The 144,179-nt window shown below is 43.5% G+C and overlaps 1 protein-coding gene across 2 annotated transcripts; it reads right to left on the bottom strand.

The window, feature by feature from the left end:
• Nucleotides 1-32,583: 32,583 nt before the first annotated feature.
• Nucleotides 32,584-120,844, bottom strand: CDYL (chromodomain Y like). 2 transcript variants are annotated; one of them, XM_040353654.1, is made up of 8 exons: nt 120,477-120,844; nt 90,490-90,681; nt 68,005-68,668; nt 50,365-50,618; nt 48,293-48,465; nt 44,588-44,798; nt 34,458-34,601; nt 32,584-34,370 (listed from the first exon to the last, which is right to left on the bottom strand). In XM_040353654.1, exons 2-8 carry the CDS (start codon nt 90,601-90,603, stop codon nt 34,212-34,214), a joined length of 1,719 nt encoding a protein of 572 aa, XP_040209588.1. In that variant the 5' UTR covers nt 90,604-90,681; nt 120,477-120,844; the 3' UTR covers nt 32,584-34,211. The 2 variants fall into 2 exon arrangements, with proteins under 2 accessions (XP_040209588.1, XP_040209589.1); XM_040353655.1 differs by lacking the exon at nt 90,490-90,681 and having other exon boundaries at nt 120,477-120,834.
• Between the last annotated feature and the right edge of the window lie 23,335 nt (nt 120,845-144,179).

The raw sequence follows: 144,179 nt of genomic DNA, 5'->3' as shown, positions 1-144,179 counted from the left end.
GCTAGTTTTTTGTCAACTTTTTTTTTTTTTTGGTGGGCTGTAATACAGAAACTTCCAGTTTGTCTGTGAGTCCTCAATTTACCTCCAACCTTCGTTCATATTGAGGTGTCTTTTACTTATTTCCAACTTCATAGGCTCGGCAATTTGTACCTGTGTCTGCACTAGTTTTATAACTGGAGACACGACTAAGAACCATGACAAAAAAAGAAAGGAAAAAAAGATACATCAGTTTTACAGGACTCCTCCAGCTCACAATGGACAGTAAAAGATAAGGGTAAAGAAACGACAGCCAAATTGGAGCATTTGCGCATAATCTTCCCAAAATATTGGGAAAATACAACCATCTAAAATGTCTTCACCAACTTCTGCAGCCCTTAAGAGGCCTAGCTTACAGGGCAAACCCTCCAAAATTACCTCAACACCTTGTACTCCGGTTGTGGGGAGGTCACAAGATTCTTCTATTTTAGAGGACTCTGAGAGAGGTATTGTTGGTTGTTAATGGATGGAAGTCTGCTCTGTCGAAAATGACAGACCAGCTGAAATCTATTGAAGAAGAAATTTAATTTGTCAGACGCGACTTACAAAAAGTGAGGGAGCACACTATGGAACTGGAGGGTAGGGTCAGTTGAGTCAAGGACGTAATGACACCTATGAAGCAGGAGATTGCACTTCTTCTAAAGGGGACAGTATAGAAACAAAATGATAAATTGGAAGATTTGGAAAACCGCATGAGGAACAACGTTCGCATAATTGGTCTACAAGAGAGGAGTGAAGGGAATAATATGAGTGGCTTTTTAGAGAAATGGTTTAGGGGGGTTTTTGTGTGGGAGGAACTTTCCCCTCTATTTGCAGTTGAAAGGGCCGATACAATCCCACTGAGAGCCCCCCGTTAGGAAGGGTTACCAAGACCTGTATTAGTGAAACTCCTCTTTTTCAATGACAGAGAAAAAATATTACAAAAGGCAAGAAAAATTAAAGATGTAATGTTTAAAGGGGGGAAAGTCTTATCTTTTCCCGACTTCTCTGCAGAGGAGAGTAAAATTTATAGATATCAAGAGGCGGTTGCAGCATCTAAATGTGCAATATGCAATGTTATATCTGGCAAGACGGCGGCCTCATGGTTGGAGAGAAATGAGCAGTCTATATAGTAGAAGTTGAGTCTGGGAAGTATGAGGCAAGAGATTTATTTTCTAAAATATAAAAATATAGGAGCACCTGAATAGAGTTATGGATCTGGGTGTAGTAGTTATAGAGTTCAAGTGTTTTCACTGACACAGGTATTCTTTCCCTTTCCCCTTTTTTTCTGGATTTTTTTTCTTATTTTTCTTTTTTACACACAAATAGATCATGGGATCACAACTAAGGCCCCCGATGGGGGGTGGGAACGAGGAAAGGGGGTGGTAGAGAGGGGGGTAGTAGGGGCATAGGGGGGAAACAACAGACAGTTATTCTGGTATGAAAAAGGTATAGTGGAGGCTGGTGGGCGGAGCCTAGCGGGTAGGCAATGCTGAGCTAGAGCTCCGCTCCGTGACAGAGATTGACCCGCAAATAACGGAGGAACACCGTGGGCATAACCACCCAGAATACTGGGCAAAGCTTCAGGAAGGGTGAGAGAACATTTTTATACGCTATGGTGCTGAAAGGAACGAGAGGAAAGGGGAAATTTCTTCACAGCAGCGGCGCGCAGCATCCCCAGTCTCCTCAGCATCTCAAAATCACCTCAGAGAGAAAGGCACCAGCCCCCTCTGAGGGATTCACCTCAGTGAAGCAGAAAAAGGCCAGCATTAAAAGCGCAAAACAAATGGCTTCTCTCAATACTACTGTCTCAGATAGTGAGGAGGATGACAATGTGACAAACCCCACAGCAATATGTCACAGCACAGCGGTACCCACAAGTCTCCTGAGGCAATTTGAAAAGATGCTGCACAAGGCGCTCCAGACCACTTCAGATCAGATAACAAATAGCCTGACTAAAGAAATTAGGGAGCTTGGGGGCCGCACAGAAGTACTTGAGACTAAAATGGATGATTTAGAAGCTTACACTCAGGACTGTGTATCTGAAATTGAGACCTTAAAAGAGGAAAACTTGATATTGCAAAATAGATTGGAGGAATTCGAAAACAGAGCCAGGAGATCAAATTTGAGGTTCAGGGGACTACCGGAATCTATCATTGACCTAAATGGTACAATGTTGGCACTGTGTCAGGAAATATTACCTGGGATACCAGCTGACAGGCTGGAAATGGACAGAGTTCACCGAGCACTAACGTCCAGGAAGGCTGATGGTCCCCCTAGGGACATCATAGCTAAATTTCATTTCTATCGAACAAAGAAGCTGATTCTGCAGACCACCAGAGAGAAGAGCAAGCTAACTTTTCAGGGGAATGAATATCAAATCTTTGCGGACATTTCGCAAATGACAATCAACAAAAGGAGAGAAATGAGACCCCTCCTATACGAATTGCAGCAACGCCAAATCAAATATCAATGGGGCTTCCCTTTCTCCCTGCGATTCACCTGTCAAGGCACAAAAATTGTGGGTAGAACACCAGCTCAGCTTCAACAGGCCCTGCTGGACTTCAAAATAATTGACAGACCTCCGTCGGCAACTGCAGCCCGCAGAAGATCAGCTTCCACTTCGCCACGGGACAACTCGCCGCTTCAGAACCACAACAATGGCATCCAGCAATTACATAAGAGAGGCAGATTTGTGGAACAAGCACAGGAGCAAGAAGACACGATGGACTGAGATCTGCAAGCAAGTCAGTCTTACCTACCTTTAGACTTCTAGTCTTTCACCCAAACCTTGGTTGTATGACTCAATGAGTTTACAAGTTTAAGTAGAAGTTCATGAGTTTCTAAGTTAGCAAATTTATTAGAGCATAAGCTCCTTATTATCATTTTTAATTGAGTTAGTGCATTCCCTTTTCTCTTTATTATCAATCTCCCCAGACTTTCCAGGCTCAGGGGCTATATATCTTGCCTCATATTCACTCAGCAAATCCTAATCCCTTCGCCGCGTGATTGGCACACTACCCCACCTACTGGGTGGCCAAACCACCCTGGTACCCTAGATGTACCTAAAACAATTCTCCATCATCCTTTTTCCACAACACTTTGCATACCAACAGTAAATGGGAATGCCGGCACTTAGGCCATTCTTCACAATAGGCCGTCTGTTCGATAGCATCAGTCCATCGCCCCAACCATAATGTTTCGGATGTAGGATTCCTCCAGTACCCTTTATTCAAACACAGACACTTCTTGATGCTCCCCTTTATCACCTTATCACCTTGACTTGCAAATTACCCTCCATAGATAGACTAGTAGCCCCTACTTTTCCACGGAATCTCCTATAACGTTGCACTCACGGTTTCCATTAGGGATGCTTACCGGAAATTTTTAGGACGCGGGTCTCCCTCGATCGGAACCCACATGCGCCACACACGGCTCCCCTCTGACCCCCGCAGTTATTTGCGAGGGTCTGACGTGGGCCCAATTCTCCCTGACCGGGCACCTCCCCCCCGTTCACGGACCAGACTTACAAGTTTGTTCTACGTATTGATGCACATATGTTTATTTTATTTTAATGTGCTGTCTTTCTTTGGAAATTTTCGTTTTTAGGTCTCCCCCCCTCCCCCCCCTTATCCTCAGTCTGCATGGATTAGATCGGGAGATCGATGTACAGGACACCAAGGTAAGAACATTGAGATGGTTTGGCTATCATGGCTCCTTTGAATGTATTAACCTTAAATGTACAGGGCCTCAACATACCACAGAAACGGGTTAAGGCGTTTAGACACTTCCAAGCTAAGAAAGCACATATCATATGTTTACAGGAGACGCACTTCACTCCCAGTACGACCCCTAAATTCTTTCATGCCTCCTATCCACAGGTCTTTACCGCATCAGCTAGTTCCAAAAAAAGGGGCACCCTCATAGCCTTTCATAGATCAACGCCATTCACAATTAAGTCTGAAATCATAGACCCTGAAGGTCGTTACAACATCCTGACTGGCCACATCTTGGATAAGGCGGTAACAATTGTATCGTATTATGCCCCAAATTTAAATCCCTTGCCATTCATGTCGCATCTGCTGCAAGTGATAAACTCGCATAAATTCGGATCCCTTATTATTTGTGGGGACACTAATCATGTCCTTCTCCCTTTTTTGGACAAAACACCCTTCTCCCCCGCGAAACAAGTCAAAAGAACCCTATCCACCTTGCTGGCTAAATATAATTTAGTGGACTCCTGGAGGGAAACGAACCCCACTAAACGCAAATACACGTACTATTCGAGCCCCCATAAGTCGTCCAGCCGCATAGACCACATACTCCTGACGATAGGCATGCTGCCGGAGGTGTTGGATTCCGACATCGTGCCTATTCCATGGTCGGATCATAACGCGGTTCTCACTACATTAGCCTCCATAATCCCCAAAAAACAGGACCCAACATGGTATCTACCAGACAAAATTCTCAAACACCCCATGTACAGGACTATAGTTGAGCAAGAGTTAAGTGAATATATAACATTAAATAAGACCCCTGACGTCTCCCCGTTAACTCTTTGGGAAGCCCACAAGCCAGTGCTAAGAGGGAAAATACAGAAGCACGCTGGGACTTTTAAAAGAGAACGAAAGCAACTTTCCTATAAATTAGAAAAAGAACACGATTTGGCCTTTGAGGCCTTCCAATTCGATCACTCACCTAAAGCAAAAGCCCGACTAGATAAAGCTCGTACGGAATATGACCTATTCCTCTCGGACTTGGCGGACAGGGCGATACTCCGGACCAAGCACTTTTTTTACAAAAACGCAAATAAATCAGGAACTCTTCTTGCGAAGTCGCTCAACTCCATTAACAAAGCATATAAGCCTATCCAACTTAAAACGGCAAACGGTATAATCTCTAGTAACCCAGTCAAAATAGTACAAAAATTCAGCTCTCACCTTAAAAAACTGTACGCAGAAACTAACACATTTAGCAAACAGGACACGGAAGACTTATTTTCTGATTTACATTTGCCACAACTAAACACGTCTCAAAGTGCTCTAATGGATGAACCGATCACGCAAGAAGACGTCCTACAGGCTGTCGCTGAACTAAAATTAAATAAAAGACCGGGTCCGGACGGGTTCACTGCCCGTTATTATAGATCATACAAAGACCTACTTTCTCCCATGATGGTGGAAGCCTTTAATGATCTACTAAATCGGAGGTCCTTTAGACAAGAGTCTCTCACGGCCACTATCTGCATGATTCCCAAACCGCACTCCGATTCCACCTGCTGCGACAATTACCGCCCTATATCCATGTTAAACACAGACGTAAAATTACTAGGTAAGATCTTAGCCAATAGATTGAACAAAATCATAGGAACCCTGATACACCGTGACCAAGTGGGCTTCATGCCCAATAGGCAGGCAGGGGACAATATCAGAAGGGCATGCTTACTGGCAAATATAGCTAAAAAGAGGAAAATTCCAGCTTGCTTTCTTTCCCTAGACGTCAGGCAGGCCTTCGACTCAGTCTCATGGTCATATATGGAATTTACGCTGAAGAAATGGGGCTTTGGCCCCAACTTTACAAATTGGGTCCTGCAATTATACCAGAACCCTAGAGCGTACGTGAAATATGCGGGCTACAAATCTGAAACCTTTAATATACAGAGGGGAACCAGACAAGGCTGCCCACTTTCCCCATTATTATTCGCCCTCCTGATAGAACCCTTAGCCCAAAAGATTAAAGTGGATCCTAAAGTACTCGGTATCGAGTTGGGCGGCGTTACTCACAAACTTTGCCTCTATGCTGACGATATACTGTTGTTCCTCTCCTCTCCACAAGTAACGGGTCCAAACTTACTCCCAATCTTACACCAATTTGCGTCCATATCAGGCTGGCAATAAACCCCAGGAAATGCTCGGCATTGAACATTTCTCTTTCTAGTACGGAACTGTTGGCAGCAAAAGTGGGCCTCCCTTTTGAGTGGCCAACTAGAAGCATTTCATACCTGGGAATACATTTGACTGCAGACATTTCAGATCTCTATGCGCATAACTATCCAGTCCTCCTGAAACATTTGACGACTTTATTAAAATCCTGGGCCCTACTCCCTCTTTCCTGGTTTGGAAGAATTGCGGCTGTGAAAATGACCTTACTACCCAAGCTCCTATACCTTTATAGAGTGCTCCCTATATCCATACCGGCCCACTACTTCAGGATAATACAAAGGAGAGTTTCATCCTTCGTATGGGGTACCTCCAGGCCAAGGATCAAACCACAAATATTACATCGGCCAAAGTCAGCAGGAGGGCTAGAATATCCTAGCTTCGTAAATTATTACCGAGCAGCACAAATGGCCACAATAGTCAAGTACCATGCTAAGCAAGAGGCACCATTATGGGTGTCTATCGAGGCGATGGAATGCGACCCAATTTCAATTTCGAACCTATTGTGGATCACCCCTAAACAAAGAAAGCACATAACTAATCCCATCATGAAACATTCACTCTCCCTGTGGGACAAAATTAAAAATAAACACCGCTTGATGTCTCCTTCAGCCCCCCTGCTGTCTTTTATTAAAAACCCTGCTTTTTACCCAGCCTGGGTCTATCCTAACTCCTTTAAGGAATGGACGGATCGAGGCTGCATACGAAAATATCAATTCTTCGACTCAACAGTAGTGACCCCTTTCCCAACCTTAAACAAAACTCATGGCATACCCCCGAAGGAAATTTTTCGATACCTCCAGATAAAAAACTTCTTTCAACCCTCAGCCGACACGACAATAGTGTCAAACCAATTATCCGCCTTTGAAACTATTTGTAACGGTAATCCTCATGCCAGAAAAGTAATTTCTATCTTATACTCCCAGCTACTCACGCACCCGAGGTCAGGGAAGTTGTCTTACATGAGTAAATGGGAAGATGATTTAGGCATTGAACTGGCACAAACGGAATGGGATCAAATATGGAACAATACCAAAACGGTATCCACTAATATAATAGCAGCAGAAACAAACTACAATGTACTCTCCAGATGGTACTTAGTCCCGACCAGGGTGGCAAAATTCTCGCAGACATATTCTGATTTATGCTTTAGAGAATGCTCAGACAAAGGAACTTACTTCCATACCTGGTGGTCGTGTCCAAAAGTGCACGAGTTTTGGCTGGAAATTTTCAAATTAATCAAAGTCCTCACGAATAAAACAATCCCCATGGACCCCAAAATTGCCCTGCTCAATTTTAAGCCAGACGGTATTTCACATGCTCGATTCACTTTGACAAGGCAGCTTTTAACAGCAGCAAAACAAACCATTGCGAAAGCTTGGAAGTCCCCAAATGTGAATCTAAACGAAACTATCAACAGAATGAACACAGCTATGATATACGCCAAGATAACTGCGATAGAGATGGACACGATCGCCAGGTTTGAGGATACATGGAAGCCCTGGTTGGAATATGTCACAAAAAAAACGTTTAATGGTGATGTTTTAATGCCACGGTAGCCCAGCCATTACACAGGTATCCTGTCAGAAACTTCTGCTCTACTGAAATGTCCCCGATCTAGTCCTGCAGACTCCCTGACCCCACCCTTCCCTCTCCTTCCTCCCCCTTTCAGTTCTCCTTCTCCCTTTTATTTTATTTACTTATTTGTTTTCTGTTACTTACATTACTTTCGAATGTGTTTCACCTTATTGTGTAGTCTTTCTCATAGCACTAAGTACCTAAATAATAAGCCATACCTCTTTGATCGACCTGAGGCTTTGGTCAAGATGGAAGTTCCATGAGACGCATAGAACCGAACCACAAAGACTAGCAACAATTGCTAACAATAACCAGAACGTTTTTGGACTATAAACTGTACTGTTTGTTCCCTCTTGATCCCTGTTTAGTTAATAGTTAAGCCATTGATGCTAGAGAAATGTAATGAGCTAAGTAAAGACACCACTCTTTATTAGTTAATTCACTTGTAAAAGCAGGACTTTCTTTTCGCCTAAGGTCGATTTTGTTTGATAACATGCTTGTACAAATGTCAACTACACAATAAAGATCTTTTGACAAGGAAAAAGGTATAGTGAAATTTAACTATGAGGGTATGTTGAGAAAATGGTTTGATAAAATAAAAACATTAGACATAACGCACAGAAGTTGTGAGTTAACAGAATATGACCCCCATTTATATAGGGCAATTCACAAACTTATGGATACACTCATTTATATATTTTTTCGTCTTTTTAAACAAAAATGAATGGTGGTGTGACGATTTGTTCATGGAATATGAGGGGATTAGGTGATCCACTAAAAAAAATAGCTCCACTTAAGTTTGCGTCGCCTGTTGGAGCATCCGTCATTTGCCTACAGGAGACACACTTAATAAAAGAAACAGTTCCAAGATTAAGATTAGCTTTGCATACCTTTGAATTTCCCGACCCCTTTAAACTAGAAGTCATTAAACATTTGTTGGAATTTATGGCTGATAAGACAAGAGTACCAGTCCTGATAGTAGGAGATTTCAATATGGAGATAAATACCCAGATGCATAAGTTCCCTTTGGGAAAGAAACTTGACCAGAACCCATATATGCCATTGTATAAGAGATTTTGGGGAGACAGGGCTCAGGGACATTTGGCTTGAATGCCACCCAATAACCCAAATGTTCTTATGTCATTCTGGTAAAAAATTCTTCACTTTCTAGAATAAATATGGTAATATGAAATGATACCCTGGCTACAAGGGTAATGAATGTTGAATACAAGGCTAGAGGATTGTTGATCACTCTCCCCTAATTCTGTCAGCAAGATTGGGAAAACGGCGGGGAAGGGGGGAATGGAAAATAAATCCATTTTGGTTACAGTTAATTACCCCTAAAGAACCTATCATAGATATACTTCAGGAATTTTTAGAGCATAACAGAACAGCAGCAACACAAGGTATAGTTTGGGATACCCTTAAAAGGGTTGTGTTTTTTCACCGCAATGCATCCTATGCATTGAGGTGAAAAAACAGCTTGCAGTGTTCGGCCCCCCGAATTTCGGTATCGTTCTCCCCACTGATTCTCAGCTATTCGTTGGATAGATTGATAGCTACGCAATCAATTGCTCCCACTGCTGTCAATCAAATCCAATGATGTGGCGGGGCGGGGCCGGGTCATACACTTGGCGGCTATGACCGCCGAGTGGATGACACAGGAGCGAGGCCCGCAAGGTAACCCCCTCGGGAGAGCTTCCGAGAGGGGGTTATTTATTGCAGGGAGGAGCCGCTGTGGGAACCCAGAACAGGATTGGGACCACTCTGTGCAAAACTAACTGGACAGTGGAGGCAAGTATAACATGTTTGTTATTTAAAAAACAAACAAAAAAACCCGAACCTTTACAACCACTTACGACCCGGACCAATATGCAGGTTAAAGGGGTTTTCCACCAATTTTTTAAGTTTATTAAAAGTCAGCAGCTACAAAAAGTGTAGCTGCTGGCTTTTAATAAACTGACACTTACCTGCTCCAGCGTTCCAGCGACGCGCCGGCCCGGGGGTCCGCTCCTCTCCCCCCTCCCCGGCGTCTTCATTGTCACTGTGGGCACCCGGCCGTTACAGCTTTCGGCTTCACGGCCGGGCACCCACTGCGCATGCACAAGCAGCCACTGCGCATGCGCGAGCGGCCCGGCGCTGTTTGATTGAACAGGCGATCGCCTAGGACCTGACGTGTCCTAGGCGATCGCCTACAGGGAGGGGCTGCCAAAAGGCAATTAAGCTTAATCGCCTTTGCAGCCCCTCGGCCGAAGGAGGAAGTGGGACAGGAAGTCCCCTTCTCCTGAAGCCCCCACCCCCCCGCAAAAAAAGTACATGCCAAATGTGGCATGTAAGGGGGAGAGGAGTGGGTTAAGAGGAAGTTCCATTTTTGGGTGGAACTCCTCTTTAAGGATCTGACCCATTTTTGGGACCATTGTCATTTTCACAGCAAAAAGTGCTATAAAAATGCACCAATTACTGTGAAAATAGCAGTGAAGGGGTTAACCACTAGGGGGCGCTAAGGAGTTAAGTGTGCCATAAGCTATGTATTCCAAAAAATCTGGAGCCCTTAATAAAAGCATTTTCGAGCAAATGTAAAACATGGGGTCGCCTCCCTTTGTGTGTCGGTGTAGCCTGATTAAAATGGTGTGGTTGCCTCAACATATATATATCTATATCTTATAGAACTCGATATATGAAAAAACTGCTTGATAAGAAAATAATAAATGTACCTTCGTCCCATTACTAGATAGAGAATTTAGACATTGTGGAGGTAATATGGACTTTCATGGTACGGTGTAGACGTGCACAGTAAGGTTACAAAAACATACATAATAAAAAACATAAATAAGTAGATACTAGACACCAGATGCTACTATATGTGGAGCATGATCAATGATAATTTTCTGACATAATATATTCCTGAAGAAGCGGGCAACCGCAAAACATGTAGAGTTTGCAACTGGAAGAATAGTCTCAGTGTGTAATACTGCGGAACTACTTCGACATCTAATTTTTCCAAATTGCGTGAGAAAAGTGGATACGCCACATATATACCTCTGAGGAAATCTAGGATGAAAAAGGGGTCCTAGTAGATGATAGGCTCAGCAATGACATGCAATGCCAAGCTTCTGCTAATAAAGCAAACAGAATATTGGCATGCATTTAAAAAGGGGATCAACTCCAGGAGATAAAACAATAATTCTCCAGCTCTACAAGATTCTGATCTTGCCACACCTAGAGTATGCTGTCCAGTTCTGGGTACCAGTCCTCAGGAAGTATGTACTGGAAATGGAGAGCAACAAAGCTAAAAAAAAAAAAAAGGGGGTTTGGGAGGATATTAGTTATGATGAAAGGTTGCAAGCACTGAACTTATTCTCTCGCTGGAGAAGAGACTCCACTCATTAAAATTAGAAGAAAAGAGGTTTAACCTTAAACTGCTTAGAGGGTTCTTTACTGTAAAGCCTTGTACACGCGATCGGCTTTCAATCGGACAAATCCTTTTTATCTGAAGGGCGTTAGCCGTGAACCTGTTCTGCATACAGACGGCGGAACTTTTTCTGCCAACATACACAAAACGTTTTTCAGCTGTTTAGCACCACCCTTTGGGAAACTTCTGCTAATGTTGTCTTGTGTTAGCATTGATTCGGATCATGCGTGTTTGTACTTTGGCTTTTAGTCCGACGAACTTGTGTACACACGATCAGATAATTTGACAAAATACATTTGTTGTAGGACAATTTGAGAGCATGGCTATCCAACAATTGTTGTCGGAAATACTAACAATTGTCCGATGGAGCATACAGACGGTCGGATTATCCGACAAAACCCTTCCATAGCACAATTGTTGATGGAACATCCGATTGTGTGTATGAGCCTTAAGAGTGGCAAGGATGTGAAATTCCCTTCCACAGGCGGTAGTTCTGAGTGGGGAGCATCGATAGTTTTAAAAAAAAAATTGGATTTTATACTCACCGTAAAAAAACTTTTCTCTGAGTTCATGGATGGACACAGCCTTAATCTTGACAAAGTGGGAAATAGCCTTCCTTTAGGAGTGACTATGCAGAAAGTGTTAACAACTTCAAAGCTGAACAGCCCCCGCCCAGGGGGCAGTCCTACTGGCTATATCCCCTCAGTCTGCACCAAGCAGTTCAGTTCGTAGCAAGCAATACAAACTTAAAAAAGAGGGGTGGGTGCTGTGTCCGTCCATGAACTCAGAGAAAGGGATTTTACGGTGAGTATAAAACCCTATTTTCTCTTTCTTTCATGGACGGAAACAGCCTTAATCTTGACAAAGTGGAACGTCCCAAAGCAGTGTCAAAATGAGGGGTGGGAACAGCATAAAATTAAACTTCACACCAAAACAAAACAGGGCTCCTCAACTGAGGAGTTGTAACTCTAAACAGCCGCCTGCAAAACTTTGCGGCCGAAGAAGCACTCACATCAACTTGTAAAGTTTAGTGAAAGTGTGACCGGGCGACCAGGTCGCCACCTTACACACCTAGGAAACAGACGCTTGATGTCAGAAAGCCCAAAAGGCACCATTGCCCTGGTCGAATGCATCGTGACACGGAGGCGCCCAACCCTTTATGGCGTAAGCCTGATCGGGATCTGTCGGATCCACCTCGAAATGGTGGCCATTGAGACAAGCCACCGAAATAAACAGTGAGTCTGAACTCCGGAACGGAGCAGAAACAGACAAGTATCTTCTCGGAGGTCGGACAACGTCCAAGGAATGCCACGTCGTCTCCTTAAGATTCGACGAATGAGGACACTAGGATGGCAGTACAATGTCTTCCTTGAGATGGAAGGTCAAAATGATCTTAGGAAGAAAAGAAGGCTGCAGCCGCAGCACCACCTTATCCTTGTGGAAGATCAGATAAGGAGCCTTTCATGACAAGGCTGCCAGCTCAGAACCCGTCTTAACTGACATAACAGCCACCAAAGGGAACTTCCCTAATGTTCTCAAATGGTGGTTTCTGAGGCACCTATAGGTCATGCCGGTAAGGCCATTGACTGTAAAGCAGGATGCCATATGAATTGTACCGATATTGGGATAGTGGCGCTGCAATTTGAATTCCACCGAGTTATTTCCAGATATTGTGGGAAAGCAGATGTTGGGTAATCCGATTGGGGGATAGATCCAATACAGTGAACCTCCCTTATTAAAGAACACAAGTTCTTTAAATTACCCTGTTTGCTGGTGCCAGAATATATGGCTACCACATAGGTGGTGGGTGGAAAAAGAAGACCCTGAACAAGTCCTTATATTGGTCTGGTGCCCCAATATGTGGACATCCGATGTGATTGGTGTTGCAAGTGAATAACTTGTGCCAAAATTGTGTAATCAAAAACAGGAAAAAAGGAAAAAAAAAAATTGGGTGTCTGAATATAGACAGGACCCTGTGCAGGTGTCCTGGAGATCACTCTTCTGTAAGTTACACCCTGTTAATACGTTTAGTAAAAAAATGCCTTAAACGTATTACATGTGCATGCACTGCATGTATAAAAATATAAATCGTGTGCAATAAGTGACCCCTATGTGGTTGCGGGGTGTCCAAGGGGTACGGCACACCCTACTATGAATCCCTATTATCCTAATAGGGTAAATTGGTATCCTAATCAGTGATGCTTATATTAGTGAAGCTAAAACATATAATATATATTGGTACGTATAAAAAAAAAAATATATATAAAAATGAAAGTGTGAACCCTTCTGTCCCAACAGGGACTAGGGAGTTGTGCAAAAAATATCAAAGGTCAAAAAAAGAGAGAAACAAGTCCCATGTAATCTATGCTGTTGACAATTGTGGTCATAGAAAATTAATTAACATCCACTAACGAGTCCAATCACTTAAGAGCAGTGAAAAACAGGGGGCATAACAGCCCAGCAAAGTCTATCAAGACAATTATCGTTCTTTAAGATGTTATTCCTGCATGCATGTTAACCAAATCAAACTTGTGACTTTTGGGTGTCGATACACATGGTTAAGGCAGTGACATCTGTGCTCCCCCACATAGGTCCCCACTTACCAGATGTCGTCACCCCCCAGGGGGCAAAAAGCGGATGGTGGTGGTACCTTGATGCTTGTGGTGTCACGGCCTCCTGACACAGATCCTCAGCTTTCTCCTTAAATCCAGGGGCTGAAGGTTGTATGGAATCCTTTCCACGGTGTCCTCAAAAGTCACTCAGTGGTTAAAAAGGAGAAAAAAGGACCACATAGTGTGATATGTTTTTAAAGTTGATTGGGTGATTACCCAAGAAACTATTTTTATTTAGTAAAACAAAGGGTAACAGAGGGAGTACTAAGCCTCCACTAGGAGCCCTGCGCAGAGGGAGGCTCCAATGAGCCAATATAAAATAGCCGTACAAAATAGAAAAATAAAAAAATATATAAAAATAAATAAAACACAAAGTTGAGAGACACGCTGCACTGGCCTGGAAGTCTCACACTAAATAGTGTTGCTGCTGCTAGCGCCGTTTAAAATCCTCCTTCGGCGCTGTTTGCAGTAAGGCAGAGAAAACAGCTGAGACAAGTAGGCGTGCTGGCGAGTGGCGTGCGTCTCAGCGTGTGAGCTGTGTGTAGGTCACCTGACGCGTTTCGTCATGTGACTTTCTCAAAGGCGATAGCACACTACACACGCTCATATTGTTATATACGCTGCTCCATATGTGTCCCGCCCCCGGGCCGTGCGGAGGAAGCGAATTTGACTGGATGGTCCTGATTATGTGGGGAAGCCCTGTTTAACCCATGGAGATATCCAATGCGGGGGACGGGAAAACATATGCTGCCGCTGACAGATACTAAAAAACTTTAATTGACTCAGTTAATTGGTATTATCCAGTGATAGTAGGAGTGCAAAGGACAAAAAAAAAAAAGAATGTTAAAACACTATATATAAATAAGGAATTTTCATAATAGAGGTGCCTGGAATAGAGGCTATATGTTAGCATGTCAATAGCTCTGTCTATATCATCTGATACTATAACCCCAATTGTTGCGATTTCGTGCAAATAGTGAGGGTGAATAAAAAGTTATCCTATAGTAATTAGTGCATTAATATATATGTACATGTGAGCAGCTTTCCTACCGCCATAAGTGATGCATTAATCCTATTAACATGGGTGATCACTATGTATCATGAGGCGAAAAAGCAGGGGGGGGGGGGGGGAGTTTTACCATTGACTTTAATAGTGAAAACCGGTGTTAGATGGTTGGTATTTAATGTCTTATATCCTGCAGTGGGTGAATAATGTTGTGTCTTATATCCTGCAGCTAGTAAAAAATATATGTATAAAGGACATATAAACCAAAGTCCTAAGATTTGTAAACATCAAGTGGACCAGAGGACATATGCCTATTAATTATTGAGGTACTCATAATTTTTCATATTACATCCATAAGTAAAGTGACATGGGTACCATATGGGACTGTTAAAAACATTCTTATGTTGTACTAACTGGGGAGGGATATCTCCAATCAAAATGAGAAGACCTATGAAGTGAATAAAACCGCATAAGTGTCTTCGATATCATTACACAAAATTATAAAATAAAAATACAGAGCATAGTCAAATTCAAAATAAAAAATGCTGTGATTATCTGCTGTGCTGTCTGGGAGAGGGTATCTCTCTATGTTATGTAGAGGACTAGAAAGGGGTTCTGTCTTCTGTGTATTCCATCAGTCAGAGTATCATTTTTAACATGGTAATCGTAGAAATTATTCCTTCCTATTCTGATACTGGAAGTGCAAGAGGTAAAAGATGCTGTATATTGTAACTGTGCTGTTTTTGCCTGTATTGGTGTCCATAAGTTGGGGTGTCAGACATCCCATGGCGACAGTATTTAATGTTAAAGGGTACATTAGAAAAAACCATTTCCCAAAGAAAACATAATTGGGAGAGAGACATGCCTTAGAGTGTTCATGTTCTATCCCAAGAGTCTTACCAGCAATGTTAATATTAATAATAAACCTAGATTGGTCCTGGAGGTATACCAGGTCCAATTATTACAAGATATAGTCACTGTGGTAGTGCTACATATTCTGAAGTTTGAAGAGAGTGTAATATGTTCCTTATTCAATGTAGAAGAATGAAAAAGTGTGATAGAATATGTATATATATCATAAGATATTAGAGAGGTGGAGATTTGGAGAATCTTTAAGAACTTTCTCAATTGGAAGGTAAAATCTTAATCTGCTAGTTTTCAAGTGCTAGCATGGATGTTGTAGATGGAGATTATCCAATCTATTTTAACTTGCTTGTCAGAAAAAACATATACTTATTGATTCCCTTAAAAATTTGAAATGAAACAGTTTAAATCGATATCCAGGTTGAGGCCCCCAGGTGCTAGCGCCCCCAACCTGTGTATCCAGCGAGTCTCATTCTGGGAAACCTGAATCTTTTTGTTTCCCCCTCGCCAGTGGTCTTTTATAATGTCAATCCCGTAAAAAGTGAGACATGAAGGATCATTATTGTGTTTTTCATCAAAGTGTCTGGAGAGGCTGTGTTGAGTGAACCCATTTTTTATATTAGCGATATGTTCCCTTATTCTAACTTTTAAGGGTCTGGTGGTTCTGCCGACGTATTGTAACCGGCAAGGGCACTCAATGACATAAGTCACATGAGTGCTATTGCAGGTTATCAGCTCCTTAATTTGGAACTCCTTGTTGTTCACATAAGATTTAAAAGTCGTTTTTCTCCGTGGTTGCGGTCTGTTGGTTTTGCAGGGTAAGCACCTTTGGCACCGGTAGAAGCCTTTGAGCTCTGGACAGATGTTCACCTGTCTAGGGGGGTCCAAAACGTTGTGGACAAGGTGTGTCCTGAGGGTGGGTGCCTTACGATAGATGAATCTTGGGCGTTGGGGCAACAATGTAGCCAAAGTCCTGTCCTCTCGTAGGATTGGCCAATACTTTTTGATTTTTTTTTCCAAATCCTGATATTGTTGACTATATCCTGTAATAAAGGCCATATCCATGGCTGATGATGTTTTTTTCTGAAACATTGTTCCCCTATCCATGTCGCGGATTGTCATCTTCAACTTTGTTAGCACTTCTAGTTTGTAACCCTTTTCCAGGAACCTTCTAATCAGTAAATCAGCCTGTAGATCGTAATCTTCTATTCGATGGCAATTTCTTCTAATACGAAGTAGCTGACCTTTTGGAATGTTCCCTGTCCACTTTGGGTGGTGACAGCTGGATACTGGTATATAGCCATTCCTATCCGTTTTTTTAAAAAAGGTCTTAGTGGCTAGAGTGCCATTATGTTTGAAGATTTGCAGGTCAAGATAGTCAATGGTCTGTGCGTCCCATTTGCCTGTGAAGGTGATTCCAAATCTGTTTTCATTTAGTTGTGATATGAAATTGTCCAGAGACTCTGGTGTTCCCTCCCATAGGATAAACAGATCGTCTATATAGCGTCTATAGAGCCTAAGTTGTGGTATATCCAAACTGTATATATATTCGGCTTCCCACATATCCATGAAGAGGTTCGCTACGCTTGGAGCGTAGCGAGCCCCCATCGCGACCCCTTTCTTTTGTACATAGAAGTCGCCTTTGTACCAAAAATGGTTATTCGTCATAGCCATCTCCAGACCTTCCAGAATAAATAGGATTTGTTCTTGTTTCATTGTGGTGTGATGGTGCAGTGCCAATTCCACTCCCTTTAGTCCATCCGACTGTCTGATGCTGGTGTAAAGGGAATCAACGTCTATGGTTGCCAACAAAAGGTTTTCTGTATTGTTGATGTTCTGAAGTTCCATTATTAGTTGTGTCCCATCTTTAAGGTGTGACCGTCCCTTAGTGACCAGAGGTTTAAGGAACTGGTCCAGGTATTCTCCCAGTCTTGAGAAAATTGAATTTATGCCGCTTACTATGGGCCTTCCAGGTGGTTTATCCACTCTTTTGTGGATTTTTGGCACCTGGTAGATGACCAGGGTTTTTGTGGATTCCGAAATAAGATAGGTTGCCTCTTTCTTGTTCAAGATCCCTTTGATTTTACCTTTATTGACATATTTTGAGAGTTGTTTTTATAGTCAGATGCGTTTTTTTTTTTAAGTTTAACATAGGTATCTGGTGCACTTAACAGATTGATCATTTCTGACTCATAATCGGTTTTTGTAAGTATAACCAGCCCCCCCCCCCCCTTATCCGCCGGTCTAATAACCACTCCTTTCTTCTCCATGATTTGTTTGATAGTTTTCCAAATCCTTTTTATTTCCCCTCTGTTGTTTTTTCTCCATTTTCTCAATGTCTTTTTCTACCATTTTTCTGAAGGCGTTTAAGCATTGGTTCCCTGGTGTTGCCGGGTTATACAATGACTTATTTTTCAAGGTAGTGTGATTGTATTGCGAAATTTCCTGTGTGGGTTCCCCTTCATTCAAAGCAAAATGTTTTTTTAAATTTAATTTCCTCATAAATTTTTGCAGGTCAATGTAGGTGTCAAATTTGTCTAAAGACTTTTCTGGTGCAAATTTTAGGCCTGCTCGGGGAAGAGAATCAGAAGAAGGGACAATAATATGAGCAGAATGACAAGCAGATCCACGAAGGGGGGACCCCCGACAACGTCAAGTAATACAGCTACAACAAGCTCAATTAGACCATTTATGACTAAAGGGGAAAGCCCACGAACCCAGGGCACCCTGGGAACAACAAAGCAACAACAAGTAAACAAGGACAAGAAACTAGAAACTAGAAAACCTCAGGGGGGAAATATCAGTGAAACATCAATGGAGTCAAGAGAAGAAGGAACCATAGAGCGGGGGCCTGAAAGTGGCAGGACTGAGGAACAACATACAGACTCGCAGTCTCTATCAAAAGGAGAAATGGCAGAGATGCTGCAAAAATTGGAAATAGCGATTAAGAGTGGAATAAAGGGTGAAATACAGAACCTGCGGACAGACCTGGGTCACCTGCTCGGCAGAATCGAAACAATCGAAGAACGAACAGAGAAGCAGGAACAAGAAGTAAAAGCTTTAAAGGACCAAATAGGTCAAACACAACTACAACAGAGACTTATCCTCTATAAAATAGAAGATCAGGAAAATAGAAGTCGGAGACAAAATCTGAGGATAAGGTCAATCCCAGAAGAGAGGGGAGAAGACCTCAGGCAAATAATGCAGAAGATATTTAACCCCCTGCTGGAAAAACCAATAGAGGACTCGATAAGGATCGAAAGGGTCCATAGAGTGGGGAACCCGCAGAGAGCGAGGGCGGAGCGAACAAGAGATGTCATAATTAGATTCCGACTCTACGAGGACAAAGAAATAGTGTGGAAGAAACTAAGGGGACAATCCCCGATAGTTTATGAAGGGACAGAGCTGCAGATATTCTCCGACCTATCACCTGAGACCCTGGCAAGGAGACGAGTGTTAAAACCACTTTTAAAGCGGATGATAGACCTAAACGTCAAATATACTTGGGGCTTTCCAGCATGTCTGGTCGGTACAAAAGACGGGAGATCAGCAATGCTGAGATTCCCGGAGGAATTGGAAGAGTTCTGTAAAAAATTAGATATTCAGATTCCCGACCTACCAGGATGGGAATAGAGGAGTAAAGGGCAAGGGAGGAAAATAATGAGTTAACCCATTATAGCCTATTCTTAGGTTTTTGTTGTTTTTTTCTGTGGTGGTAGGTGCTATACTCATCCCCCCCACTCCCGCTTTACGATCAGATCGGGGGGGAGGCAACCCCAGGACCCCACCTAGAGGGATCTGGATCAGACATGGAGGATGGTTCAGAGGTCAATAAGTGGCCTAAAGGGGATGTAGGGGGGAAGGAGGGGGGGGTGGAATGGGGGGAGGGGGGAGAGGAGGGAGGGGGGGACGGGGGTAGGGAGGGGGGAGGGCGGGAGGGGGGGGGGGAAAGGATATATCTCACCAAAATAATCAGAAAAAAAAAAGGGGAAGATTAAAGATGCCACAAATCAAATGTATATCTTATAATGTGAAAGGTCTCAATAGCCCAACCAAGAGACATAAGGTGCTCAAGGAATTGAAGGGATATAAAGCAGACATCTCCTTTTTACAGGAAACGCATATCACCCAAGGATCGAATATTAGATTATATGCCCCAGACCTCCCCACGTGGTACTACGGAGATACTATCTCCAAGAGAGCTAGAGGAATAGCAATTGGAATTTCAAAAAGGGTACGTTTTGAGTTGGCCGACAGACTGACAGACCCAGAGGGGAGATTCCTCTTTTTGAGAGGAAAATTGGAAGGATTAGAATGCACTCTGGTAAATGTCTATGCTCCAAATGCATTACCGATAAAATTTCTCTTGGGAATATTAGGGAAACTGACAGACTTCAGGAGGGGAAGAGTAATCATAGGAGGAGATCTTAACCTATGTATAAACCCAAAAGTAGATAAAACATCTCAGACATCGAGCGTCCGGGACGGACAGCTGAGAAAGCTCAGGGACGCCTTATTTAGGAGTCAACTGATTGATGCCTGGAGAGTTTTTAACCCGGACCAACGAGACTATACATTTTACTCCCCGGTCCATGGGACTTACTCAAGGATTGACCATATACTGGTCGATCACAGGACCCTGGATATGGTGGTTGAGACAAAAATAGAAACGATGACGATTTCTGACCATGCACCAGTCAGTATTATAATAGAAATCTCAGGTAATACAAGGCCTAAACAAAATTGGAGGTTAGACGAACATCTATTGATAGAGGAGACCAGTCTAACAAGGGTAAAAAAAGAGCTGGAAGAGTATTTTAGGTTAAATGAGATGGAGGGAGTGTCGGTGGCAACACTGTGGGATGCCCACAAGGCAGTGATAAGAGGAACCTTGATTTCGGAAGGAGCAAGGAAAAAGAAAGAAAAAAATAGGAAAAAGGAAGAATTAATAGAAGAAATCTTCCTCTTAGAACAGGAACACAAAAAAATAGGGAAGCAACAAGATCTTTACTTGAAACTGGTCAACAAACGAAATGAATTAAAAGATATTATGGATCAAGAAACCCGAAAGGAATTCAAATTAATCGCTAGGGAAAGATACACGTGGGGAAATAAAACTAATAAACACCTAGCAAGAATGGTGCAGAAAAAGAAATCAACAAATTATATAGATAAAATCAAAAACGAAAAAGGAGAGATGATGCAAACAACAAAGGAAATAGCGGAGACTTTCAGGTTATACTATGAGAAACTTTACTCAGTAGAACAAAAAAACGGGCAGGAGGGAGAAAAAATAAATAAAACTGTAGAATTCCTAAGGGAAGCTGGTCTGCCAAAAATAAACAGGAGCGAGGCATTAGCCATGGACAGACCTATAACAGAAAAAGAGATCAATTTTGCACTAGCTAATACAGCAGTGGGCAAAGTCCGGGACCCGACGGTTTCACCACCCTGTACTACAAAAAGTGTAGGGAGATCCTCTTACCAAAATGATGCCAATATTTTAATGGATTGGGCAAAGACTTCGGGTTGAGTCGGGAGGCCTCAGAGGCCATTATAACAGTTATCCCCAAGGAAGGTAAGGATAAAGGGGATTGTTCAGGATATCGACCAATATCTCTGCTAAATACAGATGTAAAACTATTCGCAAAGGTATTGGCCGAGAGAGTAAAACGGGAAATGGCAAAGATGGTACATCCTGACCAGACAGGGTTCATCCAGGGAAGGGAGGGGAGGGACAATGGAGTTAGAGCATTATTGATAATGCAAAAAATGAAAACAAACGGAACCCCCAGTCTACTCCTGTCGATAGATGCGGAGAAGGCATTCGACAGGGTAGACTGGGGATTCATGTTACGCACCCTGGATGAAATGGGGTTTGGACAAAGGATGAGGGAGTGGATAACAACTCTCTACCAGGAACCGAGGGCAAAAATTAAAATAAATGGTAGCCTATCCCAAGACCTGATAATGAAAAATGGAACCAGACAGGGATGCCCCCTTTCCCCACTTCTATTTGTGCTCTCCCTGGAGCCGTTATTAGCCAGGATACGCAAGAGCCCCGACATAAGAGGAGTTAAAATAGGAGAGGACGAACACAAACTCTCAGCATTTGCAGATGACGTACTCTTCTATTTGTCAGACCCTAAAATCTCAATTCCAAAATTACTGGACTTATGCATGTCATACGGAGAAATATCAAATTTTAAAATCAACGTAGCTAAAACTGAGATTCTAAGTATTAATATCAAGGGACGAGAGGAAAGGGATTTAAAACAGAAATATTGCTTCTCCTGGATAAAAGCACTCAAGTACCTCGGTATTTTTCTAGTTAAATCAATGGAAAAAATGTACGTGAAAAATTTTATCCCCCTGTTAAACGAAATTAGGGAAGAATTTGGGAGGATAAAAAGCAGACCGATATCCTGGATAGGACGAATAAATTTCTGTAAAATGGTAATTTTACCAAAGATTACTTACAAGTTCCAGATGATACCTATAAGTTTGCCCGGAACACTCTTCTCAGCCCTTAAAAAACAGATTATGAACTTCATTTGGAGAAATAAGAAACACAGAGTATCCTTCCAAACCTTAAGACAACCTAAAAATAAGGGGGGATTAGCAGTACCAGACGTTAAAACATACTACGAGGCTGTGGTTTTGTCAAGGGTGGTGGAATGGGTTAGGGCCAGTAAGGAAAAGAGATGGGTTAACATTGAAAACGAAATGTCAAAGGCAAGTTTAGATAAGATTATATGGAACCCACCTAAATATAGGACACTTGATAAGAATACACACGAGATAACTAAAAATGCACTAAAAATTTGGGATTCTAGGTACAAAAAAATAGAAAAGGAATTTAACTCACCATTATTGGCACTGAAAAACAATGATTATTTTGCACCGGGTAAAGCACAGATTGGAGGAAATTGGATAAAAAAAGACACTACCCAATTAAGGGATGTAATAAAAGATGGGCACATTGTAACACTACAAGAATTAAAAGAAAAAAAAGATTGTTTTTTGGAAATAGATGAGTGGAGATACCATCAGCTGGCCCATTTTATACAAAGATTACCGCACCCACTGAGATCAGGGGAGCAGCTATCCGAACTGGAAAAAATATGTACATCGGAAAAGGTCAAGGGAACTATCTCAAAATTATATAAGATTTTGCTAAAGGTGGACGAGCGGATGGTTCCTCCTTTCATCAAAAAATGGGAGAGGGAACTTGGATCAAAGCGAGATAGGGCCACAATCGAAAAAATACTGACACTGACCCATTCCTCGGCAATAGATAGCCGTACAGCTGAGATGAGCTACAAATGCTTGACCGGATGGTACATGACCCCGGACAAATTATCTAAATTTAACGAAGGACAAACGGGAGAGTGCTGGAGGGGATGTGGATCTCCGGGTACAATGGCTCATCTCTGGTGGAAATGCCCTAAGGTTGAGGAGTTTTGGAAAAAAATACTGGGATGTATAGAAGAGATCACAAAAGAAAAAATTAAGTTGGATCCTTGGGTGATATTGTTCCATGGAGGTGAGGAAAAAATCAAAAAATATAAGAAAACCTTAGTCCCACACCTATTAAATGCCGCCAAAAGGATAATACCGAGAAGATGGCAGGAGATAGACTGCCCCCATACCTGGGAGTGGATAGACTCTGTGGAAGAGACTTACAGAATGGAAGAACTGAGAGAAGAAGTGGCAGGAAATAGTATAGTCCAAGATAAGAAGTGGGACAATTGGAGGGGTTTCAAGAGATCCTGGAGTTATGCAGAAAAACTTAGGGCTGAGACCTAAAGAAAAATTAAAAACAGATTTGAAGGCATCAGGAGATACTCCGGATTGTATATGGTGAGAAAGGGGGAGGGTGGGGAGGGAGAGGGGGGGAGGGAGAAATCGGGATAAGGTAAAGGGATTGAAAAATTGTTTTTTGTTTTTTCTATGTGAGACTTTAATTAAGTAAATGTAGGAGTAAATACCATAATATATACATAACAAAGAAAAGGAAAAAAAAAAAAAGAGGGTATATATACATTTACACATCTCGGAAAGAAAAAAGAAAATGTAAGAAAAATAAACTACACTAATGATGCGAAACCTGATCAGAGACGCAAAGGGCTGGTAAACGGAACATGAGCGTACAAACGCACACTCTATGAGGTTGATGTCTGAAGTGAAAAAAAAAAAAAAAAAAAAGAAAAAAAAAAAAAAAGAATAAGGGAACATATCGCTAATATAAAAAATGGGTTCACTAAACACAGCCTCTCCAGACACTTTGATGAAAAACACAATAATGATCCTTCATGTCTCACTTCTTACGGGATTGACATTATAAAAGACCACTGGCGAGGGGGAAACAAAAAGATTCAGGTTTCCCAGAATGAGACTCGCTGGATACACAGGTTGGGGGCGCTAGCACCTGGGGGCCTCAACCTGGATATCGATTTAAACCGTTTCATTTCAAATTTTTAAGGGAATCAATAAGTATATTTTTTTCTGACAAGCAAGTTAAAATAGATTGGATAATCTCCATCTACAACATCCATGCTAGCACTTGAAAACTAGCAGATTAAGATTTTACCTTCCAATTGAGAAAGTTCTTAAAGATTCTCCAAATCTCCACCTCTCTAATATCTTATGATATATATACATATTCTATCACACTTTTTCATTCTTCTACATTGAATAAGGAACATATTACACTCTCTTCAAACTTCAGAATATGTAGCACTACCACAGTGACTATATCTTGTAATAATTGGACCTGGTATACCTCCAGGACCAATCTAGGTTTATTATTAATATTAACATTGCTGGTAAGACTCTTGGGATAGAACATGAACACTCTAAGGCATGTCTCTCTCCCAATTATGTTTTCTTTGGGAAATGTTTTTTTCTAATGTACCCTTTAACATTAAATACTGTCGCCATGGGATGTCTGACACCCCAACTTATGGACACCAATACAGGCAAAAACAGCACAGTTACAATATACAGCATCTTTTACCTCTTGCACTTCCAGTATCAGAATAGGAAGGAATAATTTCTACGATTACCATGTTAAAAATGATACTCTGACTGATGGAATACACAGAAGACAGAACCCCTTTCTAGTCCTCTACATAACATAGAGAGATACCCTCTCCCAGACAGCACAGCAGATAATCACAGCATTTTTTATTTTGAATTTGACTATGCTCTGTATTTTTATTTTATAATTTTGTGTAATGATATCGAAGACACTTATGCGGTTTTATTCACTTCATAGGTCTTCTCATTTTGATTGGAGATATCCCTCCCCAGTTAGTACAACATAAGAATGTTTTTAACAGTCCCATATGGTACCCATGTCACTTTACTTATGGATGTAATATGAAAAATTATGAGTACCTCAATAATTAATAGGCATATGTCCTCTGGTCCACTTGATGTTTACAAATCTTAGGACTTTGGTTTATATGTCCTTTATACATATATTTTTTACTAGCTGCAGGATATAAGACACAACATTATTCACCCACTGCAGGATATAAGACATTAAATACCAACCATCTAACACCGGTTTTCACTATTAAAGTCAATGGTAAAACCCCCCCCCCCTGCTTTTTCGCCTCATGATACATAGTGATCACCCATGTTAATAGGATTAATGCATCACTTATGGCGGTAGGAAAGCTGCTCACATGTACATATATATTAATGCACTAATTACTATAGGATAACTTTTTATTCACCCTCACTATTTGCACGAAATCGCAACAATTGGGGTTATAGTATCAGATGATATAGACAGAGCTATTGACATGCTAACATATAGCCTCTATTCCAGGCACCTCTATTATGAAAATTCCTTATTTATATATAGTGTTTTAACATTCTTTTTTTTTTTTGTCCTTTGCACTCCTACTATCACTGGATAATACCAATTAACTGAGTCAATTAAAGTTTTTTAGTATCTGTCAGCGGCAGCATATGTTTTCCCGTCCCCCGCATTGGATATCTCCATGGGTTAAACAGGGCTTCCCCACATAATCAGGACCATCCAGTCAAATTCGCTTCCTCCGCACGGCCCGGGGGCGGGACACATATGGAGCAGCGTATATAACAATATGAGTGTGTGTAGTGTGCCATCGCCTTTGAGAAAGTCACATGACGAAACGCGTTTTATATTGGCTCATTGGAGCCCCCCTCTGCGCAGGGCTCCTAGTGGAGGCTTAGTACTCCCTCTGTTACCCTTTGTTTTACTAAATAAAAATAGTTTCTTGGGTAATCACCCAATCAACTTTAAAAACATATCACACTATGTGGTCCTTTTTTCTCCTTTTTAACCACTGAGTGACTTTTGAGGACACCGTGGAAAGGATTCCATACAACCCTCAGCCCCTGGATTTAAGGAGAAAGCTGAGGATCTGTGTCAGGAGGCCGTGACACCACAAGCATCAAGGTACCACCACCATCCGCTTTTTGCCCCCTGGGGGGTGACGACATCTGGTGAGTGGGGACCTATGTGGGGGAGCACAGATGTCACCGCCTTAACCATGTGTATCGACACCCAAAAGTCACAAGTTTGATTTGGTTAACATGCATGCAGGAATAACATCTTAAAGAACGATAATTGTCTTGATAGACTTTGCTGGGCTGTTATGCCCCCTGTTTTTCACTGCTCTTAAGTGATTGGACTCGTTAGTGGATGTTAATTAATTTTCTATGACCACACTTGTCAACAGCATAGATTACATGGGACTTGTTTCTCTCTTTTTTTGACCTTTGATATTTTTTGCACAACTCCCTGTTGGGACAGAAGGGTTCACACTTTCATTTTTATATATATTTTTATTTTTATACGTACCAATATATATTATATGTTTTAGCTTCACTAATATAAGCATCACTGATTAGGATACCAATTTACCCTATTAGGATAATAGGGATTCATAGTAGGGTGTGCCGTACCCCTTGGACACCCCGCAACCACATAGGGGTCACTTATTGCACACGATTTATATTTTTATACATGCAGTGCATGCACATGTAATACGTTTAAGGCATTTTTTTACTAAACGTATTAACAGGGTGTAACTTACAGAAGAGTGATCTCCAGGACACCTGCACAGGGTCCTGTCTATATTCAGACACCCAATTTTTTCTTTTTCCTTTTTTCCTGTTTTTGATTACACAATTTTGGCACAAGTTATTCACTTGCAACACCAATCACATCGGATGTCCACATATTGGGGCACCAGACCAATATAAGGACTTGTTCAGGGTCTTCTTTTTCCACCCACCACCTATGTGGTAGCCATATATTCTGGCACCAGCAAACAGGGTAATTTAAAGAACTTGTGTTCTTTAATAAGGGAGGTTCACTGTATTGGATCTATCCCCCAATCGGATTACCCAACATCTGCTTTCCCACAATATCTGGAAATAACTCAGTGGAATTCAAATTGCAGCGCCACTATCCCAATATCAGTACAATTTATTACTAATCTCATTACTGAGATCACTTAGGGAGGCAGCAGCACAAAACCAAATCCTAAGCGCGGATTCACCCCCCCTTTTTTAGGATGCCATATGGTGTCACGTACCTGATGGGAGACTGAGATGACGAGGTCGGCCTCTTGTATCTCCCGCCCTGGCACCACTGGAGATGGAACAGAGGACACCAAGGGCCAGGAGGAACACGAGTGCCTGCAGGTGAAGAACTCCGACAGCAGTAGCAACACTGGACATCAGATGAGATGTAGTTTCTGGAAGGCTTGCAGCAGGAAGTCGCAGACACTCTGGGGTTGCCAGGGCGCAACACAGGAAACAGATGCGGGGTCAGACGGGTAGCCGGGTCAACAGGTAGGCGGGCAGCGAGGTACCAAAACAGCAGGCAGGAGCAGCGTCAGGTGGGTAGCCAGGATCATAACCAGTAATCAGAATACAACAGAGTTCAGGAACAGGGTCAGGGTAAGCCGGGATCAGCAACAGAAGATCAACAAGATAATAGCAGGATTCAAAGTAACAGGGTACTAGCTGAAGACCAGTCAGCAAGGGTCTGGGATCAAGCACTTCCTTAAATAGGCCGTATGGCGCCAATTGGCACTAGGGGCGTGTTCCTGCGTGCGTACTGCGTCCGTCGCGTGCGCACGCATGCGCATTGGTGCGCCTAAGTATCCCAGGACGTCCATGTGCGCGCGCATGCGCCAGAGAGCGCCCAGGGCGGAAGATGATAGTTCTCTTACATATGGGACCTTGCGACAGCAAGTACTCTCATAGCGGTAGACGCCAAGGGACGTCTGCTATTCAAATCCCCACGGCGGTAGTGGAGGACGGACCGGAGGGGGCCGTATGCAGAACCCCCTGTACAAAACGTTCTCACTAGAGAGTGAGAATGCCAGGGGTCATTGAAAAAACAGACAGCCAGGGCAGATATCTGCCCCCCAATTGTACTTAAAGCTAATTTTTGGTCCGCCCCACACTGTAAGAACAGCAGGACTCTGGGAACCAAATAAACATGCGGATGTCACCTCATTTCCTCACAAATGGATATATAGGTCTTCCAAGCGTGATGGTAAATCTTCCTGGAGGACGATTTCCGAGCACTCCTCATGGTAGAGATCACTGAGTCTGACAACAGTCTCTCAATAGCCCCGCCGTTAAGCCAGTGACTGTAAAACAGGATGGCGTATGGGACCTTAAGACAGCAGGTCCTTTCCTAGCGGTAGACGCCAAGGGACGTCTTCTACTAGACGCATTGGGTCGGCGTACCACAAACGCAGAGGCCAATCCGGAGCACTTAGGATCATTGGAATCCCCTCTGTCTCCACTCTGCGAAGCAGATGGGGAGGGAGCTTTAGAGGAGGGAAGGCATAGGTTAGCCGGTACTGACTCCACAGTGCTACCAATGCATCTGTCGGGTCTGCTCATGGGTCTCCTGACCTCGCCCCAAACCTCAAAACCTTCCGATTGAGTCGAGACGCCAGATCTACGTTTGGTGTGCCCAATCTTGGGCAAAGGAGCTGAAACACATCGGTTTGCAGAGACCATTCTCCTTGGTCCAGCATCTGGCAACTCGGGTAATCCACCTGCCAGTTTTCCACGCCCGGAATGTATATGGCAGACAGGGCCGGTACGCTCCTTTCTGCCCACCTTAGGGTGTGAGCGACCTCTGATGCTGCAGCCAAGCCAACCAAAGCGTCGGAGGGTTTGACAGGTTATAGAGACGCTCACCTCTAATTCTGAGGCTGAAGCGGCCCTCAGAAGCAGGTCGTCCAAGTAGCCCACGATAGTGATGCCACGTTGTCTTAGTAGGGCGAGAATTGGGGCAAGCACCTTGGTGCCGATGCCAAGCCAAAGGGGAGAGCCACAAATTGATAGTGGTCTTCCTCGACCACAAAGCACAGATGTCTGATGCTTTGTGTATATAGGGACATGTAAATAGGCATCCCTGATGTCCAAGGATGCCAGAAAGTCCCCCGGCTGGAGGGCAGTGACGACAGAGCGAACCACTTCCATCCAGAAACCTTGTACCTTCACAAAGCAATTGAGGGCCCTGAGGTCCAGAATTGGGCGAACGCCCACCTTGTTTGGTACTATGAACAGATTTGAGTAAAACCCCTGAAACCGTTCCTGTACTGGGACAGGAATAACCACCCCGTGTTTCAGCAGGTCTTGAACTGCCCCAAATAGGGCTTCCCGACAAGTCGGTTCTAGCTGGAGGGAAAAAATCTGCTTGGTGGGCAAGATAGAAATTCTATCTTGTACCCTAAAGACACTATTTCGCAAACCCAACAGTCGGGGACCTGAGATGTCCACCAGGTTTGTGAAGACGTGCCCCCCCCCCCGAGAGATGGGTGGGGGCAAACCTTCATGCAGACGTAGCTTTGTCTGCAGGTTTGCGAAACCAGGGACGTCTGTCCCTGAGCAGGCGCTTTATCAGCCTGTGGTCTTTTACCCTCCGTACTGGGCGGACGAAAAAAAAACAGCGTGGCTCCTTCCCCTTTTTAGACTTTGGGAGCAGTGTGCTCTTATCTTCTGTAGCATCTTTAATTATGTCACCCAGGGAAGCTCCAAAAAGTCTGTCGCCCTTAAAGGGCAAGTCCATCAGGGCTTTCTTGGAAGATAGGTCGGCGGACCAAATCTTTAACCAAAGTAGACAGCGTAACACCACCGCCTGGCTTGAAGCCCTGGCCAGCAGAGGAATAGTGTCTAAGGCTGATTCGCAAATGAATTTTAGGCTTTGTACTAGTTGGTCAGCTAGGGCTACCTCGTTCGGGGAAGCCTGGCGTGCTTGTAACCCATTGAGCAGCATCTTTGCCCATTCAGTGAGTGTCTGAGACACCAGGGCCCCAAGTATGGTTGGGCGTACCGCCAAACCCACTACCGTGTACGGTTTGCGGGTGATCGCCTCAGCCTCCTTGTCCGCAGGGTCTTTGAAGGCGGGGAGGGTCCACTATCGGGGGCGAGGTCCATTTTTAAAAAAAAAACTCTTCAAGAAGGTAACGCACCGCTATATTTTTAGGGACTGAAAAAACCTTCTGTGGTTTATCCCACTCCTTGTATAAAAGTTTGTCTAAATAAGACACACAAAGAAACACCTTAGCAGTGCGGGTCACCTTACAGAACCCAAAGGGGACCGGCGCATCTGCTGCTTCTGCAGACCCCTCTATTTTTTCAGTATCTCGCACTGCGGTGATAAGGTCACTTACTAGAGCCCTATCCGCATCCTCAGCGCCAGGGTCATTAACACTAGCTGGACCCGGCTCCGCATCTGAGTTGTCCCCAGAAGATGGCGGGGGGGGGGGGGGGCTGTCTAGCCCCCATTCTCCCACGCACTGCTTCCACCTTGGCTACGAAGGCATCTAGGATTGCCGACATAGCGTCCACCGATACATCGGGTGCAGGAACATCAATTGCTAGCTCGGGTGTCTCGGATGAAAAAGCATCTGCTTCTGACGCCATGCTGTCCACACAGCTGACACAGGGACTCCCAAACAAGTAACCCACCACTCCTGGCTGCAGCAGAGATGAGGGGTTCCCCCCCAGAGGACTCACCACCCAGGAACCGTAGTAGATGGTTTAGCTAGCAGAGCTGCTTCCTGCAGTGTGTCTGTCGATCTGTGCTCTCCAAAGCTGGGATCGAAGGCTGTTTGTGGGGCTGCTATTTTTGTCAATCTTTCAGATTGCTCAGTCAGCAGCGTGTATCTGTTCATCTGCCGTTTTTAAATGGTCTGATCCATGGTAAAATGGCCGCCGATCTGACACTAGAGGTCAACAGGGCAGAAAACCACAGTGCAGCAGAGTAATGCAGCAGTCAGTACACATCAGCAGAAATCACCAGGAAATGGCCGCCGAGCGTCGCTAGAGGCCAATACAAGAACATGGCCGCTAGTGCAAGTAAAGAAATACAGCATGGACACACCAAACATGGCCGCCGACAGCATGGAGCAGGACACACAGGTAAGCAGAATCTCTTATGCAGCTTTATACACTGATTTAGTGACTTATGGTTCCCCAAGTGAAGCTCCCCAGGAGGAACCCCTGCCCAGCAGCTAGCTCAGAGAGTCTAAGGATGAGGGAAGGGAGGGAGAGGAGAAGGGGGATAAGGCCCTTTACTCACCTCTCCAGGGATGCCCAGCTCTGTCTTCCTGCCAAAGCAAGGGATTACTACATACCCTTCCTGAGGGTTTTGCTGGAAGCATCCTGGACAGACCATCTGCCGCATGGTAACGGAGGTGACTGTTGGCCTGGCTGCTGCAACTTGGCCCTATAGACCGGTCATGTGCGTGCCCTGGAGCGTCTAGCTCACCGGCCACCCGTAGAGCGACGGGCATGTCGTGGACGACCCAGTGTGTAACTATGGTCGGCACACGCTCGATGGCCGAAACTGGGGGGACTACAAGGATCTCGGATCCATCCTGTCGCCCAGTCGGCAGTTGATTGAAGATCACAGGAAAAAAATACCAAAAATCTTAAGTAGATTTGAAATAAAGCCTCCAGTCAGCAGTTGATCATAGATCATAGGAACAATCAAAAAAGGTAAAAAATTCAATTTGGAATAGATCTCCAGGCCTATGGGCCTGAAGAGAGCCATGTCTTCTCCTTAACTAGGCAGAAAAAAACTGAACTGCTTGGTGCAAGCTGAGGGGATATAGCCAGTAGGACCGCCCCCTGGGCGGGGCTGTTCAGCTTTGAAGTTAACACTTTCTGCCTAGTCACTCCTAAAGAAAGGGTATTTCCCACTTTGTCAAGATTAAGGCTGTGTCCGTCCATGAACGAAAAGAGAAAAAAACTATTCGATAAGCACTTGAACAACCACAACATACAGGGATATACAATGTAATACTGACATATAATCACACACATAGGTTGGACTTGTGTATTTTTTCGACCTCACCTACTATGTAATTAACGTAACAATGTTCTGGGCGAAGTGGTGCATTATCTGATGGAAATGCAGGGGTGGCAATATTTTTGGTCATGACTATGAAGAGCTGAGTATCCTGTGATGCAAAATTAAGAAATATATGCTTTCTTCTAGTTGATGAATGTTTTAATGCAATTTGGAAGTAGAAGTGTAAGGCCTAGAGTCCTTTGCACCTCTATTTAGTTAAACACCACAGTAAAGATAAGCTGCATGCAATTTTACAGTCTCGAAAATTGTTAATTCAGGACTAAGATTCTCTCATATATCTGCATGCAGAGTTGACTATTCTAGCCAGAATCACCCAATTTGGGACTCCAGGCAAGAGTGATTTATAAATGGTAATTCTCTCTGCAGACTGCACAAATCTTTATGCAGGAGAATGGCATAAATAAAAGCTGAAATTTGCCCGTCATTCAGAATCTTGGAAGATAACAGACACCAGACTTTTAATTTTTCGGTTCAATGTTTACCCATTCTTTATGGTGGCTTTAGCCCGAATCTTTATTATACCAATTTATGAGCCTACAATTTCTGTGTTGCAACTCCTGACGCATCCTTGAAATCTGGGCACCAACCAATGCAAGGTTCTTCATCTACCATGTACGAGATGGTTTGTAATGTTGTTCAAACATCCAGGCAAAAGTAGAGCTACATGGTTACTCCTACTTTCTGCAGGTTTCTATGTTAAGCGCTCCCTTATTGTGAACCAAAATTTACATTTATAATTGCTATGCATCAGAAAATGGCAATTTATTGTTTAGATGGTTTACAAAAAAAAAAGAAAAAAAAATGACGTTACAGCTTTGTAGTGTATTTTCAATCTCATCTATAATCACTTAAAACTCACAGAACATCCCTTATGTTTTAAAAAAGGCACACATTTTAAATAACATATTTGCTTTTAAAAGGCACATTTTATAAACAACAAAGTCTGCTGTGCTAAATATGTTAAAAAAAAATCGTTTTATTTTAGCCAATTTCACAGCTGTGTTTTTAGAAAACTTTACAGACTGTACAGTTTATGTATTTATGCTGTAGAACAAATGTGTAGGTCCAATGAATGCAAAAATACTGTACCAACCCAAGCTACAGGGAGATTTACAGGGGGTGCAACTCTCCAACAATGGGAGATTTACAGGGTGAGCAATTCTCCAACAATAATGGGAGATGGTCAACTGGAAGTAAAAATGTAAAAACTGTACAAAAATAAGATTGATTACTTTTCTTCATACATTCAGCAAATTGCAAGCACAGATATCCTAGTATTAATAGTAATATATCTGCAGTCACAAATCATTAAAAACACTCCCAAAGGAATGGCACGTTATATATTTACAAAACACTTGTCTACACTATACATAAAAAGTAAAATATATTTATATATGTTTTATATAGTGTATCGATTAAAAAGGCAATAAAATAGTACACTCCTAATACAAAGGTAGTTTTTGGGTGGGGTAATTTGTAATTTAATATAGTGTACCAAAATTAACTTATTAAATAAAATATATTCTAGTGAAACCTAAAATTTATACAAGTGTGAACATAAAATTATTTTTGGTGTATACATAACCTGCAAACAACTATGAAGACTCACCCAAGAACTAAAATATATAAAACAAATATATAAAATAGCCTTCAGCAAATGAATGGACCTCAAAACTTTACACGCTAACTCAATGACCTGTTAATACTGCATCACACTAAGAAAAACATCTTGACAGTGGTTTCTTCATGCTATCTTGATATTAACTAGACATCTTTCTGACAGTATGTCAAGATTTTTGTTCTTGATTTATTAGCATATGTCCTGAGAACACACACACACACACACACACACACACACACACACATACTTTTTTGGGTATATTTAAATGCATCAGTATACGGTTATCGTCCTGTGGGTTTTGTTTAAGTCCATTTAAAATTAGAAGAAAAAAAATTCTGAGGTATGTAACCTTCTTTTGAAATAAAGCATTGCCTCGGTCCTACCTCCTCAGAGGGCAATGAAAGTTAGGGCTTGCTGCTACCCGTTTTATATTTAAATATATAATTATATATATATATATATATAGATTTTTTTATGAACAAAAAATATGCATTTCCAGACTTCCCTGTAGCTCAGTTTTCATAGTCTTCCTCTCTTAGTACTGACAATGGTTCAAGACATGGAATGTCAAGATTCTTAACAGCAACCTCATGTCTCCAGCTTCAGCCTGTGAAGTCGATGGCAGGCTTTAGATATTTGTTCAAAAATAAGAGAAATTTTTAAATAAATTCAGGGCATCATAAAAAAAATGTTCCTGAAAGTGTTTCAAGGATTCTTTGTAAAACAAGCAATAGTTATTATTTTTTATTTTTAGAATTCATCAATTTTCCTTTGCAAATATTTTAACATGGAGTCCATTCCTTGAGCAGATCCCCATATCTTCTTTAGCACTTCACATTCTCTTTCATTAGTCTGTTCTAATTCTCCACGCATGACATTACGTACTAAAGCTTTGGATTCTTCAAGTACCTACATTGGGTGAAAACAAAATTACACTTGATCAAAATGTACTAAATAAGTAGACCATAATATAAAATAAATTTAAATTCTGCATACCACTGGATTGCAGGCGGCAAGTTCTCGAATGCGAACCATGACTTCTTGTGTGAACGTCCCAGGCCAGAATACCTGTGAAACTAGTCCTTTTGCACATGCTTCTTGTGCAGTTAATTTTCTTCCACTAAGTAACATTTCATTTGCCTAGGATAAAAAAAAAAAAACAATTTGATGGATTTAGGTTTGCATCATTCATAAAGAAATGTACACTCTGATAAAAAAAATAACATATCAAAATAATACTGTGTACTGTATGTATGCCAAATTCAAGAAGCACTTTTGGTTCTGACAGTGACTCATGCACCAAATTCAGGTAGTTCTAAAATGTATCTAAAATGTACTACTTTTAAATTGTGGCACATTGAGTGCTGCAAATTTAAAATAAAACAGTGGAGCTAATTAAAGCCAACTCTTTTTCACATACAGAGAAGAACTGGCGCTGACAGATTCTGCAAAAGTGTCTCGCATGCATTTTAAAAGTCACGCAGCATCCGCCAAATTCAAGTACAAGTTCTAGACAGGTACATGAATTTGGCACATGCTGTACCACTTTTAACCACTTGTTTACTGGGCACATTTACCCCCCTCCTGCCCAGGCGAAATTTCAGCTTCCGGCACTGCGTCGCTTTAACTGACAATTGTGCAGTCGTGTGACGTGGCTCCCAAACAAAATTGATGTCCTTTTTTTCCCCACAAATAGAACTTTCTTTTGGTGGTATTTGATCACCACTGCGGTTTTTATTTTTTGCGCTATAAACAAAAAAAGAGCGACAATTTTGAAAAGAAATTCAATGTTTTTTACTTGTTGCTATAATACATATCCCAATTTTTTTTTTAAAAAACATTTTTTCCCCCTCAGTTTAGGCCGATACGTATTCTTCTACATATTTTTGGTAAAAATATATATATATATATATATATATATATATATATATATATATATATATATATATATATATATATATATATATATATATATATATATATATATATATATATATATATATATATTATAATATAATAATAATAATAATAATAACAGAATTATTTATTTATTTTTACTAGTAATGGCGGCGATTTGCGATTTTTATTGGGACTGCGACATTATGGCGGACACATTGGACACATTTTTGGCACCATTCACATTTATACAGCGATCAGTGCTATAAATATGCACTAATTACTGTATAAATGTGGCTGGCAGGGAAGGGGTTAACACTAGGGGGCGAGGAAGGGGTTAAATGTGTAGCCTAGTGAGTGTTCTAACTGTAGGGGGAGGGGACTGACTGGGGGAGGTGACCGATCTGTGTCCCTATGTACAAGGGACACCGCATCGGTCTCCTCTCTCCCTGACAGGACGTGAATCTGTGTGTTTACACACACAGATCCACGTCCTTGTCTGTGTAACTGTCGATCGCGTATGCCCGGTAGACATCGCGGCCGCCAAGCACGTGCATTGGCATCTCAGTGATGCGGCGGGCGCTCGCGCGCCCCCCTGTGGCTGGAGGCCGTATATAGACTGCCTCCCGGCAATTGGGATCCACACTGTGGCCGTAGAAAGTCGTCAGACCGGCAGGAAGTGGTTAAAACACACCAGAGACACAATCGCAAAATCTCTTTGCGCCAGTCTTTATGAATTCCTGAGAATGAGTTTCAAAATTTAGCAAGTTTTGAGTATAATTACACCTGAAACTGATGCTGTATTTGAAACACATCATGACTTTTTTCAATAAAATCTAAAGTGCAGCAATCCTGAATTTTCTGTTGATATTACATACACGCACACAAAAATATAACCCTTCATCTTATATATTGTAGCACATAGAAATATCTAACAAACATTTAAAACACTCCCTGCAGGGAATGCAAAAGTAGTTAATGCAGATCAAGTTCAAACACAAGAAATTGCTTAAATGAATGCAAGCAAACAGGTGTGCAATGCTGTGCTCGAAGATCCAAAGGCTGTCCAGATAGCAAAACTTGTATAGTACTGCTATACAATATAATAAATTGCAATACAAAATAACATGGACACCATAGTCCAATCTAGGAATGTTAAATTCTTCATATGAACCAGGCACAAGTTATTAGAGGAACTTGCACCTCCCATGCTGAGGTAGTAAAATCTTCATTATAGGTGGCCCGCATAAGGAAGGTGTAAAACAGGATCACAAGGGGCGGGTTCACCAGGTGTCATAACCGGCTGGCCCCGCCCCTTAGTTATTAAAGAGCAGGATCTGGGGGCCGCCTTGTTAAAAGGGGGCTTCCAGATTCCGATAAGCCCCCTGCCCACAGACCCCCACAACCACTGGCCAGGGTTGTGGGGAAGAGGCTCTGTAATGTGACCACACAAAATATTGACACTCTGGGCCCAATCTGGACATTTTCACTTGCCAATGGTTTAGACATTAATGGCTGTGAGTTATTTTGAGGGGACAGCAAATTTACACTCACTACTTTATATTGTAGCAAAGTGTCATTTCTTCAGTGTTATCGCATGAAAAGATGGAATAAAATATTTACAAAAATGTGAGGGTGTACACACTTTTGTGAGGTACTGTATATTATGACAGCTGTAAAAATCCTTAGGATTTTCTCTATTATTTAGTCGCACCCCAAGTTCTTGCCATATATTAAAGTCCCAAAGTCATCCACATGTCCCAGTGCAACTGCCTTTTAAACCCTTTGTTAAAGGATATGTACTCTCCTCCTCCTATCTGAATATTTGCAGCCATATACAAACAGTCTTACCTCCAATACAATATCAATAAATTCTGGGCAGAAGGCCATCTGTCCATGCACCACCTTGTGGACACGTGCTCTGACCCATTTCCGCCTAAACAGAACTTCGTCAGAGAAGTGGCCTGTCCGTCCAGGAAGAAATGCATCAAGGAACATGTGGCCTTTTGTGTTCACGAGCAGCATGCTGGTGGTGGTGCATAACAGTTTGTGCAACAAGGTGGTGCAACAAGGTGGTGCATCGGAGATATTCTTCAATCTTAATCACAAGAGTGTTGAGGATTTATTATGCGGCACCTATTTATTCTGGCCTTCTGATTAAAGTTCTGTTTCAAGCATATTCCAAAAGTTTACCAGCACAGTGATGGTAGCAAAACAGAAATTTAAACATTTACCACACCTAGCTGTTGCCCCTAGGTTCACATCTGTGAAGGAACAGCAGCCCATTCATTTGAATGGGTGCTGTACCTGCATGGAATGGCAACACTATGTGGTTATCCCACTCCCAAAAACTATTTTTTTTATGCATGAGGGTGCAATTAAGAATCAATGGCACCCTACCAGTTTGCAAAAGAGCAGCACGCTTTGCCTGTGGGTTGGGGACCACATGTGATTAAAGTGGAGTTCCACCCATAAATATAACATTACATCAGTAGTTTTAAAAAAAATTCATTAGTCCTTTAAGAATTTTTTTTTTTTTTTTTTTTAGATGCCTTCAAAGTGTTGTTGCTAGGCAGAATAGTTAATCTTCCCACTTCCTGCACCTAGGTGCTTAAGCTTCCTAACCTACACCGCACAGACTCCTGGAATTGTAGTGGGTGTAACTTTCCAGGAGTCTGTGCACTCCCCAGTCTCGAAGTATCATGTGACTTGGACAGCACAGGTGCTGAAACCTGATCTGAAACCTATTACACTGCTTGTGCAGCACTGAGCATGTGCAAGATCTGCAAGGCTGAAATCCAGGAAGTCATACAGTCTGGCTTCATGATGCCCACACTTAAGATGGCCCCAGTCAATTTCTATTTTATAAAGTGTCTAAATGCTGTAACAACCTAACAAAACGGACCTTAGTTTACAGACTAACTTTACTAGAATACATTAAGCTTGTGTATTACAGGGGTATTTATATATAAAAAGTGAAATTGTGGCCGGAACTCCGCTTTAACTTGCATTCCTCAACCCGCATGTGTGTGAACCTAAGCTAATGCATGCACTCATTATGGGATGGTCAAAAGTTTTTTATTCCGGTTTTTCAGTTATCAGGTGTGCATATCAATGGAGTGCTTATATCAAAGTGAAAAGTAACAAATATCCATTAAACTTCAGTTTCCATAAATTTTGTCAATTCATCAGCCCACATAAGATTTGTATACAAAAATGTCTGTGTACCAAAAAAGAAAGGTGTTCTGCAAACCAAGGAGACTGCTGAACATACATTAGTTCTGGACTGAGCACTCGCCTATTGTGAGTTTTATAATTGTATTTATTTTTATAAATGGAGTTAAAGGATCACTAAAGGAAAACATTTTTTTTGCTGAAATGACTGTTTACAGGGTATAGAGACATAATAGTTAACTGATTCCTTTTAAAAACGATTAAAAATATATAAAAATCAATAATATAATGTGCCTCTTAGATGCAAATATGAAACTGAAAGTAGTTTAGTCTTTGCATGTTATTTTATGCCTCTGTGCTGGACAGTGCCATACATAGAGAGTCATGGCTAGGAAAACTAAACTAAACTCTCCCATGACTTTTTTCATTCGGAGCCAGACAACCAGGAAGTGTCCAGAACAGAGGAGTATTACAGCAACATCAGAGCAAAAAACATGAAACCAGGACTGCAGTAAGGTAAAGGAATCCATTTAGCTAAAAAAAAAAAAAAAAATCCTTTAGTGACCCTTTAAGCCAGGGGTCTCCAAACAATCTAAACAAAGGGCCAGTTTATTGTCCTGCAGACTCTTGGAGGGCCGGACTTTGACCAGCGGGAGTGAAAATTTTCCTGGCATCAGTGGGAGTAAACATCTGGTATTAGGGGGAGGAATAGTGCCCCATTGCTGGTATCATAGGGAGGAATAATGCCCCATTAGTGGTGTCAGTGGGAGAAATGGTGCTCCATTGTTGGAGTTAGATGGCAGAATAGTGTCTCGTATCATTGGGAGGGATAGTGCGCCAAGGGCCGGATAAAGGCAAGCAAAGGGCCACATCCGGCCCTCGGGCCGCAGTTTGGAGACCCCTGCTTTAAGCTATTGGGATTTTTCTTCCCTTTTCTGATTTGTATGATGTGGAGTTTCAAGCTAAAAAGGAGAACGTGGACCAAGAGTTTTAGGATAAGAAAAGTGCGGTTTGACATAAAGGGTTAATTAAAATCAGCCAGCCTATGACAATGTGCAGAACCCTAAATTGGCTATTACAACTCCTGCTCTGCCTAAACAAATAGTTTGCCAGAATAAACAGAATTGCTGAAATAAAGAAACATATCCACATAGCTCAGGACAGACTCTCCCACCCCTACTATTCATTTACTCCACCACAACAGCATTCTGCTTTGTTCACACTTCCCCTGACTCACAGTAAAATGATGAGACATCACCAGCACACTGACACAAACAGATACTCTCATTTATTGGTGCAATGTCAAATAAGCCAACGTTTCAGAGCCACACAGGATCGCCTCCTCCAAGTGACATAGTGACCAAGTTTGCAGTGGAGTACTGGTGAAGTCTCATTTTACTTGATTTAGGTAGCACCCATCTTATACAGTCAATACAAGCACCCATCTATTACCAAGGTCAAACACTGAAAGAAGTGTGGTCCTTATCCTTTGCCTTCTCCCTACTCACACATCTCTTACCTTTTCTGCACCCCTTTTCCCACTACTCCCTGTTATATATCCACACAGCACCAATTTCAAGACATTACTTAATAGTGGTATTAAACACACAAATCACAAATGTGTATCTGTGTAATGCAGTTTACCAATCCTTACATGTGGTGGCTCCACAGAATAGACATCAGCCTGCACAATAGTCCCAATAATCAAGCAATTAACCACTTAATTGGACCATTTAATTGGTTCCTAGTTGATTGACAGGCTTCCGACGGTCGCATACATCGCGTCACGATTTTCCGAAAGTAGCCGACGTTCGGCTTCTTTCGGCTACTCGTGACGCGATGTATGCGACCGTCGGAAGCCTGTCAATCAAATAGGAATGCCCAGTCCCGAAGACCATACCCGGAAGCGGCAGAGAAGATCTATCTCTAAAACGGCAAGTACTGCTTCGATTTAAAAAAAAAAAAAAAACCACCAGATTCCCCTTGACAAAATGAGCATCAATCTAATGTTAAAAAGAAAAATTCAGGTGAACTCCCGCTTTAAGTGGTTAAAGAGGTTGTAAACCTCGAAAAAAATAAACTTGCAAGACAAAGGCATAATGAGCTAGTATGCATCGCATACTAGCTCATTATGAAATACTTACCTCAGAACGATGCACTGAATCTGCATCGGCAATCTGAGTAGACGGCCGACATCTTCCTCTGGAGTTACTTCTGGGTTCACGGCTCCGATTGGCCGGAGCTGTGATGATGTCACCCCCATAACAGACCGGCTACTGAAAAAACGATACCAGCGACCCGTTTCATCAGTGTGCATGCACAGATAACGTCAGCAGCAGCACATATACTTTTATCTCCTAAACTGTGAATTTAGGAGATATTCACAGTACCTACAGGAAAGCCTTGTTATAGGCTTACATGTAGGTAAAAGTGGTGTAACAGTGTTTACAACCACTTTAAGAAGAGAAAGCAGATCATAGAAAGATAAAGACAAGAGAGTAGAAATATGTAATGGTAGAACTAGAAAAAAACAAACAAACAGGGCACAAATGTTACAAATAAAACTAAATTGATTGCAAGCTGAACACCAACTGAGGCAAATCACAAAAACACTCAAAAAGTACAAATGATATACAATAATAAAAGTGCATTCCATTTGGGCATTCCCCCAAAGTGGTCTTTAGGGACTGGGTTCCATAGTGACCTAGACCTGTACAGCACAGTGAGGGCTTGACTGAAGAATCGGAAGACAAAATAAGAAATGTAACCACTTTTCCGCCCGCCATATAGCAATATGACGTGCACAAAGTGGTTAAGTTATCCTTACTGAAAGTCATTTGACGTCCAGCAGGATAAGCCGCTAGCACTAGCACGCACCCACGGGGGCGTGAAGCGCGGCGATCGGTGGTGTGGTGTATCAGTCTGACACACTGCATCTATGATCCCAGTAAAGAGCCTATGACGTAGGCCCTTTACCACGTGATTAGCTGTCTCTAATCACAGCGTAAACCGGAAGAGCCGTAAATCGTCTTTTACTCTACTCGCGCTGACAGGCACGAGTAGAGGAGAGACGATCGACTGCTCTCCTGACAGGGGGGGTCTGCACTGATTGATTTGCAAGCTGAAAATTGGTCTGGGCAGGAAGGTGTATAAGTGCCCTGTATTGAAGTAGTTAAGCCAATGGTTAATCACCTTCAGGCACTAGCACTAAACTGAGAATTCAGAGTTCGGTAGGATTACAGGGGAGGAGCCCAGGGGGCCCCACTTTACCAGTGTCTAATTACTTGAAGGTACATGCCCTATAACCTATGGAGTATGAATACTCTGCCTATGTTAATATTATATATATATATATATATATATATATATATATATATATATATATATATATATATATATATATATATATATATATATATATATATATATATATATATAAAAATGAATAAAAACAATTCAGTAACAAACAATGGTATAGAAATGGATATATACACTGCACTTCGCGCTTCAAAACAGCAATATGTTTCCCAAACTCACCCCACTGTTGATGTTCTGTGGTTATCCACGTTTATTACCTGAAAAATTTACATCGATGGTGGGACAGGTTTGGTGAAAACTATTATACTATTATTATTAACCACTTGCCGACCGCCGCATGTATATGTACGTCTACAGAATGGCACGTACAGGCAAATGGGCGTACAGGTACGTCCTTGCCTTTCCGCGGGTCAGATCGGGGCCCTCCCCCCCCGCTACATGCGGCGGTCGGATTCCCGCGGAGAGCGATCCGGGACAACGGCGCGGCTATTCGTTTATAGCCGCTCCGTCGCGATCGCTCCCTGGAGCTGAAGAACGGGGAGAGCCGTATGTAAACACGGCTTCCCCGTGCTTCACTGTGGCGGCTGCATCGATCGAGTGATCCCTTTTATAGGGAGACTCGATCGATGACGTCAGTCCTACAGCCACACCCCCCTACAGTTGTAAACACACACTAGGTGAACCCTAAGGCCCCTTTCACATTTATACGACTTCAAAGTCGTGCGATTTTGCCGCGATTTTGCGGCCGCGATTTGGGATCAGTACAACTCCGACTTTGCCACAACTTTGGCATTAACCAATAAAAACATACATGGTGTGAGGCAATTCCTTTTCCTGACACCGCAGTAGCAGTGCATGAGGAAGAAGAGGAGAAGCGGAGGCGGAGAAGACGTTGATATTGGGTACATCCCATTATTGCCAACCGTGAAGATAGGGGTAAATTTTGGGTCCTCTTTAATGAAGCATGAGAAGAATGTTCCTTACATTGGTGGTCAGTGGAAAGGATGTCCCTTACATTGGTGGTCAGTGGGAAGAATGCTCCTAACATTGGTGGTCAGTGGGAAGAGTGCTCCTTACATTGGTGGTCAGTGGGAAGAATGCTTCTTACATTGGTGGTCAGTGAGAAGAATGCTCCTTACATTGGTGGTCAGTGGAAAGGATGTCCCTTACATTGGTGGTCAGTGGGAAGAGTGCTCTGTACATTGGTGGTCAGTGGGAAGAATGCTCCTTACATTGGTGGTCAGTGAGAAGAATGCTCCTTACATTGGTGGTCAGTGAGAAGAATGTCCCCTTCATTGGTGGTCAGTGGGTCATTGTCTTTGTAGTTTATCTTGTCTTTGTAGTTTGGGTCACACAAATCATAAATAGCTGGGCACTCACAAATAAATTGAATGATTTGCTCATTATCGAAGCCGTCTCTTATTTTTACCTGTTTGGAGTACACTGTTCCTGAGCGAATAACCAGGAAGGGAATGTGTGGTGGAAAAATGTGCTTGAGAGGGGCTACTATGCTGAAAGGATTGGGTGGGACAAGGGTTATAAAGCTGCTTGTGCTTACAAAGTCGTACTGAAATCGTACCGAAATCGTACTGAAATCGTGTCTATATTATTCAGGTACGATTTGCATGCTACTTCAGGGGTTTAACATTGAGGTCCCAAAAATGTGTCAAAATTGTCCAAAGTGTCCGCCATAATGCCGCAGTCACGAAAAAAAATCGCTGATCGCCGCCATTAGTAGTAAAAAAAAAAAAAAAAAACTATCCCCTATTTTGTAAACGTTATAAATTTTGCGCAAACCAATCGATAAACGCTTATTGCGATTTTTTTTTACCAAAAATAGGTAGAAGAATACGTATCGGCCTAAACTGAGGGAAAAAAAATGTTATATATGTTTTTGGGGGATATTTATTACAGCAAAAAGTAAAAAATATTGCATTTTTTTTTCAAAATTGTCGCTTTATTTTTGTTTATAGCGCAAAAAATAAAAACCGCAGAGGTGATCAAATACCACCAAAAGAAAGCTCTATTTGTGGGGAAAAAAGGACGTCAATTTTGTTTGGGAGCCACGTCGCACGACCGTGCAATTGTCTGTTAAAGCAACGCAGTGCCGAATTGTAAAAACGCCTTTGGGAATTTAGCAGCATATTGGTCCGGGGCTTAAGTGGTTAACGATAAGTTCACCTTTAGTAACATGTCCCATCCATATTTAGGGTGCAACATGCAACTAATGAAGCAGCCCCACAAAACCCCCTCCTTCCCAATCCCCCACTGTGACAGCAGATGTGATCCTCTTCTACTATCACAATTTAAAAACAGTGCGGCTGTATGGAGCTCCACCCACACAGCCGCATCATTTAGGCGCAGAGTTCTGTGAATTATTGAACCACAAGTCCTGTCTTCAGCCGTGGCAGATGGCTTGTAGTACTCAAATAAACTGAGGGGGCGCTGGTGAGTGGGCACTGAGTCCATCAATTCTTCATGAACTTCAGTAAACTGTCTGCCCATATAGATGTACAGACAGACAGCTGTACCAAGTGTTTGCAAGAATCTGGCATTGCACCTGCAATCCACTGATTGTGGGCACAATGCTTTGCTGGCTGCAGTGTAAAAGCATAATAAATGCACATTTTTTACCTGCAAAATAAGCATTATTTATCAAAAAGGCGAATTTGGTCTTTGTGTGCAGTTTTAACTAGTTTGTATGTTACTATAATTAAAAAATGAACTGATATACTTACAGATGCAATACCCATTATTTTAGGGAACAGAAGTGACGAACAGCCATCTGGACTTTGTCCAAAAGTAGTATAAGGTGTCTGAAACCAAGCTTTCTCATTTGCCCAGATAACATCACAAAGAGGTAATATAGATGCACCAAGTCCAATCGCAGGCCCATTTACAGCAACAATTATGGGTTTCTTAAACTGAATAAATGTACTCACAAACATCCTATAAAAAAAACAAATGTGATCACTATTAGATTGACTAAGTAGTAAGCTAAAGAAAAAAAAAAAGGCAACAGTTACATTCAAATAATTTGATAATAATTTATATTCCATTTAACCAGTTACCTACCGAGCCGCCGGGCACCCGCGATTTCCTGTGATCACGGCAGGAGTGTGGATCTGTGTGTATAAAACACACAGATCCAGCTCCTGTCAGAGGTGAGGAGACCGATGTGTGTTCCCAGTACAGAGGAACACACACCGGTCTCCTCCCCTTGTGAGTCCCCTCCCCCTACGGTAAGAATCACTCCCAGTGAACATATTTAACCCCTTCAGCGCCCCCTAGTGTTAACCCCTTCCCTGCCAGTTACATTTACACAGTAATCAGTGCAGTTTTATAGCACTAAATCGCTGTATAAAATGTGAATGGTCCCAAAAATGTGTCAAAAGCGTCCGATATGTCTGTCGTAATGCCACGGTCACAATAACAAAAAAAAAAATAAAAAAAAAATCGCAGACTACTAGTAAAAAAAATAAAAATGCAATAAAACTATCCCCTTTTTTGTAGATAATATAGCCTTTGCGCAAACCAATCAATATACGCTTATTGCGATTTTTTTTTTTTTAATTGTCGCCCTTTTGTTTATAGTGCAAAAAATTTAAGGTGATCAAATACCACCAAACAAAAGCTCTATTTGTGGAGGGAAAAAAAAAAACGGATTTCATTTGGGTACAGTGTTGCATGAGCGTGCAATTGTCATTCAAAGTGCAACAGCGCTGAAAACGAAAAAAATTGGTCTGGGCAGGAAGGGGGTGAAAATGCCCTGTATTGAAGTGGTTAAACTATCTAAATCCAAAACTTTTATTTTCAGTTTTGGATATAGTTAGGATGTGTTATAACCAATGTCTGTGTCCCCAATGGGGAAATTTACAATACTATTTGTCCTGATTTCCATTTTCATTAACAGAAAAAGTGATGGGAAAGCCAAAAATATTTTTCTTCAGCAGATGAAATTTTTTCCATGGGGACCTGGTGCCTGTGACTTTTAGAATGGATTTCAAGCAAGGGAATTCACTGGGGCTGTGCAAATTAACTTTTAATTAATCGATTAATCCAGGGCTGTGGAGTCGGAGTCGAGGGAAATTTTGGGTACCTGGAGTCGGAGTCGGCAAACAATGCACCGACTCCGACTCCTACTAAATTTAGATTGGAATTAAAAAAAAAAAGCAAGTTTAAATGTCCCAATTCACAAAAAGTTATAATTAATGACTTCTCTACTGTAAGAATAAAGACCAATGCATGAATAAAATAATAAAGTCTGACTTAAGAGCCTATATGAAAGAGGATCTGGCAGAGGCAATTCTCTTCCTTAGAACTCTACATTGAATTGATTTGCATTTGCTAAGCCTATAACTACATTTCAAGATTAATATAAACCATGTCTAGGTTTTACAGATTTTGTTTTTGGTTCATTATAGATAAGCTTTGTTTTTGTTCTAAAACAACCAAATAAATGTGGTTTGTATTTTTGAACTGGTAAAGATCCTGTTCCTGATGTTTAATGCCTGCTGCTACTATCCAGCCACTTGATTGATTAATAAAAAAAAATAATAAAACGTTGTTTTCATTGTGTTTGTCTTTTGCTTAAACTGTGCAATACAGTAGACTGTTGGCTTCCCAGCCAGTAGTCCTGTGGTAGGTTGCGTTTCTTTCCCTCAAGGAATGTATAAAATACATTCGCATATTAATACAGAGGAGTCGGAGTCGGAAGTACATAAAACTGAGGAGTCGGAACATTTATCTACCGACTCCACAGCCCTGGATTAATCTTTAATTTTTTTGATCGATTAAAATTCTTTTGATTGGTACTCACCTCTCCGCCGGCTTCTGGGCCTTCAGGGAGTTCCGTCGGAGATCAGGTGACGTCATGGACACCGGCGGGGCTTGCCGTGTCCATCTGAAGGGCTCCTTTGCTGTGCCTTCATATCTGCATGCCGGCGGGACCTTACTATCTGCCCCACGCAAGGGATGTTAGACTTACCTCTATCAACCTGGGATTCTACAACCATCCACTGGGAGTTGTGATAGTTCCCTTCATGGGACATCTACGCCCGGAGGCGATTCAGTTTGCATGTGTTGCGCGATATAAGTTTCTCACTCACTCAGTATCATACTTGGCTACATGTTTTTATGACTGCTTTTGGTACCGTTTGGTATTACTCGCACCATTTTTACAGTTTCTGTAGCTACATCGATTTCATCTCCAAGGAGATCAGCTAAAAGTAGTTGGATCTGTATGTGCTTTATAATTAATCGAAATTAGTCGATAAATCGATTAAAAAAAACAAAACGATTAATCGAACAGAAACATTTAGATCAGTAACAGCCCTAGAATTCACACAAGCAATTGTTTAACTTTTATACTGTGTATAGCCTAGTTTGTTTAGTCATAACAGGCATGCAAGTTCTGAATTCAATGAAGTAAAACCAACATCATTTCATCTCCCACTACAATTTTACTGAGTGAAGAATTAAAATGATCACAGGACAGACAATACTATGGGATTGACACTTCACAAGAGGTGGACACTATCCCACTCCCAATACATGAATTGTAAAAAATAAATAAAAAGGTCTGTAAGCTCCCAAAAGGGATATTTTAAATAGGTAGAATTTGGTGGCATAAATTAGGCCCCACCCTCATAAAAAGTCTCGGACACACAAACCATGAGACATCTCTTCATGAAGCTGTCCAGTGACCACTTTTTTTGATAGAATAAAGAATGATTATAACCTGCCAGGTTTCACTGCAATCTGTAGGGTTCAGTTCAAGAGATTTCTTCTCAACTTCAATCATGGTGATAATGGTTTAAACCAGGAATCTCCAAAGTTTCTAAACAAGGGGCTAGTTTACTAACAATCAAACATTAGGGGGCAAGACTGGTGCAGGTGAGTACAAAATGCCTCAGCATCAGTGGGACAAAATAATGATAATGAAAGTAAAAAAAACACAGCACCTATGGTCAGTATGAGGTAAAATAATGCCCTATCATTGGTATTGTTGGGAGGAATACTGATCTTTTTTGGTGCCAGTGGGAAGACTAGAACCTCATTGTTGGGGTCAGTGGGAGGAACAGTGTGCAAACACTGGTGTCGGTGGAGTAATACCTCCCCATTTTTGGGTGTCATTGGGAAGAAGAGTAACTCATATCAGTAGGAGGAATAGTCCCACCCGCCCAACAACTCAATCACGGTGTTCTTTTTAATCTCACACCACACATATCCATCCATCGCGGGAAAGGTTTCTGTGCTAAGAACACCCTCCTTGCTGCCACATATACGTGTTACATGGTTGGTCAAACCATGACAAGGATATTGCAGAATCAAATTGCCCATAACAGGAATGTAAAAATTGCACTGGTTTGTAGGTGTGAAAGTGGAATTGGTTAACAAATCTTTTTTGTACAAATAAACAGGTGTGAAAAAAATAAACATACCTAATTGCATCAGCCATTTTAGTGCTCTCTCTTTTTCGATCATCTGTCAAGCGGCTAATAAAATAAATAAAATCAATACCGCAACAAAACACACTCCCAACTGCACTGAAAAGCACTAGCTTGCTGTCATCTGCAGCTGCTGTTGCTAGGGCACCCTGGACTTCCTTCATTACCTAAAGAAAATAAATGTAATGTAAGTAATGTTAAGGATAAACAAAGATGTATTTACGGATGGATATACAGCAACCACAAAAGTCATGTGAAGAAGTACTCCCAAATATCTGAAAACGCAAAAATATATCTTCATTTCATGGTGCCTACAGAAAAAAAGCCACATACAATTATCACATGAAAAAAAAAAAAAAAAAAAAAAAGTTAGAACCTTCCAACATTTATCACGACTTAAATTCCATGACATTTAAGCCAGGTATTAGGTGCCAGTGGTTAGAATCTCTTTAGGGAATATATATAGGTGGAACCGGTCTTATTTAACCACCCACATATTAGCCTGTGTATGTATGTATATACAGTATCTCACAAAAGTGAGTACATTTTTGAAAATATTTTAATATATCTTTTTATGTGACAACACTGAAGAAATTACACTTTACATAGTAGCAAAATACTGAGTGTACAGCTTGTATAACAGTGTAAATTTGCTGTCCCCTCAAAATAACTCAACACAAAGCCATTAATGTCAAAAACCGCTGGCAACAAAAGCGAGTACACTCCTAAGTGAAAATGTCCAATTTGAGCCCAAAGTGTCAATATTTTGCGTGGCCACAATTATTTCCCATCACTGCCTTAACCCTCTTGGGCATGTAGTTCACCATAGCTTCACAGTTTGCCACTGGAGTGCTCTTCCACTCCTCCATGATGACATCACGGAGCTGGTGGATGTTAGAGACCTGGCGCTCCTCCACCTTCCATTTAAGGATGCCCCACAGATACTCAATAGGGTTAAGGTCTGTAGACATGCTTGGCTAGTCCATCACCTTTACCCTCAGCTTCTTTAGCAAGGCAATGATCTCGGAGGTGTGTTTGGGGTCATTTAGTTGGAATACTGACCTGGGGCCCAGTCTCCGAAGGGAGGGGATCATGCTCTGCTTCAGTATGTCACAATACATGTTGGCATTCATGGTTCCCTTAATGAATTGTAGCTCCCCTGTACCGGCAGCACTCATGCAGCCCCAGACCGTGACATTCCCACCACCATGCTTGACTGTAGGCAAAACACACTTGTCTTTGTACTCCTCACCTGGTTGCCGCTACAAGCTTTACACCATCGGAACCAAATAAGTTTATATTGGTCTCATCAGACCACAGGACATGGTTCCAGTAATCCATGTCCTTAGTCTGCTGGTCTTCAACAAACTGTTTGCAGGCTTTCTTGTGCATCGTCTTTCCGGGACGACAGCCATGCAGACCAGTTTGATGCAGTGTGCAGCATATGGTCTGAGCACTGACAGGCTGACCCCCCCCCCCACCCCTTCAACCTTTGCAGCAATGCTGGCAGCACTCATATGTCTATTGCCCCAAAGACAACCTCTGGATAGTCCTACAAGCAGCATCTTTGGGGTGCTTTAGGAGCCCTATATACACTGCCCCTGTCCATTGGAATGAATGGGCAGTGCTTCCGAAGCAGCTGAAAACTGCTTCGGAAGCGCCGCAACACGGGTGCTTTAAATCCCTTCCTGGGGGTTAAAAGCGACCCGCTACTGCCCGAATAGCAGCGCCAAACAGCTATAACAGCAGTAAATCGTTACTTTTACAAGCGGCGCTTTACCGCCAACGCTCGGGCGGCTGCAGTGTAAAAGCAGCCCAAGTCACAAGCTTATTCATGCTAAGAAGTGTTGGTATGTCACTTCACTCCCAATGGCTAAATGGGGTAGTGAAAATAAAGAGAGTATATAGTGTTGAGGAGGGGGAAGTTATGAAACCATATTGCTTGGTCATGCTTGGGAAAACTAAAGGGTAATTTTTTTAATTGATATTTTAAATAAAATAATTAAAAAAACATGAGCAAATTATGTTCAAATATTCCACTGTATTTTACATTTTTGCAAACTAACCTCTGGATTCAGGGAATTATTCTCAGATGACTTAGTAGAAAGTAATATATGTGTGAATCCATCCTGTTTTCGCACAACAATGTCTCTGTATCGATAAGCACTCTCAGTTTGTCTTACACTGAAACGTAGCCTTTTATCAAACGACTGTTCTCTTCGTTCATCAATAAACCTCCTCTTTCCTGTTACTCCTGCCACTGAAGTCTGTATATTGCTGGTACCATTTGCAGCCAATGCCTGCATGAAAGTAGATGTGCCTGAAAATAGTTAAAATGTACTTTGGTTAGATTTCAGAATAGCGATTGCAAAGCCTCCCACATATTTCAGAGGTCATGTGACTTCTGACATTATATTAGGAATACTATGAACTTGCAATTAAGAACTGTAGCCAGGTTACATGTTCTTGAGAGTAAAATACATTTCGGCCAACTATTACTCCAAATTAACCAAATGGTACTGAAAGTCAAACACTATTGTACTACAAAAAGTCTATGACTTCTTGGCATTTAAGTAAAATACTTATTTACCACTTTAAAAAATTCTAAACCAGCATGAATAGGTTTGAAGTAATTTGGACAAAAAATGTTGAATAATTTCTTTTAATACAAAACAATATGCATTAGAGCCGGTTCACACATGGGCGACTTGGGACCCGGCTTGAAGTCGCCCGACATTAGATATTCAATGGAAGTGAATGGGAGCCGTCTTAATGTACACTACTGAAGTCGCTCCGACTTCCGAAAAGGTTCCTGTACTACTTCAATCCAACTTCTAGGCGACTTGTATCCATTGATTTCAATGGAAGTCGCCTCCAAAGTCAGATCACTGTCTTGACTGAAGCGACTTTCCAGGAAGTGAAAATAGTTTTTAAGGGAAAACCCCTCCCTTCCACAGAGCAGATTTTTATTTGATTGGCCACTGGTTTTGTCGTCTGTCCTGGAGGCGACTTGAGTCGCGTTGTAAGTCGCCCCAAGTCGCGCTGCTGTTCGTGCTCAAGTCGTCTCCAAGTTGCCTGTGAAAGTCGTGCTGGAAGTTGTGTTGCCCCAGTGTGAACCGGCTCTTAGAGTGGTATTTTAGTGTAAAGTAAACAAATAGAAGAAATCATTTGTCAATAGGTCTTTCCACATTCAAATATATAAATATTACTAAAATGATAGGTACAGCCCACTCAGAATGTACGCTTGTTACAAATTAAAGGAGAAGCCTGAGCTTTTTAGGCAGGGCTTCCAAGGGTCACAGGAGTGCAATTCATTTTGCACTCCTGTAACCCATTTTCAGTGAAGTCCGCTCACCACTGAAATCAGTCGAGGCAGCGCGTCATCCTGACTTCAGAAGTCTGGATCCACCGGCTGCTGAGACGGCCGCTCCCCGCCCTTCCACAGCTTAGCGCTCCAGTGAGTATGGAGGAACAGAGCAGGAGAGATGCTGACTGACAGGAAGCTGAGAGAACCGAGCCATCGGCAGTGTTCAGTGGCTCGGTTCTCAGTGCAGAGACATCAGGGGACAGCTGCAGCATCGGTCTGATGCTGCATCCACCTAGGGAAGTATGAATTAAACAAAACAAAAAACAAACATAATTCTCTTTTGAAAGGAGAAGTCCAGGCAAAACGCAACTAACCCTAAACCTGCTCTGTGCCACATTCTAAGCCTGTTCTATCTAACCCAACAAAGCAAAACTCGCTGTACTTTCCTTTTCTGCACCCAATCCAGGCCAGTCTCCATCGGCGGATGCTGTGTACAGGAGAAGACCAACGACCGTGAAATGAATGGGAAGTGATGTCACAGAAAGACTTACTATGGGTCTTCCCTTGTCAGATGCCTCTCCTGCACCCCCCTACACAGTGAAGCAGCCACTGACAGATGCCGAGACCGAACTGGATTGGCATGTACAATGATTTTTGCCTTACAGGGTTAGATAGATTAGGTTTAGAATGTGGCACAGAGCAGGTTTAGCATTGGTTAGGTTTTGCCTGGACTTCTACTTTATTGTAGTTGAGAGCCTGTTGGAGGGGAAAAAAAACCACACACACATTAAAATCAAAGCTTGATATAAAATTATGCCTAATCAGAAGGCCTTCTGGGAGATAGATTGAAAACAAAAAGATGCATGATGAACTATTTTTATTTGTTTTATCGTCTTTTTGATACCCCAACGTAACAAATGTACACCCTGGCCCGGATTCACAAAGCACTTACGCCGACGTATCTCGAGATACGCCACGTAAGTCTATCTATGCGCCGTCGTATTAGTGCGCCGTGCCCACAATCTGAGATACGCCTAAAAATAGGCTTCCTACGACCGACGTAACTTGCCTACACCGTCGTATCGTGGGAGCATATTTACGCTGGGCGCATTTTCCGCTCCCATCGATTTTCTATGCACATATGCAAATGAGGGAGATACGCCGATTCACGAACGTAGTTGTGCCCCGGCGCATAATATACGCGGTTTGCGCAAGTCGTACGTCCGGCGTAAAGTTATTCCCCATATAGGAGGCGCAACTCATGCAAAAGTTTGGACCAGGGAACACAAGCCGTTGTATCTTTTGTCGTTTACGTTGTACGTGAATATGACTAGGCGTAAGTTACGTTTACGTCGTAGGCAGTGATTCGACGTATCTTAGGGAGTTGTTTCAACGTGATTCTGAGCATGCGCACAGGGATGCGCCCACGGGACGGCGCATGCACCATTCATTTTAAGTACTTCTATGGCGCTTGGCCCATCATTTGCATGGGGTCACGCCTCATTAGCATGGCTCACGCCCACTTCCACCTACGCTGGCTTACGCCGAGGAAACCCAGCGTATCTTTAACAGCGAGTGGGAGCAAGTGCTTTGTGAATCCAGTGCTTGCCTCTGTGCGCTGCCCCGGCGTAGCGTAAAAGAGATACGCTACGGGGGCATAAATATGCGCCGATGTATGTGAATCCGGGCCTATATAATTTTGCAAGCATCAACTTTTTTTATACCGTCAAATATGTCAAAATCTTTGCAGGCATTTAGAAAGGAAAATAGTTAGAATGATACTACATGTGATTCACCGGCAGACAATCCACGCCACTTTGTTTCGAACAAATAATTATAATGGCTGATATAATCAAACTAACAATAAGGATGGGGTGGAGCTGGTCTCACTTTGGCAAGGACATCACCCTGCAGGAATCCCAGAAACTTTTCGTTGAAGATGTAAATGCTAACTGAATGACATTTAGTTTGCCAAAGCATTGTGCATAACAATTAGCATTTTTTTAAAATGTAATTTTTACCTTTTTCAGTGTCAATTTCTTTAAGTTTTGAAGATGTTTAATAAAAAGGAACAAACGATAGGCTCGGGTCTGAGAAAATGTAATACATAAGCAACAGATCAGACAAGAAAATTTAGTTAAAAATTCCAGTTATGTAGAATGTATTCTTAAAAAACCCTGGGTGGAAAAATAAAGTCGTTAAAAACAAATATTGGAGGGACCCCAACACATCATATAGCATTGGAGTCCACCGAAGTGTTCGATCACTAAAATCCATAGCTATTTAGCTAGATTCAGAAAGGGCGTCCTAACTTTGCGGCGGCGTAGTGTATCACGTTTACACTACGCCGCCGTAAGTTAGCGAGGCAAGTACATGATTCACATAGTACTTGCCTAAGTTACGGCGGCGTAGCCTAAAGCAGGCGAGCGTAAGGGCGCATAATTCAAAATAGGCTGAGGGGGCGTGTTAAATGTTAATTTTGTTTGACCTGACGTGACTGACGGTTTTTTGGAATGGCGCATGCGCCGTCCGCCTACATATCCCAGTGTGCATTGCGGCAACGTACGCCGCACGGGCCTATTTGTTTCGACGTGGACGTAAATCCCTATTCACGAACGACTTACGCAAACGACGTAAAATATTCGAATTTCGATGGGGGAACGACGGCCATACTTAACATTACCATTCCAGCTATTTGATGGAATAACTTTAGGCCTGATAATGCGTTACGTAAACGGCGTATCTGTACAGCGTCGGCCGGGCGTACGTTCGTGAATAGGCGTATCTAGTGATTTACATATTCTACGCCGACCGCAATGGAAGCACCACCTAGCGGTCAGCCTAAATATTGCACCCTAAGATAGGACGGCGCAATTCGTCGTATCTTAGATAGGTTTAAGTGTATCTCTGTTTGAGAATACACTTAAACTTAGGACAGCGCAAATTCCGAGTTAGGTCGGCGTAACTCTTACTGAATCTGGCTACCAGAGTTAACCCGTTTGCAAAGAGTGACGGGTGAGCATATTGAATTCAGAAAACATTTACGTGAATCAGCAAGTATACTCATTTGTTTTTCATTGATAAAAGGAAAATCAACCATATGCCTTACTTTAGCAAAAAAAAAATGGCGTCTTCCAGGCATGTGCCACTAACAGAGTGTGATTAATTTATGTTGAGATTTAGTGAGAGGTGGAGCTTGAAGGTGAGGGAATATGAACCAATGGTCCTTGAGAACATGGATTAAGCTGTACAGTAACTTAAACAAATTAGCCAAAATCTGCCAGGCATTGGGCAGGTCCATCATATATGCATTACATCCATGTTGACGTTACAGCCTCAGAACCATTTATCGGATTGCACAGGGTGGAGGCGTGCTAGACAGTACCATGTACCAACAGTTAGGAACATTAAAGTGGTTGAAAATTCCAGTCATGAAATTTGACCTAGGCACATATAAAACTGTAGGGTTTACTAATCTTTCTCCAAAGCTCTAAGTGTCATGTCTTTATGCTGCTCAGTTCCTCTTATCCGCAGGGTCACTTCTGACAAATTCTTCGACAAACAAGATAACAGCAGCTGAAAATTTGTGTCGGGGAGGTAGCTTGAGGTAGACAGATAAGCAGAGAGCTTGTCTATTCAGACTGCAGCTCTGCGTGTTTCTTTCTTATTCTGCCTATGTGGAAAGGGGAAGGGGGGGGGGTGGTTCCCTTTCTCCAAACAGCCCTCACACACAGTGTAAGCCCAGACTCCACACCCACTGCTGAATGAGGAAACAAGGATTTCTAAACACAAGTTGCACTTTCCAAAAGGGAAAGACAGAAGATATGCAAGTTGAAAAAAAAAACTTATGTAGGAGGATTGGTTTAATCTCTGGGTATCATATGAGGCTGTTCACTTCACTGGGTATAGGAGAGGGCTTACAACCACTTTAACCCAGGTTCACACTGGGCTGCGGGAATGAAGCCATGCGAGTTCAGTTGAACTCGCAAAAAGTAGCACAGAAATAGGATTTTTGTACTCACTTTCTCTGAGTTCATGGACGGGCACAGCTTTAATCTTGACAAAGTGGGTATTAAAAAGGGGGGAATAGGGTTGGGACTTTGAATGAGGCATGTGATAGAAACTAACACAGGCCTCCATCCCTGTAAATGTATAAAAAAGGGGGGAGAGTTGGGACTTTGAATGAGATGCGTTTTTAGCAGTATGCGATTAAATATATATATGGAATATAAAAAATGTTTCCATAATAGCCAGGCTCAAAGTTACCAACCAAAAGAGCACTAAACCAAATTAATCTGTCTAACTGTATGTAATTAAAAACAGAGGTTTAGTTGCAGTAAACTTATGCATTGTCATTTTTTGACTAGCTGACCCAGTTTGATGTGGTCCGCACTTAGTCTGGTGGTATTTTTGGTTTGGTAGGCATGTTTGGTTGCACTCCTGCATTTTGTTTGTTTCTCCAGTGCTCTTTTTTGCCAGACCAACTATAGGTAGGGGCGGGTTTAGGTTATCACCTGCCCCCTATCTATTGATTAGCACACCTGTGCTCCTCTTTAGGAGGCTTTAAAAATCATAGCTAGGACTGCAGTACACGGAGTGCCTTGACGTTGTCCTGCAGCTTACACAGGTATTTGCAAATACGTGCAACTAAATCTGTTTTTAATTACATACAGTTAGACAGATTTGGTTTAGTGCTCTTTTGGTTGGTAACTTTGAGCCTGGCTATTATGGAAAAAAAAAATTATATTCCATATTTTTATACATTACACATTATATATATATATATATTAAATCGCATACTGCTAAAAACGCATCTCATTCAAAGTCCCAACTCTTCCCCCTTTTTTAGACAAAGTGGGTATTAGGCTTCATTCAGGAGTGACGAACACTTTCTATAAGTTTCTGCCTAGTCACTCCTGAATGAAGGACACAGCCCTAATCTTGACAAAGTGGGACGTCCCAAAGCAGTGTCATAAATGAGGGGTGGGAACAGCATAAAAATAACTTCACCCCAAAACAAAACAGAGCTCCTCAACTGAGGAGTTGTAACTCTAAAACAGCCGCCTGCAAAACTTTGCGGCCGAAAGAAGCATCTGAAGACGCACTCACATCAACCTTGTAGAATTTTGTGAAAATGTGAACAGACGACCAGGTCGCCGCCTTACACACCTGGGAAACATTGATTTCGGAAAGCCAAAGAGGCACCTATTGCCCTGGTCGAATGCGCCGTGACAGGAAAGGGAGGCACCCGACCCCTTATGGCGTAAGCCTGAATCACGGTCTGTCGTATCCACCTAGAGATGGTGACCGACGAGACCGCCAGGCCCTTCTTAGGACCAGCCACCGAAACAAACAGTGAGTCTGACCTCCAGGACGGAGCAGTAGCAGACAAATAAACTCTCAGAGCTTGGACAACATCCAAGGAATTCAACACCACCTCCTTAGTATGCAACGGACGAGGACACAAGGATGGAAGTACAATGTCCTCATTGAGATGGAAGGCCGAAACGACCCTAGGAAGAAAAGTAGGCTGCGGACGCAGCACCACCTTATCCTTGTGGAAGATCAGATAGGGGGCCTTGCATTACAAGGCTGCCAGCTCAGAAACCCATCTAACCAACGTAACAGCCACCAAAAAGACCACTTTCTGAGAAAGTGCCAACAAGGGAATCTCCCTAATGTATTCAAACAGTGGTTTCTGAAGCACAGAGAGGACCAGGTTTAGGTCCCACGGAGGTAGGGGAGGACAGATTGGAGAGGGCCACATGCCGAACCCCTTGCACAAATGTACTCACTAGAGAGTGAGCTGCCAGGGGTCGTTGAAAAAAAGATAGTTACGGCAGAAATCTGCCCCTTAATCGTACTTAAAGGGGAGTTCCACCCACAATTTCACTTTTTAAATATAAATACCCCTGTAATACACAAGCTTAATGTATTCTAGTAAAGTTAGTCTGTAAACTAAGGTCCGTTTTGTTAGGTTGTTACAGCATTTAAAATAGTTTATAATCTAGAAATAGACCATGGCCATCTTAAGTGTGGGCATCATGAAGCCAGACTGTATGACTTCCTGGATTTCAGCTTTGCATATCTCGCACATGCTCAGTGCACAAGCAATGTAATAGGTTTCAGTCAGGTTTGCAAGGACTACTGGGAAACATGATGCCTATCCCAGAAACCCTTGCAAATAGCCTAGGCAAATAAGGAGGAGGAAGTACTACAAAATAGGAAGGACTACAAAATAAAGGTATTTACAAGCAACAAATTAAATAAAAATTGTCCATTCTGAACACTATGAGATTAGAGCATGCAGCACAGACAAACATAAAAAAATGGGTGGAACTCCACTTTAAGGCAGAAATCTGCCCCTTGATCGTACTTAAGGCAAGCCTTTGGTCCACCCCCCCCCCCCACTGTAAGAACAGCAGGGACTCTGGAAACCAAATAAATACGCGGATTCCACCTTATTTCCTCACAAATGGATATGTAGGCCTTCCAAGTGCAATGGTAAATCTTCCTAGAGGATAGCTTCCGAGCCATTCCCATGGTAGAAATCACTGAATCCGACAGGCCCCGGTCTCTCAGCACCTGGCTTTCAATAGCCATGCCGTTAAAGCCAGCAACTGTAAAGCAGGATGAAGTATGGGACCTTGTGACTGCAGGTTCCCTCTCAGCGGCAGACGCCAAGGGACGTCTGCTACTAGACGCACTAGGTCAGCGTACCAAGGACGCCAAGGCCAATCCGGAGCAATTAGAATCATTGGGATCCCCTCTGCGAAGCAGATGAGGAAGGAGCTTCAGAGGAGGGAAGGCATAGATTAGCCGGTACAGACTCCACGGTGCCACCAAAGCATCTGTCCCATCTGTCCATGGTCTCCCGACCTGGCCACAAACCTCAATACCTTCCGATTGAGTCGAGACGTCAGGAGATCTACGTCTGGCATGCCCCCATCTTTGGCAAAGGAGCTGAAACACCTCCGGGTGCAGAGACCATTCTCCTTGGTCCAGCATCTGGCGACTCAGGTAGTCCGCCTGCCAGTTTTCCACGCCCTGAATGTATACGGCCGACAGGGCTGGTACACTCCTTTCTGCCCACCTCAGGATGCAGGCGACGCTGCAGCCGTGCTTCTTGTTCCTCCTTGATGGTTGACATATGCCACCGCCGTTGCGTTTTCCAACTAGATTCTGACTGTACGCCCCTGAGACCACGTGGAGGCATAACCTGATTGCCCGGAGTTCCAAGACATTGATCGGCAAGTAGGATTCCTGCAGAGTCAGTGACCCTGAGCAGACTGGACCCCCCAGACTCCCCCTGAGCCGACTGGACCCCCCAGACTCCCCCTCCCCCCCAACTGGTAAGGTTGGCATCCGTCGTGACCAACATCCAGAGAAAAGGAAGGAACGACTTCCCGGACAGAAATGCCGTTGATGTCAGCCAACGGCAAACCAGGGAGGTCCTGACTAGGTGGCTAACCCGGATTAGACAATCCAGGGACGATGGACACTTGTCCCATCTGGACAGAATTTCCTTCTGCAACACTCGAGTGTGAAATGTACTGCCTCGAAGGAGGCTACAATGAGACCCAGGACTCGCAAGCAAAAGCCTCCAAAAAGGAGTCCAGAGTCAACCCCAGATACACTAGGCGTTGAGTCGGTAACAATACTGACTTCTGAGTGTTCAGCACCCAACCAAAATCTGAGGGTCCGACAGGTTATAGAAATGCTCAACTCTAAATCTGAGCTTGAAGTGACCCTCAGAAGAAGATCGTCCAAGTAGCCCACGATAGCGATGCCACGCTGCCTTAGTAGGGCCCGAATCGGGATGAGCACCTTGGTGAACACCCTCGGTGCCGATGCCAGGCCAAAGGGGAGAACCACAAATTTGTAGTGGTCTTCCCCGGCTGCAAAGCGCAGACATCTCTGATGCCTGGTGCATATGGGGACATGCAAGTATGCGTCCTTGATGTCCAAGGATGCCAAAAAGTCCCCAGGATGGAGGGCAGCGGCAACAGATCGAACCGACTCAATCCTTATACCTTCACAAAGCAATTGAGAGCCCTGAGAAAACGCCCTCCTTCTTTGGTACTACGAACAGGTTTGAGTAAAACCCCTGAAATCGTACCTGTACTGGAATGGGAATGATTACCCCACGTACCAGCAGATCCTGAACTGCGCCAAACAGGGCTGTCCGACGGGTCGGGTGAAGCTGGGGGTTGGAGGGAAAAATCTGTTCGGTGGGCAAGAGAGAAACTCTATCTTGTTCCCTGAGGAAACTACTTTGCAAAACCCACCGGTCGGAGATCTGCGATGTCCACCGGGTCGCAAAGACGTTCCCCCACCCGAGAGGTGGGGGCAAACCTTAATGCAGATGTGGATTTGTTTGCAGGCTTGTTGGGCTTGCGAAACCAGGGACGCTTCTGTCCCTCAGCAGGCGCTTTATTGGCCTGGGATAGTTTACTGGGCGGACAAAAAAATGCTTGTGCGCGGTGAAGGGCCATTGCCTACAGCGTGGAAGTATGAAGTATGGGACCTTGTGACTGCAGGTCCCCTCTCAGCGGCAGACGCCAAGGGACGTCTGCTACTAGACGCACTAGGTCAGCGTACCAAGGACGCCAAGGCCAATCCGGAGCAATTAGAATCATTGGGATCCCCTCTGCGAAGCAGATGAGGAAGGAGCTTCAGAGGAGGGAAGGCATAGATTAGCCGGTACAGACTCCACGGTGCCACCAAAGCATCTGTCCCATCTATCTTGTTCCCTGAGGAAACTACTTTGCAAAACCCACCGGTCGGAGATCTGCGATGTCCACCGGGTCGCAAAGACGTTCCCCCACCCGAGAGGTGGGGGCAAACCTTAATGCAGATGTGGATTTGTTTGCAGGCTTGTTGGGCTTGCAAAACCAGGGACGCTTCTGTCCCTCAGCTCGGCCCTATAGACTGGTCATATGCTAGCCCTGGAGCGTGTAGCTCACCGGCCACCCGTAGAGCGACAGGCATGTTGTGGACGACCCAGCGCATTGCTACGGTTGGCACACGCTCGATGGCCGAAACTGGGGAGACTACAAGGATCTGGGATCCAGCCTGTCACCCAGTCAGCAGTTGATCGTAGATCACAAAAACAATAAAAAAAAAAATTAAATTTGGAATAGATCTCCAGGCCTATGGGCCCGAAGGGAGCCATGTCTTCTCCTTAGCTAGGCAGAAAAAAAAAATGATCTGCGAGATGCAGAGAGAGGCGTTATACCCCTGGGCGGTACTGTATGGTGTGTGATGTGTTTAACACTTTCTATAAGTTTCTGCCTAGTCACTCCTGAATGAAGGCGAATACCCACTTTGTCAAGATTAAGGCTGTGTCCATCCATGAACGAAAGAGAAAACTACTTTTTGAAATCGGTGCAGCGCCGCAGATGAGGCGTTGCACCGATTAGGGTGGTGCCATTGCCGGCAAATGCCGATTTGACATGCGGTTTGCTATGTCAAAACGCACCAGTGTGAACCAGGGCTAAAAGTCCAATTCCAAGGAGGCGATGGTAACGACGTCTACTGTTGAAAAAAATGTATTACCAGACTGCCTTGAAAAGGGCAATATATAGTCTCCATTGTAAGACCCTGTGTTTCAGGGTGACAAAACCGAAGCATAGGGAGTGAGCATTGTGACAGACTCACCCGGGACAGAGGCTTTTCAGTCACAAGCACTGTCACCTTAGTAAAAGTAAGTGTCTAAACAAAGACCTTCATTGCAAAATCACCAGGTATTTTAATGAAAGCAGCAGATGTTAAGAAATACTGTACTTATTTTGAATCTACATTAACATGTTACAGTTTTTGTAAAGATTTAGTTATTGAGTTCACATATTTCAAAAGACCATTTGCATAAGAACGGAATGTTCAGTTGAGTGGCTAAACACATTTCAAAGTAACCCCAGCAATTCAAGGAAAACCTTCAATATAACATTATAGAAAAATAGCACACCTAATTAGCAAATACTGCAGACAAAATTTACCTTGCGACGTATATATAGAAGGAAAATTACATTTGATTTCCAATATAGAGCTCTTCAAAAAATTCTCAATTTCAATAAAAACCGCTATGAAAAATAATGTGCACCATTACAATTAGCATATAATTAATATATGCATTAAAGCAGGCATGTCCAAAGTCCGTCCCGCGGGCCCCCGTGGCGATTTAGATATATATATTGTTTGTGGCCCCCAGGGCCAGATTACATGAAGAAAATCTCCTGTTTACTCAGTGGCATCTGTAGTAGGAAGTCCAGTCTCCTGGGATGCCATTGAATGACTGTTCTGTCTATCATAGGAGGCGGAACTTTGTATTAAAGAGGTAAACGAGTAAACAAGAGATTCTGCTGTTTGTAATCTATCGGCACTCATCCCCTCCCCCCCCCCTGTCCCCTCCGAGGCTGCAGATGGGCATCAATCAGGCTGCACTGATGGCACATGCGAGGCTGCATTCATGGCACATGCGAGGCTGCATTCATGGCACATGCGAGGCTGCATTCATGGCACATGCGAGGCTGCATTCATGGCACATGCGAGGCTGCATTCATGGCACATGCGAGGCTGCATTCATGGCACATGCGAGGCTGCATTCATGGCACATGCGAGGCTGCATTCATGGCACATGCGAGGCTGCATTCATGGCACATGCGAGGCTGCATTCATGGCACATGCGAGGCTGCATTCATGGCACATGCGAGGCTGCATTCATGGCAATGTTAAGCCTGTGCGTGTTATACGCCAATAAATAGGTATATCCAAATAACACACCCAAGCTCATTCTTATTCCTGAGCAGCGCTCTGGGATTCATTGGGGCCACAAAAGAGATATATACACAGTATATCCAAATAACACGCCCAAGCTCATCTCTTCACCACACACAGCCACAAAGGCTAGAGAATTCTTGTTGGGCAGTGTATTAGCGCTCGGACGAACACACTTAGACTGAGTTTTAATGGTTCAAAGAATGTCAGGCAAAATGGTCGGCCCTCACGCATGTTCACTTCATCAAATCTGGCTCTCTTTGAAAAAAGTTTGGACACCCCTGCATTAAAGCTTTCATCTGTCAGTCCTGCCTAAAGTTTACCACATTTCTTAGTTTCCTTGTGTTGGTCCCATTCAACACGTGTGTAGCCTTCTTAGAACATTACAATTATTTAGGCTCCTAATCAAAATGAAATGCATTTCATTCAGTAAAAATAGGCATTTTCCTGCAGGAAAACCCAAAAATAAGACACAAAAAAATATATACAATTTTATATGATGTGGGGGAAGGGTAAGGACGACTGTCAGATTTTTACACCTTTGTCCCCGTTAGGGAAACTTCCCATCAGTTCATGTCCAGATGGCACCCTGGCATACTGGATGTTACCAGGATAAGTGTGGGAAAGAACAGACAGTAATACAAACAGAATAATTATTTTTAAGGCTTTTTTTTTTGCCCAATGTTAATAAAACAAAGCTCAACACGATTCCAGAAATCAAAATCAACACGTTTCCCTTGCAGTGGTTTTCAGCATTGCTCTTCCATCAAAAAACAAAATGACATTCAGCACAACTGCTCTGGTCTTACCCTTTGGGCCCTTGTCTGTCTGTGTCCTCCAGACAGTCTTCTCACAAACTCTGCACACAACTTGCAGCCCCCTTGCTGCTCTGGCTTCCACCCGTCTCTCCTAAGTGGAGCCCTCCTGTTTCCTGGGCAGAAACCGCTTCAATTGAAGCCCAGAACCATATAGTCAGGTTTCCTCTAAAAGCCCAGCATACACCTGCCAAATCAGTGTGCCGGTTGTTCACAAAACTACCACATACGTCTCCCCCTCTCACCCCCTTTCGACCCAGAGGGTGGAACAAACCAGCTTAAAGTGGAGGTTCACCCTATAAAAAATTTCTAACATTATATCCAGCCCAGTTCTGCAAATAAAATGACACTGACCTTTTTTTTTTTTTTTCCTGTAGATATCGTTTAGCCATAGAATTCACCGCGGCTTCCGGGTAGGGTATCCCGCGGGAGTGGGCGTTCCTATTGACATGCCAATCAATTGGCATGCTAAACGATGGTGCACACAGCGCGCCCGGATTTCCCGAAGGAAGCTCGGGTCGGCTCGGCTCTATTCGGCGCCTGCGCACCGGCGCCGAATAGAGCCGACCCGAGCTTCATTCGGGAAGTCGTGATGCGCAGTGTGCGCCGTCGTTTAGCATGCCAATTGATTGACATGTCAATAGGAACGCCCACTCCCGCGGGATTCCCTACCCGGAAGCCGCGGTGAATTCTATGGCTAAACGATATCTACAGGAAAAAAAAAAAAAGAAAAGGTCAGTGTCATTTTATTTGCAGAACTGGGCTGGTTATAATGTTAGAATTTTTTTATAGGGTGAACCTCCACTTTAACTGCTTGCCGACCAGCCGCCGCAGTTATACGGTGGCAGGTTGGCTCTGCTGGGCAAGATCACATAGATCTAGGTCATCTCGCCAATCAGCCAATAGGGGCGCGCGCCGCCAGAGACACCCGCTCGCCCCTGACATCGACGCGCGTGCCCGGCGGGCGCGATCACCGCCGGGCACCCGTGATCGCTCGTTACAGAGCGAGAACCGGGAGCTGTGTGTGTGTAAACACACAGCTCCCGGTCCTGTCAGGGGGAGAAATGCATGATCGTCTGTTCATACAATGTATGAACAGCGATCAGTCATTTCCCCAAGTCAGTCCACCCCCCCTTCAGCTAGAACACACCTAGGGAACATACTTAAACCCTTCCTCGCCCCCTAGTGTTAACCCCTTCCATGCCAGTGTAATTTTTATAGTAATCAATGCATTTTTATAGCACTGATCGCTATAAAAATGCCAATGGTCCCAAAAATGTGTCAAAAGTGTCCGAAGTGTCCATCATAATGTCGCAGTGCCGATAAAAATCACAGATCGCCGACATTACTAGTAAAAAAAAATAATAATAATAATAATAAAAATGCCATAAAACTATCCCCTATTTTGTAAACGCTAGAAATGTTGCGCAAACCAATCAATAAACGCTTATTGCGATTTTTTTTTTATACGCAAAATATGTTGAAGAATACTTATTGGCCTAAACTGAGGAAAAAAAATGTTTTTTTTTATATTTTTTGGGGGATATTTATTATAGCAAAAAGAAAAAATATATTTTTGTTTTCAAAATTGTCGCTCTATTTTTGTTTATAGTGCAAAAACCGCAGCGGTGATCAAATACCACCAAAAGAAAGCTCTATTTGTGGGCGAAAAAAAGGACGCCAATATTGTTTGGGAGCCAGGGCGCAATTGTCAGTTAAAGCGGCGCAGTGCCGAATCGCAAAAAGTGGCCTGGTCTTTGACCAGCAATATGGTCCGGGGCTTAAGTGGTTAAACTCCTTGATTTGGCACCTCTGTACCAGTTACCACCCACGTGGGCCCGATCCTATCTGACATAACTTTTATCATCAAATGGAAACAATTTCCTGTCTCTTGAGATGACTTTCTCTGTGTACCCCTGCTACACTCACTTGGGCTCTACAAAAGACACCCCCATATAGCTTTACAGGTGTGCTTCAAAGGCTTCTGCCTATTCCATGGAACCACACTAGCAACATTACCATTAGGAAATTTACAAATCTTGGTATCTTCCTGAACATGAAGTTGACACCTGAGCCTTAAGTGTCAGGTACCATTAAAGTTACAAAGCACTCCTTCAATTTCCTCTAGACCAGGGGTCTCCAAACATTCTAAACAAAGGGCCGGTTTATTGTCCTTCAGACTCTTGGAGGGCCAGACTTTGGCCAGCCGGAGTGAACATTTTCCTGGCATCAGTGGGAGTAAACATCCGGTATTAGGGGGAGGAATAGTGCCCCATTGCTGGTATCATAGGGAGGAATAGTGCCCCATTGGTGGTGTCAGTGGGAGAAATGGTGCTCCATTGTCGATGGCAGAATAGTGTCTCATATCATTGGGAGGGATAGTGCTCCAAGGGCCAGATAAAGGCAAGCAAAGGGCCGCATCCGGCCCTCGGTTTGGAGATCACTGCTCTAGACAAGCCCTCTTCCTTTATTTAATTTTGTAGGGGTAACATTTTTAAAACACTTTTTTTTTGTAATAAGTGTGGGCTATTTCATTTGGAAAACTCCTTAAATGCCACCTTGCTGAGCTTTGTGCCATTTCCCTCCGCCCTTTGTTTACTGGGCTCACTCTCACACCTTGGGAGTTTACTAAACCTATAGAAATCCTTCACCAAATTACCCTCCTGAAAGCTATAGGGGGCCAATTTCCCAGACAGCGAGGATAACTTGCCACAAAATTTGTGGCAGTGTTGAACTATAAGTCTGTAAACTTGCACATTTTCACCGGCAAGTTTTACACTTGCAGAGTACTTGAAGCACAAGTAATAGTTGCCACTTTTCCAATTTGTAGAAAATTTGCGTGGGCAAGTCTCTAGCAAGAGCAAAGTTGCAGTGTTTGGAGTCTACAGCAAGAGTCCTGCAAGTATACAGCATGAAAATAGAGCCAGTGTGACCCCTGGGGTGGGATGATTATTGCACAACATAACTGAACCAGAACTTGCAGAATGTTTGCAAAGAAAGTTGATCTGGAGTCATGCAATGCGGACTAGCTGCAATTGTGCAACCGTCTGTAAAGAACAAACCTTATTTCGGTTACCAGCCTCAACCACTCTCTGGGGGTTATTTACGAAAGGCAAATCCACTTTGCACTACAAGTGAAAAGTGCACTTGAAATTGCACTTGCTGTAGCTCTGAGGTGGACATGCAAGGACAATAAAAAAAACAGCATTTTAGCTTGCATGTGATCGGATAATAAAATCAGCAGAGCTTCCCCTCATTTCAGATTTATAGCGACTGCCCTTCCAAGTGCACTTTAGGTGGAATTTCAAGTGCACTTTGCACTTGTAGTGCAAAGTGGATAGTGGATTTTCCTTTAGTAAAATGACCCCCTCTGTTCTTTGGGTTTCATCAACCCTTTAGTGGTTATCCTCGACAACCAAAACCTAATTTACAACAACATTCAATAATGGTTGACACATTTTAATGTCACAATTACCATTGACCTTTTTAGGGCCATAATCTTGGCTGTTGCCACATCTATTTTTGGCCTTTCCTTCTTATGAGGTCTAGTGAGCGAGGCATTTACCAACCACTGCTCAGTCACATGTCGGATCACACCAGCAGAAATGCTCCTCATCACCACATTTGGCAAAGAGACTTCCGACGTGTCTGTCACGTGTGATTTCTTGGACAGTTCCACCTGAATACATTCCATACAAACTAGTATCTGGAAGCACTCTCGCAGGGAACAGTGAGATAATTTTACATACAGTTAAAGCGGAGCTCCACCCTAAAGTGGAACTCACGCTGATCGGAACCCGCCCCCCCTCCGGTGTCACATTTGACACCTTTCAGGGGGGAGGGGGGTGCAGATACCTGTCTAAAGACAGGTATTTGCACCCACTTCCGGCCACACGTCACGGGCAAAAGACGGGTTTTTCCTGACTTCCCGTCTGTCCCCCGTTGTGTGCTGGGAACACTCGGCTCCCAGCACACAGCGTGTAAGCCAATCGGCGGGCGCAGCGTGACTCGCGCATGCGCCGTAGGGAACCGGGTAGTGAAGCCGGAGCGCTTCACTTCCTGGTTCCCTCACTGAGGATGGCGGGGGGAGCAGCAGAGAGACGAGCAATCGCTCGTCCTCTGCTGCGGACGGCGCTGGACTCCAGGACAGGTAAGTGTCCTAATATTAAAAGTCAGCAGCTGCAGTATTTGTAGCTGCTGGCTTTTAATATTTTTTTTTACTGGCACATCCGCTTTAACCAGCACTGTACTAACCAATTCTATTTTTGACCAACACTGCTTAGGACCACCTGTACTACTTAGCTCCACTGAGACAAGCTGGTACTGTGGAGTACCTGTCAGCAGTGGAGACACCCAAGTACGCTTTTATCCCCTGCTAGCGACTGAAGGGGTTAAAAGGTCCCGTGTCAAAGGGCAGGGCATTTTGTATACAGCGCTCCCAAACAGCCCCAAAGATGCTGCTTACAAGATTTTTCCGAAAGTCCTCCAAACGCACCACCCCACTGTAAAAAGTCACACTGAAATGAATGGGAGGCAGTTTTCAGGCGCCATTTCTAGCGCTAAAACGCCTGAAAACCGCCTCAGTGTGAAAGGGGTCTAAGGCTCTGTACAGACCTTGCTTTCAGACTATTAAAACTGTGCACAGTGCATGCTGAGGCTCATCCAGTATTAAAAGTTTTTGTAAAATAAAAATGTTATATAAATGGTATTTAAAAAAATATAAAAAATGTAAAAACATAAGTTTAAAACAAAATAAAATAAAAAGCATAAAAAACAGTTAGACATGAGTAAAAAAAATAAAAACTTGCCTTTTCCATTCACTGCTAAAGCGGATGGTGCTGTAAGAGTCAATGGCAGTTGAATTTGAGGCACTAGCGATGGTGGCCTTGGTCGGCTTCCCATTCGAGCTCTTTCTGCACCAGGTCCCAGTAAAGCACCGACTGGTTTTTCAGCAGTTACTTCAGGTGCAACAGAATCCTGTTCTTGTTCAATGCGATTTAACTTTTCTACCGACTCATTCTCAAATCCATCTACTGAGTTCCTGTTCTTCATTGGACTTTTAGGTACAAGTATTTTAATAGATGACCGAGAGAGGTCCATATTTTTCCGGAGAGTAATTACTTGAGTGGGACTTTTCCTTAATTTTGGACTAGTAGAAAGTGGTCCGTTTCTTGTTTCACTGTCCTTACTAAGAGTTAATGATTTTGGAGAAGTTTTTGCAACAGAACTATTAGTTGATCTAGAGATTTGTTTTCTGGCATTGTTTGGAGATGTCCTGTTTGCTTTTGTAATTGTGCTACTGTCTTTCATCTTTTCATTGTGCCTCCTGTTAAATTCATGGATATATTGTTCACAGTTCACTAAATGTTGTTCTGGTTCCCAGGTGTCATCACCACTATCATATCCTTTCCAGTGCACCAGATATTCAGTTTTACCCTTTTTATTTTTCCTTTTGTCGACAATTCTTTCAACCTGGTTAAAAAAAAAAAAAAAAAAAATTATAGGACCGTATTTTAAAAATGCATACAATATTGCGGAGCAGTGGGTACACTATACCACATATTGTGGTCTTGCCCCACTATCGCCACTTTCTCGAGGGGGGGTATTCTGTTTACTCACACAAGTGCTGAATATGAAAATACCTGTCACCAGGCCTCACACTTTTGTCACTAGAAATAGAATCACTACCGCCGGAAACCAGGACTAAAGCCGCCCACATTCTTTTGAGCGCAAGACTAGTGATAATGCGCCAATGGAGAGATCAGCTAACCCCACCAAGCCAAGAAGTTATATTAACAACCAACAATCACGCTACATACGAGACGATGTTCGCCCTAGCACCAAATAGACACCAAAAGGCCAATAATCTGTGGAAGAGATGGATAGAGTTGTACGTAACGCCTAGGAACTAAATACGACTTTTAATCCAAACCACATTAAAATACGCTGGCTGTATTACATTTGTTTAACTCAGTTAAGTTTCTTTACTTTCAATATCCTTTTTTCTTTTTCTAAATTTACCTCAGTCCTTGATGTCAGTACGAGGACTGACTATAGACAACATAAATAGACCAGCAATGGTCTCTGGTGACATTAATGCTGAACATTTAATTTTGAACCTCCATCATTGCCTATGGAGATAACCAAACCTAAATGTCGTTGAGTGTCTTTTATACTTTTCTTCTGTATTAACAACTGTTGAAAATCAATAAAGATGCAGGGAAAAGAAAGTATGGTGTGCCCGCATCATGAGTTAAGTCACATCTAATGTCTTAGTTAAAGGTTCACTAAAGGACATTTTTTTTCTTTAAAATAACAAACATGTTATACTTGCCTCCACTGTGCAGTTCGTTTTGCACAGAGTGGCCCCGATCCACGTGTTCTGGGGTCCCTCGGCGGCTGTCTCTGGTCCTCCCCGCAAGAACTCATCACCTTCATGCGAGAGAGCTTGCATGGTGATGAGTCCTTGCAGGTGCGCCGCTCACTGTATCACTCGGCCCCGCCCCTCGGTACGCCACGTCACTGGATGCAATTGACAGCAGCGCCAGCCAATGGCTGTGCTGCTCTCAATCCATCCGCTCTAGCCAATCAGCGGCCAGGCTGAGTGGCGAAGAGGATCTCAGGACCGAGAGCGGGACTGCCATCATCAGATGTTTTTTCACCTTAATGCATAGATTGCATTAAAGGTGACCTTTTTCCTTTACAACTCCTTTAACCACTTCCCGCCCGGCCTATGGCCGATTTACGTCCGGGAAGTGGTTATGAAATCCTGACAGGACGTTCTAGAACGTCCTGCAGGATTTCATGCCGGGCGCGCATCGCGGCGATCGGTGATGCGGGGTGTCAGTCTGACACCCTGCATCTCCGATCTCGGTAAAGAGCCTCCGGCGGAGACTCTTTACCACGTGATCAGCCGTGTCCAACCACGGCTGATCACGATGTAAACAGGAAGAGCCGCCGATGGCTCTTCCTCACTCGCGAAAGCCAAAAAAGCCAAAAAAAAAAAAAAAAAACCATAAAGAAAAAAGATGCCAGTCAGTGCCCACAAATGGGCACTGACTGGCAACAATCAGTGCTGCCACCCCAGTGTCCATCAGCGCCACCCCAGTGTCCATCAGCGCCACCCCAGTGTCCATCAGCGCCACCCCAGTGTCCATCAGTGCCACCCCACAGTGCCCATCCATGCCCAGTGCGCACCTAGCAGTGCCCATCTGTGCCACCCATAAGTGCCCATCTGTGCCACCCATAAGTGCCCATCTGTGCCGCCCATGAGTGCCCATCAGTGCCGCCCATGAGTGCCCATCAGTGCCGCCTACGTGTGCCCATCAGTGCCGCCTACGTGTGCCCATCAGTGCCGCCTACGTGTGCCCATCAGTGCCGCCTACGTGTGCCCATCAGTGCCGCCTACGTGTGCCCATCAGTGTCGCATACCAGCGCCGCCAATCAGTGCCACCTCATCTGTGCCCGTCAGTACTACCTCATCGATGTCCATCAGTGCCATCTCATCGGTGCCCATTAGTGTCGCCATATCAGTGCCCGTAATTGAAAGAGAAAACTTATTTACAAAAAAATTAACAGAAAAAAATAAAAACGTAAATTTTTTTCCAAATTTTCAGCCTTTTTTTAGTTGTTGCGCAAAAAAAAAAAAAAAAAAATCGCAGAGGTGATCAAATACCACCAAAAGAAAGCTCTATTTGTGGGGAAAAAAGGACGCCAATTTTGTTTGGGTACAGTGTAGCATGACCGCGCAATTGCCATTCAAAGTGCGACAGTGCTGAAAGCTGAAAATTGGCTTGGGCGGGAAGCTGCGTAAGTACCTGGTATGGAAGTGGTTAAATCAGACATGTGTTAGTTTGTCAATGCAATCTTTGGGTACCTGTCTGATTACATATTAGGACGTGTTAAAACGTGTACCCTTTTGTTTTTATATGTCTTTAATTTGTATGTACAAAACTTTTCAATAAAAACTATTGAAATTTACACTGAGACTGCAGGGGAGCCATTTTTCAGGTATTTTTAGTCCAAAAGCGTCTGAAAAACGCCTCAGTGTGAAAGGGGTCTAAGAGTTTAAATGTGTATGCAATCAAGCAGGCCCTTGCACTACATGGTTTTGGGAAATCTGAAGACAAAAATCTGCAGAAAATCTAATAGGGTGTATGGGGTCTTGGTATCTTAGTATGATATTTGCAATTGGAATCTATTGCTGTCCATGCCAGTGAAACAGGCTATTGTAAGGCTTCAAAATCAAGGAGTGGCCAAATCAACAGTTTGGTACATCTTGAGGAAAGAACGCATTGGTGAGCTCAGCAACATAAAAAGGCCTGGACGTCCATGGAAGACAACAGTGGTGGATGATCCTCTCTATGGTAAAGTAAAACCCATTCACAACATCCAGACAAGTGAAGGACACTCTCCAGGGAGGTGGGCGTATCATTGTCAAAGTCTACAATTAAGAAAATACTTTATGAGAGCAAATACAGAGGGTTCACGACAAGGTGGGAACCATTCAGAAGCCTAAAGAATAAGGATGAGCTCCGGCGTGTTCGCATAGAACACGTGCAGAGCCCGCCAGGAAGTCGGCACCCGCGCTGCGCTAATCACAGCCAGGCAGACATTGTCCGATGCTCGGCTGCAGAGATCGGGAAATGTCTGCCTGGCTGCGATTAGCGCAGCGCGGGTGCCGACTTCCTGGCGGGCTCTGCACGTGTTCTATGCGAACACGCCGGAGCTCATCCTTACTAAAGAATAGAAAAGCCAGATTAGACTTTGCCAAAAAACATCTAAGAAAAGCCAGGCCAGTTCTGGAAAAGCATTCTTTGGACGGATGAAACCAAGATTATGTTAGGATTAAGTTCACCTGCTGGTTGCACTATCCTGCTTTGGGCTGTTTGCTGCAGTTCCAGTGTCCACCAGCAGGTGTCTCCCAGGTCCTAGCAGGCTATTGCAATCAGGCTAATTAGTGTTCAGTTGCCTGGTAGCTACTTAAAGCGGGGGTTCACCCAAAAATAAATTTTTAACATGACATTCAGCCGAGTTGTCCTAATGACAATCGGCTGTTTTTTTTTTTTTTTCCTACCATACCTTATTTCACCGCCGCTTCCGGGTATGTCTTCTCCGGGAGATACCCGGAAGCGGCGGTGAAATAAGGTTTGTACGGGGACAAAAAAAAAAAAAAAAACACACACAGCCGATTGTCATTAGGACAACTCGGCTGAATGTAATGTTAAAAATTTATTTTTGGGTGAACCTCCACTTTAAGGCTTCTCCTCCCTTCCCCCGGCGTGGCATAATTTTGGTCCCTGCCTCGCTGCTTAGCCTTGCTCCTGCCTCCCTCTGTTATGTTCCCAGTCGTGATCCCACTTCCTTGCAATCCTTGTACCATTGTCCCTAGTTTGGTTTATATATATATATATATATATATATATATATATATATATACACATACATACATATATACATATACACACACATATTACACATACATACATACATACATACATATACACCCTTTGTTTGGTCTCAGTTCCCTTGTGTAGCCTATGTGTCTTTTCACCTTAGACACTGATCCTGACAGATTAATCTGTACCAGAATGGCGGGAAGAAAAAATAGTGTGGAGAAGGCTTGGAACAGCTCATGATACAAAGCACACAACGTCATCTGTAAAACATGGTGGAGGCAGTGTGATGGCATGGACATGCATGGCTTCAGGTGGCACTGGGTCATTGTTGTTTATTGATGATGTTATAGAAGCAGCGTTTAGAGATGCTGTATACTGTCAGCCAGATTCAGCAAATGCAGCAAAGTTGATTGGATGGTGCTTAAAAAGTACAATGATCCAAAAGCAACCCAGGAGCTTTTGAAGGAAAAGGAAGAAGTGGAATATTCTGCAATGGGCGAGTCATTTACCTGATCTATACCCAATTGATCATGCATTTCACTTGAAGGCAAAACTAAAGGCAGAAAGACCCACAAACAAAACAACTGAAGACAGCTGAAGTTAGAGCCTAGAAAAGCATCAGAAAGGAGGAAACCCAGTCTTTGGTGATGTCCATGGGTTCCAGACTTCAGTCAATCATTGACAGTAAAGCAACAAAATATTAAAAATGTTATTCAGGATATTAATTTGTCCAATTACACTTGAGCCCCTGAAAATGGGGGGGGATTGTGTATAAACATGGTGGAAGTTCCTAAAATTTGTACATAATATTTATGTTCAACCCCTTGAATTAAAAGCTGAATGTCTGCACTTCAAATTAATTTGGATTGTTTAATTTAAAATGTTATTCTGGTGGCAAACCGAGCCAAAAGTATGAAAATTGTGCCCATGTCCAAACATACATGGACCCAACTGTATGTCCTCTTCGTGGTAATTGAAAACATTAACCACTTCAAGACCGTAATACGTACATAAGAAAACATTGCGGCATTGAAGTGGTTTACCGGGGTTATAGTTGAAGCCATCAGCCATAACCCCCTGATATTTTTCTTTAGCCAGCAGCTGGCTCTCTCATTAAAGTGTTCCGAGCAGCTCATGAGCCGCTTGCCAGTGTTTATCAGGCTTACCGTTCAAATAGCCGAGCAACGATCCAGCAGTGCTGCCAGCTAATCTCAGAGGTAATCAAAAAGTAGTTCGTCTTTGATTGCCTCTAAGGCAGGGGGGGAATTATGCCCCAAGGGCCAGGTAAAAAGCAAGCAAAGGGCCACATCTGGCCCCCGGGCCATAGTTTGGAGACCACTGCTCTAAGGCCTAGGGCAGTGATGGCGAACCTTGGCACCCCAGATGTTTTGGAACTACATTTCCCATGATGCTCATGCACTCTGCAGTGTAGTTGAGCATCATGGGAAATGTAGTTCCAAAACATCTGGGGTGCCAAGGTTCGCCATCACTGGCCTAGGAGGACAGGAGCGTGTCATGACATCACTTCTGGTCCAGGCCAGAAGTAAACATTTTTTTTTAAAGCACAAAGATCGAAAAAACAAGGAGAAATTTGGAGTCTTTTGACCCCAGATCTTTACATAGAGTGGACCGGTGATCCTTATTTTTTACTACAAGTAAGGCCTCTTTCACACGGAGCGGACCGTTTGTGTCCGCTCCGTGTGTCCGCAAAAGCTCAGCGGGGATCATCCGTAATCCCCGCTGAGCTGTCGGCGGATAAGGCGGTCCCCGCACACAGTGCAGAGACCGCCCTGTCTCTCCTCCGCTCTCCCCTATGGGGAATCGGATGCAGACGGACCGTCTGTCCGTCTGCATCTGATCCGTTCCGCCGGACAGAAGAAAAATAGGGTTTTCTTCCGTCCGCAAAAGCGGATCCCGACGAACGCGGATGGTCGTGGACGTTAGCGGATGCTCCATCCGCTAACGGACGCGATCCCATAGGGAACCATAACAAATCCGTAAACGGACTTGTAATGGATGGACGAACGGAGCGGACGTGTGAAAGAGGCCTTATGTTTACAAAAATGTGAAAAAAAAAAAAACTAACAAGAACAGTGCTGCCTATGGAGATTATCAAGTACCGTAGTTTGTCACCATTCCACGAGCGTACGCAATTTTAAAGCGGGACATGCTGGGTTTTTTCTCAGTGTAACATCATCTAACATTTTTTCTTTTTTTTTGTAAAAAAAAAAAAAAAAAAAAAAAGAAGTGTATAAATGTTTGGGCATTATAGGTAATTTTCTAGCGAAAAACATGGATTTAAACTTGTGAACAAAAAATGACAGAAAAGTCTGGTCTTGAAGCATCTTTTTTTTTTTTTATCCATATACTCACTTCTAGAAACTTAACATTTGGGAGCCCCTTCACCCTTTGGGTTGCTGATGCCAAAATGAATTTCTAGGAATCTTCAAGCTTCAAGAGAATTTCATATTTCAAGGAAGATTCCTTCTAACTTTTCCTATGGCACTCCCATAAAACAGATTTATATTTCCAGACAATTCTAGGCTTCCAACCTAGAATTCTCATCACCTGTTTGAAGTTGTAGGACATGCTCTTGTACTGATCATTATGCTCGCTCCTGGGAAGAATAGCAGTAGTGTTTAAATATTTTTCCATCTAAAATATATTTGCCCACAGAATAATGAGGGCCTAATAGAGATTTTGAAAACCATTCCAGTCATTTAAATTAGTTCCACTTTTGCAGTCAATTTGAGGAAATCCCACTAGGTTTGTGTGTTCCTATTCACCAATGTTTTTTTTTTTTTTTCTTACCTTTAGATGTTTCATTGTGAGTATGACCCAAGTAGACCGAGTCTCTTCTCATCAACATGCAATGCAAGTCTAGCTTCTAATCCTTTAACCCCTTGTTAGGATAAACAATGCTCAAATCTAGTTTACAAGTGATAATTAGGATCTGCTTACAGTAAAGACAGTGCTAAATATGACAAATTCAGCTGTCCAGCTCCCTCATTATCAAAGAAAACTAGATGGATTTTATAGTGTTGAAGATTCCGTAAAAGAACACCCAAAACAGGTAAACTGCAAATTATTATTTTTCTTTTAAGTTACCCTATGTAAATAAGAACACAAAACAAATATAAAGTACGGTAGGCATTATCCCAATTTGGCTGCGAAAGTGGCAGGAAAAATGAATTAAATATAACCTTTGAATCATTTTTGTTTGGGACAGATTACAGCAGAACTGTGTTGTGTATATCAGGTAATCAGAATTACAATATTTTTATTTTGTTTTACATATGTTATAGCAAGTTAAACCCACCTTTAAACTGACCTTTCTGTTTTTATGATCACAGAGATCCACATATATTATTCCACACAATTATCCAAAAAAATAAAAATAAAAATAAAAAAAAAAGACACCAAACCTATGGTGTATGAATATGTTGCCTGTATCCTATACTATACGATCAAGATAGAAAGTTGTCTGCAGGACACAGCGATCACAGAGCGCGCCCCAGGGGGTACGTGGTTCTGGGAGGACTTCCATGGACATCCTCCTGAAACAACAGAGCCGCGCTGTAGCTGTCTCTTTCGGCTATAGCGCAGGTCTAAAGTGCTTAATCTTCTATGTTCATCTCTTTCTCTTGTACAGTGTTTGGCTGTGAATACTGGAGTCATATAGACTGGTACCAGGAGCGATCCGGGATGAGGGGGCGCCGGTTCGTTTTTGTCCGCCCCCTCCGGATCGCTCTCAGCCAATGCGCGTCCTCCTCTGCCTGCACTGTAAACACAGGCAGAGGAAGAAGTGATGTCACCGCTCCTCCCGCCGGTATATTCGTCCGGCGGAGGAGCGGAGACATCACACAGTGAGTACACAAGCACTACACTGACACCTGTACACATAAGCACACAAACCCCCCCCCCCCCCCCCCGGTCACACTGTCACTAAATAGCAGTGATCATTTACTGATCACTGCATTTAGTGTCAGTGTGACAGGCAGTTAGTGTCAGGCAGTTAGTGTTAGGTCCAGGGTAGGCCCCTAACCCCCCCAATAAAGGTTTTAACCCCTTGATCACCCCCTAGTTAACCCTTTCACCCCCTTTTGCCAGCGTCACTAAGCGATCCTTTTTCTGATCGCTGTATTAGTGTCGCTCGTGCCACTAGGTAGCTAGTTTTTTTTTTTAGCTTCGCCGCCATGTTTTTATAGCGTTAGAAAATTTATGGGAGTACCTAACGCTATAAAAACATGGCGGCAAACCTAAAAAAAAAACTAGCTACCTAGCGGCACGAGCGACACTAATACAGCGATCAGAAACAAGATCGCTTAGCGACGCTGGCAAAAGGGGAGTGAAAGGGTTAACTAGGGGGTGATCAACGGGGGTAAAACCTTTATTGGGGGGGTAGGGGGCTACCCTGGACCTAACACTTTTAACCCCTTGATCACCCCCTAGTTAACCCTTTCACCCCCTTTTGCCAGCGTCACTAAGCGATCGTTTTTTTGATCGCTGTATTAGTGCCGCTCGGTAGCTAGTTAGTGCCAGTAACGCTTACACCCACGCGCAAAGCATACTCCCCCCATATGTGGAATTACACCCCAAAATACATTCTGCTGCTTCTCCCGAGTACGGGGATACCACATGTGTGAGACTTTTTGGGAGCCTAGCTGCGTACGGGACCCCAAAAAACAATCACCGCCTTCAGGCTTTCTAAGGGTGTAAATTTTTGATTTCACTCCTCACTACCTATCACAGTTTCGAAGGCCATAAAAAGCCAAAATAGCACAAAAACCCCCCAAATGACCCCATTTTGGAAAGTAGACACCCCAAGCTATTTTCTGAGAGGGATGTCGAGTCCATGGAATATTTTATATTTTGACACAAGTTGCGGGACTATGATAAACTGATTTTTTTTTTGCACAAAGTTGTCACTAAATGATATATTGCTCACACATGCCATGGTTATATGTGGAATTGCACCCCAAAATACATTCTGCTGCTTCTCCTGAGTACGGGGATACCACATGTGTGGGACTTTTTGGGAGCCTAGCCGCGTACGGGGCCCCGAAAACCAAGCACAGCCTTCAAGATTTCTAAGGGCATAAATTTTTGATTTCACTCCTCACTACCTATCAGTTTTGAAGGCCATAAAATGCCAAGATGGCACACAACCCCCCCCAAATGACCCCATTTTGGAAAGAAGACACCCCAAGCTATTTTCTGAGAGGCATGTTGAGTCCATGGAATATTTAATTTTTTTGCCCCAAGTGATTGAATAATGACCAAAAAAATTAAATAAAAAAAAATTACAAAACGTTGTCACTAAATGATATATTTCTCACACATGCCATGGTTTTGGGGGGGTGGGTGATTCTTTGTTATACACACTGTATACATGGAAAAGCAATAATATATGGAAAGATCAGGACAAAAAAAATAATTTTTATCTTGCTTTGGTTGCAATCTTTGTATTTTTACTTAAACAATAGAAAACGAAACTATGACTATTTCTTGGTAAAGCAAAAAAAAAGAGCCTTTACATTTATCCACTTTTAAACGTTTAAAGGCGATGAGTGGAAAAAAAAAAAAAAAAAAAAACATTCAAATTAACAGTCGGGGTCCATCTTCTCTGAGAAGCGTGCGTACCTGATGATTGCAGGCTTCCCTCTCGTGCGTTTTTGAATCATTCCCATGTCATTCAATAGTCTGACACGCTTGCCATCTTCCTCTTGCTTGCCATCTTTCTTCTGCTTGCCATAGACAACCCTGTAATGGGATGCAAAGTCTGCCAGACACATGGACTCAAACTCTGGTGTTTCGGGTCCGGCTCTGTATTCGTCGACAAAACTCGTCATCCACACGTCAAGAGAATCAGCTGGTTTGTTCTGCAATGCACTGCACCGAGCGGTAAACTCATTTTCAGTGCGTTGTCACCAGTTGGCAGAAAAACAACCTCACGTGAGCACGACTTCATTTTCAGGCTGCACGTACGGGCCACAGACTCCTGGGCGCTGACCTCTCTGTGTTTTGAATAAGCCTGAAGAACTTTTCATTTCTTCTCGTTCTGTCTCTGTTTCTGGGCTCATTTCTTTGACAATTTTTTTGAGATGGTCACTCATCTCGCGTTCTGGCTTGGATATGTAGGACAACATGTACATGATGCAACCATACTCATCAAGAATGTACTGGATGTCCATGTTGGCGTTCCAGGCCGTCAGCAAATGTGGATTGTAGTTGTTCACCCAGCAGTCCTTGACATCACGCTTCATTAGAATCACACTTGAGGTCAATGCCTCAATGTACAAGTTGTACTGATTCAATGTCAGTGTCATATCACACTGTGCCAGTAGCTGTGACATGTCTTCAAGCTGCACTTTTGGGTTATTAAGCAAATCCCATACTGGTTTCAGTTTGTTTTTGGCTGCTTGTGGTTTCATTGCACAATCTCCTTGTTCTTCTGCCATCGGGTAAGTTATCTTGGTTTTTCTAATAGGTGGCTTTGGAAATCCAAATCTGCATATGTTACCTTTCTTGCACGATTTTGAATGAGATATGCTGCGCATTTGAAGTTCTGTTACAAATCTGTGAAGAAAGGCCTGTTTGGCTTCATCAGGCAGCTGGCATGAGATGTTATGATCTATAAAAGGCACACACCTTGTCATCAGTGTCTTTTCCAAATATAGGAGCTCATGCTACCCAACATAGACAATGTATATGAGGGCTCCCTCTCGCCTGAAATTCAACCCGGTAAACGTAATCTATAACTTCGCCGATTGGCTGTGCAGGACCCAACAGCAGCTCTCGCATCAGAGCATCAACCCTTTTGTCAAACATGCGCATGGTGGTCACTGGGTTGCCTCGAAGAATGTCACACTTTTCAGACCAGTCTAGCTCTGCAAAATCCACAGTTTGACCCTGTTGTGCCTTTATTACCTCTTGCCATCTGAATTCTGCAGCAGAGAAGGTAAGAAAAAATGTCGGCTTACCCAATTGTCTGACCATGGCTAGTAAATCCTTCAGAATTTTATCCCAGTAAGCTGGACTCCCTCTCAGTGGTTGCATGAACCTTGTGGCATCTCGGTTTCGCACCAACCTCTCGCTTGTCCTGTAGCAGCTTGTTGGATATTTTCCGCCCATCCCTGGTATTGGGTTTTCCTTTCCTTAACTGGATGGACATGCTGCTTTTGGCCATGTGCGTTTCTGTGACAAACTGCGCAAAGAAGAGGTAGCTTGTGTCTCTTGCAAAACGAGTATCAACACAAAAAAGCCTTGCATTGAAATACATGCTCGGGGACAGTTTGACTTGTCTTGCCTGACAGGTGTGTTTCCTTGTGCAGGTGCAATGCTGAATATTCCATCACCGTGTGTCAGTGCTTCCTCTCCAAGGTCAGATGGCTGCAAACAGCTGTCTAGGCCAATTCCAGGTCTTAGTGCATCCTTCTCATCCTCTGCATTGGGAGGTTGTTGGTCATGGCCTTCCTGTTGCTCAGAAGCAGCCGGTAAACATGCAGACTGTACCTCTGATGAATCACAATTTTCGATGCGTTCAAGTATCTCCATCATTTCAGTTTCATCACAACTGTCGAGTTCCATCCCATCATTATTATCATCATCATTATCATCATCATTATCAGCGATTGTCTCATCCACTCTGATTGAAATGTCACTGTAGTCGGGGTGTGCGTCAATAAGTTTTGACAGACCTGCTACTACATTTCTCATGTTGACATTGTGAAACAGCTGGTGGCCTTTGTAAGTCAGACGTCTTTTCAGCTTCACTTTGTGTAACTGGGTTGTGCTGTGCGATCTTGGTAGAGTATTGACCGTGGTTTCCACCTCAGATGGCACACACACTACAGCGCCGTGTATAGCTGCCTGTCGACCTTTGGGAAGTGTGATGATCTTGGCGAATGGCAGTATTTTGGCCAAAAGTTGTTTTTCCAGCACATTCAAATCGCAGAGCTCTGGAGGAATGGGCGCCAGCTCCATGTTGTTAGCCACAGCGATGGATGATTTGTGTCCTGCTTTCAAATGTGAATCACAGTTGTGACAAATCCATTCTTTGGTCCTTTCATCTGGTACGGTGCATTGTTCAGGGCCTTGACAGTGATTGTTGCACACATGGACATATTTCCCTGTCAAACAGGCAGCAACAATGTGTAGATTCTTCTTGTAATTGCTGTGAATGCAATGTTTCACTTGGTTAGAAAAAAGGGTGCGATGACACAGCATGCACACAAAAGTTGGCCCAGCTTTAATGCATTCATGGAAAGTGGATATAGCTGTCTGCATTAGGCTGTTGTCCACTGGTTGACTGCATTGCCGCATGACACGAGTGCATCGTCTGTATTTAATTCTAATTTTGAAGGCACATTGCATCTTCTGGGTAATGCGAAAATCTGCTTGAGTGTGATGCTTCATTTTCATGTAACTCATGTAATGTTGCAAGTGACGTTTTCTGAAAGCAGGATCATTATATTTTTTGGTGATGTATTGCTTCTGCTTCAAGTTGAAATCGGCATTTGTCGCATATCTTCTGGTGATGTATTGCTTCCGTTTCAAGTTGAAATCGTCATTTGTCGCATATTTTCTGGTGATATATTGCCTCTTCTTCAAGTTGAAATTGGCATCAGTCGCATATTTGCTGGTTGTGTATTGCTTCTGCTTCAAGTTGAAATTGGCATCTGACGCATATTTGCGAATGATATATTGCTTCTGCTTCAACTTAAAATCAGCATCTACTCTGTATCGGCTGGTGATGTATGTCCTCTTCTTATTGGTGACAGACATCTTTGTAGCCTTGAAATTGTGCCTTAATTTATGTGCCTTGTCTTCTGTTTTTGTCATTGCTGTGCATTTAATTTGGAAAATGCCTTACTGTCCTTCCATATTCCCTGTGAGGATTTTGCATCAAGTGACCATGGAGAATGCTTGCTGGCTGGTAATCCAGTGTGTGTTGCATCTTTGGTCATCTGTGTCACTTTGTTTTCCACATTATCAAGTGGTTTGTCAGATTGCACCGCTGGGGACAGCAAACCATCTGACAGACATCTTACACGATTAAATAAGACTGGCATTAAGTCATACTGCAGTCCATCAATAGGGCCTCTGGTGTCTAAGTAGTAAATCATACAACTTATAAATCCTTGCCCCCATATCAATCAAGTGTGTAAAAGTGATCATAACAGCTTTTCCCTTTTCAGTGGCAGGAAGTCCATCCTTATTTCGACTATGAGAATCAAACAGTCCATATCTCCCAGACTTGTCTCTGAACAATGCAATGCAATATGGCGTTACTGTAAAACGTGCATGTGTAACATCTGCATTGAGGCACTGAAGTCTTGTGGAGAGGTCACCAAAACAACCTTGGTTGTCACTGTCTACCGTGGCTCTCACACATCCTGATAACACTGGAGATTTAACCACGTTATACTCATATTTATCAGTGTTGACTCTGAGGGGCACTTCTTCCATTAAGTGTTGGTGCTGATAGACGTTTCTTTGTTTTAGCTGCTTTATTGTTGTGCCATACAAGCTGTTACCCTTCTTCAATATTTGATCAAGATCATCCTTCCTCACATCATCAAGCTCACTGTGGTATGCCAAAAATGTCAGAGCCATGCATGTACATTGTTTGTTCCTTAAAATTCCATAGCCATGATGACCCTGATGAAATGATGCCTGCACAGAAATCTCACTTGGTACACATGGTTCTTGCATGCCATGGTTTTCAGAATTGCCCATCACACTGTCACTGTGCTCTTGAACTTGACACCGAGTTGAACATGGGAATGACACCACATGTTCACTGTATACCTCCTGGGCACATTCACTCTAAAAAGTAATTTGAGAGACCTGTTACCACCACTTAATTAAATGCATATTTCCAAGATAAAAATTCAAATTTATTGTTTTAAATAAACTTTTTATGTTGAAAACCTATTTTAATAAGTTGTGTTGATATTATATTGTTGGAAATTACAGCAACATAATTTTGTGTGTCATGTACAGTCCCATTTATGCATTCATTGATGTAAAAGGAAATTTTAAGCGGAGGTTCACAAAAAAAGTGAACTCTCGCTTTTTGGAACCCTCCCCCCTCCGGTGTCACATTTGACACCTTTCAGGGGGAGAGGGGTGCAGATACCAGCCTGACACATCACCCCCCCCCCCGCTGTCTCCTGGGAAACACAGGTAAGTGTCCATTTTTTAAAAGTCAGCAGCTGCCATATTTGTAGCTGCTGTCTTTTAAAAAAAAAAAAATTGGTGGAACCTCCGCTTTAAGTTGTGGCAACTTAATAAAATTGACTTGGTAACTATTAGCCAGATTCAGGTAGATGGGCGCATCTTTGTGCCGGCGTAACGCAACGTATATGCGCTACGCCGGGGTAAGTCAGAGAGGTTACTATACGATTCACAAAGCACTGTCTCTCAACGTTGCGCCGGCGTAACGTAAATTTGAAGGCGTAAGCCGACGTAAGTGCAAGTGGGTGTGACCTTATGCAAATGATGGCCTGAGCGTGGAGCAGTGGCTTACGCCCAGCGTATCATCAACGGAGCATGCGCAGTGATGTCGACGTATGATCGCTTCTTTGTGCGCATGCTCACAACTACGCTGGCCCGACTTTCTGGTATACGCGGGCCTACCGGCTTACGCCGAGCGCATAAATACGCCCAGACATGCGCCTGTCCGACGCAAAATTACATCCTGCTTTTTCCCCCCCTGAGCAAGGTAATTTTGCTGTGCGATGGCTGCTACAGTAGACAAGAACAAGAGGAAGAGGAATTTTTCTCCCCAGGAGAAGGCAGTCGTCATCGCTGCCATGGAGTCAGGATACTAGCCGCACAAAGAAACAGGTCATCCTGGAGACCATCGCGACTGAGGTTAGTGCCCTTGGCAATGCGACCCGGAGCGCCAAGGACATTAAAAAAAAGATCAATGATCTGAAGCTCCGTGTGTGGGAGAAGCTGGCCGCCATTAGGAAGCTCCAGAGGGGCACGGGTGGCGGACCACCATGCAATGTCAGTTTGACCCCGGAGGAGGTGGTCGCCCGGTGTCTGCAGAGGGAGCAGTTGGAGGGCGTTGAGGGCTATGATTCCTGTGATGATGCCTCGAGGACAGGTAAGTGTTTTATATCCCCTACCTGGTGTGTAGCATGTGAGGGGGTGGAAGGGAACATGTGACAAGTGTGTGGGTCCTCCAACATGTGATTGCTTTGTGTCATCCACAGATGTACAGGAGGGAGCGGGCCCATCTGCTGCCGGTGGTCGTCCCACGACATCTTCCCCGGAACAGCCTCAGCCAGACCCCCTAGATCCAGCAGTGGAGGGGAGTGGCCACACCTCTCCTCTCGAGGAGGTGGTGGAGGAGACGGTGGATCTTGGCCAGATTTGCCTCATTATAGAGGAGTCCACTGTTCTGCCTGGGCCCTCTCACAACTCCCCCCTCACATCAGGGGAAGCCCCTCTGTCTCAGCCACCAGTAGGGGTGCAACGGATCAAAAAAACTCACGGTTCGGATCGTTCCTCGGATCAGGAGTCACGGATCGGATCATTTTTCGGATCAGCAAAAAAAAAATTGCAGCCTCACTGTGCCCCAAATTGCCGCCTCCCTGTGCCTCAAATTGCCGCCTCCCTGTGCCTCAAATTGCCGCCTCACTGTGCCTCAAATTGCCGCCTCACTGTGCCCCAAATTGCCGCCTCACTGTGCCCCAAATTGCCGCCTCACTGTGCCCCAAATTGCCGCCTCGCCAGGGTGGAAGAAGTGAGAGGGCAGCCAGCAGGGCTGGATTTCCTTTCCCTGCCACCCCAAGGCCAGGTTTTGCAATGCACCCCCTCCCCACCAACCTAACCACCCCCCCGGAGAATAGCAGTTGGATGGCAGGGGCGGCATGGTTAGTTCAAATATTTTTTGTTTCTTCTTTTTTTTTTTATTACATTATCATTTTTTTTTGTAGCTTGTCGTTTTTACTTTTTTAATTTTTGTATCATTTTCTTATTTTTAATATATTATTTTTCTTCTTCTTTACTTTTTAATTACTTATTTTTTTATTAATTGAATTATTGTTTCTTCTTTTTTTTTACATTTAACTTTATTGCTATCACACAAGAGAAAACAATTCTCTGTGTCATAGCAATTGAAGGTGACAGGTTCTCTTTGTTAACCCTGTCAGCTCCAAAAACAGTCCTCACAGTTGAGATAAGAAGAGCACAGCTCACCCATCTCACTGTGTGCTATTTGCAGCAGGGACAGGAGACTCGGCAGCTGGGGGAGGAGGAACGAACGGACGGAAGGCAGCTGGGGGGGGGGAACGGACGGACGGCAGCTGGGGGGAACGGACGGACAACAGCTGGAGAAGGGGGGGAACGGACGGACGGCAGCTGGAGAAGGGGGGGAACGGACGGACAGCAGCTGGAGGGGGGGGAACGGACGGACGGCAGCTGGAGGGGGGGGGGGGTTATCAGAGCCAGCAGGGAGAAGTGTGGGGGGAACGGATGGCAGGCAGCAGCACATTGTCTCTGCTAGAAACCAACTGAACTCACCGCCGTCTCCACTCCTGCTCGTACACAGCCCCACCTCCTCCTAAGCCCACGCTGTAATAGACAAAACACATCAGCGCATTGGACACGCATTCTGTCTATCACAGCGTGGTTAGGAGCAGGCGGGCTGTGTGCAAACAGCGGAGACAATTTCAATGTGTTTTTTTACCGCTTTGCTCTGCACGTGTGTGCCGATCCGAAGTCATTGATCCGTGCGGATCACGGATCAATGACGATCCGTTACACCCCTAGCCACCAGCAGGGGAACCCCCTTAAGGGGCTCACCCTACAGCTGCTCCCAAGCGTCTTCTGCCCCAAGGAAGGCGAAACGGAAGACCAGTGGTGTTCCTGATTCCGTGCAGGAACAACTTGCCATGGACCAGGGCCAGCAGACCCGGCATATGGGGGAGATAGCCGGGCACCTGCACCAGGTGGCAGAAAACACAGCCCAGATTTTGGACGCAGTGCAGGATGGCAATGCCAATAGCGCAGCAGTGGTCACCTGCGTTGGGGAGCTGCAGGCCACCACAGCGAACCTAGTGGCAGAGGTTCAACCCCTTACTGGGGCCGTCCAGGCCAACACGGCTGCCATCCAGGAGGAGGGGAGGCAGAGGCAGGGCAACCAGCGGCATAACCTCACCCGCAATATGAGGATGCAGGCCCAGACCAACCACTTTCTGAGCCGCATTGCCGTGGCCTTGGAGGGCAGGCAGGCATCACCTGCCAGGAGTGGCACACCCAGGGATGAGCCACCTCCAGATGTCCCACCCCCCCCACCCCAGGCTCCCCCCAGGCAGCTGAGGAGCCAGAGAGGTGCCACCAGGCGCAGCCCCCGTCAGGCCAAATGAGTGCCTTTTTTTTTTTTTGACTCAGTTGTTTTTTAAGGTTATTTATGCTCAAGATTTGAGTTATTTTTTTTATGCTCAGGTCATGAGCCTTTTTTTTATTTATGTAAGCACACGCTGAGGAGTGCTGGTTACAGTGTAACTGGTGTGTGAATGTGGGGGGTGACACTCCTGCCAGTAAGGGGTGTCACCCTCGGTCGTCGGGGAGAAATTATCCCCACGACTGTGTGAATGTGGTATGAATGGACAGTGACATAATTGGGGCCTTGGCGCGGCGTTGCTGCTCCCAAGTCCTGCATGGTGGACTTGGGCTAATCCAATGTGATGTGGTGTGTGTGAGCTAGGGACCGCAGTGGTGTGCATGCGTGCATTCTCCTTGTGCCATGATGAATGTGTGTGTTTAACGTGCAAAGATGTCTTCTGTGAGGCATCTCCTGACTGCCGTTTCCTCAGCAGACAGGGTAGCCTCATTTAGGGGGTGACTGTGTGGTTCGGGGGTCAGGTCATTACGTATGTCAATCTCCAGGCCCTTTCTCATGGCGTAGTTGTGCAGCACGCAACATGCACCGATGATCTGGCACACAAAGTTTGGGGAATACAACAGGGTCCCCCCGGACTTATCCAGGCATCAGAAAGGGGACTTCAGTAGGCCAAATGTGCGTTCCACCACTGCACGGGTACGTATGTGTGCAGCATTGTAGTTTATCTCTCCTCTGGTTTGGGGATTCCGATATGGAGTCAGGAGATGGGGTCCAAGTGCATATGCAGAGTCACCTGGAAGGGAAAAGACAGGAGGATGTTAGCCGTGCATGTGCCCCTTGTGATGTCTGCATCATGGGGTCGGACAGTCATGCCTGACACCCATGTCACTCACCAACCAGCCAGCTGTCCCCATACACGTTTTATTCAAAATCTGTTGGGATGTTGCTTTGACGGTATATGTAGCTGTCATGGCTGGACCCTGGGTGTTTGGCACGGACGTGCCATATGAGGCATTGGGCATCGGCTATCACCTGTACGTTGATGGAATGCCAGTGCTTCCGATTGCGGTATATGTGCTCTGTGTCACGGGGGGGGGGGGGGCGTAGTGCCACATGTGTGCAATCAATGGCCCCCACGTTGCGTGGGAATCCTGCAATTTGGTAGAAATCCTGCATTGCCTTCTGCTGCAGATGCTCATGGGTGGGTCTGATGAAGGGGTGGGACATGCTTGTGAGGATTGCAGGGACAACCTGGTGCACACATCGGCTCATGGTGGATTGCGACATCCCAGCCACTACTCCACTTGTACGCTAAAAAGATCCACTGGTGAGGAAATGCAGTGTTGCCAGTACCTTGACCAGTGACTGCACTGCATGTGCACGATGTGTCTTGCTGGTGATGTCATCATGCAGGGTTGTGGCCAATTCTAGGATGGCATCAGGGCTGAATATGAAGATGTGATACACCTCTGAATCACCCATGCCAAAAACGTCAATGCGCGTGCGGTATATCCTCTCCCACGCCCTCCTACGAGTCGGTGGACCCATTAGTAGTGCTAGGACCACGGCTGCCCCTGGCATTTTGGCACACAGATGTGTTCTCCTGCAAGTGTGGTTGCTCAGCTTGTCCGTAACAGTGCTACTGTAGCTGCTCTCCAGCTGACCTGTGCACGTCTGGTGCAAAGATAATCCAGCTTTTTGATGGAATAACTTTAGGCCTGACTTACGCGCACCGCGCGTAGCCTGCGTCGGGCGCTCTTACATGCGTAAATCGGCGTATCTCCCTCATTTGCATATTTGAATAGAAAATCAATGTGAGCGCAAGATGCGTAGAGCGTAAATATGCGCCCACGACACTCCGGAGTAGGAAAGTGTAGTCGGTCGGAGGAAGCCTATGTTCAGGCGTATCTTGTTCTGTGGGTACGGAACATAAATACGCCGGCGCATATTTACACTTACGCGGCGTATCTGTAGATACGCCGGCGTAAGTCTTTCTGAATCTGGCTATAAATTTTGTTATATCTTGAGTTATTGCAAGTCTCCTCCCCCACCAACCTAACACAGGGAAAGTTGAGACATGTTGGAAGGAAGACAGAGATATGAAAGACATTTTTAAAAGGTGAGAATAATTTGCTTTACAAAGAAATTCGGAACTATAACTATTTATAATCCCTTATAGTCTGTAGCTCGAGAACTAGGGGTTAAAAGGCAACACCAACTAACAAAAACTTTGTCCAAATATAGTGCTGGTTGTTTTTAGCCTTGTGAACATCATTGCCTCATGTCAGTGGATAGGATTGATAGTGCGTGATGGAAAGAATCCGCGCTGAGGTAAAGGATAAGGACTGCTGCCTCTCTGTGATAACCCAATAAAGGGGCCTAATTAATGTATGTAGTGGAAAGAGATAATTGGCGCTGTCTGTAATAGGCAAGTGGGGGCAAAGTGGAATGTAAGTGTGGTCCTAGAACCAAGTTAAATTTGTTGGGTATCCTGTGGTAGGGTGGGAATTGATGAGCGGCACTGACTCACTTTAATTTAGTTTTTATTTCATTGGTTTTTGGACTTATACCAGCTGATCTGGTAATTGTTGCACGTGAGAACACTGCTATTATTGATCATCAGATCCTGTTTGCTGAGGACTAGTGCCTGCATAGACTCCTTAGAGCATTGATGTGTATTGGGATTTATTTTCATCTATCTCCCATATATGCTCATACAGGATTTACGGATGTTCATAATTATATCTGAATCACTTTTACGCAGCAGATCTAGCTGCGATTAGTGGTTTCTTACACTGATATCTATCTTTGGAATCATTATTGTTTATTATCCATAGGTTACTTTCATCTTTAATATAATCACCCACTTTGCAGGATACACCACCACATGTATTAGAGCACTTTAGGAGGTTGTTTCACAATTAGTATAGCATACTGGTATTTTTACCCCGTGAGCCGGCACAGTATCCTGTCTTTTTTGCACTATTAACACATGTCATCAGCCGTCACTAAATGTGCTACTGGGTACCTCCATTTATACCTCACCTAGGCTATTGACCATGATATAGATGTTCTTTTTATTAATTTTGCATACCATTTCTCTATTTTTCAACATTATAAAGGGTCATCCTCAATTTGGGGAATAATAATTGTTCTTGGTAATATTACAGGGAGTTCATACCCCACAGGATACCCGACAAATTTAACTTGGTTCTAGGGCCACACTCACATTCCACTTTGCCCCCACTTAGCTTTTACAGACAGCACCAATTATCTCTCTTTCCACTACATACAGGATTGATAGTGCGCCATTTGTGAAATCTGCTAAGCTTGAAAACTTTTTTTTTTGTGCCAGGGGAGTCAGTGCATTATAGATTTTAGCTTCTATGGCAAACTACATTCAAGACTTCATGGTTTGTTTAAAATATTTACTAAAGGCAAATCCACTTTGCACTGAAGGTGCACTTGGAAGTGCAGTCGCTGTAGATCTGAGGGGGACATGCAAGGAAAATAAAAACAGCATTTTTGCTTGCACATGATTGGATGATAATATCAGCAGAGCCTCCTCTCATTTCAGATTTGTCCCTCAGTTCTACAGCAAATGCACTTGAAGTGCAAAGTGGATTTGCCTTTAGTAAATAAACCCCAATAGTCTGATTGTTTATTGTCTTCTTTACTTGGAGTCGGAGGGGCTGTTTTCCTCTCTCCCCTCCAACCTATTGCCAATATTGTGGTATTCCTATTTGTCAGTTTTTTTTTTTTTTTTTTTGGTTGATGCTTTTCCCCCTCATCAGCTCCCTCTTCCTACATGCCCTAAGGCTGCTTTCACACTGAGGCGGCATCAGCAGTAAAGCGCCGCTATTTTTAGTGGCGCTTTACTGTCAGTTTGGCGGTGCCATTCGGCCGCTAGCGGGGTGCTTTTAACAACCACTAGCGGGCGAAAAAGGGTTAAACCCGCCGGCAAAGCACCGCTGCCGGTGGTGCTGCCCAATGATTTCAATGGGCAGGGGCGCTGTAGGAGCGGTGTATCCATAAGCATTTCCCACACCATGTTTAAAATGCACTGCAGCTGTGTTCTGCACTGGGTGTCAATATTAAGCTAATGACACCCCAAATTCAGATAACAAACGCAGTGTGTTTGCTCGCACTGGATGACGTGGTACAGAAGTACCATGTGATCCGGTTGCAATGAGTTTGCAATTGTAGATACACTAGTTTTAGTGCAGTGCAAATTCAGCCCATTCAAAATGAATGGGCTGAAATCGCACCACACAGAACTGCATGCGAATTGCATGTGGACATACAGCGCATTCCTGTGCAATTTCCGGTGTGAGACGGTCCTAAGTTTTATATTTGGCACTGTGGTTTTAGATATATTAGGCTATATTATACATGGTACAAATCTTTATAGGTTGTTGCTTCCACTTAAATTTTACCTGACATTGTCATAACTTAAAAAGCTTGATGCAAGCTGTTTTTTTTTGCGTTTTATTTTGTTCAGCCAAGACATTATTTTTTAGAGTATCACTAACCTCCATTTCCACTATGCTGCTGTGGGGCTCCGGATCCCATAAGCGTGGGTCTGAAAGGTCCCGTTTAGTCCAGCGTATCTTTGCAGCTTTAGACCGCTTTCCTTTAGATGGCATTATGCTATGTGTTGGAGGAGATATAATTCCCTTCAGAGCTGTAAAGAAGGATCTATAATGCTATAATTTTCCTCAGAGCTGTGTGAGAAAAGATATAATTTGCCTCAGTTGTGTGGTAGAAGCCAGAACTCACCTCACAGAAAACACCTCACAGAAAACACCTCACAGAAAACACCTCACAGAAAACACCTCACAGAAAACACCTCACAGAAAACACCTCACAGAAAACCCCTCACAGAAAACCCCTCACAGAAAACCCCTCACAGAAAACCCCTCACAGAAAACCCCTCACAGAAAACACCTCACAGCTGTGTGGGAGGAGCTATAGAATCCCCCCGTGTGTGAGGAGCTTTTCTCTTTAGCGTCTCCTAGGAAACCAATTTTTGTTTATATGCAAGCCCTCTAAGCACAGAGAATACCTGCTTGCTTTTTAAAACGTGTCCTTCAAATGGTTGCATTTTAAAAACTATAAATCGTACAGCGAATATCTTTATATTGTGTGAATCACAAGACCCATACCTACATTTTGATGTATAGTATGTCTCTGAAATATAAAAATTGAAGGCACAATTGCCTTTAAGATTTTAGGTTTCCAGTCTTTAATTTCAATGGAAGTCAATGGAAGTCAGTGTATGGCGTGGGTTGCAAACAAATTGTCATATTGTGAAAATATCATAGCTGTGTGGGAGTAGCTATAGAAAGCCCTCCCAGCTGTGTGGGAGTAGCTATAGAAAGCCCTCCCAGCTGTGTGGGAGTAGCTATAGAAAGCCCTCCCAGCTGTGTGTATGAAGGTATTTACCTCAGCGTCTCCTAGGAAACCAATGTAAACATATGCAAACGGACTCTTTTTTTTTTTTGAATACTTGTCCTTCAAACGGTTGTATTTTAAAAACTATAAAATCGTACAGCGAATATCTTTATATTTTACGAATCACAAGACCCAGACCTACATTTTGATGTCTCTGAAATAATAAAATTGAAGGCACAGTCGCAGTTTACAAATTCCCCAGCAAATTTTATTTTTCTAAACTTTGACCTCCATTGACTTCCATTGAAATAATGGATGGCGTAGGTTGCAAACAAATGGTCGTATTGTGAAAACGGTTTGGTCGATCGCTTAGCTGTGAACACGTGTAGTGGCAGCAGGGATAGCTGAACGTTTTGATATAAGATTTGTGTAGGTCGGCTTGAAAATGAGGGAGTGGTCAGTTTACAAATCATGTAATGATTTAACATTTTTGACATTTCCGCACTCTAAGCTTCACCATTCATTCCTATGGGAAAATTTTGCGAACGATTCGGCGAAACGTTCCACAAAGTAATAGCAACGCGATCGGGAACAATCCGCACATTTCCATATATTACTCGTCTATGTAGTGTAAAAACTGTGGGAGGAGTTAGGGTGGCAAATTTGGCTATAATAAGAACTAGAAAAGATACAATTTCTGGGGAAATTGTGCAGCGTGGTCTTGCCTCCACCAATACTCCTGACTGGAGACGGTGCCCCTGGAGATGTAAATGTGATCCAACAGTGTGTCGATCCAGTTCGATCCATTGCCCCATCAAAAACTGCTCCATCCAAAACTGCACCATCAAAACTGCACCATCAAAACTGCACCATCAAAAACTGGTTGCTATGGACTGGTTGCTATGGAATGGTTGCTATGGACCGGTTGCTATGGCCTGGTTGCATGGACTGATGACTATGGAAGGGTTGCTATGGAATGGTTGCTATGGATGGTTTCTATGGATGGTTGCTATATGCAGAAGTTACGCAGAGCCCAAAAAAACAGAGCCATATCACCTCACATCTGTGTGGGAGGAGCTATAGAAAGCCCTCACAGCTGTGTGGGAGTAGCTATAGAAAGCCCTCATAGCTGTGTGGGAGTAGCTATAGAAAGCCCTCACAGCTGTGCGGGAGTAGCTATAGAAAGCGCTCACAGCTGTGTAGGAGGAGCTATAGAAAGCCCTCACAGCTGTGTGGGAGTAGCTATAGAAAGCCCTCACAGATGTGTGTATGAAGGTATTTACCACAGCGTCTCCTAGGAAACCAATGTAAAAACATGCAAACACACTCTAAGCAGACTCAGATTCTTGCTTTTTTTTTTTTTTTTTTAATACTTGTCCTTCAAATGGTTGTATTTTAAAAACTATAAATCGTACAGCGAATATCTTTATATTTTACGAATCACAAGACCCAGACCTGCATTTTGATGTATAGTATGTCTCTGAAATAATAAAATTGAAGGCACAGTCGCAGTTTACAAATTCCCCAGCAAGTTTTAGTTTTCTAAACTTTGACCTCCATTGAAATAATGGATGGCGTAGGTTGCAAACAAATTGTCATATTGTAAAAACGGTTTGATCAATCGCTTAGCCGTGAACACGTGTAGTGGCAGCAGAGATAGCTGAACGTTTTGATATAAGATTTGTGTAGGTCGGCTTGAAAATGAGGGAGTTTTTGCAGTTTACAAATCATGTAATGATTTTTCATTTTTAGAAATCCCACACTGTAAGCTTTACCATTCATTCCTATGGGAAAATTTCGCCGCAAAAATGGCGATATTTCGAAACGTTCCACAAAGTAAGACCCCATTCACACCTAGGCGTATATACGCCTGTAGTACGACGCCGCTGCAGCCCCGAGACGCCAGAGGGATGATTTAACATGCACCTCTATGGAGATGGTTCACATCTCCACGCCGAACGCCATACGCCTGCCGCCTGAAAAAGTCCCGGACCTTTTTTTCAGGCGGCTTTCGACATAGGAGATGTGAACCATCTCCATAGAGGGGGGTGAAGGCTGCATTCACAATCGCGGTGTTTTGTCGCCGCAAATCGCAGTACAAAACGCCGATATTTGTCGCCGCAATTTCGCGGGACAAAACGCAGCGATTTTGTACGCCGAGGTGTGAATGCAGCCTAATAGCCCACCGATCGGGAACAATCCGCACAATTCGATATATTACTCGTCTATGTAGTGTAAAAACTGTGGGAGGAGTTAGGGTGGCAAATTTGGCTATAATAATAATAATAATAATAATATATATGTGAGAAAACAATAAGTGATCTTGCTATGCAAGACCACTTAATAAAGTGCCTAAACTCCAAGGTGCAAATGTTGAATACAAAATAGACTGAAATATTATCAGATACAAAGTGCATGTGGCCTCCATCCAGTGCAGGTGCGACCGGAAGCGACATCACCACGGCTCTGTTTCCCTCGTGCGTATCGTCACTGATCACGTGACTTTCTCAAGCTCAGGTAAGTATTTATGAGGGTGCTGGGGGGAAACTGTATGGATAAGGTTTTTTTTAACTTAAAGGGGTTGTAAAGGTTTGTTTTTATTTTCTAAATAGGTTACTTTAAAGGGTCACTAAAGGAATTTTTTTTTTTAGCTAAATAGCTTTCTTTACCCTACTGCAGTCCTGGTTTCATGTCCTCATTGTTCGTTTTTGCTTTGATGTTGCTGTAATTCTCCTCTGTTCTGGACACTTCCTGGTTGTCTGTTTCCTGATCACCACAGTACTAGGAGATTTCTCACTGTGGTGACTAATCAAGGAGGTGTGATTACTGTGTGTCTAAAAAACCCCTCAGCACCAATCCAGTTTTGTTTTACAAACCATCACTGCCCTCTATTGGCTCTCTGGCTCTGTACATCAGAGAACCAGGAAACAGCAAAAACAAAACTAAAAACTGTAGGTACATTATAGGATTGTTTTTTATCTATTTTTAATAATTATTTTTAAAAGGAATCAGTTAACTATTATGTCTCTATACCCTGTAAACAGTCATTTCAGCAAAAAAAAAAAATGTTTTCCTTTAGTGACCCTTTAACCACTTAAGGACCAGCCCATGTACATATACGTCCACAATATGGCACGTACAGGCACATGGGCGTATGGGTACGTCCTCCCCTATTAGCGGGTGGGGGGTCCGATCGGGACCCCCCCCGCTACATGCGGAGGTCGGGTCCGCTCGGGGAGCGATCCGGGACCACGGCGCGGCTATTTGTTTATAGCCGCTCCGTCGCGATCGCTCCCCGGAGCTGAAGAACGAGGAGAGCCGTGTGTAAACACGGCTTCCCCGTCCTTCACTATGGCGGCGCATCGATCGCGTCATTCCCTTTATAGGGAAGACACGATCGATGACGTCATTCCTACAGCCACACCCCCAAACAGTTGTAAACACATACACAGTGATCCCTAACTCCTACAGCGCCGCCTGTGGTTAACTCCCAAACTGCAACTGTCATTTTCACAATAAAGAATGCAATTTAAATGCATTTTTTGCTGTGAAAATGACAATGGTCCCAAAAATGTGTCAAAATTGTCCGAAGTGTCCGCCATAATGTCGCAGTCACGAAAAAAATTGCTGATCGCCGCCATTAGTAGTAAAAAAATAAAAAAAAATAAAAATGCAATAAAACTATCCCCTATTTTGTAAACACTATAAATTTTGCGCAAACCAATCGATAAACGCTTATTGCGATTTTTTTTACTAAAAATAGGTAGAAGAATACGTATCGGCCTAAACTGAGGAAAAAAAATGTTTTTATATATGTTTTTGGGGGATATTTATTACAGCAAAAAGTAAAAAATATTGCTTTTTTTTCAAAATTGTTGCTCTATTTTTGTTTATAGCGCAAAAACTAAAAACCGCAGATGTGATCAAATACCACCAAAAGAAAGCTCTATTTGTGGGGAAAAAAGGACGCCAATTTTGTTTGGGAGCCACGTCGCACGACCGCGCAATTGTCTGTTAAAGCGACGCAGTCCCGAACTGTAAAAACCCCTTGGGTCTTTAGGCTGCATATTGGTCCGGGGCTTAAGTGGTTAAGCTAGTGCATTGTTGGTTCACTTACCTTTTCCTTCGATTTCCCTTCGAAATGTTTTTTTTCGTTGTCCGAATTTCTCACTTCCTGTTCCTCCTCAGTAAGGTGTTCAGTAAGCTGTTCTAAATGACTTTCCACCGCTCGGATGATGGTGGAAAGCTTACTGAGGAGAAACAGGAAGTGAGAAATTCAAACAAAGAAAATAAACATTTAGAAGGGAAATCGAAGGAAAAGGTAAGAGAACCAACAATGCGCTAGCTTAAAGGAACCTATTTAGAGAATAAAAGAAGAACCTTTACAACCCCTTTAATGCATATAATGCATTAAGGTTAAAAAAAAAAAAAAAAGTCCTGTAACCTTTAGAACCACTTTAAGATGTACAGTACTGTCAGACTGTTGCTGAAATCCTTAGTGTCAGCCAATACAATCTGACCAGTCAATGTTTTTCCTTACACTTTCATATTACCATAGTTCTGCACATAGTAGTAATTGGCTGCTTCTGACTCATTTAAGCCTGGTACTCACAGGCTGAATGTCGGGCAGCACAAGGAAAGACAGCAACTTGTGAAATCCATATGGGGTCCTCAATAATTTAATCGTAGTGCTAGTCCATCAATTGTAGCCAGATTACCCACAGTTTTTTTTTTTTGTAAAAAAAACAGATGAGAAACATTTAAGTAAACATTACAACAGAAAGACATGGGTCAATGGCTGCTGTTTGAAATTGCCCTACTCAGCCTCAGATCAAAAGACTGGGAGTCCAATTTAGGATAGTTATTTCATAATCTAGAGTCCTCTTCATTGAAAGGAAACCCACATTAATATCCTTCAGCAAATACTTATTTTGAAGGTATGGTGTACTGGAAACATGAGACCAATCGGCCTATAGGTCTCTATACATTCTATCATGGACTGGTAGCTCTGGAAGCCCCTTATTAAAGGGTTTGTAAAGGATTTTTTTTTTTTTATCTTAATAGCTTCCTTTACCTTAATGCAGTGCTGTTTTCATGTCCTCGTTGTTGCTCTCAAGTTGCTGTAATTCTTCTCTGATCGCCACACTTCCTGGTTGTCTGTTTCCTGATAAACACAGTACTGGGAGCTTTCTCTCTGTGGTCACTAATCAAGGAGGTGTGATTACTGTGTGTCTAAAACCCCTCAACACCAATCAGTTTCGTTTTCCAAACCATCACTGCCCTGTATTGCTCTGTACATCACAGAAGCAGGAAACAACATGCAAAAACGAAACTAGAAACTGCAGGTACATTATATGATTGATTTTTATCTATTTTTAATCGTTTTTAAAAGGAATCAGTTAACTATTATGTCTCTCTACCCTGTAAACAGTCATTTCAGCAAAAAAAAAAAAAAAAAGTCTCCTTTAAGTTCTAGGGTATGGTGGATAGCTCCCAAACAGCAATCAAGGGGGAATCTTACATTGTGGAACACCCTCCATACAGTTTACATGTATAAAATAAAATAAATACATCCTACTTGGAGCTGCTGTTGCCTAGATCAGCTGGATCTGTAAATACTGGGCATAGCAGACCAAGACATCTTGGTGTTGCACTGCCGACTAGAAAGTCTGTTGGAATCCTGGTTTAAAAAGATTCTCTGGTCCTCCTCTGCCTATGGCTTTTTCCACCGCCTGCTTAAGCCCCCTCCCTGGAGTTTGTGGAACTGGCACCAGAGCCCAACTAGGGTCTCTGCAACAGAGATTGTTAATTCTCTTAAAATGACCTACGCAAGCAATAGCGGTTGATGGGTTACCTGTTTTAAAGAAGCAGAGCATCTCCCCCATATGCTGTCCTCCTGGAACAGGATTGGAGAAAATGGAAAAAATAAAAAACAGCCTGGTTAAACCACTTCCAGTGCTGGCATGCCTTTTTTTTGTGTGTATATATATATATATATATATATATATATATATATATATATATATATATATATATATATATATATATATATATATATACAGTACTGAGAGCAAGCCTAAGACCATAAACAGAGGGTGGAACTTTTGTCCCTCAATGGACTCCAAGAAAATGATTTATGGCAAGTAGAAAAGGACACATTTTTGCCTCATTAAGAGACAAAAGGATTCAGAGACAATAAAAACCATCCAAAAACAGTCAGTCTGGGTGAGTGGGCAACATGGCAAACAAAGCAGCAACAGACCCACTATAAACTATATAAAACTGGGCCTGAACATTCACACATGTAAAATATAGAGAACGTGTGAACAGAAGACCACGTGTTAGCCTTTCAAATATGGGAAAAACCTGTCTGATGTCAAAAAGCCCTAGAAGAACTCACAGATCTAGTACGGTTTGCTTTAATAAAGTGGAGTGAATTTCCACTTAAGGAGTTTAACCTATTCCCTTATGCCCTGTACACACGATCGGACATCTGATGGAATCTAAACCGATGGATTTTTTTATCAGATATCCGATGAAGCCGACTTTCATCAGTCTTGCCTACACACCATCGGTTAAAAATCTGATCGTGTCCAACGCGGTGACATAAAACACTACGACGTGATGAGAAAAATGAAGTTCAATGCTTCCGAGCATGCGTCTACTTCATTCTGAGCATGCGTGGATTTTTGACCAATGGATTTCCCCACAGACGATCGTTTTTTTTAACCATAAGACACATTTAAAAACAGGTTCTATTTTTTTTTTCACAGATGGGGGGGGGGGGGGGGAACGATGGGGCCCACACACAATCAGTTCGTCCGATGAAAACGGCGAACCGATTGCGTGTACAGGGCATTAATGTTGGACAGAATAGCACCGCGATCATGGCATGCTGCTGTGCAGAGTCTACCAGAGAAAATGTTTTGGAAAGCATCACCAAGCCTCCATTTATGGGATCCTTAAATACTGGCACATCCTCTACAGCAGTGGTCATCAACCCTGTCCTGCAGGGCCCACTAACAGGCCAGGTTTTATGTATTACCTTGGGGAGATGCAGACTAGAATACTACAATCACTGAGGAGCAAATTATATCACCTGTGATGTATTTCAGTTATCTTGCAAACCTGGCCTGTTAGTGGGCCCTGCAGGACAAGGTTGATGACCACTGCTCTACAGGAATCGCCAGTGCTTTATTATGACAGGACACTGATGGCTCAAAAGTAGGAACAGTCCACTTCTTAAAAAGGACTCATTCAATGAATATTAGACTGCTAATGTTTGGGATTAGTAAAGAGTTTATCATGAGTTTCCCAGTTTGCCTATAGGATAGCAGAGGGGATCCTACACAGGTAGCAGGAGTAGTGGAAGGTTCTGCTTTTCCATCTTTAAGTTGACATGCAAAGCATTAATAAAAGACGGAATGGTCTCTCTAAGCCTGAGGGCCTCCAGCATGAAATGGAGACTCCTCCTCAGATACAGGCTGCAGGCAGGTCAAAAAATTATTCTACATGGGAAGGTTTTGAGATATGCTTATGGTCTCTGCAGACAGAGTAAGCAATACAAATTGCAATTTGGTCTATAAAAATCATGCAAGAAACTGCAGTTAAAACCTCCCAAGTTAAAATCTAGGAGGGGCCACAACCACCAAAGCTACGACTCAGAGGTAGGTAGAGGAGCACTTTATTTACTTTATACCTTTTACTGGGGTATTCATCCCCCTTACATTATAAGCGATTATGTTAATCGTGGTCATGGTTCATCCTAAGAGGAGAGCACCTGGCAGGCCGCGACAAATCCAGAGAGAGATGGAAGAAGAGGGAAGGAAAAACCCCCCCATCTTCCCCTCCCTCCCCCACATAGGAGGTTGGACCACTTCATGTTGATCCATGTATGGGTTTGACAGCATCTATCATGTTGGTCGGTTCCCATCTCTCCTTGGGAGAGGGTACCCCTCCATCCTCAGCCCCCTGCTATCCTCCGGTCTCCCCCCTCTCCCTCTTAAGCATCTCACAAGATACCCATCTTTTTACGTAGAACATGCTCCATCCCTACCCCCCCCCCCCCCTGCGGCTGCAAGTCCAATGCATGCTGCCCAGCGCTGCCACCTGCCAATTATTCTTCTCCCATTCTGGCAGGGAAGGTGGTGAAAGATCTAATTTACTACATAAGTCCCATAGATCTTTAGGGGTGTCATCTGCTTGCGTTTGGTATCTTGTGCACCCTATCCATTTTCAGTATTTCTGCCGCTTCTCTCCCAAAAATAGGGTTGAACAGTTCCTGCATCACTTTTATTAATTCGTCATTTTTATATTTCTCTGGTATCCCTCTTATCCGTAGGTTTTTTCAGCAGCTACGATTTTCTTGATCCTCCAGTTTATAACATAGCCATCTATTTGTTTTTTGCAAAGATGTCATCTGTTCGTTCATTTCCTCCAGCCTTTGTTCAAATTTGTCAATTTTTTTCCTCCATTTCTTCGACTCGCCCCAGGACTTGTCCAATATCCGTTCTAACTGCCAAAATTTCTGTTTTCAGTGATGCTTCTATTTTGGCCAGCATCTCTTTAATTTGGGGAAGGCTTGCCTGGGCTCCTTCTGACCCCGAGCTCTCTTCAGTCTCTGGCGCCGCATCTGCTTTCTTCATCTGATGGTCTCCATTTTTTGCCTTTGAGCTCCCTTGGGCACTATTCCCTTCATTTTCTGGCCACGTTACAGGCATTTCCATTAGTTTTCCCTGCTTTATTAAGCTTGGGGCCTTCATTACCATTGTCTATTATGCTTATTTCAGCTGACATGTAGCGCTGGATACCTCCTGGGCTTGAGACAGGTGGCGCCCTTTTCCCCGCTTTACCCGACCTTCCTCTCATACTAGTTCAAAAGCTTTCCTCCCTTTAAATATTCCTAGAGAGGAGAGACCCTGAGCAACAGTCCTCGTCAGCTGGTGGCTCCCTTCAGCAAGTAATGTCAACTATGGATCAATGATATTGATTCTTCAGAAATAACAGTGGACATTCTAATAATGATGTTTATCTCAACTCAGCACAGTCCTGGTCTCAGGGTATCAGGTATTGGAGCTTGTCAACCAATAGTGGCAGATTCCCATACAATAGCACAGGGAGAAAGTGGGATTTCCGGTTGTTCTCAAAAAGGAAGACAAAAAATAACAGAACAAAAGTTTGGAATCTGCAACAAAGTTTGTCAAAATCCTTGCAATGTACATAGATCACACAGAGGGGAATGTTTTTTCCCCTAACAAATAGTGGAAGTACTCTTTAAGTCTAGACAGAGACGAATTCTAGAAGTAATTTTAGGAGCCAAATCCTGTATGAACTTTGTAAATTAACTTTTACATACAAAAATCTAAACTCTAACATGGATGGTGGTAATGCAGCAGCTCCATACAATAATATCAATGTCACATTCACAATTTTGGAGCAGCTACAAATTGCTCTCAATAGTATTTTTTTCCTAAGAAAAAAAATGTATTGCAGTCATGGAAAGGTCTGCATTGTGTAGTGATTTGACTTGTGTTTAACATTTGGAGAGTTTTAGAATCGATAGCTCCAGTAGCTACTCATGTTATCCATTGTAGCTCTTTCTAGCTTACTGAAGACATCTGATTGACGAATGCATAGAGGGGGGACTTCCATTCCAGGGCTCCTGTACCAGTGACATTAGATGCTTGAAAAAAGGGGTACAGAGTGTCCAGTCATCAATAGAAAGCACATATGAGGGAGCTGCGGTGGCTCAACGCGATTGGCACTGCGCTGACAAGCCATTCACCTCTGCAGCTAGGGGTTCGGATCCCGGTCTTGGCTACATGTGAATTGGGTTTGGTGGTCTCAGCCCAGCTCCCGGTGGGTGTGCTATGCGAGGTAAGCCTGCGCTTAGTACGCCCACCCCCCTCCCACAAAAACCACCACACTTACACGCACTCGAAATTGGGTTAACATGCACGCACTTTGACCACGGGGTCTCTAAAAAGAGAGGCGAAGGACTAATGGGGCTGGTTGAGCGGGCTAGATCCTCTCACTCCCTTATAGGGAGTCCCTCTGCCCCATTGGGCTTCAAAGCGGAGCAGGTAGGGCGGGCTGTGCCACCCGGGGGCATGGAGAAAGGTGGCAGATTGCCTCTGGGGGAGGCCTGCCTACTCCCAACTCCTGCAGTCCGGCTCCTCTCTCGAGTACACACACAAAAAAAATACACTTTAAGAAAAAAAAATATATAAAGCACATATACAGTATCTCTCACACAGGTGAGTACACCCCTCACATTTTTGTAAAATATTTTATATCTTTTCATGTGACAAAACTGAAGAAATTACACTTTGCTACCGTGTACAGCTTGTATAACAGTGTAAATTTGTCCCCTCAAAATAACTCACATGGCCATTAATGTCTAAACCGCTGGCAACAAAAGTGAGTACACGAAGTGAAAATTTCTAATTTGCAACTATATGCTTCAGCTCTTTTTCCATCTTCATCATGAAGAATGGTATTAAATGGTGTATTCTCCATGGTTCAGCCAATGTTTGCTGAAGGAGAAATTAAGTTAATCAGTTGAAGGGGCCACTTTCATGCCTGTCAATGTATTCATATAATTACACATGCTAGAATACAGTTTTTCCAAAGCCTGACAGATAAACTACCAAAGAACCTGAAGAAGTCTTTATGGCCCAATTTACAGGAAGAAGTTTAACTGCCAAGTACTAAACACAATGGATAATCAGCTTACCTCATGCTTTAACCCATTTATAACATCATCTCACATAAGTGGCAGCACAGTGTGTGGGCCTTAACATACATCCGTCAATGGGTTTTTTCAGGGCTTGAGCGATCAGTGACCCCAGAAATGTGACTAAGCTGTCAGCGACAGCTCACAGCCAACTATGAACAATCAGGAGCCATCACCACACAACCACAGTAAACAAAATAGGAGCCCCTCCAACCAGCATTACAGCCCACTTGAAGGGCCTGTTCCTGTTGTTCAGTCCAGTGAAAGATGCCCCTGCACCTCACAGGATACAATACGCTAATCATCATATTCCACAGGCAAATGTATTTCGGTCATTTAAAACCACCCAGAATCCTTTCAAACGTAAGTGTGTGTATGAGAATATATATATATATATATATATATATATATATATATATATATATATATATATATATATATATATATATAGAGGAATATATATATATATATATATATATATATATATATATATATATATATATAATTTCATATTCCTCTCTTGACCATTAAATTTTCCAAAATGCCATCTGAAATTCTCATTGTTAAAAACATGCAGTTTTGCAACAGGAAAAACAAAACTACCCTATGAAATGCAAACATTTGCAAACCTATTAATGTCCCATTTAGAATTTAAACCAGCTGTCTTGCATAAGTAAAATATTTAGAAAGACGTTAAAAAAAGTTTAGATTTTATATTTCCACCCCTGATATAGGCATCTACCCACTCAAGAACATGAAGACAAAAGAAAGGAGAATCACCATAACGTACAAACATGTTTTGATACATTTGAATTGCTAAATAGAGGAAAGGGTGTACCGAGTTGAACAGCTTAGAAGATGCTGACTTTTCGGGTATCATGCTGAATCGACCCAAAAGTTGCATACAACTGCAAGGAAAAAAATAAAACAATAAATCACAAGTTCAATGGCAAAAAGTTAAATGGCTAAAGTAGATAAAGATCACGGAATGGTTTCTAAAAAAAAATCTGGAGCCTTTTAAAGATGAGTGAAACAGTAAACTATGATGCAAAACAGTTTTGAATTAAATAAACTGAATACAAAATGCAATCACAGATTAAGAAGTACAAGACTAAATGAATAATGATCGCCCTTAATGCCAACTTCAAGCAGCATTAGTAGCAAGGTCCAAATGTACTTAATTATTTGAAGTACAATTACAAAGTGCAAACAACGAATTACTTGATAATCCTTCTCAGGCATTCTACTTCTGATGTCATGGTGGCTAATGTCTATTAGAAAATATGACTATTCCTATATGTTCCTCTTGGTAAAGGGATGAAAGCCACATTCAAATGGAAGTAATTGGTTTGTTCCTTCCTTTTTATAGTCATAATGCAACCTAATATAAATTAAGAAAGCAATTTTGAGGCTATTCAATTGTCTTTCAATTTAATAGACCAAGTAAAAAAAGCCATGATCCCTAAAAAGGTCTACCTTACAAAATTGCTTGGTCAGGACTTAAACCACAGAAGAAATTTGAAGACACAAACATTTGTTTTTAAAAAAACAGTGATACAACATTACAAAGTCATAATTCATGAATTACTATTGAAATAATGTATGAAGCAAATTCTTCAAAACTGAGATATTATGAAAACATGCATATTTTCAATGTCTATATTGCTCAAGCACACAAAACACTCAACTGTGCAGTACAATATGCAGAGTATTCTATTGACTAGGCTTGCTGGGCCAAAAGCCTAGGGTGGGGATACTTGATCTGCATATTTCCAGAACTAAATAACTGGCATTTCCACACCATCAGATTACCAGCAACAAATACACAAAACTACAGCTTTACCCAGATGATAACATAATTTGTTAACAACAAGCAGAGTTACCGAAACTGTCCAATGGAGTATAATGGTGTCTTTATACCGTAATCACAAACAACCATGCAGCAAAATGACTAAAACTGCCAACAACAATCAAAATTTTGATTCTCATTGAATTACTTAAACTCTTGCCTGTTCATGATCCAATACACTCAATAAGTGGATGCCGTGAATGACATTCAACAGGCTACACCCAGAATATCCAATTAGCAGTACATAGATGGATATTGAACAAATAGATCTTTTGGGTACCTAATCAAAAGCAAATTAAAAAACAAAATATATAATGGATATGACACAGATGTTTAATTTAGCAATACTTTTAGCAATTCACTTTACTGTTAATGCAAGTCATTATCCCAACCACCAGATTATGATAAGCGTTTTCTCCTGACTTAGACCTCCTTGCTTAAAGTGTTGGTTAAGTCTAAGGCTCCATTCACACCTAGGCGTTTTTACGCCTGTAGCGCGACGCGCACAAACGCCAGAGGGACGAAAAGTAATGAAAGGCAATGGGGATGGTTCACATCTGAACGCCTAAACGCCTGTAGCCTGTAGCCTGTAGCTCAAAAAAGTTACGGACCCTTTTTTGTCGCTCCTAGCGCGCGATATGCGCGTATTTGAGCGTTTTTTTTTTACATTGAAGTCAATGTAAAACGCCTGATACGCGCGTATTGCGCATAAACACGCGCTTGTACAAGCGTTTTGACGCCTGTGTTGCTGAAATCCGGAAGAGGTATATTCACCCAGGAAGAGGAATAAAAAATTCCTAGGAGAGCAACAAGTGATGTCAGGGATGATCATTTTTCTTATTGGCTAATATGGAAAAAGACAAAGTACAAAAACGTCGAACGCCACTGTGCGAAAACGCGCGCATACGCGCATATACGCGCGACAAAAACGTCGGTAAAAATCGCCTGTAAAAACGCCTGTACGCCCTACGCCTAGGTGTGAATGCAGCCTAAATTATAACTCACGGTCAGCCCCTCTCTTAGAGACTGGCATACCACACTCTAGGGGAGATTTACTAAAGCTGGAACACCCAGGATCTGGTGCAGATGTTTATGGTAGTTAGCTTCTAACTTCAGTTTGTTCAATTAAGCGTTGACAATAAAACCTGGAAGCTGATTGGTTTCTATGTAGGGTTGCACCAGATTTTGCACCCTCTAGCTTTAGTAAATAACCCCTTATAAGTCATTTCTAAAAACAAGCGTTGTAAATACCAAATTAGAACCATCTTCAGGCCAGTCATGTGACTCGAAAAGAATGTGATCACAATAAACGTGCCCTAATGACTCACACCGCTGCGCTCAGGATTAAATACAGTAAGAAGTTTTACAGCTGCTGTTTTAAAAGGTAAATGTGACAAAGTATATATAACGTGTTCAAGTGGTGAAATATGAAATAAATTATATATAAACAGCGCTAATGTGTGTATGACCCACACAAATGAAATTACAAAAAGCAAAAAAATATAATATATTAAAATGAATAAACAAATGAGCAAAACCCGTGACTGAAAGTGTTCATAAGCAAAAATAGTTCATAGGTGTTAAAAAGCAACAAGGAAAAAACTTTTCTCTTTCTCAAATGTGAAATCTTCAAAATAACTTCTCAAAGAAATCTTCCACCACACCCGATGTGCAAAGTGATTGCTCCACCAATAAGATTGGCCACTCACCAGAACGATTTGCCTGACACTCTCGTGTTTCGGCACAATAGCATGTAATGATTGTTCAAACCATTAAGTGAGCTTCCATTTCCAACCGTGTGATAAATAAGATCCTCATAAATAATGAAGAAAGCATATAATAGTGTGATAAACGTAAAAACAGTTTTAATAACACACCACATAAAAAAAGTTGCACTCACAAAAGGCCAAAGTAAAACTTGTGAATCAAAACAAAGCAGAACTTCTTCAATATTTGTATGGCTGATGAACTACGGTCACGGCAGACCCAAATAAACAACCAGGTGTCTCTCACCACTCGATCCACACTGTGCTGGTAACCCACAAAGATGGCGTAAAGCAAAATTCAATCGCTGGTCACTAGCGAAGTATACCACTGCGATGGCCTCTCACGTTTGGTTCAGATGGTCAAAAGTCAAACTGTAGCCACGCCCCCGACATGTTTCGTCATGTAATTGACTTATTCATGGGATAGGCTACCTGTGCTGTAAACGCTCTTTAAATACCCCCTGGTACACTTAAAATTATGTAACACCTGAAGCACTCCCGAGTCGTCCAGTCAGGCGACTCGAGCGTCGGGTGTCATCGCAGCCATCCTTTAATGCGTCCCACCAATCATTGATGACGCTCCGAGCCGCCAAATCGGGCGCCTCGACCGTCAAGCGTCAACCTCTGTGCGACTCGCTTACCATTCGATGCGTCCCGCCAATCACGGTGAGAGGTGCTTTGGGCGGAAATGCATCATCGAGTACTGCGGTGTGTGGGCGGAAGTGTCCACACCGCAGAACTAAATGGAGCGCACGCAGCTCTAGCCAAGCATGCGAGTCCACCCAGTGGGCGGTGCGGTGTCAGCAATGAATGTAACATTGCCTACCTCTACATCCGCGCACCAGCAGGAATAAACACACGAAAACCAACTGTAAAATTGGTAACTAAATGACTTTTCTGTCCTTAAGCATCACCGATGTTGATCAGCCAGGCCAATATATCAGATTACATGTAATGCTGATAATTCAACGACAGATAACAACCTCAGATATTAAAAGCTTAAATACTTTTGCAAGTTGCAGTAAAATAATAATAACATCAAATGGACAAATGTTATATGATTAGAATATGTATATCTATGTCAAATATACACACATATAAGTATTACAATTATTTGAGTATGGAATGAATTATTAAGCCTGTGAAGATACATAGACATGTATATATAATAAAATAACAGCACAATAATACCCTTATGGAATATCACTAATCACTACGCGTTCGCCGTAACTGTACTGATTATGCTGACTATTTTACACAGGCTAATGTATTGAAGAATAGGTTTGTTCAGAAAGGTTACGATGAAGCCAAACTCAATGTTGCTGTTCAACAAATCTCCAATATCTCAAGAGAAGAATGCCTTAAGAAGAAAGATATCCTACCAACAAGAAACCAACACCAGTGCAGCTTCTTAACAGGATTCCATGCACAGTATAGAGAGAGAGATTGAGAATATAATAAAAACTCATTGGCACATTCTGGGCAAGGATAGACATCTCAATCATATTCTTCCCCCACAACCTCGATTCATATATCGAAGGGCACCCAATTTTGGGGATCGAGTAGTACAAAAGATCTTAGATCCCCCTAATCAACAGTTAAAATTGGATCTAAAGGGCTTCTTCCCATGTGGTAAATGTATCTGCTGCCGGACAGTGAAAGTACAGAATAAGGGAAGAAAAGAAATACAGGGAAGTGATGGGAAAGTTTTTGAGCTAAAAGAGTTCAGTATTGCAACTCATCATATGTTGTATATCTTCTATGGTGCCCATGTGGCCTACTGTATGTTGGCAGAACAAAACGATTGCTGAGAATTCGCATATCTGAACATCTGGCCAACATAAAGAAAGGCTATAAATACCACAGTGTATCTGTGCACTTTAAAGAAAAGCACAATAAGAACCCTACACTTGCTCAGTTCTGTGGAATTGATTGTGTATACCACAGCTGGAGAGGATCTAACAGGGTGAGGGACTTATCACAGAGAGAAACTCAATGGATCTTCTCTTTGAAATGTCTCTTCCCGCGGGGGCTGAACATTGAACTAGATTTGAATTGCTTTATCAACAACTTGTAATAAACTGATAATGACGATCTCTTACATTAGCACATCAATACACCAAAATGACCAGTTCAGGCCACTTGTCTCTCATAAGGAAAAATGTCTTTTTTGGGACCAGAGAATAGGATAACTTTTACCTAGTGCAGTGGTTCTCAACCGTGCTAGTGCCGTGACCCCTTGATAAAATTTCCCAAGTTGTGGGGACCCCTAACAGTAAAAAAATTTGTATCGTGGGTTGTCAGCACCCAAGGCAAGAACAAGTAATTTGCGCCACTAACCCTTACATTTGTGAAGTATTAAAACCCCTTATGGTACATTTTAGTATGTACCACTCTTGGTTCTCCTTTCTTTCCCCTTTTGTCTCTCTATCCTAATTTCTTCTTCTTCCTTTCCCCCCCCCCCCCCCCCCATCCCTCAATCTAGCCGTCTTTCTTGCTCGCTCTCCCTTTTTATTTGTTGTTCCCCCTCTTTTTCTTTCCTTTCCACGGAATCTCTATTTTTATTCCTTCCCTTACTTCTTGGGGGTGGGGAGTTGTGATGAGTGGCAGTGGGGGTGGGAGAGTTGGGATGAATGGCAGTGGGGGTGGGAGAGTTGGGATGAATGGCAGTGCTGGTGGGAGAGTTGGGATGAGTGGCAGTGCTGGTGGGAGAGTTGGGATCAGCCAACATAGGTGCTCTTGATCAAGGTCATTTTCTGATCTGAGAACTGTAGTGGGGACTTTTAATGGGAACTATAATCACAGATAGTGTTACTCACTATGTCTCCCACTTCACATTCCTCACCAGTCAGCTGACCTAAAGTCTCTGCCCCCCCCCCCCCCCAGCCATGTTGTGAACTGAATGGGCGGCTGCAAAGAGGCCGAGTGGGCGGCTGTGGGCTCCAGGGACAGCCCTGCTCGGTGGCTGCAAAAAAGGTGAGGGCTTCAGGAACAGCCCAGAATTTAGTGACCCCTGGCAAATCATCATTTGACCCCCCAGGTTGAGAACCACTGACCTAGTGGGATGTGCAGATCGTGCTTTTCAATACTAGTCTTTCACTTAATCACAATATTGATTAGTGATATTCCCTAAGGGTATTATTGTGCTGTTATTTTATTATATATACACACACACACACACGTCTATGTATCTTCACAGGCTTAATAATTCATTCCATACTCAAATAAATTGTAATACTTATATGTGTGTATATTTCACATAGATATACATATTCTAATCATATAACATTTGTCCATTTGATTTTATTATTATTTTACTGCAACTTGCAAAAGTATTAAGCTTTTAATATCTGAGGTTGTTATCTGTCATTGACTTATCAGCATTACATGTAATCTGATATATTGGCCTGGCTGATCAACATCGGTGATGCTTAAAGACAGAACAGTCATTTAGTTACCAATTTTGCAGTTGGTTTTCGTGTGTTTATTCCTGCTGGTGCGCGGATGTAGAGGTAGGCAATGTTACATTCATTGCTGACACCGCATCACCCACTGGGTGGACTCGCAGGCTTGGCTAGAGCTGCGTGCGCCCACACACCGCAGTACTCGATGATGCATTTCCGCCCAAAGCACCTCTCACCGTGATTGGCGGGACGCATCGAATGGTAAGCGAGTCGCACAGAGTTTGACGCTTGACGGTCGAGGCGCCCGATTGGGCGGCTCGGAGCGTCATCAATGATTGGTGGGACGCATTAAAGGATGGCTGCGTCGCACAGGGAATGACACCCGACGCTCAGGTCGCTTGATTGGACGACTCGGGAGCGCTTCAGGTGTTACATAATTTTAAGTGTACCAGGGGGTATTTAACCACTTGACCACTGGGCACTTAAACCCCCTTCCTGACCAGACCAATTTTCAGCTTTCGGTGCTTTCACAATTTGAATGACAATTAATCAGTCATACAACATTGTACCCATTTGAAATTGTTGTACTTTTTTTCACACAAATAGAGCTTTCTTTTGGTGGTATTTGATCACCTCTCGGTTTTTTATTTTTTGCGCTATAAAAGAAATAGACTGAAAATTCTGTAAAAAAAAAAAAAAAAAAACTTGTTTTTGTCATATTAGCAGGTTATTTCTCACACACAGCATATGCATACCACAAATTACACCCCAAAACACATTCTGGTATTCCTCCCGAGTATGGCGATACCACATGTGTGAGACTTTTACACAGCGTGGCCACATACAGAGGCCCAACATGCAGGGAGCACCATCAGGCGTTCTGGAGCACCCAGGCCAATTCTGACATTTCTCTCCTACATGGAAAAATCATCATTTATTTGCTAGAAAATTACATAGAACCCCAAAACATTATATATGCTTTTTAGCAAAGACCCTAGAGAATACAATGGCGGCCGTTACAACTTTTTATCTCGCACGGTATTGTCGCAGAAATTTTTTGAATGCGCGTTTTAAAAAAAAAACGGTTTTGTGCTTAAAAAAAAAAAAAAAAAAAAAAACAGTAAAGTTAGCCCAATTTTTTTTCATAATGTGAAAGTTGAAGTTACGCCGAGTAAATAGATACCCAACATGTCACACTTCAAAATTGTGCACACTCATGGAATGGCGCCAAACTTCGCTACTTAAAAATCCCCATAGGCGACGCTTTAATTACTTTTATTGGTTACAGGCATACCCCGCTTTAAGTACACTCACTTTACATACACTCGCGAGTAAGGACATACCCCTGAGTGTATGTAAAGTGCCTTACAAGCACTGTACAGACATTTTGCAGCCACAGTAGAAGGAGCTGAAGCTCAGAGAGCATAGCCTGCCCTGTTCCAGTGTGCCCCTGACACCCCCACTACAGCCCCTGAGACCTTAACTACAGCTCCTAACACCCCCACTACACCCCCTAACCCCCCACTACACCCTATAAGTGCAAAAAGGCATTGTTTCACTTTAAGTACATTTTCGTTTTACATACAGTTGTGTTCAAAATTATTCAACCCCCCAATGCTGTAAAGGGTTTTAGGGAATTTAGTGTACATTTGTAATTGTATTCAGAATGAAATCCTACAAGGACTTCTTAAAGAAGCATATGCAACTAAAATGACATCAATCGGTTTTGTAATACAGTAGTAAATATTTATTTTGTGAATTCTTCATTTACACAATTATTCAACCCCTTAAAGACTACCACTCTGAGGAACAGAGGTTCATTGAAGTTCAATTTCAATCAGGTATTGAAAACACCTGTGGATGTCAGGGAGCAGCAATAAAGCCTAATAAGCATTAATTAGGCAGCTTTAAAATGACTGTGATACTCAGCTCCTTCTAGACATTTACTGGTGTGGTTACAAACATGGTGAGGTCAAGGGAATGGTCCAGGAAGACAAGAGAAGAGGTGATTACTCTTCACAGGAAGGGCAATGGCTATAAGAAGATTGCAAAGATGTTAAACATACCAAAAGACACCATAGGAAGCATCATTCACAAATTCAAGGCAAAGGGCACTGTTGAAACGCTACCTGGTCGTGGCAGAAAGAAGATGCTGACTTCGACTGCTGTGCGCTACCTGAAGCGTAGAGTGGAGAAAAGTCCCCGTGTGACTGCTGAGGAACTGAGAAAATATTTGTCAGATGTGGGTACTGAAGTTTCTGCTCAGACAATACGGCGCACACTGCGTAATGAAGGCCTCCATGCCAGAACTCCCAGGCGCACCCCCCTTGCTGTCTCTAAAGAATAAGAAGAGTCGACTGCAGTATGCCAAAAGTCATGTGGACAAACCACAGAAGTTTTGGGATTGTGTTCTGTGGACTGATGAAACTGTTTGGGCCCATGGATCAACGCTATGTTTGGAGGAGGAAGAACAAGGCCTATGATGAAAAGAACACCTTGCCTACTGTGAAGCATGGCGGGGGTTCAATCATGCTTTGTGGCTGTTTTGCTTCTGCAGGTACAGGGAAGCTTCAGCGTGTGCAAGGTACCATGAATTCTCTTCAGTACCAGGAGATAGTGGATAACAATGTGATGCAGTCCGTCACAAACCTGAGGCTTGGGAGACGTTGGACCTTTCAACAGGACAATGATCCCAAGCATACCTCCAAGTCCACTAGAGCATGGTTGCAGATTAAAGGCTGGAACATTTTGGAGTGGCCATCGCAGTCACCAGACTTAAATCCGATTGAGAACCTCTGGTGGGACTTAAAGAAAGCAGTTGCAGTGTGTAAGCCTAAGAATGTGACTGAACTGGAGGCTTTTGCCCATGACGAACGGGCGAAGATACCCGTAGATCGCTGCAAGACACTTGTCTCAAGCTATGCTTCAAGTTTAAAAGCTGTTCTAACTGTAAAAGGATGTTGTACTAAGTACTAAGATTGAATGTCACTTGGGGGTTGAATAAAACTGATAATGATGTAAGCACAGAAAAGACATTTGTGGTTATTTTATTATAAATGTTATGTTATATTTATCTGACCTACACGTGCCTCTTTGATTTAATTGTAAGCAGGATGACTGAATGATCAAAATCAATGTCAAACTGGCCAAAACAATCAATTTCAGTGGGGGGTTGAATAATTTTGAACACAACTGTACATGCTCTGGTCCCATTGTGTACTTAAAAGTGGGGTATGCCTGTATATGTTTTTAGTTACAGAGGAGGTCTAGGGTCAAAATGATTGCTCTCGCTCTAACGTTCGCAGAGATAACTCACATTTGTAGCTTGAACACCGTTTTCATATGTGGGCGGGACTTACGTATGCGTTCGCTTCTGCATGCGAGCACACGGGGACAGGGGTGCTTTAAAAAAATAAATAAAAATTATTGTTCATTTTACTTTATTTACTTGATTTTGACACTTTTTTCCCCAAAAACACATTTTTTTATCACTTTTATTCCTATTATAAGGAATGTAAACATCCCTTGTAATAGGAATATAGCATGACAGGTCCTCTTTACAGTGAGATATGGGGTCAATAAGATCTCACATCTAGGCTGGGAAGACTGAAAAAAAAAATATCCTGGCTTCGATCGTAGCGGTGAGTCTGTAAAAGCACCGGAGGGTGGCAGGAGGGGGGGACGTATTGCAGAGTATTGGGGTATTGCAGAGTATAGGGGTATTGCAGAGTATTGGGGTATTGCAGAGTATCGCGCAGGGTATTGCAGAGTATTGGGGTATTGCAGAGTATTGGGGTATTGCAGGGTATCGCGCATGGTATTGCAGAGTATTGGGGTATTGCAGAGTATTGGGGTATTGCAGAGTATTGGGGTATTGCAGAGTATTGGGGTATTGCAGATTATCGTGCAGGGTATTGGGGTATTGCAGAGTATTGGGGTATTGCAGAGTATTGCGCAGGGATAGCTGAGCTGGGATGGATGGCTGGATCTGTGACTGCATTTGTCACAGATCCAGCCCTCACTGCTGCTGCTGACACCCGCTCCCCCCCCCCCCCCCTCCTCACACTGTACCGATCGGTACAGAGAATAGAGGGAGGAACCGGCGTCATCAAATGATGCCGGTTTGTTTGACGGAGCGATCACGTGGTAAACTGCCGCTATCAGCGGCAATTTACCGCGATCCGTGATGCGCCGGGTCTTCTAGACCCGGCGCTCACGGATGATTCCAGGAGCGCGCCCCAGGGGGCGCGCGAGTGGAGGATTCTGGGAGGACGTCCCAGGGACGTCCTGTCACAGGACCTCGACCGCGCTGTAGCAGTAAAATGCCTATGGCGCGGGCGGCAAGTGGTTAAAGAGCGTTTACAGCACAGGTAGCCTATCCCATGAATAAGTCAATTACATGAAGAAAAATGTCGGGGGCGTGGCTACACTTAATGGTTTGAACAATCATTACATGCTATTGTGCAAACACGAGAGTGTCAGGCAAATCGTTCTGATGAGTGGCCAATCTTATTGGTGGAGGAATCTCCTTGCACATCGAGTGTGGTGGAAGATTTCTTTGAGAAGTTATTTTGAAGATTTCACATTTGAGAAAGAGAAACGTTTTTTCCTTGTTGCTTTTTAACACCTATGAACTATTTTTGCTTATGAACACTTTCAATCACGGGTTTTGCTCATTTGTTTATTCATTTTAATATATTATATTTTTTTGCTTTTTGTAATTTCATTTGTGTGGGTCATACACACATTAGCGCTGTTTATATATAATTTATTTCATATTTCACCATTTGAACACGTTATATATACTTTGTCACAGTCATGTGACTCACAGCCACTATACAGGTTTGATACATGGCTTCTGTGGGAGGGACCAAGATCTCCTGACATCATCTGGGGAGATCACATGGTCTCCCACAGAAGCCCTGTTTCGGAGCTGTAAAGCAGCTGCGAGTCACATGACCAGCCTGAAGATAGCTCCAATTAGGCATTTACAACGCTCGTTTTTAGAAATGACTTACATAGTGTGGTATGCCAGGCTCTAATAGAGGGGCTGGCAGTGACCATTGCATGTTTTTTACTTTTAATAATAGCGGCGGGGGGGGGGGGGCGAGACACAGAAAGGGAGCTGAGAGGCTAGGAGGAAGGGGTGAGGGGGAGAGAGTACAGCTGCGTATGACGGAGCTACGCACTCTGACCACGTTGGTCAGGGCTCAGCAGCCCTGATTTTTGTGGCAGGTACAGGAAGTGGCAGGTTCAGGGAGTTTTTTTTTTTTTAACAGGTTTAGAGGGGGGCAGATTGCACAGCACAAGCACTGTGCTGTTTAACCTGTTTTAAGGGACCAGGATCTGAATTTTTTATTTTTTTGGGGGTTAACAAACACTTTAAATTTAGGAGCCTAGTTAGCTGCTGTGCTCAAATGGGCAGGCTATTCCAACCTTTATTCTCTCTTTAACGATGAGCTCTAGAACGCCAAAAGACATTTCTTGCAGGTACAGTGCCTTGAAAATGTATTCATACCCTTTGAAATTTTTCACATGTTACAACCAAAAACAAATGCTTTTTAGTGGGATCTGATGTGATAGACCAACACAAAGTGGCACATAATTGTGAAGTGGAGGGAAAACGATAAGTAGTTTTCAAAATGATTTACAAATAAATATCTAAAAAGTGTGGCATGTATTTATATTCAGTCCCCTTTACTCTGAGCCTGGGTTCACACTAGTGCAGGGCTCGGTTATAAAAAGAATATCCAAAGCTTTGAACATCTCACGGAGCACTGTTCAATCCATCATTTCAAAATGAAAAAAAAAAATAAAAAATAAAAAAGGGAGTATGGCACAACTTCAAACCTGGAACAAACATTGTCTCTGGACAGCCGCACTCTGAACAAATGGTAGCCTTTATTAAAAGAAGGACAGCACTACAAGTCACAGCAAAATAAAATAAAACCCGACTGCTGATGCGTTTCACACTGAAACTAGTGCTTAGTCATAGCCAACTTCAAACCTACCAAGACATGGCCGTCCACCTAAAACGGACAGGCCCGGCAAGGAGAGAATTATTTAGAGAAGCAGCCAAGAGGTCCAGAGTAACTGAAGGAGCAGCAGAGATCCACAGCTAAGGTGAGAGAATCTGTCTACAGGGCAACCATTAGGCATTCCCCTTTCAGCAAGACAATGACCCTAAACATACAGCCAGAGCTACTTTAGATCAAAGCATATTCATGCGTTAGAATGGCCCAGTCAAGGTCCCGACTTAAAGGGGTGTTCCAGCCAATTTTTATGTTTATTAAAAGTCAGCAGCTACAAAAAGTGTAGCTGCTGGCTTTTAACATACACTTACCTGCTCCAGCGTTCCAGCGAAGCGCCGGCCGGGGCTCTGCTCCTCTCCCCCCCACCTCCCCGGCCGTCGTCTTCATTTCAACTGTGGGCACCCGGCCGTGACAGCTTTCGGCTTCACGGCCGAGCGGTACTGCGCATGCGCGCGGCCCGGCGCTGCACCGTCTGATTGGACAGGAGATCGCCTAGGACCTGTGACGTGTCTTAGGCGATCGCCTACAAGGAGGGGCTGCTGTAGGCGAATGAGCTTAATCGCCTAACCAGCCTCTCGGCGGAAGGAGGAAGTGGGACAGAAAGTCCCACTCCTCCTGAAGCCCCCACTCCTCCCCCCCCCCAAAAAAAATTACATGCCAAATGTGGCATGTAAGGGGGTGAGGAGTGGGATAAGCGGAAGTTCCAATTTTGGGTGGAACTCCGCTTTAAATCCAAATGAGAATCTGTGGCAAGACTTGAAAATTGCTGTTCACAGATGTTCTCCATCCAATCTGACAGAGCTTGAGCTATTTTGTAGAAGAACGGGCAAAACTTTCACTCGATAGATGTGCAAAGCTGGTAGAGACATCCCCAAAAAGACTTGCAGCTGTAATTGCAGCGAAAGGTCGTTCTACAAAGTACTGACTTAGGGGGCTGAAAAAAAATGCATGCCACACTTTTCAGATATTTGTTTGTAAAAAAAATAAACAATTATCATTTTCCTTCCACTTTACAACTTTGTGGCACATAAAATCCCCCAAAAAAATACAATTTCAAGGGGTGTGAATACATTTGAAAGGCACTATGTTTAAGACTAATTTGTTTTTTAAAAACAGTATTGAAAGTATCTGAAGTTAAAGGGTTATTTACTTTTACCATAAAACTGCCTTTGCAAGAAGCAAGGGGAACCTATAGATAAAAAACAAACTGTGCAACTTTGACCAAAGTTTAAGATTTCCCTAAATGTAGGTGTAGGCCATTTATGTATCTCCTAAATCCAGGCTGAAAATCTTCCAGAGATGGCATCATCCTGTCCTGCCTTGCTGCTAAGACGTTGCCAAGACCCTACCAGCCATTAACTGCTTAACCCCACCATCACAGGAGCAAGTTCTCAAATCCCTCCACATGTGTGGTCCACCATGTCCTCTGTTGCAATACCACCCTAGGTTGTAAGCTCCTTGAGGGTAGGGACTGAAGTGATAGTACAATGTATATGTAAAGCGCTGCATAAATTGACAGCGCTATACAAGTACCTCAAATAGTTAAATTAATGAAAAAATATCAAGGAGAGAGCGCATGCTCTCGTATGCGGTTCAAGGGGGCTTGAATCAGCAAAGAATGTCTTAGCAACATGGACATGATGTGATGATGCCATTTTTGTGAGTCTCTTGATCAGGCTTCAGGAGATGTGTAAATGGCCTATACCTATAGAAAAGGTTTCAGCCAGGCTTGAAGAGATACTTAAATGGAATACATGTAAAGCAGGGGCATTATTTAACTTTGCCCAAAGTTGCATTGTTAGTTTTTATCAACAGGTAACATAAGCAGTTCTTTGGTAGAGGAAAAATAATCCTTTACCTTTGTATCAGACACCTCTTGCAGTCAACGTTACTGTACAAATTTAGACCAGCGGTGGTCAACTTTGTGGACATAGGAGCCTCAACTGTGGCCTCTGATATCCATAGGGAGCAGCACAAAATATTCAGTAGATTTAGTGCTATATTGGGATTGTTAAAGAATGCGGACACACTAGATGGTCAGAGACTTGTGCCGTGCTACAGGTGGTCGTTGAAGGCTGGAGATATGTGGCAGAAGAATGTTACAGAGTGGGGATTTGTTACAGGAGACTGCTAGAGATCAGTCATCACAGCCCTCTACAAATTAATGCTCCCACTACTGGCTGCTGGGAACCCCAGAATCCACTATAAGTACCAAAAGGGATGGATAAGATATGTTGCTAGCAAACCAATGAACGGTGGGCCTGATGAGGTCTCCCTGCGTGGTCACGAAACCTATCTTAACCATGTCATACACTGTGACTAGCTGGGAGTTGTTGTAGCACCCGCTTTAAAAGGAAAGTATGGCTAAAGATTAATTTTGGTCATACTTTTCTTCTGGGTCACTGGAGTGCACTTACTTGTGCTCTCCTGTGATCCAAAATCAGCCAACAGCGACTAAAGATTGCCGTCAGCTGACGTCCCACATCTGCTCCAGGCTTCCAGAAGGAAGCTGACAATATTGTTGGGATCCACCAAGATGCCTGATCTGCAGCTAGCTCAGCCCCTCAGTGTGCGGCTGAGAGCCGGAATCAGCCACTCCCGCCCCCTCCCCAGCCTGGAGATGAGCGAGTGCTAGAGAAACAGAGCAGGGAGAAGTGGCTGACATTAACCACTCTAAGCTCTGAGCAACCATCAGTTATGTGATCTCTCAGTTCTTCGGCTTATAGCCAGTGGGGGACACTTGCAGCATTATCAGCGAGGAGGTATGCGTTTTTTTGCCAAAATCACACCTGAAGTAGTAGAGGAACCTTTTCCAAAAACATGCTGTGCCGAGTCGCATTGATGGGAACAGACACCGCTGAAAAGAATGTGATTTCCAATTTTAATGCGAATCTGGTTGACTCAAGCTCTGTTCAAACTAGTGCGAATTTATACTCTCTGAAGAAAGACTAGTAAGTTGCATCAAAGCAGTGCAGGAACCTTTTCTAAGTCGCATGGAATGGTGCTGTTAAAATTAATGGGCTGCAACCTGTCATGTGACTTTGGACACAGTGAATGAATGAATGACTTGTATAGCGCTACACATGCGAACTGAATCGCCTCTAGGCACTTTTTCCAGTGTCTGCTTGGCTGGTGCGGTCATTTTACCCCGTAGGATCTCGACACGCTTGGGACACACAGTCATACATATATATACTGGGCTAATTTGGACAAGATCCAATTTACCTACCAGTCTCATGACAAGTTGGACCAGTGTGAACGGAGTCTCAATTTGTATCTGAAATCACACTAGTTTGAACCAGCATCTTTCCCCCTTCATTTAGTCAGATCAGAGGGCCGTCCAGTGTAAATGGACAGCGGACTCCATTTACAGCCCTTGCACTGCATTTTATAGGCAGACCTGACTGGACTCTATTCACTTCTATGGACTGACGGGTGCAAACAGACTTGTATTTGTTTACACTCACCTACCTCCTATTCAATCCGCTAAGAAAAAATGGGTTCTTTCCCCCTTCGTTTAGGCAGATCGAAAAGCTGCCCAGTTTAAACAGGCAGCGGAGCCCTTTAACAGCCGTCGCATTGCATTTTTTGGCAGACCTGACTGGACTCTATTCACTTCTATGGACTGACGAGTGCAAATAGACTTGTAGTCGTTTACACCCGCCCACCTCCAATACAATCCGCCAAGAAAAAAGGGGAAGGGTAAAGTTACCCTCCCCCTTCATTTAGGCAGATCGGAAGGCCGTCCGGTGTAAACGGACAGCAGTTCACAGCCCTTGAATGATTTGCGGGTGCAATACAATCTGCTAAGAAGAAAAAAAAATGGGGGGGGAATCTGTTCCCTTCCATTGTGGCAGATCAGAGAGCAGTCCTGTGTAAATAGACAGCAGAGTCCGTTTACATAAAAATTGCAAAAAGAATTCCGGCAACTCGATTGTGCTCAATAAAGATTTAGGAAGAAGCAAACAGCAGTGCGACATCAAAACACTAACATGTTTCGGCAAAAGCCTTCAGTGTGACATCAAAACACTTACATGTTTCGGCAAAAGTTTCCTCATATGAGGAAGGCTTTTGTCGAAACATGTTAGCGTTTTGATGTCACGCTGCTGTTTGTGCTCAATAAAGATTTACGAAGAAGCAATTGAGGTGCCGGAATTCTTTTTGATGTATGGAACACAATAGCCTGAGCACCGTTATTCAGCTCATCATCCTACAAACATGCGGTAGAGCTTGGGTGAGTTTTTGTCTATATTACAGAGTCCATTTACAGCCCTTGCACTGCATAGTTGAAGGTATATCTAAAGGAACTTGAATAAGAAAATTGTATAACCAGCCTTGCTGTATGGTTCCAGTATGGTGTTCTAAATGAATACACTTTATAAAGCACCAGAAGTTAAGACTGTAAGCAGCTCAAGGTTCCAAACATGGCACTAAACATGTAGGAGAGAGCAGAGTGGCAGGAAGAGGAGTTCATAAGTTAGCTGCTTCTCCCTTCACCGCCCAATCAGCAGTCTGGGGGCGGGGACAAGACCTAGTTTCAAAACGTAACTGCCATAGTCAAAGAGTGTGGTCTTCAAACCGACTGTGCAAATCTCACAAACAAATAGATAGAAATACAAATACATATAGAAGTGTCATTTGTTTATGTTGCTACTTTCTTGAATGATACATTCCCAAACACATATTTCGATACTTTTTTTGTGCAGCCATGTGGAAAGTTGAAGTCTCTAAGCACAGAGTAGTAGTAATAGTTTACCAATAGTTGGGATCCCCCCTATCTATCCCCAATCACACGTGTCTGCCCTCCCTCTCTCTCTCCCTCCACACGTTACGTGCCTTGCTGCCTCAGCACATTCACAAAGATGACTTTTCCTCCCAATCTCGGCTCCAGCACCCATATGTTGGCGGAGGAGTTACTGAAAAGTCTCTGGTCACCCTGCCTTCCCCTCCACAACACTTTTCTCCGAAGCCAAGCAAAGTGAGTGAGAGGGCTGGCTGTGTCCCCTCTCTCTCTCCCCCTCATCTTCCTCATCACGGCTGCAGAGGAGGAGGAGGAAGGCCGGCCCAACACTTGGCTTTGCTCATGATTTCTGTCCAGCAAACTGCTTGCTGATGAGTGCTGAGCAGCATACGGGCTCTTACAGGAGTGCTGTAGACGAGGAAGAGGAGGAGGAAGATGAAGGAGGGACAGAAGTACACAACTCTACACATACACACAACTACCGGGGGAGGAGAAGGGGGGGGGAGAGAAAAGGGGAAGAAGAGCTGCCTGGAAGGGTCACTTGTTTCCCCACCCAACGCCCCTCACGGGGTGTCCGTGCCCGGCCGGGTTACAATACCTCATAGAGTTCTTCGGAAGCCATGCTGGAGGGGGCCGGGGGTCTGGGAGCCGTTGCCGGGCTGAGCAGACTACTTTTCTCTCAGTTGTGTGTGCCTGGCCTCCTCTGAAATGCCAGTGTGTGCTGCTGGTGTGTGTGCGCACAGGAGCTGCGCAGCCGCCTCTCTCCCTCACACACACATACACACTCAACCCGGGCACACTCACTGGGCACACCGAGCCGTGTATGTGTGTGAGGAGGGATGGCTGTGTATACACTCAGCGGCGGCGGCTCCCCGGCAATCCACAGGATCCACAATCGAGCGCAGATTGGGAGGGGGGTGAGGGCGGGTGGGAAAGCGCGTTCCGAGCTCAGGGATCTTCTTCTTCAGTGTATCCTTCAGCACCAAGCACCGAACCGCCCACCTCCATTATTACACCCCTCCCTCTCTCCTTCCTCTCTCTCTCTCTTCTTCGGAGTCGCTAGGTCGCTCGTTTACTCCCCTCCTCCTCCTGCCCCCTCCCATTGTCCTTCCAATCCCCCCCACTCAGCAACTGACACCGATCGCCCCCCCTCCAACAACGCCGGGGTGCAGGAGTCCGCCTGCCTGGTTACTTAGCCAACCCCACTGGGCACATGGAAAGTTCCAGGACGTGACTCACACAGGGCGACCTTCCCCATCACCAAACTTACCTCAAACACTTCTCCTCAGCTAGCACTAGGACAGCTCCTGGCTGGGTGGTCAGCCCACAAAGTCTGTCCATAGTCCGTGCACATTGCCTTCCCTGGAGTCATCTCAACTTCAAAAGTTCCATTATATTCCATGAACAATGCCCTCAAATAACTCAACACAACTGCTAGAGACTTTGATGCCCATGTCTTGGGGGAGTAAAAAACCCTCCCTTGTAGTGGGCTGACGTCAAGGTCTGTGTCAGTGGTCTCCAAACTGCAAGGGTTCGAAGCTCATCAAGGTCTATGGCAGTGGTCTCCAAACTGCAAGGGTTTTTTAGCTTGGCAAGGTCTATGGCAGTGGTCTCCAAACTGCAAGGGTTCAAAGCTCATCAAGGTCTATGGCAGTGGTCTCCAAACTGCAAGTTTTTTTTAGCTCATCAAGGTCTATGGTAGTAGTCTCCAAACTGCAAGGGTTCAAAGCTCGTCAAGGTCTTTGGCAGTGGTCTACAAACTGCAAGGGTTCGAAGCTCGTCAAGGTCTATGGCAGTGATCTCCAAACTGCAAGGGTTTTTTAGCTTGGCAAGGTTTATGGCAGTGGTCTCCAAACTGCAAGGGTTCGAAGATCATCAAGGTCTATGGCAGTGGTCTCCAAACTGCAAGGGTTTTTTAGCTTGGCAAGGTTTATGGCAGTGGTCTCCAAACTGCAAGGGTTCGAAGATCATCAAGGTCTATGGCAGTGGTCTCCAAACTGCAAGGGTTTTTTAGCTTGGCAAGGTTTATGGCAGTGGTCTCCAAACTGCAAGGGTTCGAAGATCATCAAGGTCTATGGCAGTGGTCTCCAAACTGCAAGTTTTTTTTTAGCTTGGCAAGGTCTATGGCAGTGGTCTCCAAACTGCAAGGGTTCGAAGCTCATCAAGGTCTATGGCAGTGGTCTCCAAACTGCAAGTTTTTTTTTAGCTTGGCAAGGTCTATGGCAGTGGTCTCCAAACTGCAAGGGTTCAAAGCTCATCAAGGTCTATGGCAGTGGTCTCCAAACTGCAAGTTTTTTTAGTTTGTCAAGGTCTATGGCAGTGGTCTCCAAACTGCAAGGGTTTTTTAGCTCATCAAGGTCTATGACAGTGGTCTCCAAACGGCAAGGGTTTTTTAGCTCATCAAGGTCTATGATAGTAGTCTCCAAACTGCAAGGGTTCGAAGCTCGTCAAGGTCTATGGCAGTGGTCTCCAAACTGCAAGGGTTCAAAGCTCATCAAGGTCTATGGCAGTGGTCTCCAAACTGCAAGGTTTTTTTATCTTGGCAAGGTCAATGGCAGTGGTCTCCAAACTGCAAGGGTTCAAAGCTCATCAAGGTCTATGGCAGTGGTCTCCAAACTGCAAGGGTTCAAAGCTCATCAAGGTCTATGGCAGTGGTCTCCAAACTGCAAGTTTTTTTTTAGCTCGTCAAGGTCTATGGCAGTGGTCTCCAAACTGCAAGGGTTTTTTAGCTCATCAAGGTCTATGGTAGTAGTCTCCAAACTGCAAGGGTTCAAAGCTCTTTAAGGTCTTTGGCAGTGGTCTACAAACTGCAAGGGTTCGAAGCTCGTCAAGGTCTATGGCAGTGGTCTCCAAACTGCAAGGGTTCGAATCTGATCAAGGTCTATGGCAGTGGTCTCCAAACTGCAAGTTTTTTTTTAGCTCGTCAAGGTCTATGGTAGTAGTCTCCAAACTGCAAGGGTTCAAAGCTCGTCAAGGTCTATGGCAGTGGTCTCCAAACTCCAAGGGTTCGAAGCTTATCGAGGTCTATGGCAGTGGTCTCCAAACTGCAAGGGTTTGAAGCTCATCAAGGTCTATAGCAGTGGTCTCCAAACGGCAAGGGTTTGAAGCTCGTCAAGGTCTATGCCTATGGCAGTTGTCTCCAAACTGCAGCCCACAGGCCAGATGTGGCCATTTGCTTATCTTTAACTGGCCCCACTTTTTCTCCCACTGATACGGGACACTTTTGCTCTCACTGGCACCAACAATGGGGCACCATTCCTTCCACTGACACCAATAATGGGGAACTATTCCTTCTACAGACACCAACAATGAGGCACCATTTCTTCCACGGATATTAGGTGCTATTCCTTCCACTGACACCAACAATTGGGCCCCATTTCTCCCACTGACACCAATGATGAGGCACCATTTATTTCACTGATACCAATGGTGGGGTACTATTACCTTCCACTGACATAACAACAGGGCACTATTCTTTACACTGATACCAACATTTGGGTACCATTCCTCCTATTGACACCAACAATGAGGCACTATTCCTTCCACTAATATTAAGTGCTATTCCTGCCACTTACACCAACAATTGGGCACCATTTCTCCCACTGACACCAATGATGAGGCACCATTTCTTCCACTGATACCAATGGTGGGGTACAATTACCTTCCACTGACATCAACAACGGAGCACTGTTTCTTCCACTGACACCAACAATGAGGCATCATTCCTTCCACTGATGAGGGACTATTCCTTTTGCTGACACCAACAATGGGGCATCATTCCTCCTGCTGACACCTAATGATGAGGTACTATTTATTCCACTGACACCAATGGTGTGGCACTATTCCTTCCACTGACACCCACATTGAGGCACCATTACTTCAACTGATACAAGTCACTATTCCATCCACTGACACCATCAATGGGGCACTGTGCCTCCATTGATATGAGACACAAATTCCTTACACTGATACCAGTGGTGGGGTACTATTACTTTCCACTGACAGAGCCAATAGGGCCTCATTCCTCCCATTGACACCAACAATGAGGCACCATTCCTTTCACTGATATGAAGCACTATTCTTTCCACTGACACCAACAATGAGGCACCATTCCTTTTACTGATATGAAGCACTATTCTTTCCACTGACACCAACAATGGGGCACCATTCCTCCCACTGAACCTAACGTTGAGGCACCTTTTCCTCCAATGATATGAGGCACGATTCCTTCCACTGACACCAACAATAGGGCACTGTTCCTCCTACTAATGCAAATAATGAGACACCATTCCTTCCACTGATACCAATGGTGGGGCATTATTCCTCCCACTGACAACAATAGAGCACTATTCCCCCTCCTACTGACCACAGACGTTAAATTTTTTACTCCCACTGACCACTGAGAACGGTCCAAACCCCCCTGAGGTCTGAAGGGCAGTAAACTGGCTCTTTGTTTAGAAAGTTTGGAGACTCCTAGTCAAGGGGATGGAAAAGCACTCCTTGGAACCTCCCTGTTAGCCGATGCTCCCCTATGATATGAGCTCTGCATCGTAGTTAGCGACATCAGAGGGCATCTGACCACCCAAGAATAAGGGAAACATGGCTGCATGGACTGGTCTAATAGTGGCCATACAACATGCAATAAAACTTGATTGTACAGCAGGGCTCAAAATTTCAAGTCCTGAGCTACTAGCCAGGTCTCAAGGCATACTCGCCACCAGTTGCCCCGCCCAACACCTACCATGTTCCACCTAATCCCGCCCCTAGACACGCCCTCATACATCTCATGAAATGACACTTAAAGAGGAGGTCCGCTGAAAAAAAAAAATTAAAAGCCAGCAACTACAAATACTGCAGCTGCTGACTTTTAATATTAGGACACTTACCTGTCCTGGAGTCCAGCGCCGTCTGCAGCAGAGGACGAGCGATCGCTCATCACTCTGCTGCTCCCCCCGCCATCCTCGGTGAGGGAACCAGGAAGTAAAGCGCTCCGGTTTCACTGCCTGGTTCCCTACGGCGCATGTGCGTGTTGCGCTGTGCCTGCTGATTGGCTCCCGCTGTGTACTGGGAGCCAAGTGTTCACAGCACACAATGGGGGGGGGGGCGGGAGGTGACGTAATGCCCGCAGTCTGCCCGAGACTGTGTGGCTGGAAGTGGGTGCAAATACCTGTCCTTAGACAGGTATCTGCACACCCCTCCCCCTGAAAGGTGTCAAATGTGACACCAGAGGGGGGGAGGGTTCCGATCAGTGGGAGTTCCACTTTAGGGTGGAGTTCCGCTTTAAATGTTTTATGCAGAATTAAGTTATAAAATTAAATATTAACAGCAACTTTATCCGTGCCCAAAAATGCAGCCTGCCCATGTCTACCAATGCAGTATGTGTCCCCAGTGCAGCAAAATGTCCCCAATGCAGCAAAATGTCCCCATTTTGCAGCCAGAGTCCCCCACTTTGCAGCCAGAGTCCCCCCACAATTGCAGCCAGAGTTCCCCCCACAATTGCAGCCAGAGTTCCCCCACAATTGCAGCCAGAGTTCCCCCCACAATTGCAGCCAGAGTTCCTCCACAATTGAAGCCAGAGTTCCCCCCACAACTGCAGCCAGAGTTCCCCCTACATTGCAGCCAGAGTTTCCCCACATTGCAGCCAGAGTTCCCCCCACATTGCAGCCATAGTTCCCCTCACATTACAGCCAGAGTTTCCCCCACATTGCAGCCAGAGTTCCCCCCACATTGCAGCCAGAGTTCCCCCCACATTGCAGCCTACCTGTGCTGGGTAGGAGAGGAGCCGGAGCCGCCGCCGCTGCGTTGTTCAAACCGCGGGGAACATTACAGCTTTCAATTCAATAGCTTCAATCCTGGGATGGGTGATCTGTCTATCAAAGGGGGGCTGTATATGACGCGCGCGGCGGGGAACACAGCTATTGAATTAAAAGCTGTAATGTCCCCGCGCTCTGAACATCCAGACGGCGGCGGCGGCCTCTCCTTGCTCGCCCCCCCTGCTCCCAGGCAGCCCACACTTGCCAGCCCTCAAAATTTACTCGCAAAATGCGAGCAGGCGAGTGCACATTTTGAGGGCTGTTGTACACCCTGACATAGTCAAATAGCATGGTCAAATAAACATGTCCCACATGGTGCACAAAATTGACCCTCAATTTTGTGCACCATGTGGGACATGTTTATTTGACCATGCTATTTTTTACATAGTTGTTAAGGTTAAATTAAGAATGCGTGCATGGTTCTATAGCTGCCCACCAACAACCACCTGGCCAGAGACGTGCTGCTGGCGATTTCCTCCTGGGCCCGCCACATCAAGTGTGATGAGACTGCTCTGTATTGAAGCCCCTTTGAACCTCTGGAACATCTTGGTTGCTGATTCTGATGTGCCCATTAACCACCACTCTCTAGACCATGGGTGCTCAACCTGTGGCTCTCCAGCTGTTGCAGAACTTCAAGTCCCATCATGCCTCTGCCTTTGGGAGTCATGCTTGTAACAGTCAGTAGCTTGCAATGCCTCATGGGAATTGTAGTTCTGAAACAGCTGGAGAGCCACAGGTTGAGCACCCATGCTCTAGACCATAATTTCTATGAGACAACCCACTAGGAACTAGCAAGTCACCTTTCCCTGAAATTCTCTCTATCATGCTGGTGTTTTGTTATCTCTGGCCCAGCATCCTCAAGTCCATAGGATCACCCAAATTACATTGTGGTTCCACCACGCAAGCCTTTTTGACCCATTGAACGTAGGTTTTCTAGGGTCCATACATTCTGGTAAGCCTTTTACATGTGGGTGGTTCCTTTCACTTCATCACTTCTTTACTTGCACAGATCTGCATGGTTTGAAGTCGTCACCATATTCTGAACTTTGTCAACACCGAAGTTTGATCACTCTAAGGACAGATAGTCTTTGCATTTTTGCACCCGTTTTGATTTTCCTGCATATAGACTTTCATAGTGTGCTTATGGGGACATTTCTATTTACATTGTTCACTATCAATATTTGAGCACTTTATTTATCAAGTTTTTACGTAGCTATTCATTTTAGTTTTCACATATTTATTCCTTTATATATTTTGATTAGCGCTACACTTTTTTTGTTTCCTAAATAAAGACACTAATCACAAGTTTTTCAGGCACTCACATTAAAGTCCATTGGGGTCAAAAATGACAGGCTTCATTACTTTTTCTGACTGATGAGCAAGAGCACAGGAGTAGAAGACCTATAGCTTCCTGTTCAGGAGACTGGTCAGCCCTAACCTATCCCTGTGCCTGGATCAGCTAGTCTCCTAAACACCCACTTGTCAACAGACCAAGGACAAAGTATTGTTAAAATATAAAAGTAGGGTTGCTGTAGAAAGAGGAAGTGTGGATTGTGACCAGTGATAATTAAGTCTCAACATAAGCTTTAACCCTTGCCCTCCAGAACGTTTTAACCCCATAAAGGGGTTGTAAAGTTTTATTTTTTATTTTTATTTTTTTTTCTCAAACAAAGGTTTTTATTGAGCAAAGGTAGAAAAAAAACATACAGAACTCCAGAGCATAATCACAAGGGAAAATACAAGGAAAAATAAACGATCAGCGTGACACAGCACGTCACCAAACGCTAATAAGTAGAACAAAATAAGGTAAAATAAAATAAGATACAATAAAATAGCCCCCAATCCCGCTCGCCCTAGTGGGCTGGTAAAAGTTTTCAGGTACAGATCAGCGCCCATTATCCCCATCCTACCTCCCTACACTCCAGCAAGTATACAGCCTAACGTGACATACATATGTTTCCCCTCATCCCCTACCTAGAACATGCGATCATACACAAGATCTATCGGGGCCAGACCCGGGACGTTGAGCCAAGGGGCCCATAATTTTTCATATTTACCACTGGTCCCTCTTCTTTGATACACAACCTTTTCCAGCCTCAATGTGACCCCCATCTGCTTTATCCACTCCTGCACCGTAGGTGGATCAGTGTCCTTCCAGTGCCTTAGGATCACCAAGCGAGCCTGAAACAGGGCTCTACCGATAGCTTGTCTAGGGATATCCTCCACTAGGAGGCCCTCAGTTATCCCCAGTAGACAAATCTTGGGCTCCAAGGGGACACGAACCTGGAAGTCCCAATTAATAGTGTCAATGACCTTCGTCCAGTATAAGTGGAGCTTTGGGCAGCGCCACAGTAAGTGGATAAGATCTCCGTGGTCCCTGCTGCACCTAGTGCAGCAGGGGTCTGCCCCCAGTCCCATGTGTGCTAGTCTGGCCGGTGTGTAATGCACCCTCGGGAGAATGTAGAGCTGCGACAGTCTGTGCGCCACATTCAGGAAGCACATGGGGACCGCCTGTAGGGCCTCCTCCCACTGCTCATCCTCGAACGCGCCTACGTCCTGTTCCCACCGAGCCACCGCCTTCAGATGGGCTCCCGGTAGGAAGAGATTTAGAAACATGGCATAGCTTGTTTTTTATTTTCTAAATAGGCTCCTTCAAGCTAGTGCATTGTTGGTTCACTTACCTTTTCCTTACATTTCCCTTCTAAATATTTTTTTTCTTTGTTTTCTTTGAATTTCTCACTTCCTGTTCCTCTTCAGTAAGCTGTTCAGTAAGCTGTTCTGGCTGTCTAACCACTGCTCAGATGATGGTGGCAAGTTTACTGAGGAGAAACAGGAAGTGAGAAATTCAGACAAAAAAAAAACATTTAGAAGGGAAATCAAAGGAAAAGGTAAGTGAACCAACAATGCACTAGCTTAACCACTTCATTACTGGGCACTTAGGGCCAGATTCACAAAGCACTTATGCCGACTTATCACGAGATGCGCGGCGTAATTGAAATTTGCGCCGAGCGTATCTTTGCGCCTGGTCCTCAAAACGAGATACACCTGAAATCCAGGTTTTTCCGTCCTACCTAAAATAATTACACCGGCGCTTCTTCGCACGCAAAATACGCTAGACACACCACTGTTTTGATAGGCAAAGATGCAAATGAGGGAGATAAGGCGATCCACAAAATTAAGTGTGTGCGGCGTAGATTACGCCCTGTGCGCTTCTGTTAGTTTCATGGTGTAAAATTACACTTTATAAAAGGTGCCCTAATTTTACACCAGCCGTGTAAAGGTCAGCTAAAGCAACACCATTAAGGAAGAGCTGAGCACATACACTTGCAGGACAACAATCTGTATGCCAACATGCCAGGGGCATCCATGCTCATAACTATACTAGTGACTTTAGTAACCGAGGGTACCCCCTCTTCTGAGGGAACAGCAGTCAGGAGAATGCATCTTTGCACAGTAAACACACACATTAATCATGGCACAATGAGAATGCATGCATGCACACCCACTGTGGTCCCTAGCACAGACACATCACATGCACATCTAATTGGATTAGATCCAAGTACCCCCAATGGTACTTGGGAGCAGTAACGCCACGCCACGGCTCCAATTATGTCACTGTGCATTCATACACCATTCACATGGACCTGGGATCACTTCTCCCTGGTCCTGGGGATCCCTAATCCTAGTCTGGCTGAGGGTGACACCCTTATTTAATCAGGAATGCCACCCCCACATTCACACATCATTCACACACATAAAACAAATCATAAGTACAGTATACTAAAATAAATAATAAAAATAAAAAATCAAAAGTAACCCCAAAAATTTACGGCGGCGGCGTGAGCTACGCCTGGGCCGCCCACGGCCACGGCCCACCAGGGGAGACTCCTAGGGGGGGGTGAGCAGGGGAAGAAGGAGACTCATGGGGGGGGGGTGAGCAGGGGAAGAAGGAGCCTCCCCTGGTGACTGTCCTCCTGCTGGCCTGCCCTCCAAGGCCACTGCAATTCTGTTCAGACCCAGAGTGAGGGCAGCCGTATTGGCCTGGACAGCCCGGGTGTTGTCGTGGACAGCCTGGGTCAGGGCACTCACCTCCTGGGCCACGCCTGTTGTTGCGGTCTGCAGCTCACAAATGCATGTGATGACCGCCAAGGAGTTTGTGGCCACATCAGTGAGTGACTCCTTAATTGAGCCCAGGCTGTCCTCCATCTGGGTCAGAGTCTGGTTGATCTGACCCAGATGGCGGGTCTGCCGGGCATTGTCCCTCTGCAAACTGGCCGGCAGAACCTCGGCCACCCCCCTGGTCTCATGGGTAGCCCTCCTGCCTGCAGCTGAGTCTTGTGGCCTGGGAGGAGGGGAGAGAGAGACCCTTGTGGGTGGAGGCCTGTTGGGGGAGGAGTGGGAGGGGCTACCCCTGATGGTGGCCTGACTGCTGCCAGCCTCAGGGGTAGCCTCAGGGGGAACCACATTCGAAGCCAAAAGGATTTGCCTGGCAATGTCCATATCTTCATCCTCAGCCTCCCCCCCTCATCCTCCCCCCTCAACCTCCTCATGAGGGGAGGTGTGGCCACTCCCCTCCCCTGGGGACTCTGGCCATTCTTGGGACTCTTCTGCAGCCTGTTGTCCTGGGGATGGTGCATCCTGGCCTGATGGCCCAGCAACCTCCTGGGCTGATGGCCCAGCAACCTCCTGGCCTGATGGCCCAGCAATCTCCTGGCCATCTGTGGAGGACACAAAACATTCACAGGTTGGAGGATCCACACACTTGGCACATATTCCCTTCCCCCACCCACACATGCTAATCACCAGATAGAAAAACCCAAAAATTACCTGTCCTCACAGGAGAATCAGATTGAAAGCCAGGCAGGCCCACCACCTGCTGGCTATGGAAACACCGGGCCACTGCCCATTGCTCCTCAGTCAGCCTGACGGGGCAGGGTGGGCCTCCTCCAGTGCCCGTGGCATGGGCATTGATCTTGGCCATCTTGTCACGGACCAGGCTCCTAAGATCGTTGATCTTCTTTTGAATCCCACCGGGGGTCCTCGTCTCCCCCCCCCCCCCCCCCCCATTGATCTGATCAGTAATTTTCTTAATGATCTCCTTCCTCCTGGCCGGGGGGGTGTTCCGGCTCTCAGGGCCATGCAAATAACGCCCATATCGGGTGATGGCCCTAGCAAGAATCTGCTTTTCTGCGACTGGAAAATTCAGCTTCCTGCGCTTCGGTGCCATAACACCCAACACTCAGCACCAACAAAAAACAAACACAACAAACAAACACAAATACTCAAAGGACAAACTCACACAAAAAGCAAACACAACAAACAAACACAAATACTCACACAACAAACACACACAAAAATCAAACTACACAAGCAGACAGCTAATACAAATTCAAAAACAAACTCCGAAAAAACAAACAGAAAAAAAACTCAGAAAAAAAACAATCAGAAAAAACAAACACGGAAAAAACAAACAGAAAATACACTCAGAAAAAAAACACAGCTACTACACTCTACTACTCCTCCAAATCTTTGATCCAACACTAAACTCACCAACACACACCAACAGACGACAGAGCAAAAGCAACTTGCTCTAGGAAGGGAAACACAGGGATGTACTTTTGCAAGGGAAGTGTGTTTGTCTGGGGCTATTTATACACAGGGCGATTCTCAAACTAAGTACGCTTGGCCTTTTTCCTATCTCACTGATTGCGCCGAGCCAAGGTCTGCACATGCCCAGTGAGGTGCAGATTCGTGCGCGCATGTGCAGTACGGCCGGCCCTTCATTTGCATGGGGTCACGGTTCATTACGATGGAGCACGCCCACTTCCTTCCCACTTGCAATAACCCCGCCTTACGCCTCGGGATTTAAGTTACGCTGGCGCAAAGTTGGGCCAAATGCGCTGTGGATATGGCACTTACGACACAAAATTAAGGCGCCGTAACTTAAATGACATACGTTTGGAGTAACTTAATTTGCGCCGCTGTTTGTGAATCTGGCCCTTAAACCCCCTTCGTGCCCAGACCAATTTTCAGCTTCCAGCCCTGACGCATTTCGAATGACAATTGCGCGGTCATACAACACTGTACCCAAATCATATTTTTATCAATTTTTTTTTCCACAAATAGAGCTTTCTTTTGGTGGTATTTGATCACCTCTGCGGTTTTTATTTTTTGCGCCATATACAAAAAAAGACAGAAAATTTTGAAAAAAACCCCCACAATTTTTTACTTTTTGTTATAATAATATCCCAATTTTTTTTAAAAATATATATTTTTTTCCTCGGTTTAGGCCAAAACGTATTCTTCTACATATTTTGTTAAAAAAAATCACAATAAGCTTATATTGATTGGTTTGCGCAAAAGTTATAGCGTCTACAAAATAGGGGATAAATTTATGATTTATTTTTTATTTTTTACTAGTAATGGCGGCGATCTGCGTTTTTTTTTGTCAGGCCTGCGATATTGCGGCGGACATATCGGACACTTTTGACACAATTTTGGGACCATTCACATTTATACAGCAATCAGTGCTATAAAAATGCACTAATTACTGTATAAATGTGACTGACAGGGAAGGGGTTAACACTAGGGGGTGAGGAAGGGGTTAAATGTATTCCCTGGGTGTGTTCTAACTGTGTGTGGAGGGGGACTGACTGGGGGAGGTTTACACACAGAGCTCCACTTCCCTGCTGTCATCGCTGATCGCGGGCACCTGGCGGACATTGCGGCCACCAGGCACGCGCATCGGCTTCCCAGCGATGCGCCGGGCACAGTGTTTCCCCGCTGTATGCCCCCAGTGGCGCACACGGGGAATGTAAACAACAGGACGTCCAGGGACGTCCACCCGGCACTTGAGAGCCGCGCTGTGGACGTCTTTCGTTTATAGTGCGGGTCCCAAGTGGTTAAAGGAACCTATTTAGAAAATAAAAACAAACCTTTACAACCCCTTTAATGACCAGGCCATTTTTTGCTATTCAGCACTGTGTTACTTCACTTGACAGTTGTGCGCTCATGCAACACTGTACGCAAATACAATTTATATCATTGTTTTCACACACATAGAGCTTTCCTTTGGTGATTTTTGATCACCACTGGGTTTTTAATTTTAATGGGGTTGTAAAGGAATTTTTTTTTTTTTCATAATAAGCATCCTTTACCTGCAGACATTCCTCTTTTCACTTCCTCATTGTTCGTTTTTGCTCAGAAGTTGCTCTATTTCTTCTCTGTTCTGTTCACTTCCTGCTTGTCTGATTGTTACTCACCACTGTGAAGGGAGGCTTTACTGCGGTGGTCAGTAACGGGCTCGCCCCCTCCTGGGAACTACATCTGTGCGGCAGGACGCTCTCTACGTGTTAGAGACTTCAAGGAGGTGTGAATTACTGGGCGTGCTGCAATGCATACTGGGAATTGTAGTTCTTACATGAACGAGTGCCGCAAAACAGGAAGTGAATGAGAGAACAGAAACTAGAACGCCGGAGGTGATATATATGAAGGAATTTAATAGGTATTTACTCGTTTTTTAACAGAATCATTACACTATTCTGTCTGTCTACCTTGCAGACATTAATTTTAGGCAAAATTGTTTTTTCCTTTACAACTCCTTTAAATTATATAAACGAAAGAAAAAAAATATATATATATTTCACCTTCTGCTATATTAAACATTTTGCTATATTAAACATATTCCAATAAAAAAATCAAATGTATCAATGAATTTAGGCCAAAATGTTTTCTGCTGCATGTCTTTGGTTAAAAAAAAACAAAAAAAAACGAATAAGACCACTTTCACACTGGTGGCGTTTTTCAGACGTTTTAGCGTATATTGGTGTATACACGGCTCCTAAAGCGCCCCTGCCTATTGAAATCAGTGGGCAGCACTGCCGAAGTGCCTGCTTTTAACCCTTTATTTGGCTGCTAGCAGGGGTTAAAATCACCCCCCTGATGGACGAAAAGCTCCTCTAAAACAACGGTAAAGCGCAGCTAAAACCGATGCCACTGATTTCAGTGTTAAAGGGCTTTAAGTGTATATTGTTTGATGTGCATGAAAGTTATAGCATCTACAAACTATAGTGTATATATATATATATATATATATATATATATATATATAGTACAGATCAAAAGTTTGGACACACCTTCTCATTCAAAGAGTTTTCTTTATTTTCATGACTATGAAAATTGTAGATTCACACTGAAGGCATCAAAACTATGAATTAACACATGTGGAATTATACATAACAAAAAAGTGTGAAACAACTGAAAATATATTTCATATTCTAGGTTCTTCAAAGTAGCCACCTTTTGCTTTGATTACTGCTTGGCACAATCTTGGCATTCTCTTGATGAGCTTCAAGAGGTAGTCATCTGGCGCAGCACCCCATCACTCTCCTTCTTGGTCAAATAGCCCTTACACAGCCTGGAGGTGTGTTTGGGGTCATTGTCCTGTTGAAAAATAAATGATGGTCCAACTAAACGCATATCGGATGGAATAGCATGCCGCTGCAAGATGCTGTGGTAGCCATGCTGGTTCAGTATGCCTTCAATTTTGAATAAATCCCCAACAATGTCACCAGCAAAGCACCCCCACACCATCACACCTCCTCCTATATGCTTCACGGTGGGAACCAGGCATGTAGAGTCCATCCGTTCACCTTTTCTGCGTCGCACAAAGACACGGGGGTTGGAACCAAAGATCTCAAGTTTGGACTCATCAGACCAAAGCACAGATTTCCACTGGTCTAATGTCCATTCCTTGTGTTCTTTAGCCCAAACAAGTCTTTTCTGCTTTTTCCCATTCTTTAGCAGTGGTTTCCTAGCAGATATTCTACCATGAAGGCCTGATTCACACAGTCTCTTCTTAACAGTTCTAGAGATGTGTCTGCTGCAAAAGGTGGCTACTTTGAAGAACCTAGAATATTAAATATATTTTCAGTTGTTTCACACTTTTTTGTTATGTATAATTCCACATGTGTTAATTTATAGTTTTGATGCCTTTAGTGTGAATCTACAATTTTCATAGTCATGAAAATAAAGAAAACTCTTTGAATGAGATGGTGTGTCCAAACTTTTGGTCTGTACTGTACCTGTATATATATATATATATATATATATATATATATATATATATATATATATATATATATATATATATACAGATTTTTTTTATTTTTATATATACCAGTAGTAGCAGTGATCAGTGTCTTATAGTGGGACTGTGATAGTGTGGCGAGAAATATGACATTTAATATGAATATACTGAATACACAATAAATTAATTAATTAAATAGTCCTAATTTCATAAAGTCCAACTAAGAAATTAAAATAAATGCAAATAAAGTGCTATAACAAGAGTCCAAGTGAAAAAGAGACCAAGAAGATAACCCAAGTGATCTTGTATATATACAAGCTCTTCACCATTGTGTATAGCAACAATCTGACACTAAATGACTCTGGCTGGGGAGTACACTAACTGTCACTGACCTCAATAGTGACAATAAAACAGTGATCAGTGCTAATACTGTACACTGTCACTGTACTAATGGCACTGACTAGGAAGGGGTTAACGTCTAGGGGCAATCAAAGGATAGGCACACAATTGTGTGCCTAACAATGTGTAATGTGTGTTATGTGTGCTTGTTGTTTTTTTCCTTGCTTTGCAGGAATAAAAAAACAGCAAGAGCACCTGTCACTGTACAGAGCTCTGTGTTGTTTGGTGCTGGAGCTCGCATTACCCCACCAGCAGGGGCGGACTGACCATTGAGTCACTCGGGCACTGCCCGAGGGCCCCATGCCACTAGGGGGCCCCATCCGGGTTGCCAGGCTCAGTAAAACCAGGGACAGTATGTAAAAATCTGTGTTTTTTTTAGATCTGTCCCTGATATTTTTCCGAAAATGACATGCTTTTAATGTGAATATCCCAAGATTTTAGCTGCCCGCCTCTGCACTACCTCCTGGCGTGGTGGCCATCTGTAAGCCAGAGGGGCCCCATACTCTTCTATTGCCCGGGGGCCCCATGAGTTGTCAGTCCGCCCCTGCCCACCAGATACGTGATCCAGCACACAGTAGCCACCCTGCCGCAGTAGATGTTCGTGGGGTGGTGGCTAAGCAGTTAAAGTATAAGTTAGTCTTTTTCACAAAAAAATTAAAGGTGAATTAACATTGTACACCCTCCCCACCCCACTGGTCTCGCTGCACTTGCCTCTGTGGGTGATTAGCTGTATCTGCCAAAACAGCCGGTCCTGTGGTTTGATTTAGCCATTTCACCCCCGGAAGGATTTGCCACCTTAATGACCAGGCCTTTTTTTGTGATACAGCACTGCGTTACTTTATCCCCAAAAATATATAAAAAAACAAAACAGATCGGACACCTTTGATACATTTTTGGGACCAGTGTTATTATTACAGTGATCAGAGGTAAAAATAGCTACTGATCACTGTATACATGACACTGGCAGGGAAGGGGTTAACACTAGTGGGGTGATCAAGGGGTTAAGTATGTCCTAGGGAGGTGTTTCTAACTGTGGGGGGAGTGGACTGACTGGGAGTAGAGAGAGATCGCTGTTCCTGATTACTAGGAACAGACAATCTCTCTCTATTCCCCTGTCAGAGCGGGGATCTGCTGCGTTTACACTGACAGATACCCATTCTGCCTCTCTGTGGAGCGATCGCAGGTGGTAGTGATAGCCACTCTTTGCAATTGTAAGATACTGAGAGTAGACCGTTTTTTCGGATAATGATACTTCAGCACATGCTTGGGAGTTATGTCATTAGAGGCCTTCCAAAGGCCAAAAACATCAAAAGCTGTACCAGAAGAAGAGAATATGGGGGTGAGCATGGACCTGCCATCACTGGAGGAGGGCAAACTAAATGGTAAGTTGGCCATAATGTGGTAAGAGGTTCTGTGTCCACCCACCCAGCACTGTTCTGATTTACGGGACTATCGGTTTACATGCTAATCAATAGCTTCACATTTTTAATGCCCCGTACACACAATCAGATTTTCCATCGGAAAAACCTTGGATGGGTTTTCCGACGGAATTCCGCTCAAGCTTGTCTTGCATACACACGGTCACACAAAAGTTCTCTGAACTTTTGTCCGTCAAGAACTCGTGACATAAAACATTACGATGAGCTGAGAAAATGAAGTTCTATGCTTACGAGCATGCGTCAAATTGTTTCCGAGCATGTGTCGGAATTTTGCGCGTCGGAATTGCTACAGACGATCGGATTTTCCGATAGGAATTTTTTTCCTCTGAAAATTTGAGAACCAGCTCTCAATCTTTTGGTCTCCCCACTGTCAGAATAAAAAGGCACAGTGGGGAGAAGTCCTTAATCCACCTCAAATGTGTGAATGGGGAAATTTTGAAATTTTTCTTCATTCAACCAGCTGGTTGACCAAAAAAAAAAATGGCTAATGTATGGGCTGCCTTTGTAATTTGTGATGAAAGATTTTGACCTGCGTTTAACATTTCTAGGTAAAGTTGATCCAGGGAATATCCAATTGCCTCTGGGGATCAAGAATGAATTTGTTCCCCTGCTGGAGCAAATTAGATCATGCTTTGCTGGAAGGTGTGTTGCCTTCCTCTGAATTCAACTGTGGGTATAAGATTATGTATCTTTTTTTTTTTGACACATGCAACGTACCCATTTACTATGGTGTGTGTGTGTGTGTATATTTTTACATACATAACACTCATTAAAATATACAAATATTATTATTATTATAACTTTTTTCCCCAACACTCATTGTGTTTTTTCACTTTTCACATTTTCTCACTTTTTTCATACATATTTTCCACATATCTTTATACATTTTTTTCTAGAACACCATACTTTTAATCATCCCCACACATGTGTAATGTGTTGTGACAGTCAGGAATGCTATGTGGGTGTTTTCTTCACTGGGGTGGGGTTCCTTACCTCAGCTCCAGAACAGACAACCATTTGGGGTCCCATCTTCCTTTATGATAGCCAAGCACAGTGTTCTACCTGACCTGAGTATAGATTTCTTTCTCCCCATGAGGTCTGTTCTCCTCCTTTAGGGGTAGAACATATTAACTAATACTACATATCCATTTGTATTTACAGTTTACTTCTGTACCCAACTACTGATGAATGGCATATAGCCATGAAACGCATCAAGTTTCCATGGGGTGCTCAGTCAAGTCTGGCTTATTACCTATTCACTGGCCCATATATATCTTTTATACATTCAAAATTCTTTGAGTAGTATGTAACCATAAATGTGTATGTGTATCTATTTTACAGCAGCACTTTTGCATATGGCGTACCAATGCCTGCTAATAGGAACTACCTTGTATTACAATTTTATCAGTATTCACCATCTATTATGTGCTGCCAAGCTGACATATATGTATCCACTATGTTTATGCCATGTGTGCATGTGTAGGTATATATATATATATATATATATATATATATATATATATATATATATATATATATATATATATGAAAATACTTTTTTACTTGTTTTATACTATTGTTACAAATAAATAATGTTTACTAACCACTCCACCTCCACAAGTCAATTGCCTCATTTAAAGTCCCACCTTCCTTTCTTACGTAAGATTGTGTATATAGGAGTGTACATTTGTTTTCCCTTAGATTGGTTGAATTAGATGGACTTGTGTCTTTTTTCAACCAGACTAACGATGTGTATTCTTAACCACTTGCCAACCGACCACCGTCGTTATACATCGGCTGTTTGAAGAGGAATATTGTTGTTATGGCAGAAGCTAGCTACCATAACCCCAGTATCTTCTTCAAAGTGATGGGTCGGCTTTCAGATAAAAGTGGTCTCTTTAAAAAAAAAAAAAATGTTATTGCATTTTAGTGTAAATATGAGATATGAGGTCTTTTTGACCCCAGATCTCATATTTAAGAGGTCTTGTCCCGCTAAGCTTGAACCGAACGCATACGTGATCAGCGCCCACATATGTAAATGGTGTTCAAACCACACTTGTGAGGTTTCGTCGCGATCGTTAGAATGAGAGTAATAATTATATGCCTAGACCTCCTCTTTAACTCAAAACATGCAACCTGTAAAAATGTTTAAACATGGCCTATGAAGATTTTTAAGGGTAAAATTTTTTCGCCATTCCACAAACGGGTGTAATTTTGAAGCGTGACATTGGGTGAAATGAACTTCGTGTAACATCATCTTTCACAATATAAAAAGAAATTGTAAAGATATGGTGCATAAAACAGGCCTATAATGCACTTCCGGCGCCAGAGAACAATGTATCAACTGATCCCAAGTGAAGAAAACGATGTGTAAGTTTCAAAAGAGTGTAGAGGAAATACCAATAAATAAATAAATAAGATTGATATTGATCCTAAAAGCAGCTATTTAAATAAATGGAAACCCATTTAAAAGTATAAAACAAAGTATCAAATATTAAAAGAACCGCAGTTCAGATGATAAAACAGCGCTTAAAAGTGGTGAAAGAAAGCTCCTAGAAAGAGCTTAAAAACAGGAATGTGGGGTGATGTGTTGAATGATCATATAACAGGTGTTAGTGCACCCTACACCAATCAAATGAGTACACCCAAACTGTGGAATACTCCCCCCTCTGGGGTGCAGGCTTACCACAGACAGGAAAAAGAACAGCTATTTTTCCTTTGAACACACCATCCACAATCCTCCAAATCACTGTCACGGTTGATCTCAATGGGGGCACATGAAAATAAAGGAAATAAACACAGATAATAGTGTAGTATGCCTAAATCAATACCCCCAAATGTGTCAGGAAAAATTCCCACTAATGATGTCCGTACAGGAAAAAACACTTGTGAATGAGCAAGTAAAGAAAGCAATGGTATCACCGCTGTCACCGCTGTCCTTTGCACACCACCGCCGTCCTTTGCACACCACACCAGAGGCCGCACGAGTACTGTGGAGCAGGTATGGATGGTCAGATCCGGCTCAGAGCCGGATCTGACCATCCATACCAGCTCCACAGTACTCGTACGGCCTCTGGTGTGCAAAGGACGGCGGTGACAGCGGTGATACCATTGCTTTCTTTACTTGCTCATTCACAAGTGTTTTTTCCTGTACGGGCATCATTAGTGGGAATTTTTCCTGACACATTTGGGGGTATTGATTTAGGCATACTACACTATTATCTGTGTTTATTTCCTTTATTTTCATGTGCCCCCATTGAGATCAACCGTGACAGTGATTTGGAGGATTGTGGATGGTGTGTTCAAAGGAAAAATAGCTGTTCTTTTTCCTGTCTGTGGTAAGCCTGCACCCCAGAGGGGGGAGTATTCCACAGTTTGGGTGTACTCATTTGATTGGTGTAGGGTGCACTAACACCTGTTATATGATCATTCAACACATCACCCCACATTCCTGTTTTTAAGCTCTTTCTAGGAGCTTTCTTTCACCACTTTTAAGCGCTGTTTTATCATCTGAACTGCGGTTCTTTTAATATTTGATACTTTGTTTTATAAAAAGAAATTGAGCTAACTTTACTGTTGTCTTATTTTTTAATTGAAAAAATTGCGCTTGTAAGACTGCTGTGCAAATACGGTGTGACAGAAAGTATTGCAACAACCGCCATTTTATTCTTTAGGATGTTATAAAAAATATACTGTATATATATATAACAATGTTTGGGGGTTCAAAGTAATTTTCTAGCAAAAAAACTGTTTTAAACCAGTAAACACCAAATCTCAAAACAAGTTCTTTAGGGTCCTTTCAGACATGCGGACAGTATGTCTGCTTTTTCATCCATCCATTTACGGATGAACAAGGGACATACCTGTATCCCTATGGGATAGCGGGTGTCAGCAGATGAACATCCGCTGACACCCAATATCATCTGTCCATGCTATGGTCCGATTCTGCAGACCGAGGAATATCCTATTTTTCCATCCGTCTGCAGATCGGATCGGGTGAACACAGACAGACGGTCTGTGTTCATCCAATACCCCCATAGGGGAGAGAGGAGATCTGACAGGGCGGTCCCTGCACAGTGTGCGGGGACCACCCTGTCATCCGCCGGCTCAGCTGAGCAAGCAGAGGTTCACAGGGCGGATCATCACGGATCCGTCCCGTGTGAAAGAGCCCTAAGTGTTTAATGAATACCAGGGAAGATACTTCAAATCCTGACTCAGAAGGTCCTTCCCCAATATTTTTCTGAATAATATCTGTAAAATTAATCATTTATGGGCTGCTTAACTAAAAAGAATGAAAGGGAGCACAGTATAAGACTTTCATAAGCAAAATTGTACAATTGAAAAGCTTAATATTCAGGCTTTTACAGGTGTGCAGTCATGACCAATTCTCTTTAAAAGCAATAAATTACTTTTTTAAGTTATTTGTATAATTTAAAGTTGAAAGTTATATGATTATAGTAGGCTTTAGTCTGGCAAATTGGTGTAAAACTACACTACTTACATTATAGTTTGACTACTTTTTTTTTTTTTAAAACACTTTATTAGGAATTTTTGAATACAGTAACAAAAACAATTACAATGTCATGGCAGTTCCGTAAATCACATACAGCCATACATTAAAGGTAATACCAGTGCCATCAGTAACGTTAAGCATAAAAACAACGAATTACTATAATATGCAGGACTCAAATGAGGGAAACTCATATTTCAATTTCGAGACAGACCGAGCCGCCCCAGTATGGAGTCTATGAATCAGAGAATTGCAGAGGGGACCGCGTTGCTAACAATAGTCATGATAACCGAGTGCGTGTCCCCCGAACCCGCCCACCCCTAAAGGAATCAAACTGTGAGCGGGAGGGGGAAACCCATGGAGCAAAACTAAACTCAAGAATATTCAAGGTTCCATTGAAAAACCTACCCCACGGTCCCTAAGCCATTCAAAAACTGGCCCCGGAGTCCCGAGCTAGATAGTTCTCCGGGACAAACCTCTAGGGGCTGAGCACGGGTAGGGTAAAGGAGTGGGAGAATAGGCTGAAAGATATAAGTCATCCCCCCACCCAAAACAGATGAGCAGTGGAGTGTACTAGACGGGGATCTACAGGGGGGGTACGGGGAGGGAGGGGGGGTGGGATAGGGGGGCGGATGTTCATAATAAACTAGGCAACAACTAAAATAAAATAATAAAATCCATCCCGTGAACAAGTCTCTTTTGTGACGAAACGTCGGGAGGTGGCGCTCTGACGTCACCGCGTTGTACGTGTGAGGACCCGGAAGACACGGGCACACGCTCCAAACAGGCCGGCCGGCTGTTACCCTATGCTTTTATATTTCAAGATTGCTGTAAGTGCACAATCTGTTTTTTTATCTATTAAATCTTAAACGTTTTTACGCTATGAGCTCTCCCTGATTCCTTTCCATATTCCGGAGTATCTGTACCTGGTGATCATTTGGGGGATTGACTCAGTACTTATTCTAATACAACTGGATGGAGGCTTGAACACGTTCCTGCTGTGGTTATTGGATGTCTGTACAGTTATGCTGTTTCTGATCTCATAGAGATCTTAGACTCTGGTAAGGGTCAGTGTTTCTTGTTGGTGGAGGTCTCCTGTTCGTCAATCACAACATGTGGATTTGTTTCACACTTGGGACTCACTTCTTCCTGTTGTGCCTTGAATGGACTGTATATATATATAATTTTTTTTACTTCTCTTTTTTTTTGCAAGTATTTTGCTTTTATGTTCTGGACTGTTTTGATGCACTGAACATATATTTTCATCAGGATTGTGCTCACGTCACTTAGTGGCCAACTATTCACTTTGTACAATTTAGCGCGACTCCTTTCTTTTTATTTGCATGTTTGATGTTGTATGACATTTTTGAGACGCAGCTGTTTTTTTATTTTTATCTCACATATGGTATGCGCAATATTTTTTTCCGTTGAACAACTAAAATACCCTTCACAAAATGGGAGTATTAAGGGTACCGGGATCCTGGGAGTTCAGTGAATCTCTGTAGTGCATCCAGCAGGCCCAAGTAAACCTGAACTTCTCATGTGTATCTTTGGCCTGGTGGATAATCCTTTCCATTTCTTCAATCTTTGTAACCCCAGAATGCCAGTCCTCTACCGTGGGAGGGGAAGTGGTTTTCCATCTCACAGGGATGCATTGGGTGGCCGCATTAATGAGGTGCAGCATGAGCGATTTGTTGTACGTCTTCCTTGGAAGGGACGTGTGGTGTAGTAGGTACTGTGCTGGGGTAAACTCAGGGGCGAAGGTGGTTATCTGGGTAATGAGATCGTAAATCCTGCCCCAAAACAGTCGTAGCAGGGCAACTTCACCAGATGTGTAGGAACGAACCCACCTCTGCGTTGCATCTCCAACACGTAGGCGGGACCCCAGGGAAAATTCTGTGAAGTTTGTCGGGTGTTTGGTACCATCTTGAATACATTTTAAACCTATTCTCCTGGGCCGAGACGTTAATAGACCCCTTGTGAGTAAATTCACAGACACGGTCCCATTCGTCAGAGGAGAGGGTAAGCGATAAGTCCGTGTTCCACTTTCGGTGGAGGTCAACGTTGGGAGTGACTTTAGACATTAGAAGGGCGTACAGTGCAGAAATCCGGTGAGTTTGGGGAGCAGACTCGTTACAGATAAGTTCAAAAGGAGTGAGAGCCCTGCACCAATGCGAGGGTGTTGGGGTACTGTGAAAGAAGTGTCTAATCTGTAGGAATTTAAAGAATGGTATGTGAAGGTCTGAAAACTTAGCGGACATTTCTGAATGGGGGAGAAGTGAACCGTTGTTAAAAAATCAACATACCCTAGCCTGTACCTTACAGGAGTCTGGCGACCCTATAGCTAGATCAATGTCAGGTGGGAAGTCAGGGTTCTGGGTGACGGGTGTCATTGGCTCCGGAGAAGGGGCCAATTCCAAGGACCGACAAGCCATCCTGAAATTGGACATGGTGGGGCCAATCAGAGGGTGGTCTCTACATGTTCTAGGGACCGACGTCGGGTTGATCCAAGGGAGATGGGAGATAGGAAAGTAGAGAAAAGCATTTTTGATTGCTACCCAGTCTTTGTTGAGTGCATGATTATGCCAGTCCACAATACGTGTTAGTTGGCTAGCCCTGTAGTATAGGGACAGCTCCGGCAGTCCTATGCCACCTTTCAGTTTCGGAAGAGTTTGACTACTATGTTTAGAATAAAGACAGATGAAAGAGGAATCAGAAAAAATGGTTCTATTGATAAAGCAGTGGCCATTATATGGCATTACCTTTCACATGCTTTTCTATGATTTCACTGCTGGTTTTCTACTAGATTGAAATAGTAAGCTGTGAAATTTTCCAAAACTGGCAGAAAATAAAAACAAAAGTCCCTTCTTCAGCCTTCCTTCCCTAGGAATAAAAGATTGTGCCTAGTCAATAGTTGCAAAATCAATTGCCTTAAAAATAACGTGGTTTAAAAAAACAGAGAAATACTGGGGAACAAACAAACTATGGGATATTTTTAATTTATGAAAAGGCCTGACAAAAAAATAAGTGTCAACAATTAAATTTCAATCTT

The sequence above is a fragment of the Rana temporaria genome, chromosome 5, assembly GCF_905171775.1.
Source record: "Rana temporaria chromosome 5, aRanTem1.1, whole genome shotgun sequence".
In the NCBI taxonomy this organism is placed as follows: domain Eukaryota; kingdom Metazoa; phylum Chordata; class Amphibia; order Anura; family Ranidae; genus Rana; species Rana temporaria.
The sequence above is the reverse complement of the archived record's forward strand: the minus strand, read 5'-3'. Positions and strand labels throughout refer to the sequence as shown.

Bases quoted from the DNA above. Each gene is read 5' to 3' on its own strand.
- CDYL (XM_040353654.1), bottom strand. From the start codon at position 90,603: ATGCCATCTAAAGGAAAGCGGTCTAAAGCTGCAAAGATACGCTGGACT. The intron at 68,669-90,489 runs GTTAGTGATACT...TTTTTTAACCAG, and splicing joins GCAGCATAGTGGAAATGGAG to GTTGAAAGAATTGTCGACAA. The intron at 34,602-44,587 runs GTAAGTATATCA...TTTTTATCCTAG, and splicing joins AAATAATGGGTATTGCATCT to GCAAATGAAATGTTACTTAG.